Source organism: Chenopodium album, chromosome 21 (assembly GCF_948465745.1).
Source record: "Chenopodium album chromosome 21, dcCheAlbu1.1, whole genome shotgun sequence".
NCBI classification, from domain to species: Eukaryota; Viridiplantae; Streptophyta; class Magnoliopsida; order Caryophyllales; family Amaranthaceae; genus Chenopodium; species Chenopodium album.
Window position 1 is genome coordinate 37,516,316 of NC_137854.1, and position 120,837 is coordinate 37,637,152.

Consider the following 120,837-nt stretch of genomic DNA (forward strand, 5'->3'; position numbering starts at 1 on the left):
TTGGCGTCTGGACTCCTAAGCGAGGACATGTTTCGCTGGCTTCAATATGGTGATGTTACCTCAAAAGATTTTGGGTTGGATTACATAGGATTCACAGGGTGCAATTTTCCTGATTTTGACACTGAAACTCCTTTACCACCTTATATGCCGAAGTTGGATCACGAGTATCTTCTTGATTGGGCATAATATCCTCTTGATCACATCTGTTCTCGATCAGCTCTAGATGAGGGAGCTTGTAAAGGAGACCTTCCACGAAATACTTCTTTAGTACTGCCAGAAACTGGATTATAACTACTCCCTCCGTCCCTTACTATAAAACTTCTTTTTATCATTTATTACTTACATAAAAAAGAGAAAGAGGCTTTTAGTTTGAAGATGGAGGGAGTATAATGGTAATGGTTCTAATTCCTAAGTATAGACTCTTGAGCCATGTACAACATTAAATGTCAACAATTAAGAATTATATAAACTTTTTTTGAAACTTTTATGTGCATTTCATCCCAACAAAGGATTTTTTTTACCCCTACTCCTATGGCGTAATTTAATACCTCATGTTCGGACATCTATATAATTGACCCAACTTTTTTTTTGTGCCTATGTCTGTGCACAGTGCACCTAATAGAGGTTGTAATTCGAATATTAGTTTGCCTTGTTGGTACTTATTCAATGTAATAGGAGCTTAGTTATGCTGAGTCAACAGGTTTGCTATACAGTTGTTACAGTTGTTTAGGTTGTTATTCTTGGTAGGCCAAGTGTACAAATTTGTTAAAGTTGCTATTAGGAGGAGAGGAACATGAAATGGAGGAAAGTTATGCATTTGTAAATGCATAACATTGATTAAAATATTTTAAAAACACATGGTAGAGAGAGAAAAGAGGAGAGAGATAGGAAGAGAGAGACTTGTAGGTGGACCCCACCTATTTTTTGGTCGGATTGTATCACGTGATGGGGGACTGGGGGACCACATGCTAATTGTTCCACTGAAAGTTTATATAGTACCATTGAATCCTCAGTGGTACTATTTACGCATAAATTTAGTACAACTGAATGCATATATAATACCATTATGTGCATATATAGTATCACTATATATTCAGTGGTATCATTTGATCATCCAATGATACTAGAATATTTATTCATTTGTACATATGCATAATTACATGAATACCCCTTGTTATGCATTTCTAAATGCCTAACATTCCTCCCTTTAAAATTCCTCTTAAGAGGAAGTAAAAATGGAGGGATAAATACATAACATAACAATGATTAAAATATTATAAAAATACATGACAGAGAGAGAAAAGAGAGAGATAGGAAGAGAGAGGTATGTAGGTGGACTGCACCTATTTTTTGGTTAGATTGTCTTACGTGATAGTGGACAACCCCATGTTGATTGTTCCATTGAAAATTTGTATAGTATCATGAATCTAAATTGGTGCTGTTTTTGATAAAGTTAGTACAACTGAATGCATATATAATACCACTATATACCTGTATTGTATCATCGTATGTTCAGTGGATGACAACACTATTATTGGGGACACTTTGGTGGTGGGGAAAGTTCTGTCGTGCTCTGCTTGTTCAAGGATTTTTACTAGGGATATTTTTGGTGATCACGCAGTGTCGTGTGCTGGTATTGTGGGTATTGGAAAAGTCTAGGGGAGTGGGGAATGAAGTTGGAAGGATTTGGGGTAATGGGAAGGGTAAAGGGAATGGAAAAAAGTGTAACAAACAAGGGAATCGGGCCAGTTGATTCCCATTCCCTTTGATGAATACCCCCAACCAAACGACCCTTTAAGGTAATTCTATCAAAGTACACCTTTACCACGGTAGTATATAGAAGAAGAGGAATGTAGGTGCTGCTGCTGTGCAAAGTTCTGAGGGTTGGAGTGCTCATGTTGCTGGGAAAGTAAAGGTGAACGTGGATGCAGAAACTCTTGGGGCAGCTGGCTTTGGAATGGGGGTAGTTAGGACTTGCAAGGGATGCTGCTGGCTCTGTGCAGTGGTGTATGTGCTTCGGTTGACTTGTTCCTTTGATAAATGTACTTTGGAATTTGCCCCAATTTGTAGTGCCCAATTAAACCATTCGGCAACCAGGCCCAATATTTGTTAAACCTTTCTTCTTTGATCAAAAAAATTAACAAGTGATCCATGTTGAATGGAAAATCTCAAGCTATAAGTCACAACTCACAAGCTTTCAAATCTACAATAATGCAAGACTCAGTTTACTCACAGACAGATCAGAGAGAATATGTAGTACAGTACAATTTAGCCAAACAAGCTACCAATTGTTCACTGATATTTTATTATTACAATAGCAAAAAAAAAAAAAAATAAATAAAAAAAATAAAAAAAATAGCAATTCTAATGCAAGAAAAATAAGCTGAAATACGTAGTACTAGTCCACATACCTTATATAGAGGCATGCTGATTATATTGTGAACACTTAGAGTTGCATTTGCAGGAGAGTGGAGCATCAATTATACTCCCGGAAGTGAAATTATTAGCAGGTGAAACTATAACATTAATGTTGTCGCACATGACTTTGAAGTCGCAGTTATCAGTTTTGGTCTTCATAAAAGTATCGGTGTTCAAATAATTATAGCGACCCCGAGCCTTTAGGGCAAAGTGTAAAACATTTTCACCCCATAAATCACGAGAGATGGAATCCACAGTGTTATTTAGAAGTCGTGCATCATCCTGTTTGATCTGCATATGAAATTCCAATTGGCCTTGGCCTTCATCTAGAAGAAACGGGTCGAGTGTTGTTGAGGAGAGGAACCCGGACTGGTCGTGGTCATGGTGATACTCTAGTGACACTAGCAATATGTTAAAATATACTAGGGCTCCAACATTGTTATTCGATTTAAGGGTAACGTCGAAGTCGGCTGTTATGTGATTATAATCTCCAAGTCCAACACTGAGATTACTCAACTTGATAGAAGCCACCTCTAGAGAAAGCACCTTTAGATTGGGGTCAGGGTTGATGCCCACGTATAATGTAATTGCACACATTATATGAATTGTTAATAGTCCAAAAACCAAAATACAACCCAACGTTCTGCGTTTAATGTTATCGTCGTCGCAGTCATTATTATCACTGTTGTTGTTGTTGTTGTTGTTGTTGGTGTTGTTGTAATTATTGTTATCGTCATCCTCGTTGTTGCTATCGTGGTCCCAATACCATTTCAATGGGTAACCAACTGCTGAATCATCTTCACCTTTGTTTTATGCCATCATCAATCTTCTATCTTCACTATAACCATCAAATTATAATCTTATCAAATCCATCTCCAAATTATTTGAGGAAATACAAGTTTATAACTGTTATCAACATATTTCGTTTATAACATGGGCAGCACCGTCTTTTCCCCAATTAAGTGAGGGGCACGGAGGTCCTTTTGTAAAAAGCATGTAAAGTCCCCGTAATATGAACACCGTTTTACGAACTTGTATTGGGATTTGTTTTTGACGGAAAATACAATGCTATTTTTCCGTTAAGTCATGTCCTTCTTTCTTCTCTCGCATCAAACTAGCAAGTGCGATTAAGAACACCCTATTGAGAACACCCTTGGCAATTATAGAAATGGCGAAATTCATTCCCAGACGACGTTGATTCGTTCAAGGTAGAGTTGCAATTGTCCAGTAATTGGGTTAATTCATTACCAGAAGTCGTCGATTCGTTGAAGGTGCAGCAAGAGTTGTGGAATTCGGCGGAGGTCAGGCAACCCATTCCCACCGCCGTTAGACCAAGTTCCAAATTTATCCAGGTTCAAATTCTGTTACCCAGAATCGCAGCAACGGGCATGTTTTCCCCGAAGAAGGTACTGTACTGAGTGTTACTGAGTGTTAAAGTAACTTAATTTTTGATTATAGGGTTGGTGTAGAACTGATATATGGACGCATGTTGAATTTGTTATTCAACTATTATCGACTTTAAATTTGTATGTTAATCTTCGTTATGATGTTTGATGTTGAATGCATTGTTCATATATGAAAGCGTAGCATGATTGTTAATGGTTGTTATTTTGAGGTCCTTTTATCTGTGTTTGTAGGATGACAGTGTGGAGGTAAGGAAAGGTACGAAGAGGAAGTTCAATGTAGGCAATGGGCAGGATTTGACAAAGGTATATGAAATGTGTAAATGTCCAGATTGATGTGGGTTTATGTTTGTGTGATTGGTAATTGATTGGTTCAATTGATTGGTTCCATTTATTTGGTTTTGATAGGAACTCAGACCGTATACTGTATCTGAATTAAAGGCTTTATCTCCTTATTTGTTTGAGGTATGCATCTTATTTGTACCCTAGTTTAATCCCTCTTATTTTGTGTATACTTCCAATGTGATAGGGTAGTTATGGTTGTGTTGTAGGATGATTCGTTAACTGTTGGTGGAATTGTTAAATCTAGAGGCGAGGTGTTAATGCAACGAGAAAGAAACAGTACAAGGGTTAGTTATGAAATTAAAGTTTAGTTTTTAGTTATTTCATAGTTAATTATAATTTGATTTATGTAACGTATTCAATGCAGCCACCCAACACTAGTTGTCGGATTGAGACATTTGCGAGAATGTGTCAAAGTTTTGATGGTAGGAGAAGCTGTTGGGTTGTAGAAATGGGTTTTGGGGGGTTGTTGAAGTTTGTAGGAGACATGCACTTGCCAAGGCAATTGTCTTATTGGTTGTTGACTCGTATAGACCCATTTAATCGCACACTTAAAAGTGTAGACGGGAAATTGTTTAATATGTCAAAGAACCAAGTACATTGGGTGCTGGGTATTCCTAACCGGGGTATTGTAGTTCCTACGTACAAGTCATTGTCAATGGATCAAAAGGAGAAGATTGATGAGATAATGGCCAGGTATGGGAAAAATTGGGTTAGTAAGTCAAGCAAGAGTGGTCGGCAGTATAAGTCATGTGGAATCCCTGTGACCAGGAAGTTATTGGAGAGGATGGAAGGGGAGTGGCAGCAGCATGAAGGTGAGGAGTTCAAGTTGTTGTTTTTATTATTGTCGTTGGAGATGTTGTTATGTCCCACATAGTCATCAAGGTTGGCTTCAGAACTTGTTCCTGCACTCACCTGTGCTAGTAGAGCATATGAGTATGACTGGTGCAGCCTTGTGCTGAACAAGCTTATGGATAGCGTAGCTACATTTGCGCGTAGATTCTACTGTCATGGCTATGCTAGTGGTTGTGGTGGTTGCCTCATCTTTGCTGTGGTATGGTTATTTACAGAATTTGCGTCTTTTAGTTAATTATTTTCCATGTTCTTTTTTTATGTGATTAAGATTTCTGCAGATCATGTACTTGGATAGGCTTGATAGACAACCGGTCCACTGGGGGGTATTCCCAAGAATAGAAGTTTGGAGTATGGACCAGATTGGAAGGGCTGTTAAGGCTGATTGTATGCCAAATGGTGATTTCGGCGGAGTTGGGGTAAGATTGTATGTCATTTCAGTACATTTCATTGCTCATCTTGGTGTCTCTGCTGACAGTTCTATCATTGCCAGACCTTGGATGTGGCATACGGTGAGAAACATCCTAGACTGGCAAGGGACACAGATGGTCCTGAGGGACGTGTCGAGGTAATGTAGGCTTATAGGATGTGTGTTTCACGTGGAATTTCGTCTTGGAGACTTAAGTATTTTGGGTATGGTTTCTTAACAGGCTATGAATGCTTCTGTTGCTTTAAAAAGGAACAACCGTGCTCCGAGACGCATGTCGAACACTAAGAACCTGAGACAGTACAAGGCACGGGAATCTGATCAATCGGCGATGTGTAGTTGGGACTGTGAATTGGATACCGATTTAATGAAGTTGAATGGTCGCAATCCAACCGGTTTGGTGGTTTTGGTAGGCTTTGAAGTGGGAAAAATAAGGAGGTATATATAGTCGTACTTGTTATTATGTTTGTTTAAGTTCCATGCTGTTGATCTCATCACAGGTATTCATTAGTTGCAGGTGGATGTACTGTGACGCTGTTGTTTATGTGAAATTGGTAATTTACATTTTAGACAATGGTGCTTTGTAATTGTATTAACCTTGGCTAGTTTTGTATATTTGTTAGAGTTTGTAAGTTATTTGGTTATTTAATTCTATGTAGGTGAGTGATATTATTGCCCGGTTTCCTTCGAACTCTGGTTGGGGCCTTGTTAAGTACCCCTTCTCGTTGGTGAGTATGATGTACTAATGTTTAGGGCATTTCTTTTTCTTTTGTTTATAGTAATTTGTAAATCTTAGTAATGGTGACCATGGGGTATTTTGTTCACAGGCCGTATTTGTAACGTTCCCGGGGGGTGCAGCATTCCCAAACGAAAGCGTGTTCCCCTTGATGGACCTGGTGAAATGTTTCTTTAGGGATGGTTGTTGCCGTGTAATGGCTATTGTCTCGCATGTGAGCCTACCCGTTCGGATCCATTTGTCATGTATTTGATTGCTGTTGTTGTTGTTGTTGAAAAAAGAATTGCTTTTTTTTCCCCCAGGTTGGAGATAACTGTCCGACTCTAGTAGATTGGGTGTTGATTCTCAAGAATTGTTCCGTAGGAGTTGTGTTACATAGTACGGGTTCTCGAGCAATCAGTACGATCACATCTGAAGTGAGTTCTTACCCACCACCATTTGATCTACTCTTATAATTGATTTGTACTGACATTTATGTTGTTGGTTCTAGGGAGCTGTATTTGAGGAATTGGTGGTTATATTGAAGAATATTTCAAGGTTGAGAAGGGTTGTGATCATGGTTTCGGACATGGTCTGCGTATGGTATTGATGGGGTACTATTTCCCTTATCTTTCATTTACAATTGCAGTAGATTATTTGTTGTTTGTATGAGTAGTTTTTTTTTTCCTTAATTTTTTTCATTACCACACCTGAGTGCTGCTATCTGAAGCCCGAGTGTACATTATTGATGATTTTAGTACTTTATTCGTTGGTAATTTGGTTCAGTTGGCTCATTTATTAGATTTTTGCTGAATTTAGTTATTTCCATAGTTAACGAATAGGTAATCCATTTGACGTATAGGGGTGTTATTATCTTCGTAAAAAAGAAAACGAGTTAGTTTAATGCTTTATTCCGGACCAAATAGTACTCAATCTCTTTCAGTTTAATAATATGCGTGGAGTAATTATTGGGCCCATTTTTTTGTGTTTGAGCATTTGTTTGCCATTTCCTTGGGCCCATTTTTTTGTTTGAGCATTTGTTTGCCATTTCCTTGGGCCATTTTCATATTTCAATTTATTTTTACTGACAGTATTGTTTCTGAATTGGGCTTAGTTTTGGGGTATTGGGCTTAGTTTTGGGCTATGGCTATGAATACATTGGTCTTAATAACATAATGATAAACATCCTATAGGAATTTTAACATAATGAAAATTCGTGACACTACGTAATGAGTTGAAGATAAAGAACTTATTTCAAAACAAAATGATATGACGTTTTTAAGTCCAAACACTAATAGACTAGGAATTTTAACACATTACATTCCGCATGAAATCGATAATAAACTAGGAAACTAAATTCAAGTAACTCAAACAATTAACTAACAACGGCCCATGTGTAACAATGACTTTTGCTGCAGCATAACTTATAGGTAGGTTGTTTTTTGAAAGTGATTATCACATATCCACCTTCTTTATTGGCTTTCGAGACCCCGGACACGCGGTAAGGGAACAGACTGTGCAGTATTAATCGTGCCATGTTGACCGAAACCCTAGTCTCTGTTAAGACAATCACATCAGGCATATGTAATTCAACTACCTCTTTCAAAGAATGGAGAAAACCTTCTCTGCTCATATCCTGACAGTTCCATAACATAAACCTGGTGTGGGTTCCCATCCCCATCCCCTGATTATCTCTGTTGGTAACATGGACATGTAATGTTGCCACTCTACCATCCAAGTTGTGGGCTGTATTAGTAGCGGTGGATAAAACTAACCGCGTCACTTCTAATGGTGCTGCCACATTGAACAACTTAAAGTCGTTTCTGTAACTTTGTAGCTCCATTGTGTGCTATCCTTTTTGCAACAAACATAACTCCTTAATAACTGGTATCTCAGAACATGGGTCCACCACATCCCTTACAATGGAAGGTAACACATTCTCAGAACCAGGACCCTTTACACCTCCAGTACTTGAAATTAACCACTGCACAAACACCTTGAACACCTTCGGATGTAAAGCAAGCTCTGACAAATCCGGTAAGTGGGCCGGCCTGACTGAATTACCCGGTGTTATTCTGACCAAATCGCCGACAAACCCTTCTCCTGATGTAATTATCCTAGCAGCTTCAACTGAGGACATTGCGATCAGCGTTACCTTACCGTCCGCCGTTAACAGAGGGTCCTTAATAACTGCAAGAACCCCCCTCTTCATTGGCTTTTCCGTGTACAAAGTGGGATTACAAGTATTCAATACATTGAGTTTTGTTGATTGCACAATAATTGAGGGTTTTGGGGCTTGTGATCTTTTTTTAATGGTGCCACATATGTTGTGTTTGAAGGGTTTTACAAGTGACACTGGTATTTTGAATTTTCCCTTCACCATTTTTTAGTAACAAAAGAGTGTAATGTAGGAGCTGAGCTAGGGTGGTTTGTTTATATAGTGGCAGTTTCTGTGTTTGCATAGGGTAGATGAGAGCGGGAAAGTGAAGCAAATTTTGGCGCAAAATCCCTCATACAATTCAACCTACCCCGCCTAATTTTTTCCTAGGGAATATGGTTTTATGATGACTCACAGATGCTAGTACATATATGTATATGTCACTTTTCATTAACCCAAATCTAACTAGGGAAGTACTAGTACCTCAAACTACATGGATTATAATTAATATACGGTGGACAGCAATCTTTAGCACCACTAATCTTTATGATATTAAATTTACATATCACTAAATGGATTATGGTGTATTACAACATAATATTTTCTCCTAACTTTAAGAAGAGTTAATGTACTAGAATATTTAAAACACACTGCATAGACTACAATTATTCGTAATACTACCATATTACAAATAGTTAGATAAATGCGGATATTTCACAAGAGTCAAGACCTCTTACTCCACATCGTTATCCTCATCGATGCCGTCGTAGCAGCTTAAGTAGCAAGGGAGGAGGTAATTTTGTAGGCGGGGCTTTGCAATAAGAAAATCAAACATTAAACAATCACAATCAGGAAAAGTCACGTATTGATAAGATAAATGAAACAATTGGTTAAAAAGACTTTACCACAACTTCAACGCCTAGGCAATGCCCAACTTGGTTTGATGACATCTTGTAGAAATACGGAGTTGTTGTTGTGTAGTGAAAAAGCGCTGCACCACCAACCCCATTAGATGTTGTTGAAAAAATGGAGTAATCTGCACCCAAGCCCCTCCTCACACTGGTCAAGTTACTTCCAACAGATCTAGAATCGGTTACAATAACAATTTTGGGAGAAAACCTCTCCAACAGGCGATTAAATTTTGGTACAAACGACGGGTTGTGAATCCCCCCTGCATTCCAACAGACTACGGTGTCATAAGCCTTGAAACTATGATACCGTGCTCCGACGCTTGACCGGAATCCTCGTATTGAGACCCTGTAGTTACCGATGCCAGATCTGTTGCAAATTGCGACAACATCACTCTTGACCATGACTATATTCTCTTGTAGGTTGAATACCCGAATATCTTCTTGTTGTGTGTCAAACATGATTGTGTTATCCCCTTGAGTAAGTAACAATGGCATTACACTCCACACAGTAGCCATTCTTGTATGCTCTTTTTTTGCCTAAGACTAAACTCAAGGGGCTAGTTATGTCTGAAATGCTTAGTTTGGTGTGGGGACTGGTTAATATATTTTGATGGGGAGTAATATATTTTGTCCTACTCAACGTACTATACGTTTTTAATAAATTGAAGTGCAATCTGTTAACCATTTATAGCCTACTTTTTTTTTTTTTTGCATTTAACTTTTTTTTTTCAACATTTAATATTTCATTTTAAATAAAAAATAACCAGGGGGAATTAAATTATGTACATATTTTAAAAAAAAAAACAAAAAAAAATCAGGAAATTTAATTAATGCAGGGAATTAAATTAATGAGTACATCAAAGTACATGAAACAAACACAGGATATCAACATTAAAATTACTTATCACATGGACATTACTAATCCATCACAACTACAGCGAATATAATTTAATAGTTAAGACATTAATTAAAAGCAAAACCGGGTACATCCAACTATCTCCGGCCTAATTAGGACATAAAATACAAACCAAAACAGGCTAACACCAATTAACTCCGGCCTCCCCCCTGAAAAGCTGCACCTCCTGCTGCATCATGTCGTCTCTCACTGACCGTGGCCCTGCATACAAAGTTTAACACCAGATCAGATTAATGTTGTGCAATAAACCAATTTATCCAAATGGACTGTAAATACCATGAGATTAACATCAAGCATGCATTGTGCCGCAGCAGGCTGGAACCGTGCTCGTGCCTTAACATACGCGTAACGCCAAAGCACTGCAGCTCCACCGGCGTAGAATCTCAGAACAGAGTGAGCTAAATTGTAATTTCCAGGTAGCATTCGCACAATTTCATTCAAATTTGTCACTGTGTTTCGGACCTCAAACAGAACAACAATCAGAGGACGATACATTTCCCACACCTCGGTAAAATTTGGAATAAAGGAAGGGCGAGCAATGTCCCGTGCATTCAAGCAAACTAGAGTACTATTTGGTGGGAGGCTGGGAATTTGAGGGGCTGGGGTTGTGCTGTACGTTTCAATGACAGCAGTTTGGTGTTTGGGTTGGTCGTTGTGAAATTGAGAGAAGACCATCAAATGAATGACATACGGGAAATTGGTGGGGAGCATAACAGCTTGAACCACATCAGTGAAGGAGGCCATTTCGACGCGCAAATCACCGTCATGAAAGAAGAACGGTGGAGGCGTAAGGTCGAGAATGGGATAAGGGTCGAGCAAATGCAAAAGATACGAGGGAAACAACCTTTCCGCACCATCAGCTCTGGCTGTGGCAAAGTGATGATCCACCAGGTGGCCATATTCCAGTGAAAGGGAGACGGAATCATGAATACTTGGAATATGACCTGGACGGCAAGGACCACGACCATCAGTCCTCACCATTCGCAGGCTAGTACCTTCCTCGAACCTCTGATCAGGATTGAGATAGATCTTCCACAGAGACTCTCTTGTTGCTGGATAGGTGCGGGTGTTAGTTTGCCAGAAGTAGTCGTATTCATTGGGGTTCATTTCAGGTATAATACCAGGTTTTGCTTGTGGCGGTTTGTAAAACATAATAACAGGGCTCCCTGTAACGGTTGTTCGGTAAACAACCATTTTTGGGTTTTTTAGACGTGGGTGTGGTGGGGCTCCGTTGAGGGTCTTATAAAATGAGTTGTAGAAAGATGAAGTGTTAAAGTGATATTAGCAATTTTACCCAACTGCTAATGTGCTATTTGCAGTTCATACCAAATGAACAAAGCTGTTCGCAATTGAAGCTCATAGACCTCACATAATTGGACACGTGGATGTACGAATTTTAATCCCACAGGCCTTCACAGAACTCACGCATAATACTCTTTTCAATATTGAGATTAATATTTTATCGACAATATAAATAAATGTCCGGGGAAAAAAAAACTTAATTAAACAAATAAAAGGGCAAAATCTTTTGCAGTACAATATTTCAACGTAGGGGCACCCTATGTTCAAGATGTAATGCGATACTACTCTTTAGTTTTGTATGAAGAGGGGTTGCTTGATTGATGCTTGTTACACGTGGAAGACAGTGGTTGGTAATTTGGCATTGGTAAACCTTGATTATTTTAATTCAAATAATTATTCAGTTTTACTACACCTTCTTTTTTTGACATAATAACCGGATATGCAAATTACAACCCTCGAAAACCGAACTACAGTTTAAAACTTAAAAATCCCAATAGTTATAAGACTCGGTTTTACCTGTTAAGAAACCAATCCATCAGCAGTGATACGAAATGTACAACGCCGGCCTTGAATGTTCCGGTTTTGGCTTTTCAGAATGAACAACTCATGATTCCACGACGACGAAGAACGATATTGTTTAGACATGAAGATTTTGTTTGGCATTAATGATTCCCAAGTTGGACCCAATGCGGCTTTCACCTCTCTTCCTGAAGTTAATGTTCGGTTAGTGAGGTCGCATATTTTCGACGAGGGATGCGTTACATCACAGACCTCATTCACAACAACAAATGCTAGATTGTAATTTGATGCAATATCTTTCATTTTGTTTGCAACGCGTTGAAGCAATCTTTTCCTAATTGCAAAACTCGCCATTGTATTATCGTGATCATGTCTGAATAAAACAGCAATTGAATCTAAAACCACTACCCGGATGTGCCGGCAGCCTACATGGGGTTCCACCACAATACGTTCTACCTGGTTTAGTACTAGGAATATGCTTTGCACATCATCTATTTTTTTGACCTTCACTAACCTAAGAGGGTCTTCATCTATGAGATGATTGTTGAAGTACGTACTTCCAATTTGTGCTAGGCGCTCCGCAGGGAAAATAGATCCGGCTTGAAAGTAAATTGATTGACCATATAGCCCCCTGTATGCAGGGTCAAACATGCTTGTTAGTAGTAGTTGCAAACATAGTTGAGTTTTCCCCACCCCGCTTTCTCCAAAGATTTCCGTTACCTGACCGACTTGTATACCTCCTTCTAATGTTGCGTCTATTGGGTCGCAATTTGTTAAGCATTTTTGATTCATTGAGTTCTATGGGGTTTTGGAAGTTTTGTTGACACTTTGAAACTGTGGTTACAATTCACTCTTATCTTGAGTAAGTATTGCCCACTACTCTACCAGGTAGGGACAACATATGTCCAAACCTACTTTGAAAATAATTTTAGGTGTATCCGTGTTATATTCAAATTGTTATAATAAAGTGTAAAACTGTTATATGTTCCTTACTATTATTATTGAATTAGAAACTTTTTTACTAGTGCAACTGGGAGAGAATTGAGCCGTGTACGGTTAAATGGTAAAATAATTAATTAAATTAAATAAATAAGTAACAGCTGGACAAGAAATATTTGCCTTACTTATAAAGTTAAACGAAAAACATGAAGATATGAAGATGATATTGGTCCATGTTCTAACACTAGTAGAAAAATTGAAACATACAACGCTCATTGGCCACCGGTTTTTGAAAACCCGTGGCAAAAATTAGTGGCGAGATGAGGCAAACACCAATGGCCACCGGTTCAACCAAACCCGTGGCAAAAATTTGAAAGGCCACCAGTTTTGAACCGGTGGCAATAACTAAGTATATTAAAAAAAAAAATTGCGCGTCCTTATTTCTCTTTCATCAGTTCCTGTTTCATCAGTTGCTTTTTTATGTGATTTCAAAGCTTTGCCACCTAAAACTAAGTATAATTGACATGTTATGAGAAAGAACTAGCTCATTAGTTAAAAAATGTAGAAAATGGGCAAGGTAGAAGTCATTTAGGCCTTATATAGGCCATTTAGGATTAAAATGCGTCCTTAAAGTTAGTAAGTTGCTTTTTAATGTGATTAAAAGGCTTAGCCACCTAAAACTAAGTATGATTGACATGTTATGAGAAAGAACTAGCTCATTAGTAAAAAAATGTTGAAAATGGGCAAGGTAGAAAACATGTTTCTAAAAATGCGTCCTAAAACTTAGTATGTTGCTCTTTTATGTGATTTAATTTTTTGCATATTTATTTACACATGTTTAACTTAACTAATTTATTCTAACATAATGTTTATATATTTCAAGTTTTGCAAGGTGCTAAAGGGTGATCCGTTAACAAGCAAGGACCTTAATGAAGTACGAGACATGTTGGCATCTTTCAACACTTTCAATTTGTAAATGTTACATCATTTTGAATTTAAACTTTGTTGATTAAACTTTAGACTACTTTATTTATTGTTAGTAAGTTAGTATTGTGCAAATTTGTATTTATGTATATGATACTTTATTTATTGTATTGCATTTGGTTTTTAATAATTAATGTCTAAATATATATTTATAAATCTTGTTATATATAATTATATTACAGCAGAAATAATAGCAGCAATACATGCAGGAAATATAGCAGGAATTACAGGAATTATTGCAGGGAAAAAAAAAATATTTTTTCCACTAATTGCCACCGGTTAACCGGTGGCAATTACCTGCCATCCCTCCAAAAAAAAAGGCGCCAAAGGATAATTGCCACCGGTTAACCAGTGGCAATTAGTTATTTTGCCACCGGTTTTGAACCGGTGGCCTTTTGTTCTAGGATTTGCCACCCCCCAACTGACCACCGGTTCAAAACCGGTGGCATAGGGGGGTTTTGAACCGGTGGCCAATTGGTTTTTTCGCCTAGTGTAATCCAGAAAGACATGAAAAAAAAATCCGAGTAATTCCATTATTGGTAAAATAAAGGTTATTGTATATTAAACCAACACCGTGACTGAACCAGTTATATGAAGATGAAGTCAATATGCAAATAGAAGTCTGTAATGAAATATGTAGTACTAATAGCATTTATATTCAAATTGATATATGCATTAAAGATTATAATAAATATAAATGATGTTCATACATTGATAGTGGTTGTTCTAAATGTTTTAATTTGGACAAAGAGGACATTATTCCTAGAATTCTTCTCAAATCGTGCCGTCTCGTATTAAGAGATTCACCCCACTTTCAAACAACGCAATTGATTTAGGGCCTGTACTGATTAACTTAAATGAACTGAACATATTAATTAGTGATTTGTAACTACGGATTAGTCCTCTTTGATTATATATTACTACACCTGTGTGTACATTATTGATTGCTAGGTTAGTTCCCGTGCCATGCACGGTAATTTTTCAGTAACCATTATTAACTTATAATTGCAATACTTCGTATCATTCTAATTAGGTTATTTATAAACCAAAAAATATCTGAAAATATAGTTATTGATTATTATCATTATCATTATTATCATTATTATTATTATTATTATTATTATTATTATTATTATTATTATTTATACATTAGTCGAGGGAGACTATAATTCATTGAGATGAATATTACCCATCATAAGAAAATTAAACAAATATCTACTACTTAATATCTGATAAAAGCTGTACCAATGTCAGATGAGGAGATTCTAAGACCAATTTCCCAACCCCAGTTGTACATAAACACTCATGTCTTCTTCTATTTAAGTTAGCATCAGTTAACACTATACCTCACTAAATTTTAAATTAACTCCACCAAATCCTCCTAACAACCACACTACTCAATATCCTGTTACGGCCTCCCTATATCCTCCAGGCTTTTACGAAGCCTCTATGGAAGAGCAATCCACACACTATTACTTTGAGCTCAACTACAACACCGAGCCTGAAATGAACTTCAATGACTTTGTGTATTTCTACCCAACTGGTAGAAACCGTAGGCACGTGGTGAACGAACTTATCCTTCGTGACTTAGTTGCGAACCCTGAGGAAAGGCAGAATAGGATGAATAATCTGCTGATGGTGAATGCGGATGGGGTTATTTTCCCGGCTCACCTCCCTAATATCGCTGATGTTGTTGGACGCACTGATGTTCAAGAAATTATAGTCCAGCTTGAGCATGATCCTGCATTTGAGTACGAAGGTGTAACTAAGATCATTCCCAAGTTGCTGACTAACAAGATCGACCCAAAGCCAGTGATCCCACGTGCAGGACCCATTTACACCCTCAAAATGAATAATGCCAACACTCATTTTGGCTCGTACTCTGACTCTGTTCAATTTCTGAAGGTAACTCTATTCTGCTAATTTATCCAATTTCATTATTTTATTTATTTGCTTTAACAACACACATTAACATGCGTTGGGGTTGGTTGAATTGGCATTCCTCGTTATATTTCTTAGGTTGGGTGTGAAATGACTGAGATCAACTTCTCTGTGTTTCGCGATAAATTAATCGAAGAAGACCCGTCCAGTAGGTACCAAGGCGTGAGGATGCAGCCTCAACTCGACCACCAACGTCCTCGTCTTCCAATTGGCTCTACATTTGTGTTATGGAATGCGAGGCGCTTCACCAGGCCATAGTTCCTAATTCATTTTCGTGAAGTGGTTAACACGCACAACCCAATTTTCATTGTGTTGACTGAGATTGGGGCTTGTAGAAGAAGTTGTAACAGGGTGTTAGGTAATCTAGGTACGACGATGTGTTGGAAAGTTGACGCCGGCGGAGGTTTGCTTGGTGGAAGTGCCGTCTTGTGGGACCCAAGGAGGGTTGCAGCCAACATTACGGTGACTAGTTCCCCCAACATCGACCTCCGACTGGTTGGTTCTGTCTTCGGTCTTGGGTGTTGAAAATGGGCAAAGTCAAAGCGGTGCTGATGTTGTTTTTTTATGTGTTCGTATTATTATCTTATTAGTAGAAGTCTCCCTAAGTGATTAGTTCACATTAAGACCTTTTCAGACTGTATTAGTAAGTTAAGTGCTATTTTAATATTTGCAAGTTTTATGTGATTTTGTTGTTGAATATATCAAATGCCTTGTATTATTATGATGTTCGAAAATTATTGCCGGACTACATTAACTACTATAAGCAAAGTACCACTCCTCTTAATACAGTCATAAATCAAACACATTTAGAGCCTTATTTAAAAAATTTATAATGTGAGGAGGACAAATTAGGCTAAACACAATAAATCAGTAGTTGACTGAGTGCAAACGAGGGTAATATTGTATGTTAAAAATTTAGAAGAGGTTAGTTTGTAATTGTTCTTTCATTTAAATTGTTCTTTCATTTAGAAAAGCTAAACCGGTTGATATTTCGTTTGCGACTTCAACGGACTTCTTAATAACTTTATAGTGTGGACTGTATTAATAAGTAAGTCGAACTTGAAATTTCTGTACACCCGAATGAAAACAAATTCCTCATTACGTTCTCGTTTTATGAAATTTTGTTGTTACCTTATTAAGTACGCCTACACGCGTGTTCCAAACAGCTCAATTTAGATAATTACTATTGGTAATTAACTAAAATTTAGATAATTAATTAAGATATGAAACGCACGCATTAACTAAAATTTGATCATTCAATGGAGGAGCTAGTTTATAATATATTCATATCCGATATCCGATATGTAGTGTATTTATTTTTAAATTTCATTGTCGCATCAGTTAGTGTGGTTATACATACATAATTAGGGGTCCCCATTCGGTCGAAATTAATTTCCAAATATCTAAAAATCCGATTTAATGCAATTACAAAAATCAAATTGCAATAATAAAATTCAGTTCTTGAAACTATAGTAGTACATGAATTACACAAGTGCAGGTAATATTAACAATATTATTTGGGAAAATAACGCTTTCCTGATGTTATTTGGGAAAATAACGCTTTCCTAATTTTTAGGGTAATCCGATTTAAAGTTGGGTTCTGAAAATCCGAAGGTTAGAAAAAATTCAATCCAATCCGATCTGATTTAAAGTTTGGATCCGATTCGAATTTGCAATTCGGTTTTGATTGGATTGAATTTTATAAGGTCTTTTCCAATTAACACATTGACCAATCAACTGAATCCATGAAACATGTTTTTATTAAATCCATTTCATTCCATTTTTCTAAATCCATTTTATTAACTTCTTATATAACAATTTTTTACAGCTAGCAACCATTATTAGTGTTACCAACTGCCACACAACTGACCCAATATCACGCGATTTAGACACCATTTTAGCTAAGGTCAGTTCGCTTATATTGGAATTGGAAAAGTAAATTCAGTAAAGAAAAGGTTACAGGGTACACATGTGAAGGGAAGGTACTACCATCCTTGTAAGAACTGACCCGATATCACGCCAATTACACTCGATTACTTGCTACTGTCAGCTAAATTTAAAAAAGTAATGTTAAGGGTAGTCATGTGAAGGGAAGGTACTACCATATCTCAAACGTCTGACCCGATATCCCATGATTTAGACCCCATAGTTGGTATTGTGAAATGGGAATTCTTGGAAAAGTAATGTTATAAGAAGCTAGTCTAGGGGGATGGGCCGGGCTAGTCATTTGTAGGCCTTGTACTACGCTAAATATTATTATCAAAATTGAGCCAAATTGTAGCTAAATATTATTTACCATGCACTCATTTTTTAAATTTAAAAAAATTAAATCGAACAATTGATTAAAGAAGTTATATTTATTCTATTAACTAAAGCCAACAATAAATTTTAATTTACATAGTATATGATACAAAAATCCTAAACTTTGAAGTAAATATGTTTTTTTATTTTTAAGTAAATCACGTCTATTCTCAACTAAGTTAGGTTTATCCCCAAGTAATGTTTAACATTTTTAGGATATATATATTTAGGGATGGTCAATTACAAACTAAATCATCAACTCGATAATTTTTGTTTTATTTTTTATTCGGCAAAGATAATTTCAGAATTGTCAGGCAATTATGACACGCTGAAATGATAAGTGAGAAATTACACATTTCTTAATGGAGTTGTGAGTATGGCCTGACAAAAAATGTGGATGGAAAATCTGGCGACATGGGCATGTGTTCTGGTCCAAAGGGCATAGGGTATCAACAGGGGTCTCTTTCACCTTAATCGCATGGGTAAGAGTTTGAGTGCAATGTTTCGTGATTTTCTCAAAAAATGGCTTAAATAAGAAAGTTAAATAGTGTAAAATGTTAAATAATGTTATAGAATAATTAAATCATGCTAAACGAAAATGTATCATTATATGTAGGGGTGTCAAAAACTCACCCGACCCGAAACTACTCATGATTAATTTTTACCCGACCCTTTTAATTAACTTAATCCAACATTTTTCATGACAATCCTCTCCAACCGTTTTAAGTTGTGGGGTTCAAGCTTAGTTATAATTAGGAAAAGTGAGACACACACTATCACATTTACTTATATATCAAACTATAATTCAATCCAAGAGTTAAAATGACCTGATCTAATTAAGCTCAACCTGATTTGATTTGTTTAAATGACCCATCATTACCCGATCCAAACATCCCGACCCGTAGTGGGTCAACCCAAACTCCATCTGGGTACCCGATTTGACACCTCTAATTATATGTGACCTTGAAGTCGTTTTTCGTGAAAACGTGTCTTTCAAAATTGCTTAGGGTTTCCCAAGTACCTATCTTTAAAGACAATGTAAAATGTGGTGCCCGGGTATTTCAACTTCGGCTAAGATCACTTAATTAACAGATTGTGAGAGTACCTAATTCTTCTCAAATCGTGCCGTCTCGTATCAATTTTGATAATAATTTTGTAGAAAATAAGCAAAAAACTGATCATTAAATATGTCTCGACATAAATGTAAACCTAATTATTAACTCTAACGAAGAACCTTAGTTATAAAAATCAAATGACGAATGAAATATATTAAAAATTAAAGTAATCAATTAATCGATTATGAATCCGAACCATTTCGAACTGTTTAGGAAAGGAACCGAACCGCTATGAACCCGTTCTTTTAAAAATAGATTTTTAAAAACCTGAAACTAAACCGATCCAAACCGATCCAAATGTTTAAGAACCGTTTACGAACCGTAGTTGTTATCTAGCTGAACTGATACTACCCGAAACCGAGAACAACCCGAACCGAGTACCTTCGACCCCGACCCATTGTAAACCGAAACCGATTAAATCCGATAAACCCGATAAACCCAAACCTGTATGCCGAACAGTATATTGTATTAGAAAAATTTGAATCGAAAGCTAACTCTAGATTTGTTATTATTATTTGATCAGAAAAGGGACTTAATTAAAGCTAAACAACTACTTAATTAAAGCTAAACAACTAATTAATACTCCGTATGATCTATTGGAATAACTAATTATAGAATGTTGAGGATATAGTAGGATATAAACGTTAACGTAACCCGTTTAAAACTGGTAAAACCAGTTGTTAGATCGACTAAGTTCAACTCGAGCCAATTATAACCTGAAACGGTTACAACCCGACCCGATTAGGACCCAATATGTTTTTACCCAAAAACCGCTTTAAAACTGACAAGCACCGTTTTTAAACCGACCGAACATAACCAGAACCCCCAAAAAGAAACTGTAATAAAAACAAACCTAACAGAACCGGCCCGAAATTATTTAAAACCAATCCGTTAATAATTCCAACCCGTTAAAAACCGATCCGTTGTAAACCGAAAACCGATAAAACAAACCAAAAACCGAAACAAAAATCGAACCAAAAACCCGTTTGACACCCCTAATTATGAATAAAACATTGACGGTTAAGGACTTCTCATAAACGGAGTGCAAAGTAAGTCATTCGGCGATTAAATTGAAAGGCGATTAAATTGAACTCACAATTGAAGGCGATTAAATTAAATTACATCCCTTCATATCGATTAAAACATATCAAAGTTTCTTTACATGAATATACTCTAAGAAATTATGTTCTCTTGAAATGAATATAACATTGCAATTTAAGTACACTTATAAGTCCGCAAAGGTGTTCCCGCGCAATATAAATAACATAGTATCCTGGGTCTACGTGAGATGGCAAGTACATATGCTTTTGTTCTTGTTGGATCATCCTCTAACCTATCCCCAAAACGTTCAACCCTTAGCATCGCCAAGAAATTCAAACACACAAGAGGTTTGTTGAGAAAAGTACTCAACAGACAAGCACGAAAAGCTTTCAAAATGTCTGCCCCTCGATACCGAAAGGAAAAAACAAAGATACCTTTCTCCAAATTTGAGGTATTTTATAGTATGAAAATTGAGGGTGAATCTTCTTCTTACACCGGACCTGTGACTAGGCAGGATGTGTTAGCTCCTTACCCACCCTTGGGTGAACACAGCCCTCCTGTAGTTCAGCCTAACAACCCGGAGCCTGTTCAGCCTGTGTTAGTACAGGCTCCTGTGAGCAACCAACCTGCAGTGATGCAGCAAGAAGTCGTTCAGCCTAATGTGGCTGAACCTGTGGTTTTGCAACCACCGTTCAACCTCCCTGAAGGTCCAGCAGCAGGTGTGGAAGAGCAACCACGTGTGGTGGATCTTAACGGTGCTGATCCGCTTCCACCTCCCCCTCCGGATATGGTTGTGTACACTGTGGTTTTTAGAGGCCGTACTCCGGGTGATGTAGGTGTTCTGTACGACATTTGGAGCAACCAGACTTTCGAAGATCTTGTGGACGATTACGCTTCAAAGCTGGACGTGCAGCCACACCAGATCACATTATGGAAGGATGGTGTAAGCATACTGCCTGAGTCCTTTGCTGAAGATGTCGGAGTTCAGTCTGGAGATATCTTCTATGTGATTGGAAGGGTATGACCTATAACAACTTTGATGCGCTAAAGTCCATTAATTAGCTGTGTGAATAGCTATTTGTCTTTTAAAATGCTTTAATTTTTAATTGAATTGTGTGTTATTTGTTGGTCTAACCGTACTTGTTAAGCGAATTTTGTTGGTTTAGCCGTACTTGTTAAGCATCTGTTGTGAAATTGTTTAGTGCTATTGGTAATCTGTGTTGGTGAAATGATTTAATTAGTTTTGTATGTTATTTTGATGTTGTTTTGCTGTGTTCATGTCGAATTGGTTTACCCTATGTTCATTGTGTTCATATTTTATGACAAGCAATCGCATTAGGTTCTATTAATCATCTTTAATCATCTATCTAATAAGAGTTGTTGTGAAAATCATTTGCAGTTAGTTTAGGTTTTCAATTTTAGAGTTAAAATGTTTACGTGTTATTTCAATTTGAAAGTATGACATTTAAGATAACATCCACTTTAAAACATGTTAACATAACCTCCAGTTTAGAATGACAGTATTCAACTCTATGATAACTGTATAAAAATAAATTATAACGGTATACAAGTCAATAATAACAGTATTTTTTTAGCTTTTCTAAGTATACAATATTGTTTTACCTGTTTATATTTTACAATAATTTTTTTATTTTTTTTTATTTTTATTATTGTATGGACTCCAACTAGGTAGTGGTCTTTACTTTCTCCAAATTTTCAATGGACTGAGCCAGACAATAACTATTTGGGCCGGCCCAATTGCACTGATAATATTTTTTTTAACAGTATACAATTTTGTTTTAGCTTTTCTAATTTTACAATATTGTCTTAGCTTTTTAAATCTTACAATATTTTTTTCAACAGTATACAATTATGTTTTACCTGTTTATATTTTACAATATTTTTTTTATTTTTTTATTTTTATTATGGTATGGACTCCAACTAACTAGGTAGTGGTCTTTATTTTCGATGGACTGAGCCAGACAATAACTATTTGGGCCGGCCCAATTAATTGTAATACCTGTACACAAATGAAAATAATGTTTAGGCGCCTAATCCAAGCCTTAAACTCATGAACCCACATGTGTGATTGAGTAAATGAAGAATGTTCACCTATTAACTGGTGTGGTCTTTTTTATGGGCAGGCTGGTGTACTCAACACCAACACTAAGATTAAAAGCTTCTTCATCAAGAATACTGGCCATCGTCGCAAGTTCAAACTGCAAGTTCAGAGCAAACTTGACACCCCTTTGTGCAGGCTGTACCATATTTGGGCTAAGGAGGTTAAGATTGATCCGACCAAGCTGATGTTCATGCATGAAGATGAGGTTCTCACCACGGTAGACACTGTTAGCGGTGTTGGAATACGGAATGGGGACAAGATTGTGGCCATTCCCTATTACGACAACTGAAGTCTTAGACTTAGACTACAAGCCGCAAATATGATCTGATGGTCCCTGTTTGTATTCGTTGTTTATGCCCATTTTGTGTGGTTCATTTTGTAGTGTTGTTATTATTGTACTAAAGCAAACACTATATGAAATCTTTTGCTTAGGACCACGATGGTATGCACCATCAGGTATAGGAAGACGACCTAGTATTTGCGGCGGGGATGTTTAGTGTAAGATGAACTTGTAGTTCTGTCTTTTGCTTAGTACCACCATGATTGTAATATAATGTTGTTGCGTTATCTCAACTTGGAGGTTGTGCTTTAACAAAAACACTTTAAATGAACTTATACAGGCTAACGTACTTAATTAATCAAACTTGAAAAAAACTGTGACTCAAAAACCAAAGTTGGATTTTTAAAATCAACATATTAAAAAGGGCCTATACAACCTAGAATAAGACTATTTACAGTTTAGTCAGCGAGCCATCAACACTATCATAGGAATCATACCTTAGTTTAGACATTTAACCAGAAAAGCTAACATAGGAATCATACCACAAGACATCAACACTAGCATAGGAATCATACACGTTCAGTATAAATGAAACACAGCATAGTATAAATGAAACACACAAAAAATCAAACACGTTCATTGCAGGGTAGTACCAAGAGTATAAAATGTACTTAAACAAACTGATTGATACAAGCACCACCAGGCTACTTGTGGTTGCTAAGTACGTAACTGAACATAGAATCAGAATCAAGCACGGCCATGCACCTCCGACATAGAATCAAGCACGGCCATGCACCTCCAACAAACAAAGATCAAAACTCAAAAGAGTGCTCAGTATCAGATGCATGCTCACCCAGGTAAGGATCCACGCATTCCTCGTACAAGGCCGACAGAGTACGTGTTGCTCTTTTCCTTTTTTGCTGCTATAAGAGAAAAAAAAAAGTAATAAAATAAATTAAGAAATTCCAAACAAAATAAAAAACAAATCAAGGACACAATACAGATCTGCAGACAAGTTCATTACACTACTAGTATTACCTGCCTAGTTGGGGTGGTTGTTTTCGTAGGCTGGGCAGATTTCTGGGCAGTGTTGGAGTCAGATTTCTGAGTCTTATACCCATTTTCAGCTAATGTCTTATACCTAGTTGTTTTAGGCCGACCACGGGGTTTTTTGCGTGCAAGTGGATCCTTCACAGGTTGTTTCGCGGTTGTAGTAGGTTTCTTGGTTGGCAGTATGTTTGATCCTATTTGAGAGCTCGGTATAACAGGTAGCTCCGCCCGTTTTTTAAGGAATGCGCTATGGCTCTCTTTCACATCCAAATGAAGCTGCTTCAAACTGCTAAGTACCAATTCAACCGTGACAATATCATCAAATGTTGTAGCATCATCACAAATTACCTCGAACTCCCTCATCAATTTGCGATGATATTGAACTTGGGGCAACTCTTCGGGGTCATGGTAAGCAACCTTGACACGAGTATGTTTTCTTGGAAGATCTTTCCTCCACCTATCTAGTATGTACTTCGTCGGGATATCAAAAACCCGGTTCAACTCAAACACACGGATAACATACTTGCACAAAATCCCAAAGGTCTCAAATTTGCAGCATTCACAAAACACATCTTTCGTCCCATGGTAAAAAATAACCCGAACTGAACGATAGCGGTCCGTTATAACATCCTCGCTCTTACCTTCGGGAATGATCCACACACGGTCCTCCAGGATATATTCTGTCTTGTTGTTACCAATATCGCGCCTCTCATTAGGAACACAATACCCCATTCTCGCACACTCCTTTTGGATTTCTTGGAACTTTGCATCGGTGTAGATTTTCTGAAATAATTTCTCTACTTTGAACCCGCTTACTAGCCTGCGAACATATTTGCCACATCTTGCATCAGCGTCCAACTCAGACTTAACCCTCCTTTCCATGGCCCTTCGATACTTCTCGGGAAATTCATGTAGCTTCGTGTATCTGTTTACAAAGCCGTCGAAGAAGCTATTTATACTCTCTACGCGTTGAGTCGTTTTCATTCCGGCCCAAAAGTATTCCTTCATAAATGCAGGAACCCACATGTGTCTTTCTTCGAAAAGGTCACACAACCAATCATTATCCTCCAGCTCCCATTTACTCATGAATGCATACCAACGGCTCTCAAATTCTTCAACGGTAAAACTCTCATAAATAAGAGTCTTCAATGGGCTCTTGAAATCTTCATAACTACCATCGCAAGCCATAACATGATTGTAGTTAATTCACTTCAACTTAAATAACAAAAAAACATAGGCAGCAAGACCTATAACAATCAGTTGTACTGTTGAAGTATGCAGGAAGCACCATTACTAGGAAATTAATTTATTCACATGCAAACAGACATGAAACAGACAACTACATGGCCATAGTCTTTATATGCACTGCACAAAAAGGAGTAATGGCCAACACTGCAGGAATTGCAAATATTCAATATTTACAGAAATTTAACAGGCATAAAAAGACTGATATTTGAGTGATATTCCAAAGTCCAAACAAATTACAAGTGATGGCCAAGTATGAAGGATTTTCAGATGCTAACCTCATGAAACATACTCTTCAAATTAACTGCCAGTTTACCAGAAACATAGTATAATCACAAGTGAAACAAGGGAAGTCAGAATAACACTTACTTTTCACACTTGCCCAACTTCTCCGGAAGCTTCCTAAGGATATGCCAGATACACCAACGGTGACGAGTTGATGGCATTACAGCTGCCAGCAGCCTCCTCATGGCAGTAGCCTCATCCGTCAACATTGCACCAGGTGGTTTATTACCCATGCAGGCAAGCCACTGCTCAAACACCCAGAGAAAGGTATCGCAATTTTCGTGAGAAACTAAGGCACATCCCAATAGTAAAGATTGCCCGTGATGATTTACCCCGACAAAATTAGCAAAGGGGAGCTCATACTCATTGGTCAGATAGGTGGCATCAAAGCATACGACGTCACCGAACTCCTCGTATGCCACCCGGCTCCTAGCATCAACCCAAAGCACATCCTTCAACCGGCCCTCCTGATCTAATCGATGGGCGTGATAAAAGTTTTGGTTGTCTGCTTACATACGGTCAAAATATGCCATCATAGCTGCAGCGTCGCCGCCTTCCATTTTCAACCTCCTTTCCTTTTGAACCTCATGTTGAAGATCCTTAACAGTAGGCAGATTCTCCTCACCACCCAACTCCGTAGCCATGCAACCATGTATTTGTTTCACTGTAACACCTTCTTCATAATAATCCATCAACTTTTTCTTCACAGAAGAAGTGTAGTTTTTCATTCGATACTCCTTTACTAATTTCGCACCATTGGGATCCAATGGGTGAGCATGCTCAAGTACAACTGTCCTCAAAACCCAATCACCAACAGGATTCAAACTAGCATATATTCTAGCTTCACATTCACACTTCTTCGAGGTCCTCTTTCCCCGAACCAACTCATTTTCTGCAATCTCACCATTCACTACACCACCAGTACCACACACTTCCATAGCTTTTTCCCTCTTCCTAGCTTCCCTCCTCGCCCTCATATCTGGGGGACCTCAGCACTCACACCTCCAATAAATAGCCCTCCTTTCTTTTTCCTTGGTAAATGCACCAGATTGTCGAGTCACACCAAAACCATGTTGTTCCGCATACTCTTTATAATAACTTTCAACATCCTGCCACCTTTTAAAAACCATACCAACTCTAGGTGCTTCAACTGTACAGTATACACTGACCTTGTTTGTGGACACTATAGTTTCAACGGTCTCTAATGTTTTAACAGGAGAGGTGAAATGAAGTCCATTATCAATACATTGGGAGGGCTGAACATAAGCGGTCAAACTATCCAAAGATGGGACTTCCATCTCGGGTGGAGTTTCAGGAACATAGTCATCCACCATAGTCCCCTCACTAACAAGTCCCGAATCTTCATCCATAGCACACACACTTATTCATGCATAGGTTCAAAATAAAAAGGGAAAACAATTTAAACAACCATTGTAAACTAAAAATGCAACAACTGCAGAACACATAACAGTACTCATACACAGGAGCTCGAATAGAGTAAAATTCAACATATAACTTAACAATATCACATTGAACTACTGATGAACACTGACAAACACTGTTAATATAGAAACCCACAAACATGAACTGGGAACAGGGCAGGGGTCAATAAATTGAAACAAAACTCAGCTAAAATGGAAAACACAAATCGATCTGCAACTTATTAGCAATTTACAAATAATTTAAGCTACACAGCAAACCAAGAATTAACAATTAAATAAACCAATTTCAATAAGGGGAAAACACACTACTCAATTAACTCCGACGATCTGAAGCAGACAAACAACCATATAACGGTAAGTTCAAATAAATTGACCCATGAGAAGGAAAGCATACCTGAATAGTGAGGATAGCAAGTTCGAATTGGATTGAATTCCAAATATTCAACCCAGAGTTATGGATCTCCGTATTCAGCGAATACACCCGAGTTGTGCCGGAATAATCAACAAGAATCAGATTAAGTTTTCACCCCGTCAATTTTGAGGATTCTCTGACCTTTCGTCGCCGATCAACTATATGTTTCACCCCGTCAATTTTGAGGACTCTCTGACCTATGTATCTCTCTCTACAAGAATCAGATTAAGTTTTCTCTCTCCTGCAGACTAGGATTCAAGAAGAATAGGGAGACGACGTTACACACCACGTTAATTTGCTACCGTTATAGAATTTATTATAAAATATTAGAAAACGGAGTCCAAATAAGAAATCAATTTTTTTATTACCGCTTTACGGAAGTGGAGGTCACGTGCAATGTTATAAACATCTTTTGTTTATAACTGTTATCAATGGGGACTGCCTCAAATTATTTGTATTCTATAAGTTAAACGTGCAATAGAGTTCACCAACAAATTAACTCCCCCAAACTATTCTGATTACAAAATTAAACACGGAAACAACTTTTCAATATTTTTCATCAAAATTAAACAGGAAGAGGTTTCAAATCAATAAATAAATTTGCATATGATTATACACCCAAAATATTCAAAGCTAAACACCAAAACAGACTATTAATCAAATTTAATTTTATCAAACAATCCTAGATTTGAACAACGAATCAATAATCTAACAAAGGACCAACAGAAAATTTATAGATTACCTGAAACGGCGAGACTCGGATAAAGTTTGAAGAGAGAGAGGAAAAAGAATTAGGGTTATAAGTTTATAACATACGAATAGGAAGACAGTGTATATAAAAAGATAAAGGAAAATGCTATACATAGCCCTAAGGGCTACATATAAGCATTAAATTTACACTTGAAAATCGTAAAAAGTTAAAAATCATCAAAATATAAACACTAATTACACTGATTTACGCGTGTTTTTTTTCATGAATTACTAATTTTATACAATTTCCAATGCAAGAGTGTATTTAATGCTTATATATAACCCTTAGTATGTCATCTGATTTCACTAAAATTTAATCTTATAGGTACGATAATATACATCAAGTTGGATCGTGTGTTAGATTTGTAATAATATGTATTTTATTAATATATAATTTTTATAATTTTTTACATCAAATTATATTTTAAAATCAAGTGCTAAAAATGACATCAATCAAATTTTACAATTTAAATAAAATAAGTTATAGAAAAAACAATGTGCAAATATTAATAAATAAATAAAAATAAAAAAAGAAAAATCCCAATAGTATTGATCAAGTTGAAAGTCTTAAACGCTGGGTGTCTTGTCTTCACATTATTGTATTTGAAATTGTACGCCTTAAAGTGCTTGTTGTGACTTATTCAAACTCGTTAGACTTTCTTAAGACATGTTCTGTTTACCTTATTTTTACTTATTTTAGGTTTAACCAATTCAAAATTACAGCAAAAATAAGTTTTAATAAGGTTTGATAAATTCAGTTAATTTAAGATAAATTCAGTTAATTTCAAATAAATTCAAATAAGAGAAGAACTATTACTAATGGTCTTTATGTCTTACAAATATTTATGTGATATTATATTATCTATTGTCTCACAAAATCAGGTACTCAATTCTACTTTTTTTCACCGTTTAGGTACTTAATTTTTTTTTGCTTTTCTTTTGGGTACTGAGTTAAGAGTTCCGGCGAAAAAAATTAATTTAGCCTAAGAATTCAGTACCTTTAGTTAAGAATTCGGTACCTTGGTTAACTGAAAGTGGGCCCCACCCGATTAGAAAAATGCGCGGGTCAGCCCTTTTCTTTTTCCCCTTTCTTATTCTTTATTCTCCCTTTTTGCCCCTTAATTCTTTCCATTTCTGGAAATATTTGTTGCGCACAACTCGAAGAACACGAGCAGCAAAATTCGATTATGGGGAAAACGACAACAAAAGCCGCCATTTTTTTGAGGTATGCTTAATTACTCATGGTTTTTGTTGTTAATTAGATATAAATTTTGAATTTTTTGCCCAATTGATGATGTTAATTGTGACTTAGGGTTTTGCGTTTTTTGGGTTTTTTTAAAACAAAATCGAAATTTCGATTTCTTATGTTTTTTGTGTTAAATTTGTTGCTGTGTTGTTGTTTGTTGTTGTTTTAAGCTTGTGTTGTTGGTGGATGTTGATTGCATGTTGATTATTTTGCTCTAGGGTTTGATTACTTGATCTGTTTTGCGTACTAAAACAGGGGAGGTTTTGGTGAAATTGTGTATGTGTGATTGATGGTGTTGTGTGTGTTTTTCTTGTGCATTTGAAGTGCCTAACTTCAAAATATGGTCAGTGTTCTGTTTAGGGAAGAATGGAGCAGGGAGGAGCTGAAAATGAAATTCAGTCTGTTGAAGAAGGTGTAGCTCCCTGTTTGGGTGTTCAAACTGTTCGAACTGCTCATCCATTGCTCTTTATGGATGATATTATGTGTGTTCATGTTTTTCCCAAGTTGGACCCTCTAAGCTTTTTTTTTTTTTTTTTTTTTTTTTTGAATCAGGGAAAATCGTTTTGAATGAATTTTGGTTAAGAGAACATGGTGAATCTTCCTATTTTGATGCTACTGTTTTGCTGGTGTTTTCATGGCATTTTTTGGCCAAGTTCATGCCCCTTTAAATAGAGTATAACAGATAGTTTCTGAGTCTTGGTTAAGAAAAATAATTTTTTTAAAATATTAATTTTTTTAATTAGGTATGGTTAGTGGTGAGTTGTTCACCTGAAAATCAATTGAGTACCCAAAAGGTGAGCAAAAAAAAATTGAGTACCTAAAGGGTGAAAAACAAAAGAATTGAGTACCTAATTGTAATCTTTACTCTATTAAACAAGTCATCATGCAATTATATACGAGTACTAAAAAAATAGAGAGAATAAATGATGCTTTATTTAAATTTTGAAAACGCAAATAATTAATCTATCTTTTATACAACTTTTAATGACAACCCTCTAAACTTTTAAAACTTAAATCTTATTAACTTCCATAATTTAAATTTTTTTTGTAAAAAAAAAAAAAACTATAAATCCAAATAACTACCACATCTCCAAATTACTTTGTAACAAATTCATAACTTCCTTTTTTTTAAAAAAAAAAAAAAAAAAATACTATCACTTTTCTTTTCCCCTAAATATACATATATGAATATCCCGTTCAACCCAACTTGGAATCAAACGTTCACCTTGAATGTTAACACCAAGTTCATGTCAGATTCAAACTCTTAGATACAACTTGGAATATATTCTACTGCAACGGGGTTAATGACTACCAAAGATCGGTGCATTGGTACGTACACCTTGTTAGTTACGGAAATCCCTACGTACACATGTTGCTCCTTCTTCCACTAAGGTTGGAAATATCCGGCACGCCGGCTTGATCAACTTCTATACCAATGTCAGGATCCCTACACGGAACACCAGTTGGAGAGGGTAAAACAAGTGACTAAGAATTGCACCGAATGCGCGATTTGCTTGGAGAAATTCAACATATCCAAACATACTACATTTAGGTTGTGGGTTGTGGATCGATGTGGTCACAGATTTCATGAGGTTTGTATGGATTCTTGGTATAACAAGCACATCAACCGCACTTGTCCTACTTGTCGTCTAGCTTTGCATGCTGGTGACATATAGGTGTTTATGGACATAAATAATAATTACAGAACTAATAATAATAATAAGGAAAAATATACTTTAATAATCCCAACTATTAGCGATTTACTTTTAATAATCCCAACTAAGGTTTATTTTCTAATAATCCTAACTACGGGGTCAGTTTGCCTCCAATGGTCCCAATGACCGGTGACCTGTTGAAGAAGTTTTTTTCTTCTTTTTTTTGTTTTAATTGCCACATGTCAACACATGAATGGTCCAAAATTAAGAATTTTTTTTAAAAAATTAAACATTCAAAAAATAAAAAAATAAACCAAAATTCCAGCCACATCTCCCCACCCACTAGCCTCACCGGAACCCTAACCCCAGCCCCCAACCTCGCTGAAAACCGGCCGGCCAAGCCCCTCAACCACCTTAAGCAGCCGGCCGGCCTTTACCATCCATCCTCGCCCCTTGAAATTAAACCACACAACAGCCACCAAAACAGCCGCGCAATACCACGAAAAACCACTACACACCAGTACACCACCACACCGCTTCTCACACAAAACCCAGCAGCCCGCGTCTCAAACACCGACCAGCAGCACGGCCAATAACCACAACATCTTCCTCATCATCTCGCGCACCAAACCAGCAACGCCGTATGTCGCCACCGCCGCATTTCCCTCGCATTTTCTCCACTAATTGTGTTGATTATTCTGCCTTTGGTCTGCTAATTGACAAGCTCCGAGCGGCCGTTGTGTTGGTTTTAGGGGTAGGGAGGGGTAGAACGACCGTTTTAGGGGTTTATAGGCGGCGGCCGGCCAGTTCAGGTGGGATTAGGGGTTGGGCTTAGTGGTTTTACGGTGGGAAAAGGGGACTATTTTGATTTTTTGTTTTTTTTTTTTAACTTTTAAATTTTTTTAATTTTGAACCAATCATTTGTCAACACGTGTCCTAGTTACTTGTTATAACAGGTCGTTGACCAGTTGGGACTGTTGGAAGCAAACACATAGTATAGTTAGGATTATTAAAAAATAAACCTTAGTTGGGATTATTAAAAGTAAATCGCCAATAGTTGGGATTATTAAAGTGTATTTTTCCTAATAATAATGATTTAGATGGCTCGGTTATGGATGAGAAGCGTCATCACAAGTTTGTTAATTCACGGAATCGTAAGTCTTGTATGATAGTTTTATGATGGTTTCGGTAGAAACTTTGGGGAATATTGCTTCGGGCAGAGAGCTTCAGTTCTATAATTTTGCCTGTTTTTCTTTTATATATTACTATCCGAGTTGTTCGGGTATCAAAACCTATCTTGGCGGAGGCCCTCCAAGGTCACAATCTTGGGAAGCAGAGGCCCCCTTTCAATGAAAGAAATCTAGCTTCTTCCTTGAGTCATCAAGATGTTTCCCCACATACCTTGATGACAGATGATCCGACTCCTATCCAACAAGATCCTCCCCTCCTAGTTGATGCCATAGCTTCAGATTTTCCCTATTCGTCGGTCCAAATTAGTCATCCAGTTGGCTTGCCACATTTGAATTTTAATCCCTCTTGGGATGTTCGATTTTCAGCGCGATCCCTATCGAATCATTCAACCACTTTATATCGATGTCCATCTCTAGGCTTACGGAAATCGGGTAGCAGAATGCATGTTTCTAATCGTTTCTTATTTTGCAGGATTAAGGTAGGTTGCAAACGTAAGCGAGCTTCGTCAGCTACAGACGACTCTCATAGTGTCCTGTGAAAGAAGATGTTTTTGGATGTAGCTTTCGGTTTATTTGGTTTTCTTGTCACTTAGTTTTTGTTTTAATTGGTTCTTGGTTGTAAGAATGTTTTTCGTTATATATATATAAATAATAATAATAATAATAATAATAATAATAATAATAATAACAATAATTATAGTTTTTGATTTTGTTATACACTACTATATTTAGATGAATCAAATTTCAAGAATTCAAGATTTCAAGATTTCATATTTATGATCAATCCATCTTACATTATCTATTTAGCTCTTTTGGTAACTTTTTCCCAAATCATTTGTGACTTTCTCATATTGGAGAAATAGCAAAGATAATTTCACTTTATAGTATACTCTTTTCGTCATAGAACAATTCATACGTTAGACTTTTTGACATGGGAGTCAACGGTTTTAGGGAACAACCCCTATTTGAAAGATCGCTTCAGTGATAAGGGTCTTATGTAGTTAGTATAACTCTTGAGCCATTATATTAAGTTTTTTTTTTATAATTTTTATATGTACATTTAAACAAAAGGATTGGACGTGGCAAGAAAACTTTCCATTAAATCAAAAGAATAACGTGAAAGAGATTGAGGGGACAAACATTCCACTAAATCATAAATTTCCATTAAATCAAAAGAACAACATTCGTACCACAGATGAATTCTTAATATTTAACGGGGTCAAAATGCATTTGGTTAATTTTAATGGGGTCATTTGATATAAAAAAACAAGTATCTTAATTGAAAAAAAAATTAAATTTTACTAGGAATTTTTTTAAAAAAAAAAACTCAAGTGGGGTCATGGGACCCCACTCAAGTGGCTTGCATCCGCTACTGCGCAACATAAGGTGGATTGGTGGAAAGCTAACACTTAGCAGTCCAGTAGTTTCCATTTATCTTGATTGGGGTTTCCATTGAGAATATACTACGTATATGAATGAAAACTCTGATCAGGATAATGTATGGGGAAACATTCTCATAGTGTATAAGATCAGAACATTGCAGGATAATGAAAGTGGATGCATCATACATATGATGTCTAAAACCTTATATTTATACCTGAAATATTTCAGATAAGGAATAATAGAAGTGTATGGAAACTTCTACACATGCATAATTATACAATTCTTCTAGGTTCTTCAACTATTTTCCCATCAATTTCTCAATGTGTAAGAATTTTCTAGAAACCTTTTAAAAATGGTCCGACATAATAAGTTGGGCTTATGGAATTTGAGGCATACTAACCCAACACATGTCAAGATTATTGACGGGAACTATGTTTCACACCCCTAGAAAGCCCTGGTATTACCAACTACTATCATACTAAGCATGATTTTTATTGTTATCTGATGATAACTTTGATACCTCTCTCTAATTAGTATTTAAAGATTGTGTTTGGGACGAAAACCATGAAGTAGAAAACGAGGTTTTCGCTCAAATACAAGAGATGATGAGTTGATGACAACCTCAAATGACCATGGGGTTATGAATTAACTCGTACAACAGATAAAACTCTCATAACCAAACGAATAGGCTGTAAAATTTCTTTCTTTTATTTTCAGCAAGAAGTGGTACAACTTTAGAGACTGACAGACAATGATGCTTTGATTCTACAACTTTAGTCTTCCTTCTATACACAAGCACCGTGATATATAAAAAAAAAAAATGGACTGCAAAACTTGTACACTAAAAAGAGAATGAATACAATACACAGCATAAGGCGGATTGGTGGAGGAAAGCTAGCACTTGATAGTCCAGTAGTTTCCATTTGGGGGGATTTACTGTCAAAGGATGTTCGGAGAGGCATTTTCATGTCTCTTCTTCTTGGTCGGCATGACTGGAATTGACTTGTTTGCTGAAGCAGGTTTAGCACCAGCACTACTTCGAGGAGGCTGAGAGCTTCTTCCTCCTACCAGGTTGGTTGAAGTTTTACTTTCACACTTTGGTGGCAGTGGTCGTGCAACAGAAATCTGCAAGAGACATCAGAAATAAGCACGAGACTAGAGAGAAATGGGAGAAGCAGGATTGGATCCCATCAAAGTTATAAAAGGATTGAATAACATGCAAGGATGGCTACATTTTTCTGCATGATTTTCTGGTGAAAGTTGAAAGGAGAACAATGATATAGATACATCTATATCTTAACTAGATGATAAACCAAGTATATCTTAATCCAATAACCCATTATCATGAAATTACTAGTAATAAAACAAAAATCGAACATAAAAGGTGCAAGATGCAAGCAACAGTATACAAGATGGAAGACCTTTGTTTTATCACTTAAAATTTCTCTTCTATCTGCTGCAGCAATGGATAAATTCACACTCTGTGATGTTTTCCTGAAATCAGCTTTTGATTTTACCTGCACGCAGGTTTACAAATGTCAATTACTAGTATATGTACTGGGAAGAAGGTAAGTTTATCAAGCTGACTACATGAGAAGATATGAAGAAACTAAGTAAAACCAGTGATATTCATTCAGCAATTGTGCAATCAATAGATTATTTGAGTGATTTAGTTATCATTTTTTGTCACAAGACAGACTGTGAGCCACAGAGGTGTTGGCGATAGCACAGGTGTTGGTGATAGCAAAGGTGTCCGGAATTTTACAAATACTACTTTTCCTAGATTAGGTCTTAGCTCCTTCCCACAGTTATAGAAAGTTCTTTCTTTTATGTTTGAGTTTCAGAAAATTATGATATCATAAGCACCTTAGCTTTATCAAGCATCTTCTGATTTTCTGCTTCCTTCTCCAACCTTTCAAAAAACTGGCAGATACAAAACAAACGATAAGGAGAAGTTAATTCACAGTAAAATCAAGGAATCATTAAAATCTGGGGCTTACCTCTCTACGTTTTACTGCTCTTTCTTCAGTCCTAAAACTGAAAGGAGAGAATGTGATTGGAGATTGTGCTGGAGACTTCTTAGTACTGTCAAGTGACATGTGCTCGTCAGTCAAAGTTTCAATGAGAAATAATGTTAGCTGTACTATTTTTTTTTTCCTCGTCAAGGAAGATGACAGAAATGAAGTCACACTTAGCTTTGCACAACAAAACAGGGAACCAAAACAGGGCAAACACATCCCAAGAAATACATCGAAAGTAAACACAAGAATAGCTCTCGCAGACTTAGAGATCAGTATTTAGTATATAATTCAATCGTCTAATTGTTACAAACCACATCACTTAAGACTATTTATATTGTGGTTTTATTAATTAAATTTCCAGACATCCATATACTGCATGATATGAGATCCAACTACATTAACTTACTCCAAGTCCTAACTGCATATACATGAGTTTAACATATGGTATAGATAATTAAGCTGAGGAAACTATTGCAAAGTTGAGTCACATGATAACATTCAGTTATAAGTTAACTGTTGGCTTTATGAACAAAAGTCTCATGGACAAGACCTTCAACTTTTTTTAGGCTGGATGAGTTATTGTTATTCTTACCTGACAGAGGGCGACTGCAATTTCTGGTCCAATGACCTATTCCTCGCAAATGACTTCTCAAGAGCTATTCTGCTTCTGTAGACAGGCATGAAAGCTTAAGTTTCATAAAGTTGAGCACAGCACAATAATAAACACTTCAATGGAATAATTGAATAAAGCATACCTCCTATATTCTGTTTGCGGAGTTCCGGATGGATGCCGTGAAACACTGTTGACAGATGCCTGCAATACGAAATGCATCTCATTACTTCTTAGAATAATGTTCAGAACAACACTAAAACCTTTTAGCTTTTAAACAGTTAGCATATCAATAAACTATTTGTTCAAAGTCTGCAACAAAAGTTTAGTGGTTTCTTTCTAATACTAAGAAAATATTGATCCAAGTGTGAAATTAGAAGATTATATCTATAAACATACTTGGTCTTTGTTTAAATCATGAAATCAAACTTCACCTTATCATAGAGAGAGAAACGACAACAACAATCTCTAATTACCACCCACTTCATTCGATTCTATCAAGTGCAATATGCTCCACTAAATCCATTTCTTCAAATCAATTTCAATATCCCCCATCCAAGATACAGGTTCTAATGCAATAATAGATTTTTTTTTATTAAAATTTTTCTTTGTTTAATTATGCAATTACATAGCAGATAATCAATTCCATTGAGAGGATCAAACAGGTTGCAAATATAGTGAATAAATCCACTATTGATGGAGACAGCACTCATCAATTTACATCAACAAGCTCACAACAGAGATGAAAAATACATACCCTACTAGTACTTGGAGCTGGTGTGTGGACAAAGCTTTGTCTTATCATCTTGCCCAGAGGAGTGAAGGCCTTTTCTATTCCAGTTTTATGGGAAACTGAAGAAGATCTATTCATTAGTTTAACATCAGAATTAACATTGATTGACATTTGAACCAATTTTGAAGTTGGTTTTTTCATCTCAATAGACTCCTTTGCCAACTTAGGAGTGCTAAGCGTGCCACTGCATTCCTTTTTAGGCCGAACTGGAGTTGCAAGTCTAGCAAGAGAGGATGATAACTTGGACACATTGCTTTTTTTTGAACTTTTCGATGATGAATCTGATGGTTTCTGCTTGCTTCTTAAGTCCAACTTGTCCTTCTTGGCTTCCTTCTGGAGCATCAATAGTAACTAGTATTAAATACAGAAAAAGATACGAAGTATATACATAACCACTGATAAGAAAAGAGAGGTATAAGTGATTATATACCTCTATAGTCACAGTCACCTTCCTTTCTGGGGTGATCAGAATTGTATCACTTTCCAATGCATCTGTAGACAAGTCAACCTTGATCTCAACAGAGTTTTCGGTGATGCTAGCATTTACTTCTGCATCCTCACATTGGTATACTTGAGCCTCAGGACACTCCTTGTAATCAATATTTGAACTTGGTTCCACAATTATGGCTTCCGCAATTTGTAGTTCTTTGGTTTTGGATGAGTCACAGGAACTGACAATGACACTCAGAGGCTCCACATTGGGGGTATCGTTACTTGGAAATTCATCAGCGGTTGAATAACTATTAAGAAGGGCTGTTTCTGGATTCAGTGCAGGGGAGCTCAAGCTCCTTCGAAGTTCATTAACAATTGAATGACTGCTGGGAACTGTCATGTCTGGATTCAATGCAGGTGAGCTCGAGCTTGAGAAAATTTCTGATTCAACAAAGCTAGAATCATCACTTGCTTGCTCTAGGGTTGCCTGCTTCTTTGCACCAATCCTCCCATAATGGGCCTCAAAGTAAGCTTTCATCTTGGCAACAGATCCAGGTTTGGAAGACTTTTCTGCTTCTTCTAGATAACGATTGTGAGAAAAAGTTGACCATTTCTCCCAAGCCAAGGACTCTGACATATATCTCCCAAAAGATATAGAGTCTCCAAGTGCACGAGCCGGATCTCCCTATAAGATAAAATGTTATGATCAATATTCCAGCTGAACTCACCACATTTAATACTCGTAGTAATTTTTACCATTTGACAGTAAGATGCTCAGAGATATATAAGATTCATACCACTCAATAAATTTCATATCAAATTCTAAAGAATTAAATTGAACTGTCCGTATATAATACATACCATACTGCTTGTCGGAACCATCACAGCTCAAAGCAACATTGGTGCAATACGAGTATTAACTAGCACAAAGACTAACTCAAAGACAATCAGATGAGCTACAAGTTGCATTCTCAAGTAACTACAGAAGCTGTCCCTCAACAAGTGCGAAGTTTGAAAAACCTCTCCATTGATTTACATAGAATTATAAGAATAATTGATCAAGCAATACTAACAAACTAACAACAACAACAACAATAACAAAGCCTTGATCCCAAAAGTATGGGGTCGGCTACATGAACCAAGAATTTATCTCCCGGGTTCATCCACAAAGATTGTCATCTTCCAGTCACTTCGATCTAGTGTTATATGCTCTTGCAAACCCATCTTCGTAAAAACTAAACAAAGAGTACACTTAAAATCTTCTTAATTTCTCTTATTGCATACCCAACAAATTTGTACCATACTATAATTCGGAATCATTTAGTGAGTGTACATACTTGATACTAACGCATACGCAACAAAGATCTCCTTCAGAATTTAAGCATTATATTATACTTCTAAGCTAATTTAAATACTATTACAACAAATTACTACCCACTTTCAACCAATTGAAAACATAATAATTTTAGCTTCTAAGTACAAATTCAAGCAATTATATTGAAAATATCATAATAAATTGAAACACCCATATAAGTATATAATGCACCAAGAGAAGATTAACAGCAAAAATTAGAAATTATGAAACAACAACAAATTCGAGCTTAAATACAAAACCCCAGTTCATAAATGGGCAAAAATAAGCAGAAAAACAAAACCCAGTTAAGAATATAAACAAAATTGATAAGAATCAGCTGAAATGTAATTAAAATTAAAATGTGGGTTATCTGGGATAGAAATGAACCAACAAACCTCTGTAAAATCATGGGCAGTTTCAGAAGGATTAGAAAATGAACGTCTTAAACAAGCTGATTCCGCCATTGATTTTGCTCTTTGTTTTAGAGAGAGAAAATTGGAGAGTGGGTGAAAAAAACGGTTATAAATGTTATAATATGGTGTTAAATTTTCTGGGAAATAAAAAAAAATTTAGGGGATGTAAATTTCTGTGTAGTTTTAAATTTGAATTTGCTGAGGAGCAGGGTAGAGCCCAGATGAGCAACTTTTATTTTTTGGGAAAAAGTGCCCTTTTTAGTATTTTTGGTTGCTTATTATTTTTTCAATTTATAGTAGGAGCTCTTTTTTTTCAATTTTTTAATCCTAGTCGCCTATACAATAATCCAAAATGAGTTGTTAGGGGTTCGATTCTCATTATTTATACTATCAGAAAAGACGGTTTTATCTCATTCTTTGTGATATAATCTTATCGGCTTATCCATCTCTTAGTTTTTTAAAAAAATAATACTCGTAATAGATTTATCTTTTTTTGAAACCATTTTTTTTTTTTTTGAAACCATGTAAAAGATTTATCTTGTTTGAAAGTCTTTTAAAACTTGTTTAAATGAAAAGAATTAAAATTTTAGTATGTTATTATTTATTTGATTATGATACTTTTTTTTTTTTTTTGAAGGGGGTTTTGATTATGATACTTTATTAATAATGATATTAAAGTCTATTAAAATAAAGGAGTATTTGGTAATGAGATTAAATTGATTTTCTCATAAATAAATAAGAAAATAAAGTAATTTTAAATAGATATTGGTATTTCTAAATAGTAAATCTAAGAAAAATCTCAATGGTATTGGTATCCTATACAAAGTTTGAAAGTTACAACGTACTCGTATCTATTAACTATTACTAAAACAGAAGTTGTTGACGTCATCATTGTTCACGTGTCGATCTCTCAATAAAAAAATTCCCGCCTAAATGCAATGATGATGTCATCTTTTTTTCTATCATATTTTACATTTTTGAAATTTAAATATTAAAAGCTTCTACATTACAACTAAAATCTATCAGTTTATCGTAGGAAATTTAAACAATCTTAAATAACACATTAATATATGACCTCCTACATTGAACTATGAAAATAAAATTATTAAATGTATGTAATTCTTATTTATCTTCATGTATAATAGCAATTTATTTTTAAAATGTATAAATTATATATAGGTTTTATATAAACCATGCATCGCACGGGTTCTAACCTAGTGAATATAATAATGGATCAAAGTTTATGAACTTTGACCATTGATCTTAAAAAAAATACATAGCATTTTAATATATTAGTATTACTAGATGAAGCCCGTGCGATGCACGGTTTGTTTGAATTTTTTAACATAATTTTTTTTTCTTTTTATATATTTAGATAAAATTCCTACTATCAAAAGATAATATTTTATATATAAATAATATTTTATATATAATTAATTTAAATTGAAAAATCTCATTAACCAAATTTGCTTACGTGGCATTTGAATTATTTAATTCTAAAAGAAATCAATCATCTCTTATTTAATTGGCTAAAACTAAAATTTAAAATCCTACATGGCGTGTTAAGAAAATTAAATCCTATGTGGCTCTCTAAAAACTCGGCCCGTGCGATGCACGTTTGTTAGTATTTTAAAAAAAAATATTTTTCATATTAATGTGGTTAAAATTGTTATTATATTAATTTTAAAATATTAGATAAATTTCCTAATCTTAAAAGATTATATTTTATATTTAATTAATTTATACTTTAAAATCTCATTCGTCAATTTTACTTACGTGGCATTTGAATTATTTGATTGTAAAAGAAATTAATAATCTTTTATTTAATTGGCTACAACTTAAATTTAGAATCTTACATGGCGCGCTAAGAAAATTAAATCCTACGTGGCTCTCTAAAAACTCGGAGAAAAACTCCCCTTTATATATATATATATTAGATTTTTTAAGTAAGGATAAGGGTTTTATCGGATTGAAACCTCTCACAAGTTAAATTCGGCTCGGGTTCAATTTTATTAGAGTTCATAGTTTTCGTGTGATACCATTATTAAAATATACATTAAGTTTAATACTCCACAATTTACAAAGGTCAAGTGTTGTGCACTAAATATATAGCTCAAAATTGTGTTAACTTGGCAAATTATGACTTAATATACATAATTCAATGTAGTTAAATGTTTGCTCATGTACCTTGTAAAATATTTTAATATATGAACAAAGATGCACCACCTCAAATACGAAGTATCATAACCAAACAAGCCTGGTTGACTTGAGTTGATAATCGGGGACTCATTTTGTGACTTTCAGGTGCATTGACTTGTAGAGATGGATTGGTTTAACCTGTGAGAGGTGTTGATTCAATAGGGTTCTTGATCTTACCTTATTAAAAAAAGTATCATATAGTATTAAATGGATGTTATTTTTGGATGAATCTGGTGCTTAATCAACTCATTTAGAGTAAGGGATAGTTCAAGTGATTAGAGCTTCCCTCCCGATCCCAAGACATTCTGGGATTGATTCTCACCCCAGCCTTTCTGGCTCTCTAAACACCAAAAAAATAAAAATATGAAGGATTTAACATATCTAAAGTTTATTATGCACAAAATTACAAAGATTAGTACTAATTTTGCTATCAATTTCTCGATACAGATGTCATTAGAGATAATATTGTGTATATCTTTGAAAATTTAGCTTACTGAATTTGAGAATGAAGTATCTTGTATTGTTGAGAAAATCTAAAATTAAAATAATAATAAAAAAAATTAAAAAATAAAAATAAAAATTGGATAAAGTAAATCACAACAAGATAAAGATGATTGATATATAAATAAGCAAATTATAAGTCCTCATAAAGCATCTAATATATATATATATAAAGGGGAGTTTTTTTCCCGAGTTTTTAGAGAGCCACGTAGGATCTAATTTTCTCGGCGCGCCATGTAGGATTATAAATTTTAGTTTTAGCCAATTAAATAAGAGATTATTAATTTCTTATATAATTAAATAATTCAAATACCACGTAAGCAAAATTGACGAATGAGATATTTAAGTTTAAATTAATTATATATAAAATATTATTTTTTAATCGTATGAATTTTATCTAAATATATAACAAATTTTTAACACATTAATTTAAAAAAAAAAAAACCGTGCATTGCACGGGCTTCATCTACTTTATTATACACACAAGTGTACCAATTTTATTAGTATTTTTTAATTAAATTTTTTTTTTTTTACAACACTATCTCTTGGTATTTCTTCTCATTTAATTTAAGTATCATGATTATATGAATTTTTTTCTTATTGCGATTATAAGCAAATAAGAAAATTAAAAATAAAAAAAAAATTACTATAACCTTTTGCTTCTTTAAACAACCTTTTTCCTAATACAAAATTCTAATTTGTGGTGAATCTATCCAGGCGCCAAATTCAGTCAATGAACACTTATTTCCAACGGCTAATACAATTTTTAATTGATAGTCAAGTTTTTGGACCTTTCTGATTTTGAGGCCACCTCAGTCCAAAAAAGACCGTTGGTGCTATTTTAATTTCATAAAATCATTAAAATGTAATCACAATCATAGTGTATATTTTATATGACTTGGGCAAGCGATTTATGAGCTAGATTTGGTGATTTCTTTACGTTTAATTAATGCTTAAATCATTAACAATAGATCAGAAATTATGTACGGCTAATATCCAACAAATTCATGCTTACATCTTAAATGATTATTGACGTTTTATGATATATAGCCATTTCAACTTGTCCCTTTGAACTATTAGAGGAAGATTAGAGCCAAAATATTCTAATCACAAATAGATTTTAGTCAAAATCTCCTTATTAAATCCATATTTTAACTTCTTAACTATTGATTTTGTTTGTTACGAACACGTCAGCCATCTTTTACTCGAGGTCACCTAGGCCTATATGTGGCCACTGGCCATCTATCAGACATAAATGGTTCCAAACTATCTTTGGTAGCCTTGAGATGCATCATCAACCATTTCTTGAGTTTTACTGCTAGCTAACACTCGAAAATCTTCACATATCTCCAATTTCGTATATTATAACCTTCAATTTAATCTCAAGAGATCATTTTCAAAATCGAAAATGTTAGACATGCATCAAGACACTTCCCATAGTTCCCAAGTAACCCCATGAGGCCTAGACCGAATATCTTATTATTTATTAATGCCTCGGTTCACAACTTTGCACCCTTTGTGATCATGTCTAAAGTCTCCTACCTTAGCCATGTATGTCATGCTGCTTTTTGCCTTGGATCATGCTCAAGACACTATCCTCATTCCTCTATAGGTAAAACTCTCATTAGCCTATTTTTGTAAACTAATTGAAATGGGTTCAACACTAACTTGTTTATTGCATGTCCTCATCTCCAATAATGTGGTTCAACTTTTACCACCAACTCTATTTTAAAATCAAGAAAATAATACTAAGCATATATATATATATATATATAGAGAACTAATTTTTCATTCTAAAAGTATTGAATACATTTACTGGTGCTAATGAGACTAAAATTACTACATATAATTACTTGCACTGCCTCAATGTGTTGATTATCTCAATCAACCACAACACATATGAGCAATATCTTTTACATTTCATACTTCAAGTAGCATGCTTGCTAAACACAAGCATCAATCCATTATTCCACATTGATGCTCAGCACCTTGCTACTAACACTAGCTTTCGGAATCGTGATATACAACACACCATCCCTAACTTCAGCTTTGATCTTCTCAAAATCGATGTTCTCTGGCAACGCGATCCGGGTGCTATACCTACCAAAGCTCTTAGCAGGCCACTCTCCTTCATTTTCCACTGCACCATTCTCTTGACCATCCTTACTTTTCGACACCTTCTCGGCCTTGATAACTAGCATTTTCTCCTCCACCCAAAGCTTGACATCTTCTTTAGTCATTCCTGGCATATCAAACCTCAGCTTATATGCACCCTCGGTTTCTTTAATCTCCCATGGTGTACGCCCACGCACATACTCGCCTCCATTGTTGGGCAGTGGCGATTGCCAATGGCTGTTGTATGCAACCGGCTCTTCCATCACCCTGTCCATTGTATCCAACATTTGTTGCACTGTTCTAGCAGATGGAAACCTATCCCATAACCCTGAATTGAAATTGGTAACACATTCAGTACGTGTTAGATACTGCCTAATTACAGCTTAACTACAAATGAGTAGTTCTAAGATTGCATTTTACATATAGTTCTAGTTCAAAATTATTACATTCGTTTGGGCACATTGAATCAAATATCACCACAGTCTAGCACATTTTATGGAGCTATAATTGAAATCTAGAAACTTTGGCATGTCAGTATGACACCAATCAACATACAAGTATATGGTTAACCAATAACCACCCACATACAATATTAATCATACTCAATCCGTCTCAAATTAGTTGTCATATTAAACCGTCCTTACAAAACCTTGATTTAAAATAGTGCCACGACTACCCCTTCACCATTGTAAGTAATGGACTAATAGTAGTGTTAAGATATACGTGACAACATTTTTCGGACATCTTAGATCAGTACGGATTATTTTTAAGTGTAACATAATTCCAAACAAAGAAATTAATTATAAAAATTTGATCAATTTCACTTACAGTACAAAGCATAAACAATGTACCTACAAATTAATTCTTATGATGAGCTCCTCTGTTTTTATTGTTACTCATCAAACAAAACCATTTGATTCAATAATTTGATATGATCTCTCTACCTCTTCTTAATTCTAAACTTTAAATAACATACCCAAATAAATTTGATCAAATTTATTCATAATAAATAAATAATTAATATAAAAATTTAATCAAAAACAAGAATTTAAAAAAAAAATAGCCAAGGATTAAATGAAATTACCAATAGGAGCAGCAGAAGGTTCTCTCCTCCTCAACCCAGATTTCTGCAAATACTCAGGATTATCCCTTCTATCAGCTTTCATGGCTTTAATTCCTCCATTAAAGCAAGACTTTTTCTGCTGAAAATCTGGAAGTTTTTTTGGGTAAAAAGAAGAATGGCCACAAAAAGTGTTTGATGATTTAGTAAAGGGAATTGTGTTGCTAAATTGGGAAAGTGATTGAGCCATGTTTGATTGATGAATCAAAAGTTGATTTGGGAAATTGGATAATGTTGGATTTTGCTGATATAATAATGTTACAGTACTAAGAATTTAGGAGATGCATTATATAGAAGTTTTTTTTAGTGGGGATTTTAGTGGACATTTCTGGAAGCAAAGATTTTTCTGGTTTTGGAATTTTGGAATTGTTGTAAAAATCATGTGCATTTCAAGCTTCTAGACTTCTCATGAATGTTGGTTTTCTTCAGATTTTTTTTTTTTAATGTTTTCTTTTTGTACTTTAAAAACCCACTTAAAATATGACTCGGTTTAGGTTAAACACATACGTAGTAAATTAGTACTCCGTAGTTATAAGAAATTGCATTGCTCCTTGCTCGTGTTATGTATAGGATACTATCTTCTCCATGCTAGTCAATTTTTAAAGAGCTAGTTATTCGATTGAGCACCTTACATGGTGTAAAATCATTTTTCTCTATGTAAACTTACATAAGTTATGCTCGAACCTCAACCTTTAAACAAAAATACCTTTTAATTATTGACCAAATGACTCCAATATGCTCTGGACTTTTATGTGATGCAGATGCTGCGCATATATGCTATATACTGCAATGCAACCGTTATACAAGTATACACGATTTAATGATAAATATATTTTTTTTGCTAGTAGTTTTTAATCAATCAACCAATCAATTAATTAATCAAGCCTTAATCCCATAAGTGGGAGTAGTTTTTAATTATAATGGTAGTAATTTTGTCAAACTCCTCCCAAAGATGAGGAATCAGAGTTTATCATTGGAATGTCCAGAACTTTCTGGGTTCAATATTTTTTTTTCAAGGAACAACGTAAAAGTATGATAGTCATTCTCTAAAGACTAAGGGCCTGTTCTCTTACGTTGAAATTCAGTTCAGCTCAGTTCAGCTCCTAATTTCCTTCTCTTATAAAATATTCAATTCAGTTCAGTTCAGCTCAGCTGGGTTCGGTTCGGTTCCATTCCGTTCCGTCAATGAGAACATGCCCTAAGCCTTTTCAGGGTCATTTAGCATAAGAGAATGATACAAAATCATAAAAATTATCTAGTCCATAATTCCATATTCACAATTCTTTGTCCAAGTAGTAGAATAATGATATATAAACAGAGCAATCTCAGCATACTTCATCAATAACAAAAATAATTAACCAAGTCTGCATGTACATAAAGGGAAATTTTGTAGTAAGAAAAATTCTGTAATTTTCTACAAGATTAGTACAATGAGATGATTTTCCTGTTGATGCAATTACAAGGACAAAGCTCCAAGAACCAAAAACTGTATAATGCTGCTCTCCTTTTTCATACATGGAGGACATTGTGCCTCCTCATATCATGGTGTTACACCTTTACAGTGGGACTCATAACATCGATTTCAACCTTTCGACCAAACAACATGGAAAAATGCACATGAAGATAATACGATGTCCCTCAATTTCCCAAACAAATTACACTCACTTGGATTTTTCAGCTGAAGATTCCTCTGCCCCTTCTTCAGAGGTTGTGTTTAATGTTGTTAGCTTACCAAAGGATTCCTTTGCATCTCCAAAGAAGTCTTTAACCTTATCAACCACCGTCTTGAGCTGATCTTGAGTCGGCAGCTGAACAGAAAAGTGAGATTACATCAGCAGCAGTGACAAATCACAAGTTGAACAGAGTTAATGGACATCAGCCCAGCCCCCTCACAAAACATGAAAAGTTTTCAAATCTGATCTTCAAAATTACAAGTCTATTGTAGGTAAACAGAAAAAGAAGTAACTAAGCGTGATTTTGTCTGCTTAGTAAGACTTGTTACTCTTGACTTTAGGGTCTGGGGTCAAGCCCTGACATGCATCAATGTTCTTGGACCCATTTACTTCTATTTATTGTTGATCAATATATGGGATATACAGAGTAAATAATAACAAAGCAAGAAGTTACCTCAATAACATTTTTAGGAGTAAGAGCCGTTTTTATATCACAATTTTCCTGCATTTAACAATGATCAGCAAAATCAACACTCATGCGTTGAGGTAAAAAGTTTAAAAGTTGCATCAAACTATAAAAGGAAAAAGGATGATTTGAGTAGGAGATATCAAGCTAGCTAAGAGAAGGCTGCAGAAACATTACAACAAGCTTGTAGCCATATCTGAATTCAGTTGCGTTCCTCAAAATACGGAATTGCTTCTGTGCAATCTTTATTAACTCCTTTTCGTCCTGTACAAGCACATACAACAAGTATCAGGGGGACATATCTAAATAAATGCGCCTCAGATGTATAAAGAGTGAGTGTTGCAATCCTGCTGACTATGAGGAAAATCTAATTTTTAAGTATACATGATTACATGTACTAAAAGACAGGATATGTTTCAGCATCAAGTTTTATAGGCAAAACTAAGAAAACAGCAGTAGCAACTAGAAAAGTAAGAAGGAAAAGAGAACAAAGCAGGTTCTTCATTGATCAATAAAAACCTAAATAAATAAGGAGTAACAATAGCAATTCTGAATAAACACAAGACCACAACAGAGAGTATGAAGGGCACAGATAGATAGAACTGCAGAATATGAGCTCGTCTAAGCCCATTCATGTGAAACATATAAGTTTGGAAATACGTATATTATCTTCTAACCTTTGTTTGACAAATAACTTACTTCCTGACTACCTTTCAAGAATCGGATTATATCTCTGCCTACTTAGATTCTTAGAGTAACTGAACATCATCAGCTTTACTTCAGGTCTGTGGTAATATAGATTTAATGTGGTAAAAAAAAGGAATATAGAGTAAATAGTACGAAGAATAAACCACACCCCAGTTGTCCACTGCTCTTTTCAATAATCTTTAAGTTCCTCGGTGACCAGCAACTTAAGACTTGCAATTTATAACATCTAAACTTACTACATCGTGCTTTTAGGTATATTTGCTCTGAAGAACCAATTACTCTTTATGAATGTATATTTGGACCGATGGGCTGGTTACAACCTCTATAGTATTTTTCACTTGAGGGTCATGTATGAATAGTGTAAATTTGGATCTGGTCAGACCTTGCCTCAACATGAATCACACGAGAAGGTTGTCATTGTTGTTTGTTCTTGCAAAGTTTACACACCCAAGGCAAATTGTACAGGAATAGTGCTAATTATGGGATCAAAGACAATGATCAGAGAACTTACTCGATAAACCACTGCTGCAAGATTTCTAGCAATTGTATCTTTGTAAATGTATTTCCCCAGGAAATTATCTTTTGCAGCAACCATAATCTTTGCAGTTGTACCACCAGTAACTAGATTAAGAGGGTACCATAGGTAAACCTGCCCAATATATGATGCCAATTATTTGATGAAAATGCAATCAAAATGAACAAGTACGAATACTACTTAGAAGGCACTAATTGGCAAACAATGGTAACGATAACCACAACTCTAAACAACCTAAAATAAACATTTGAAATAAACAACATAAAATGCCCTCGGCGACAACACTTGACACTCTTCATTTTACCTCAAATACCAATGTCAAATACAAGTAACTTCAATTTTGGCCAAAATCAGGCAAAATAGTCATAAAATAGCCGTGTCCTACACTTGAAATATGAGTAACATAGGCATTTAGAATTCTCTATATTAATTTTTACATAACTGAAAACTCGCAACGATTACAAACAAGCCTGTCCAATAAGTCTAATAACATCATCATCTATGCTTCAAACACATATCATGGCTACCAAAATTTCAAAACATCCAATCACCCACTTGGGATTTTGTGAACTTCCATGGTTTAAAGAAGAAATTTTCAAGTACCCACTTAACAAAAACAATGTAAGTTGATATCTTTAACACACAATAATCAAATACGCAACACTTAGATCCTACACTCGATAGCATGATAGACGTCACACCCACTTTATAACATAGAGTTCGAAATAAAAGAAAACTTCAAGTACCCACCTAACAAAAACAGGTGAAGATGATATCTTTTAACACACAAAACTCAAATATGCAACACTTAGATCATAAAATCGAGAGCATGATACAACCCAACATAAATACAGTTCAAAACAAAAGAACATAAAGTGATAAACAGGGTGAAATTAAAAAGGAGAGATGAGAGAAAGAGCAGACATTAGCCATACGAATGAAGATGACAAAACGAGGATTGCCATCATCTTCAATCTTGGGCAAAGGAGGAGGAGGAGGGCGTTGAAGAAGACGAGAAGTCATTCCCTTTTTACCCTTGGCTTCCACCACAAATTGCAGATTTTGCCCTTTCTGTAATTTTGGGTTTTTTGTTCTTGTAGAAATGAAGGAGTGCCTGATAATTGATGAAGTTTCATCAAATGTTCTTGAGTTTGACTTCATTGGTAGTCTAATTAGAGGGTTTAAAGACATACCCACCTCCATTTTTAAGCAAAATTCACTCTTTTTCTTTAGAAATTGGTGTTCTTCTGTGCTAAAACTCTACTGGGTTTGGTTTTGTTGTTGTAACTTTGGAGGTTGAAAGTTTGACAAATCAGCCAACTTTTGCTTATCCATAGACCATAGCCTTTAATTTTTTTTATTATTATTTTTTTTGGGTTTAAGGGGAATTTTCGTCTCTTACCGAATTTTTGTAATATATCCATTAAACACGTGGCACGATTATTGTAGCCCACAAAGAATTATTAGTCTATAAACTTTGAGCCACTATCAACTCAATTTCATAGGTTCTGGCAGGAGTTGTGATTTAGGATCATTATACGAAGTAGGTCACTTATAGCCTATAAAACCTACAAGTAACCTAAGAGTAATCACAGAGGATTTTCTAATGTTTTCTTTTTTATTACCATTATAAAAGGAAAAAAAATAATAATAATGATCTTCTCACAGCCATATTGAATTAACATTAGTTAAATTGAATTAGGTGAATATTGAAAAAATTCAAAACATTTCAATTGCAAAAGAAACGGAGAGAGTATATAAATACTTTACTCATATCTAAATAGAAGGTAATAGGACTACAACAGTCTCGCTCAGTCTGGTCATAAGCATATAGCCCCATGTTGGCCATTTATAGATAATAAATTTTGCTTTTTCCTTTTGTTTACATTTTAAACACTCTAGGTCTCAAGCTTGAGTGAAGATAGGCTTAATAATTCGTGTACAATATCTTGATCATTTTTAATCTATACTGTATATGATACGAGTATTTTAATATGAAGTACTACGTATTTTATAACAATAATACATACCCAAAAAAAAAATATGACCAAACTTTTTCGCCGTTGACTCCCAAGCTAAGGCTAGGGGTGTCTATTCGTTTTTCGGTTTGGATTTTGATCAGATACAATCCGATCCGAAATAAAATTCGATTTTTAGTTTTCAAATCCAATCCGATCCGAATTTCTCATCAATTCAATCCAAATTAAAATTCGGTTATTTGAATCCGAATTAATATACATTGCAAAATTTTAAGGTGTATAGTGATTATAAAAATAAAAATAAAAAAGCAATTATAATTTGTACATTATTAATACAAGTATTGAAAACATAATTTTACATAATTTATATACATGTAATTATCAACATAATTTTACATAATTATTATAAACAATCAATATTTGTAAAAGTATGGTTTCATATTTCGGTTAATTAGGATTTTTGGATCCAAACAAGGTCAATCCGATCCAATCCGAATTTTCAAAAAAATACAATCCGATCCGAATTAAAATTTGGATCCAATCCAAATTAATAATTCGGTTTGAATTAGATTGGACTTCGGTTTTTATCCGAATAATGGACACCCCTAGCTAAGCCGGCTTTCGGCATTCCCCTCCTTTCAAAACCAAATCAATTGACCGATTGTCTTCTCAAGACTTATTTTTCAGAGTTCCACCTTTTACCCCTCGCAAGTAAAACCATGGCAGTTGCACCACCACATCTCCGCCACCTTCTCCGCCGTCTCTCCTCTTCTCACCCATCAAACTCCCCCTCTTCTTTCTCTCTCCTCCTTAATCCTCTCTCTTCCACCTCCAAATCCCCCCAATTTCCCCCTTTTAACCTCATCACCCGCCAATTCACTTCCTCCGAATCCGAACCCGAACCCGAATCCGAACCCACCGGTAAAAACCCATTTAGAAACAAACCCACCATTCTCGAACCTACAGATCCCAAGAATTTACACCAAGTTTTCCAGAAAATGAGAACAGAGGGGTTAATCAGTAATGCAGTCAAGATGTTCGACGAAATGTCTAACAATGGTTTAACCCATGAAACGCTGGAAATGTTTAAGGAGATTAAAGAGAAAGGGAAATTGCCTGATGTGGTGGCCCACACTGCTGTTATTGAGGCCTATGTTAATGCTGGACTATGCAAGGAAGCTGAAAAGGTGTTTTTGAGGATGTTGCCATCTGGGGTTCTTCCTAATGTTTATACTTATAGTGTGTTGATCAAGGCGCTTGCCGCGGGCAGGATGATTGATGAGGCTAAGGAGTATGTGTTGGAGATGTTGGGGAAGGGGATGAGGCCGAATACCGGGGTTTGTGTGGCGGTTTTCGAGGCGTTTGTGAGGGAGGGGAAGGAGTTGGAGGGAAAAGAGTTTTTGAAGGAGATGAAAGGGTTGGGTTTTGTAGGAGATGAGAAGGGTGTTAGGGAGTTTCTTAAGGGGAAGAAAGGGTATCTTGTTAAGAATGTGATCAATATTCTTTGTGCTAAATGACTATTACACTAAGGTTTTTGAATAAAGTTTTTTGTCACAATTTATGGGGTAAATCTTTGTTGCCTATACTATGTATGGAATTTGTCATTGGCTCATTGCACATCAAGCATTTGCCAATCAAGATAACTCTAGTAATTACTTCCTTCGTTCCTCAAGATGTAACGTTTTGAGTTTGGTTTGAGATAAAAGCTTGAACAAGAATTTTAAAAGCTTATTAAAGGTCGAGCTAGATTGAGAACACTCATAATTCTTATCAAGTTTAGCTCAAACCAACTAAAACTTGCTCATCGACTCGAATCATTTACTACCCTCTTTAACATCAATAACTTGCATTTTTACAAACCCACAAGTTCCATATTGTCGTAGATGCTTGAGTTTAAGGATGCAAACTTGAGAAGTTCCTCATCACTTTCAAACACATACATCACTTCTTCATCCAAGGTCACCCATGCTTCAATCCCCTCTCCGTCTTTGCAATCCATCATAATAACACTATTCTTGTAAGGATACTCGGCAGTGCTAACCCACATAGGGCTTCCCCACCCGAAATCCACTTCGTATATAGGGTACCTGCACCAGCTGCTGAATTTGTAAGCATTATCCTGGCTATGCTCACCGTCGTTTTCTAACTTGCCCGCCATCAAAAGCCATCCTTTCCCTTCAGCATTTTTAGCAACGTCACATAATTTCAAAAACGATTCCCTCATTTGGGTTGCCAATGATTCTAGACTTATGTCATCATTGTCTGTGGTCATCACCGGGAAGTACCAAACTATGTTGCCAATAGTATTTCCTGGCAATGATGGAACCATTCTAGGACGCATGTTTACCGTTTGTACTAGCATATATGTCTTTACCAAGCCAAGAGATCGAATTTTATTTGCTTGAATGATGGATTTATATATGAGTGATGTTACAACCTCAACACGAGTTGGGTTGTCTAGGACTTTCAAGTTGGACACTATGGTAGCCTTGAGCTCTGATATCTTTGTTAAATGGAATACATATCTCCTTGTGACGACATTGGCTATCGTAAATTCAAGCTCTGGTACGACAATTTGATCACTAGGAGGAAAAATTGATAATGCTGTGTTGAACACAGGGCAAATTGATGGAAGGCCGCTATTTCCTGCTACAATAACAACACGTGACAATGTTATTCTCTCACATCGATTTATCTATAACATAGAGGTAACGTTACTAATAAAAATATTGACTCACCAGATTTTCGAGCATATGTTGCCCAATCGTTGAGGAAGGTAAATATGGTACAAGCATCTGCAACTTTTTGTGAAATGCAAATGCCAATGGACAAACCTCCACAATCAAAGTAACAAACTTGGACAGCCAAAACACTTGAATTTTCCGAGCTCTTCCACTGTAAATCATCAGGGAAGAGCATGCTTAAGGCCTCAAGTTTTGGCAATGTGAGGATATCAACAAGGTTGTTCTTAGCCCGGGCCTCTAAGAAAAGAGCTCCCTTATCATCACAGTCTATATGAACACCGTCTATGTTCAATTTTCCTGCAAATGGGTAGTAATGAGTTAATGTCTCCGAAAGTGAGCTCTTTAGTTGTGAAGATAGGCTAACATGGTCGTGAGGAGTCGTAGGGGCACAATAAAACAAGAGGACGGGAACATAGATGCTAGGTGAGAGTTGGTCTAGGCTGGAGAGTTTGTGTTGTTTACTATGTGATGGGGTTGGTTTAGAAGGTTTAATAGCTTCTGTGGAAATGATCTCTACTTCCATTTTCGCGAACTTTGATCCTTCTCCTTTTATAATTTTGAGGAATTTAACGTTAGATTTTGTGATTTCGATCAAGATCATTGAGCATTTGGATATGACTAGTGGCTATATGCTTACATGAGATTTTTTCTAACTAGCAAAAATGATGCAAAAAGTTGTCAGAATTTTGGGAAAATGGGGTTTGAATTGATCACAAGCTTTTGTTTCCTACGGTTATGCAGCTGAAATTTCTGGTTGCATATATGTAGCATAAATCATCTAAGCAAAAGATTGAGAAAAAAGAAGTAACGAAGCTATGAATAATCTTGTATGAGTAATGTGTAATTTGATTGTGTATGGGTAATTAGTTACTTGGGTTGTCTTGTTAGTTTGGGGTTTTTTAGGTTGGGTGCAACTTGATTTTACTTCAAATTATGTCATGCAATTTGAGTTACATTTTGAGTTTGAGTTATATAATTATGATCGGATACTGGTAATCGGATATGAGTCAGTTTTGTCATTTCTAGGTGTAATTTAAGTATAACATAATCATAACATGAATTAGGACCACCACATCACCAATTTGGCATATTGACTATAGCTCGTGAAAATCAACCTTTTGTTACAATTAGAAAGATAAAACTTTCTTTTGCATGCTAGAATAAGCAATAAAAAGAATAAGCAAGCAATAGCTTAGAAAACTTGAACTACAAGTTTACAACACTACAATGCATTAAATTTAGTAGTATACTTCACCATGTAAGCAATGTTTGGTTGTGGCTTGGATCATCAAATATCAATCTCCTTTCTACTTGTTTCAACAACTGAAATTCTTCATCCATTACTAAGACACTTGGATTTGGCGAAGCAAATGCAAGGAGTTCTAAATTGCGCTCAAATAAGGCCATATCATCTTCTTTCAAGGTCACCCAAGCTTCAATTCCACCACCTTCTTTGGTCTCACTTAAGGCAAAAGTGTTCTTGTAACCTAAACTAACCAAGCTTAGCCATATTGGCTTTCCCCACCCAAAATCGGCATCATACAACCCATCCCCACATGTGCTAAGACACTTGAAGAAATCAACATCATCCCTTCTTAGTAGGCTTCCTGCCTCTTTGAATAGCTCACGGATCACTACATATGCATCGTTCCCTTGCAGCTTCTTCGCGTAGTTGTTGATGGCCTCTGTTTTCCCCTGCCTTTGTTTTGCCACCAAATCTCTCAAGTGTGTTATATGGTCACCGTTATTTTCTTCCATCTTTGCTACGTAGTAGCCAACAAGATTGCCTATACTAGTGTCTGGCAAGGGTGGCGAGGTCCTTCTACGTATGTTCATGGATTGGGACATCACTGACAGTGTATGAGACCCGGAGTTTGCTCTTGATGCCTTTCATAAGATGAGAAAACTTGGTTACATTCATGCTAGAAGAGTATGTATAACAGATTTTGGCATGTGTATATTAGTTACTAAACATACCATTTTGAGTTCGTTGAGTAATTCCATTATTTGTGATAACTTGATCTAAGTGATTTTGTGATACATTTTTTATATTTGTAGGGCAAACCCTACATTGCCTACATAACGATAAGGTCTAGACCTAATGGTTAAGAACTTAAGGTTTCGTGTTCTTACATTAGATTTTTCTATGTACTCTGTGTCTTTACAAATAAAATGAACCTAAAACATATCTTACCTTTGTTGCACATTTCCAGAGAAGAGACGAGACAGCCTCAACTCGAGTAGGCTTAGGCACACCCTCACTCGCAGCCCTAGCCTTGAGCTTCGCAATATTTGATCCATCGAACACAAACCTCTTTGTGGATGTTCTATCCGTGTCTAGCTTTAGTGCATGTTGTGTGATTGAGGAGTCAGTTGGGGGGAACAAAAAAGAAGCACCATACTCCGGAATCACCTCATTTCCTGACCTAGAGGCCATAGAAGACCATCCACGCATGAACGCAGAAACTGTCCCACCATCTGTGATCTTATGTGACCAACATATCCCAAGCGCCATTCCTCCACACTCAAACGTATTAGTTTGGACATGAACCAAATTATCCGTCCCCATTTTCTTAGACTCAATATCAACAGGGAGGAAGTGTTTGAGAGCACCCGCATCAGGTTGTTTTAAGAAATCTCCTAACCGGGTGTTTACCTTAGCTTCGAAAAACTCAACACCGGCATCATTACAATCAACTGAGACATGATCTTTTATCCTACCCGCAAAGGGGTAGAAACGGTTGAGGAAGGGGGAGAGTGTTTGTTTTAGGTGTTTCACTCGAGAAGATGACTCAAGTTTTAGGTTTCGAGTATTTTGCATAGGGTAAAAGAACACCATAGGAGCGTACAACGAAGGAGCAAGTTGATCCAAGAGGGAAAGTTTGAAGTTCCTAAGATGGGGAGGGGTAGTAGAGGATGGTTTAACGTATTGTTTAGCTGTTCTTGCAACCTTCATCATTGTGGCCATTGTTATACTCTTTGTCGTAAATTCGTAACTAGTATTAGTGGTTGTTATTTGAAACTTACAATAAAATTCATGCTTAAGCCTCTTTATATAGAGCATGATTTATGTTTACTGTTAGGAGATTTGCCATCCAAGAGAAAAAGATATGTATTTGTAATAAAAAATAACCAAATGAATTTTCTATATTTGGTCCAGACAAAGATTTGGTGTATATTCACCAGATTTGGTTCAGACAATGAATTCGTTAGATTTGGCTCAGACATAAATTGGTGTATATTCTTTGGACGCATAAATGTGATGCAAGCATGCAACAACATATAGCCATATAATTCTATGACCTAACAAATTGAAGTAATTATGGATATTTTGGAATCGATCACCCAATCATCAACATGGGATCATCACGTACAATGCCTTCTGGCAAAACAGACTTTAACTGTAATTTGAGGTAGTAATGTGACAACTAAATTTGAACAAAGGCAATAGACTAATTTCTCATAATAATAAAGCAAGCATAAGAGATGATATATTCTGAAAGCCGAGTGCATGATTTTGCATGATGAAAATCAGTAAGGCATTGTGTGAAATAAATCAATAATAAGTATTGTTAAAGAGATTCATGATTACAATTAAATGAACGAGAGTAGATTAGATTCGCCTTGCTGTATAAAAGATCGTGAAAATGATAACCCTTGGTAAATTTTTTTAGAAGCTATGATATGAAAATCTGCTTAAGTGAATAAGAGTCAACATTTGAATCAGATATCAATTGAATTAAAATCATTTATCTTCAACAAAGTCAAAAAAGGCAATTTTTTAATGGGTTTTTATTTTTATATATCAGACTTTGAAGATTTGCATGTTTGAACAAATCATAATAGTACTACCACCCTTCTGTTTTTCCAAAGGGTAGTAGCAAGTATTTAACCCAAAAGACGGTAGATCGATCATAAGGGTAATCAAGCACAGAACTTAACATGGCTCAGCCAAGATCTGAGCTTTTGCAGGCTCGATCATGCGATCAGCGTTAAGTGGTTCAAGCATGCACTCAGTCAGTTTCAAAGGTGCTTAACAAAGGACAGATTTGAATCCAGCACGGTTCACATAAAATTTCGCCAAGGCCACAAACAACCAACAGTGCACCAAGAGACTAGTCATCTTAGGCATTTGTGCACCAAATGGAGATCATTTCATCAGCTCCTATCGACAGCTGAGTCCTCTACTAAATAAGAGCTTTAACAGTGATCATAAGTTCCCTAAATGAGAAGGCAGTGAAAGATCCTTAATTAAAAGAAAGGATACTTGAGCCAGGTAACTAGGTGGTTTTCGGAAATATGAAAATATTACTATAATTATTCAGCTAATGAGCATAACCCACCTTAAATCATCGAAAACGACCTCCACTGCTCTAATAAAGAATTGTCTGGTTGGTAAATGATAATTAACCAAATGACTGGTTTCAATCCACCAACAACCCTAAATCATATCATAATCAAAAAAGTCCTGACCACAAAACAGTACTTATCCGTAATAAGTCATGCATCTCAAAAGATTCCAAAATTTACATACCAACAAACTCACAATCCCTGTCTAAGTGGTCACTAACACATTATGACTAGAAAACCAGTGAATGGATGAATTTCGAAAAGGATGTATAAATCCAAATAACAACAATCTCTTCAAAGCCAAGACTTGCTAACTTAGCTGATAAGGTTTTTGAGAATGCAGAATCGACCTTAAAGGAAATCACAAGGCGATACAGCTTACAGCAGGTCATTTGGTAGCACAAGGCATAATTGACAATCCAATACATCAGTACCCTGAAGGAGAGGATGTCTCTCTTAGAAAGTAAACCCTGTCTTTTACAGAACTATACATCTACCGTTTATGGAAATCCCTCATTGAAAATTGATATTCCTTTTCTAGTAATCATCTCATGATCTCATCTCCACTCAAACTTTGAAATTGGGTTCTTCGCCCATCTACCCGCTTTAGTCCTCCTAATTCTTCACTCTCCTCGATCTTTACGCAAAAAACCAAGTACATTTTTACAAGGGATGTTGGGAGTCAATTGAAAGTACTAAAGAATAGTTCAGAAAGAATGAAATTGTTCTACTCCTATATCAAAAGTTAAATCTTGTCTACCAGTGACTCTTGCAGCTTCATTAGCTGTGCCAGAGTCAATATACCTACTCTGGCTACTCTTAACCAAAATTAGTAATCAACTTGTCACATTGTCTCAACCCCTCGTAACTAACAAGTTATTCAACATATATACCCTCCATAATTAGCCGCATGCTCACATTTTTAATAGGTGCAGGACATTCCATTGTTTTAAATACCCCCCCCCAAAACAAGTACTACCTCCGTTTCATATTATTTGCAACAAAGGAATATTTTATATCTCACAAATAATATCCTTTTGTTGCAAATAATATGAAACGGAGGTAGTAGAAAAGTTGACACTTGACAGGGGAAACTAGCAATTCCTTGACAGGGAATAAAAAAAAAAAAAATACCTTTGACATGTGCATTTCCTCATAGCTCTTTGTGGAAATACCAAACGCTTAAATGAGTCAAAGGTTAAAGTGAACAAAATAATCTATGTAAGTCAAAATAAAGTTCTACAACCAACAAAATAATTTGCAAGTTCTAAAACTTACATATATAGATGAAAATCAAACCAAATGACATTCTAAGAATAGTCAAGAAGATACACATATGTATACTGCATACTAGCTAGGTAGGTGGAGAAACCCTCAACTAGCACAAAATAATAAAAGATATTACAACCCCCCAACAAAGAAAAGTACCTGGAATCTATAGCTCCTCTGTGTATAACATGGTAACAAGTAAATCACCGTCAGAAAATCCGTAGCATGATTTGTCTCCTCAACACTTCTGGTCCAGACAGCTGCTAACTCATATTGCATCTTTCTGCACAGCATATGGGGTGATCTGTCCCCAGGATCCTCACACCAGAAATTAGGAGGGGACTGGCATTGATCAGCGTTTTTCAACAGGGAATTACCATATAAATCAAAACCTCCAAATCATCAATGATTGAAATACAAGCCAGCATGTCCTAAATGCTAGCTTGCGACTGCTTGAGCAGCTGTATTTTGAGGAGCTAAGGGCATTTCAGTAGATTTAGATTGGGTTAAAATTATTTCTTCTAAGCGCCTCCATATGGCTTCTTGTTTTTCTTTTCGCTCTTTCTCTTTAGCTTCATCTTCCTCAAACTTCCGCATACACTCCTCGAAAAACTCTGGATCTACGTCAGAAAAAATCTTCCGCACATTTTGGGTCAAGCTCTGGACAGCCTGGTTCCAGTGGGTTCGACAATTTTTCTCCAGAGCAGGAAAGATAATGGGAAGAATAGTTTTACGATTTTGCTTAATCAGGTTTTCTACATGATCATTACTCCATAGATACAAAGCCCGCTCCGCCACCTACCATAAAAACAAACACATTTTTATTCAAAGGAAAAGGATAGATCTAAAGAAGCAAATCTAAAACATGCAGCTAAGTCTTGAAGATTCAATCAAGGGCGGTGTGAACTGTCAGATCAACTGAAACTATAATCCTATTTCAGTAAATAACCAAATAACAAATAACAAAGTCACATCCGACAAGATAAGTGGTAGAGTTGTCAATATTGGCAAAATCACCAAGTGCGCCCAATACAGATATAACTTTGTTCTTTACCAGTTGGGAATACTCGGAATAGAATCCAATCACCAAAGTACCAAACTACAACTTATTATGATATCATGACAATGACATATGGAACCTATTATTATGTCTTCGGCTTCAGCCATAACCCTATGCATTTTTATATCATATCACGAGATATTTGAAACTATATCTACTCTAGCCAAACTTTGTGGCTATGCCAATATGATGCCTTAAGTTGTCCACCCTTCACACTAAACAATTTGCGATGAGATTCACATAGAAGATTTCACTAAAGCCCCTCCATATATATATTTTCTCCACCAATAACAAACAGCAAGCGCTTCTTGATCTGACTATTCAATGGCAGGTGACTGCAGCTTTAAAATACCATACCCCGCAGATATCAGGATGACTACAAATAGCTACTCTGATCAAATAGCTTTGCATCCTGGGGATTGTCCAATCACAAGAGTTATCTTTCGGCAATTTCTCTAGAGGGAAAAAAAATATATATATTGAGATGCCAGAGACTTGAAATTAGCCAAAAGGGCAAAAGAAATTAAGATTTTTGGAAACATGACATTAATACCAAAAATGCTTAACGCTGGATACTTGGACCAATGTGCCACACTAGCCTCGTCGAGACTTGAGAGAGTCGAGACTGAAGCACAACAGCCATTGGACAATAAAGGACACCTAACCCCAAAATTTGATGGCTTACTAGCCTCTAAACAAAGAAAAAAACCTAACTTCAAATCACTAAATCCCAAACTCCAGTTATCATCACCTATCATTGTTATCAGTATAATCCCCTTTCAATATGCTTTTAAAAACATCCCAAACTTCCTTCCGCTTTCCATTCAGATTAGAGGGAATGGGAGATCAAAAGCAAACAATCCAACCTTCAGAATTTACAGGCCAAAAAATATTTAGAGTTGACAGGGAAGAAATGTACACACCATTTGTTGAATAATAAACACCCGGAGATCTAAAGGCAAATGAATGGATTGACAATAAGATAAATACTGAGAAATAGCAATAACCTGAAAGTGGGAGCTGCTCAAGCAACGAGCAATGCGCCGAAATAACGGCACCATGCAACGCTGGAATTCAGGCAATTGGGTTGCCTCCAAAACCTCCTCCAGCTCACTGAGGAACATAACTTCCTTTGTACTGTTGGTAATTGGCCAGTACTTCAATAAACCCCTAATTACAGCATCTGCAAGCTTACTGTCCTTCTCCACAAACTGAGTGATGCAATAAGATAACTGTTGGTGGTACGTTGATAAGCATTTTGGTTTGTGAAGGGGAATGAGCACACGGACAAGGAACAACTTGTGCTCCTCCTTTAAAGGTAAAGCAAACCCATTAATGATGCTGCCCAAAACTTCCAAAAGCTCCGCAATCCCATTAAACTTCTCAGTTTCAAAGATAAAACGATAAAAAATGTTGTTTATTGATTTCCTAATGAATGGGCGATGCACCATAAACTTGCCATAGATGCGATGAAGAATTGTTTTCAAATACTCCCTCTCTCTCGGGTCTTCAGAATCGAAATTATCTAACAACTTGAGAATAAAACCATGATCAATATACCTCTTGGCCAGCTTTGTGTCTGTCTCAGGTGATGCTATAAATCTTAAGAAGAGCTCGTAAACAATCTGCAAATGAGGCCATGCAGGATCCATTGAAGGCTCCTCCTCTTCCAAATCATAAGCCTCTAAAGCCTTAGTCTCACGGGGCTGAGCAGCAGGTGACCTAAACAAATTTGCAGACACCATCTTAATGAGTTCTTGCATAGCATTTTCTGTAAACTTACCATTGGCAGAGCTTACATATTCCACAAGCTCCAGCAATGTATGTCTCTTAATCTCCTTTTCTTTCAGGTTCTTTGTGGGGTCAGCGAAATCAAAAATATGACAACACAAGTGAACCTTTCTTATAAACAAATTCTGCTTCTCAGAGCTCGGAACATCCCTAAAACTAGGCAATGCCTCAAACGGATTGGCAGTGTAGCTTTCATTAGCGTTTAAATCCTCTGCCTGCGCGGTTTTATTCCCATTACCCACACCCGAATTTGAAGAAGGATGGAAACCTTGATGAGACACATCCTTTCCATTTCCTGATCTATGGCCAGCTGCATCACCAGTCCTAGCACCAGCTAAAGCACCCGAAGAGAGAGGATCGCGGGCATCAGCCGACTTAGATGGCTTCTTAGGAAGCCTACCCAATATTTGCTTTATCATATTTTAGCAGATAATGTAAAGATAAGAATATTTTTCCACTTCAACCTAAGGGATACCCAAACAGAACCTTCTCCAAGGCACAGAATCAAAGATCATCAGCCAAAATCGAATCAAAAACTTTAAACAGTTTAATCAAATAAGAAAACCCCAATTCCAAAAACTGTCATCTGTACAAAATTCAAATAGCTTCCCCTTGCACTGATGAGCTAGAACATAAGCCCTCCTACAGAGAACTTTTTGATCAAAAGTTCATCAAATTTACAATATTAGATTCCAAAAAAAAGTAACCCAACAAAATTCAGCATTATAATAACTTTGATCAGAAAATTAAATTTCAAGTTGGAAAATATAAACACTGCACAAAAAACCCAGATCAATAATTATCAAATTTTAATAATTAATGTTCACATGATAACAATACAAATTGACAACCTTTTGACTTCTAAATTAAAACCCAGAAACTTAATAAAATTCCCTTTCCAACAAAGATAGAAAATGATCAAATTCATCACCTAACAATACCCAAAACAAAGGGCCCAAATATTGACATTTCACCCATAAAATAAAATTATATAAATGCGCAATAAAAATTTGGAAAAATTACCTCTTTATGAATCGAATTAGAACCACCAAAATGAAGAGGTCAGTTCAACTGGTGGAGAAGTAACTGACAAGATCTGGGTATGATCTGAAACATCAAAGAAAACATTTTTATTGTCAGAATTTTTATGAAAAAGTAAATGGGAAAAGAATTTCTAAAAAAAAGAGTTGAATTTTAGGCAGAAGATATAAATATATTTTCTTTGAAAAAAAAAAAATAGGAGAAAAATTGTGGGTGAAAAAGAAAAAAAAAAAACAAAGGGGAAATTTGAAGAAGCTTACTGAAGCAAGACAAGAAGTAAGATGATCTAGAAGAATTAAAGGAGTTGAATTTCAAATTGGGGTTTTTATTTCTGATTCTGAAAGAAAAGAGGAGAGAGAAAGACAGAAAATGATGAGCAGAACAGCCCCCAGATATGGACTCACTTGTGGATTATACATTACTCTAATCCAATCCAAACTTCCAAACCCCTTTTTTACTTTTTTTTTTTTCCTTTGTTTGAGAAAAGATAATGACAAGTATACTACTACCTCCGTTAACCATTATCTGCAACTTTTACCAAAAATGGACGCTAAAGATTATGTGCAACATTTCCAAACCTTTCCATATTTGGTAAAATAAAATTAATAAAATTACAAAAATACCCTTACTTAAAACTTTATAACATCAATTATAATCTTAAAAACATGATTAATTAATTACCAATCTTACCTAATTAATCTAACTGCTCATATCAAATTTAATCCATCTCTCCCAATAACTCATTGAAATCAACCAAACTAATCCAAAATCATCCAATTTCTCCTCATTCATACTCTAATTTTTCACCGTCTTCATCTTCCCCATTACCTTTCTCCCTCCTCCTTCAAATTCAATCCAGATCTGGTACAACAAAGAAGAAGACGACGAAGAAGAAGACGACGTAGGTTGTTGTCAGTGGGTTGGATGTGTATTCGATGGGTGTGGCGGTTTCTTAGGTGGTTTTGGGTTCGAATTGGGGTGGGTCGTGATTCTGGGTTCGAGTTGGGGGTTTAGTTTCTGGTGGGTTGGTCATTTTCGGTGGGTGGATTTCAGTGGGTGGTCGTTCTCGGTGGGTGGTTTTCGTAGGTGGTCGTTTTCGATGGGTGGGTGGGTTTCGTAGGTGGGTGGGTGGGTCGTAGGTTCTGGGTTCTGGTGGGTGGTCGCCGATCTGGGTTTTGGTGTGTGTTCGTGGAGGTGGTGGTTTTTTGCCGTTTTGGTGGTTCCGTAGGTGGGTTTTGGAGGGTGGTCGCCGATCTGGGTTTTGGTGTGTGTTCGTGGAGGTGGTGGTTCCGTCGGTGGTTTCGGTGGCTGAGACGCAGGATGGCTCTTTCAATTATTATTATTATTATTATTATTATTATTATTATTATTATTATTATTTTAGATTTGGATTGATTAATTATTAATGGCATACCCTTACTTTTTGTTAAGTACCATTAAGAAGTTTTGCATTGGAGTCTGTTCCTCTCCCCAAAGTTGCAGATAATGGTTAACGGAGGTAGTACATAAAAATAAAAAAAATTTAAAATTAAATTAAAAATTTAAAATTAATTAGGTAACTAGGTAAGGCCCTGTTCTTTTGAGCTTCTGGGCAGAGCAAAGCAGAGCAGAGCAGATTTCAGCAGAGCAAAGCAGAGCAGAGCAGAGCAGATTTCAGCAAAGCAGAGCAGAGCAGAGCAGATTGAAGCAGAGCAGAGCAGAGCCGAGCAGAGCAGATTTCATTATTATTATTATTATTATTATTATTATTATTCTTATTATTATTACTAATATTATTATTATTACTATTATTATTATTATTGTTATTAAATATTAAATATTAAATATTATTATTATTATTATTATTATTATTATTATTATTATTATTATTATTATTATTATTATTATTATTATTATTGCTACAACTACTACTACTACTACTACTACTACTACTACTACTACTACTACTACTATTATTATAATCATTAAATTTTATTATTAAATATTAATTATTATTAATAATATTAATATTATTAAATATTAATTGTATTATTATTATTCATATTATTATTATTAAATATTAATTATATTATTATTAATATTATTATTAAATATTAACTATTATTATTATTAAATATTATATATTATTATTATTAAATATTAATTATATATTATTATTATTAAATATTATTTATTTTTTATTATTATTAAATATTAATTATTAATATCCTTAAGAATTAATTATTTATTTATTATTATTAAATATACATTATTATTATAATAATTCAATATTAAGTATTAATTTTAAGCAAAGCAGAGCAGGGCAGGGCAGAGCAGAGCAGAGCAGATTTTAGCAGAGCAGAGCAGAGCAAAGCAAAGCAGAACAGATTTCAGCAGAGCAAAGCAGAGCAGAGCAGAGCAGCTCTAAAGAACGGGGCCTAAGTATGTGTAAAATGTTATTCCATTTTTTGTCACATATGTTGTATTCCCTCCATTCTATTTGTTTATCTCATTTGAAATATTGGAATTACTACACCTATAAATATTTGTGATAAAGTACTAATATTTTGACAAACGTACACAATCAAAATAAAAACAACAAATAAAATATGAGAAATTTTGTTTTATACAAGAACAAATTGGTATAGTTTGACTTATTACTTTGAATATATACTTAATTTTTTCAAATGTATCATTTGTAATGTGAATTAATACTCAGTAACTTTTAATGTCTAATCATAGTAATTTAGGGCCTGTTTACTTTAGCTTAATTTCAGTTTAATTCAGCTTCTAATTTCTTTCTCTCATAAAACATTTAGTTCAGCTCCAGTCAGTTCAGTTCAGTTCAACTCCAATCAGTTCAGTTCAGAGTAAATGTGAACAGATCTGTAGGGCTTGTTCTCTTCAGCTTATTTTCAGTTCAGCTCCAATAAGTTCATTTCAGTTCAGTTCTTATCTTAATTTCCTTCTCTCATAAAATATTTAGTTCAATTCAATTCAGCTCAGTTAATCAAAACAGGACCTTAGTAAAACTAATAAATGACATCTTTGTAATTTCACAATTAAGTATCCATAACATATTGTGAAGTTTTCATTAAAATTATATGAAGGATATTTTCATGTTTAATAAAAAGTTACATATTGTGAAGTTTTTATTGAAATTATACGATGGATATTTTCATATTTATAGAAATGAGTGAAATTAAATTTTTTTATAAAGAATTACACAAAAAAAAAAAAAAAATTAATACATTCTTGTGTTTCTTTTAGCTATTCTCATAAAGAAAAAGTAATTATTTAAAACCTTGCTTGATTCATCTCCATATACAATTTCAAAACATTAATTTTCTAAATCAAGAAAGTATAAATCTATCATTTTAAGTTAAAAAATTGGTACTTTAAGACATGCTATATTTGATGCAAAGAATTACTACAAATAACTATTACTTGTATTTTTTTAAAACAAAAAAGCAACTTAGCAAGGGCTAGGGGCAATAAAGATTATGCATATATTGAAATATATGAGGGGCTAAAATTGGTGTGTACCTTTCAAAACATTTCCCGTTTTTCTCTTTTTTTTCTTTTTTCTTTTTTGACTTAAGATAGTGTTGATTCTATGGTGATTAGTTCACCCTAAATTTGGTGCTCGCATTATTCGTTCCACCTTATCCAATTGATCCTTTGATAACACACTTACCTTCTCAGAAAATGATAAATGATATGGAGTACATCCAAAATAGAATGTCAATTTGTCAATTTTTCATAAATAGAGAATGTTGGCCCTTTATCTAGAGTATATGTATGGTGCTCTCTTGTTGGAGTACGTATTATACGAAATTCACTTATACGCAATAAACTTAGTTCATAAATAAATGGCCTTTGAAAATCTCAAAATCATGGATAAGTATCAAATGCGATTATAATTAAATATACAATTATATAAGTTAAATGGATTAAGGCTATCAATTCGCTTGATAAACCGAATGATTAAAATTAACATTAATTAAATAATATTGAATTTAAACGTTTAATCAATTATAAACAACAATCGAGCTTTACCTTCAAAAAAAAAAAAAAAAACAACAATCGAGCTTCAAATGAATGAATCTAGCTTTTTATTATGGGTAATGCTATAGGTAGCCCTAAGGTTTATATGTAAGCCTTAAATACACTCTTGAAAATTGTATAAAATAAAAAATTCATGACAAAAATACGCGTAAATCAATGTAATTAGTGATTATATTTTTATGATTTCTTAACATTTTACGATTTTCAAGTGTAAATTTAATGCTTATATGTAGCCCTAAGCGCTATGTATAACATTTTTCCTTTTATTTAATAATTAACAAACCCACATTTATGAACATAAGCATAAACAAGTAATTCATGAACAAGCTCACCAAAAAAAAAAAAAAAAAAAAAGGTAATTCATGAACAAAATTAAACATGAATGTATATGAACGAGTAGATCCTTATTCATTTTCAGACTCATTTATTAAACGAGCCTAAAAACATGTTTAAACTCAACTCATTTATCATACTCAAATAAACAACATTAATGAATGATTTTTTTTTTTTGAAAGAATTAATGAATGAGTTTTAATCAAACCTTAAAAATGATACTCGTATATTTAGAGAGAGACTCAACTGATTTACACCCCTAAGGGCTTGTTCTCATTGACTGAACTCAGCTGAACTGAGCTGAGCTGAGCTAAATTGAACTGAACTGAAATGAATATTTTATAAGAGAGGGAAATTAGGAGCTAAATTGAACTGAGCTGAACTGAATTGAATTTCAACGTATGAGAACAGGCCCTAAATCTGGCAATCCGCCGTGTTAAAAAAATGTACAATACACCCAATAATCTAAAACTCTAAAAGGTGTTTGCAAAGCCAGCCTTTTTCATGAGAGTTATGGGTCCATGACAATTATAGGGCTACCCTTTGAGCCTACTATAATGGTCATTAGTATGTCTGAGAAAAAGTGGTACACCAAGTCCCCTCAACAACTATGCAGCACTCCCACCTTAATTAGTAAAGCAAATTTGACAGTAATAAACAACTTAAGGAATGTTTGGTTAATTTGAATTTATCAGACAAACCAACTTTAAAAGCAGCCATTAATTATATAATAAAGCCAAACCAGGAATATCACAACTGTACAAAGTTTTCCAACTGCTGCAAATTGCAGAAAATCCTAATCTTGTGCCATTCTCCTTACTCTTTTCAATTAATATATCTACCCATACTTTTTAAGCCCTAAGTAAATCTAAACTAAAGAGTTTTAGAAATTTAAACATAAGCTACAAACATTGGCTAACACGTTTTTTTTTTTTTTTTTTTTTGCTTTTTTTTTGGACATTCGGCCAAAAATACAGGAGGGTAGTAACGAATTAAATCAATGACCATACACAAAACTCCATCACCAGAACCCTGTCAGTTAATGATATAGGCGTCAAAAAAAGATTGATCTTTGGATCAAAGACCGGAAGTGGTACGGGCTGGTAAAATGAGGGGGACGAGGACAGGTTCACTACTTTTTGCTTTTTCAGCAGCTATTTCTTCTAACCTTTTCCACGTTGCTTCGCGTTTTGCTCTCACTTCCTCTTCCTTCGATTCGTCTTCCTGAAACTTGAGTAAACACTCCTCGAAAAGCTCGGGATCAAGGTCGGAGAAAATTTTACGCACATTGAGAGTTAAGCTGTGAACGGCCTGATTCCAATGATTTCTTGCATTCCTTTCCAGTGCAGGGAAGACAATAGGTAGAATAACCTTGCAGTTTTGTTTGATCAAGTTTTCAATGTGGTCGTTGTTCCAGAGGAACAATGCCCTCTCCGCAACCTGAAAAAAAGTTCAGAAGAGTTATTTTATGTTTAAGAAAAACAATTGTTCACTGTGTTCCCTTTTAATCTATCCATATGAGTGAGGTATAAATAATGTTTATAATTGCAATGGATCTACTTCATATTACCCAGGTACCCCAATTTTACTATGAAAACTAGTACGAAGTCTCCAGAACTTTTCCAACTTTTTTCTTGATCCTGATATGGATCAGTGATGATCCACATCTAAGATCCATGGATCCCAATTCAGAATATATATGCACAAGCGAGACAACCTGACCTCTAGTGAGTCAAAGCCTTAGGACTAGTAGAAAGGCTGTTTTTTCCAAAGAATACAGAGAAAATATTTACATACTTTGTATAAAACTTGTACAAACCAATCCTCAAGAATTAAACACAATTTCTGCTGTAGGCAAATCACAACATGAACCATGGCGCAGCACTAGTAGCTTCAACTCTTCAATAGATAGTAGCCTTGAGAGTTGTGCTACCGTTTATGCATCAGAAGTTCAGAACAAGAATGTACCCTGGTATGGGATAATATACTCATTTAATATATAAGACACGTAAAAGATCAAAGTACCCAAGATATCAGAGTAAGACATGTCCAATCGCCCTCTTACAATAGAAAAGCACTGAGCAAAAGGATCCTCTTCAATTAGCACAGTAAACCCACATTACTGTCTGATACCACCCCCCAACAAGTAAAAACCATAGAAAGAGATTATGCCAATAACTAACTTATCCTTCACTGCTTCACAAGAAGTACCCCTAGAAAAAAAATAACCTTCTCCCTCCAGGAGGAAAAAAACAATAAATAAAATTAAAAAAATAAATAAAATAAAATAAAATAACATAACAAAACAAAAACAATTACACTTAACTAACGTCTACTCTGCACTTCTACAGATTATCACTTCATCCTCAGCAATCATAATTGCATCAATATCTTCTGAATTCCATGTTCACCAATAACCAAAGTCGATAACCATATACATATCTCATTAATAACTAGTATTTGGTACTCCATCTGATCCTAAATGTTCTTACCATTTAAAACGTGCACGTTAGTCAATGCATTACTTTGACCATAAAAGACATAAACATCTATAGTTTCATACAAGTATTAGTTAAAAAAAGTAACGGTTGAATGTTATTAAGCTACTCACTGAGATGAATAAATTTAAGAGCTGACTGTTATGTTATTAAGAGAAATTTAGAAGTTTTTCTCAACTTATGAATAGCACTAAGTTCCTAATGGGAAGAATAAAAATAAGCAGAGGGATTAGTATGCTAGCAGCAAAAGTGCATCAACGTCTTTTGAAAGTGAAGTAGTCAATCTCAAAACTCCACAAAGAAAAATAAATCTAATGACAATACATAAGGATGTTTCCAACCAAAACTTCTCGACCCTTACAGAAATTGGACTTCTAGAAAGCATTAGTTGGGAAGTCGAACTATCTGCTGCTTCATACAGGGTAATAGTGAAATCATATCTAAGAATATATCATCTAACAAGATTCTGTTGACAAGGGATCAGTATAAAATGATTCTGACGCTTTTATGTCTTACCTACCTGAATCAGGTCACAAGAAAGAAATAAAGCCTAGGACAACAGGCTAGAGAAGACAGTTTCAAACAAAAAGAAAATACACTTCAAAAAAAGGCATTGCAAAGATGCAAGTCCAACAACATGTTTCAAATGTATGAAACCTTCCTTCGCCTCAGTCTGATACTCTGATGACAATCAAAATGACAGTTACAAATCATGGATTTCTAAAAGCGCATCAGATAGTTTTGTCTTACTGTTGGCCATCCTACCCTCATATCATCAAACTCACATAGGCTTTTAAAGAAAAAAGGAAAGAATAAATATATAAATAAAAACTACAAACATTTACAACAGTTATATATATCACCAATTGCAAATAAATATTCATACAAATACCATTGCTTCAATTAGCAGCAAATATTCTAGCAGCTTAAGCAAAGAAAAAATAACTCCGAAGAGGTAGCAAGGGACAATTTTCAAGCTGATAATCAACATCCAAAGAACACCCTTCAAAAAGTTCATCCTAACTCATGCCAAGTCCTTGTAACTCTTAGGCAGAATTTCGGAGCTTGACCAGCATCCAATGATTAATTCAAGCAATATTCACCCAGTCATTGCGTCACGCTATTGCTTTTTTATGTTAGCCCAAGAGTTAGAGCGTGAACTATATGCTACATAATTCTATCAAGAATGAAGTCTGCTTCACTAATTTGACTTATTACAAGCTGCTTGAGGAACATATTACACCCACATCTAATGCTCACATGCTTCTCAAGGTAGAACATTCAATCCATAACATGTCAACCTCACACTCTAGCAAGCCTTTTATAGGAGCTATTTCATGAGAAAATCCAGTTACATTAATGACCATATACCCAAGTAATAGTTAGAAAGCCATAAATATTAGTATTAGCATACACATTCCTAAGGCAAGCCAATATAGAAGTTTGAGACAATTAATAGAACAAAGAAAGAGATCAACATAAATACTCAATTCAAACAACGCCTTCCATGTCTCGCATATGAATTCTTGATTACCCCAATTGACTCAAGCACTGACAGACTAAAGGGGTCAACTTTATGCAAACAGCCCCCCCCCCCCCCCCCCCCCCCCCCTCCTCCTCTTTTTTTTACATTATTAGTATTTTCCTTGAACCAAATGCCTTACTGTGATCCTCCATAATAATAATGAGTACTCAGTACTATATAGAATAATAGACAATTGGTGATAAGATATAATGAATAGGATTATGACTTGGTACATATTTCTATTACAAAAATATGATAAAATTCTTAAAACACTTCCATTTTCCATGTCAAATACTAAATAAAATGAGAGGGAAGGTCATACATGGAATTAAAAATAGGCTACCAACTATATGGTATTGGCTATATGAATTATCCACAGGCAACAAAATAAAGCAAATTGATAATCCAAACCAAGTTCCATCAACTGATACCCCAATGCTTCTATAAGAGGATCCACTGATGAAGCTTTTGGGGGATGTGGGGGTAGATTTTGCAGCATCAACCCATTGGAAGTAGAAGTATTGAATTTATTAAACCTGTGGTCGGCGATGGCTGATACATATTTTCAGATAAAAACTGATCAAAACTAATCAGCTTTCTGATATCAGCACTAAGTGTTTGTTTGGTTCACATGGGAATATATAATTGAAGGGAAGTCACTCCCAATTACGAATCCTAGAATATGGCAATGATATGTTTAATTGACACCAAAGGTAATTCCTCCATTTCTTAATTTGGAGCTAAGACTGCTAACCAAACGATTACCCAATATTGTAATTCCCAATTCCCCCCGTATTTTGGTTAATCGAACAAGCACTAAATTCTTGACACTTGACACACATGAAAATATTTCATGAATTACCAAAGCAAAAGATAAAAAAGCATACAATCACATTATACAAAACAGTAGTTGAACCAAAAGAAGAGAGGATGGAGAAACCAGACTCAATACCTGGAAATGTGAACTATTCAAGCAATGGGCAATTTGACGGAATAAGGGCACTACACTTCGTTGGAATTCTGGCAGTTGTGTTGCTTCTAAAACTTCTTCCAACTCACTTAAATACATCACTTCCTTAGAACTATTGGTGATTGGCCAATACTTCAATAGCCCTCTAATTACAGAATCAGCAAGCTTGCAGTCTTTCTCCACAAATTGTGTAATGCAGTAAGATAATTGTTGGTGATACATAGGCAAGCACCTCGGTTTATGCAGAGGTATTAGTGCCCTAACAAGAAAGAGCTTGTGCTCTTCTTTCAGTGGCAGAGCAAATCCATTTATAATGCTTCCAAGTATCTCTAGAAGTTCAGCAATCCCATTATGTTTCTCAGTCTCAAAGATAAATTGGTAAAATATGTGGTTAATTGCCTTCCTAATATACGGACGATGCACCATAAACTTCCCGTATATGCGATGTAGAATTGTCTTTAGATATTCTCTTTCACGGGGATCTTCAGAATCAAAAAGATCTAACAGCTTCAACACAAAGGAATGATCAACATACCTCTTAGCTAACTTAGCATCAGTCTCAGGAGATGCCACAAATCTCAACAAGAACTCATACACTATCTGCAAATGAGGCCATGAAGCATCCATCAAAGGCTCCTCGTCTTCAACATCAAACGCCTCTATAACTTTGTTCTCTCTAGGCTGAGCAGCAAGAGACCGAAACAAGTTTACCGACACCATCTTTATGATTTCCTGCATTACATTCTCTGAAAACTTCCCATTCGCCGAAGAAAGATAATCTACCAGTTCCAACAATGTCTGCCTCTTTACCTCCTTTTCTCTCAGATTCTTTGTTGGGTCATGGAAATCAAATAGAACACAGCACATATTAAGCTTTCTAATAAACAAGCTCTGCTTCTCCGAACTCGGTACATCCCTAAAACTTGGCAACGCTTCATAAGAAGACAGCATAACACCATTCATCATTGTATCCACAGTTCTAGACACTTTCTTGCCTTGATTCTGCCCGGCACTCGAAGCACCATTTGCACCCATATTGTGCTGATTATTACTAGTCCTGTTGGACCCCACATCACTCTTCCTCACACTGCTGGATGCGTTCAAACCAGCACTAGAAGAATTCTTATGCTCTCGATTCTCCGATGATTTTGACGATTTCCTTGGAATCTTACTAAGTATTTGCTTAAACATTGCTCACAAACCCAGAAAGTAAAATAGCACCCCAGATGCCAACCTCTCAAAATCTCCAAAACTAACAAATTTCACTAAAAACTGCCAACAACAATTACACAAGAAACATACATATAATCCTCCTTCCTTCTCAGAAGCAAATTTGTTCATCAATTTCAGAATCAATCAAACAAACCCAGACGATAACTTCCCCATTAGAACACAAATACATTCAAATTAACACTTAACTCAAAAAATTACACCAACCCAGATGCAAAATCAAGTTCAAAAATCACCTTAAAGCATGCAAAATCTCTTCTTTCCGCAGTAAAATTACACCCAGAATTCCATAAAATAAAAGGGGGTAAAATCATATACCACCTAATTACATGAATGATAAACTTACCTTCACAAATTATAACCAAAACCCTAGTGCTTCAACTCTTGTTACTTCTTGCTAATTAACTTTCTGATGTTTCACAGAAAAAATTATTATGCACTTCAATAAAATATTTTTGGGGGGTTTTAGCAGAACAAAGATTCAATCTTTTGGGGGGCCTAATTCAAAAAACAAAAGAGAAAAAGAAACCCAGGACGTGTAAATCCACTATGAATAAGAGATGAGAAAATGACACTGTCTAATTTTATTAATTTTTAATATTTAGAAACAACTTTTTTTCAATTTAAATAAGAAAAAGAACGAATTTTTCTTACACATAAATTTGTTATTTTATGGCCTGGGTATGGAGGTACAAAAGTACTTGAAAAATACTAACATAAAAAAGAAAAGGTACCAGTAATATTTTTCAGAAAAACAAAATAACCCAATTGCACATGCTTGTGTATTTTGTAGGGCGAATTCCAATAAAGGGAATAAATAATTGACAGAGAAAGTAAATTAATAAATAAAGAGGTACCCACAAATATAAAAAATAAAAAAATAAAAATAAAAATAAAAATTAAATTCAATGGGAATTCTTCTTTTCTACACCTAATATTTTTATTTAATACTAGTTGTGATTCAGTAGTTTGTAGAAATTCTACTAGTATGAAGTATAATTTGATGTTGTTGAGCTTGGCAATTTGACTAAATCCAACATTTGGGTTGACAGATTCCAATCAAGGTGGACTGTTTTATCTATTCGGGTTAGGTCTTGGGTATGGTCAATGGCATTAGGAAAACTTTGTACATATGAACGATATGGTGCTTTTCCCAACAATTAAAGAAATAATTTTGATAAGTAGTACGAGTAACTAAGTAAGAAATTGGGTTTGATAGGTAATTGTATTTTTTTTCCCCTTTTTATTTATGAAAATTGTCTCTTAAACGGCAGGTTTTATATTTTTGATCACACTGCTAACTTATTACCATTTTTATCTTCATTTTTGAGTATTTTTGTAAATAAATATCTCCTTGATCAACAATGTTTTTGGAAGCGCTTTCCCTTAATGATGCTAATATTATATCTTCTCAATCTATCACCCGCAATAGCATGGAGGAAAATAAAAACCATTATTCTTATGCCGGTTCAAAAGTAGTTGTTTATGAGCCTTAAAACTGTTAAGCTAAATACCTGACTGTTAGTCGTTAGGAACCTCACACTAATTCGGGCATGTATAATAAAAACCAAAAGAACCGCCACTTAGGAAAGCAAAAAAGTGAGACCATGAGAGTTTCAGAAAATGTCAAACTGAGATGAATTGGATGAAATGAGTACAAATGGTGTAACACAAATTAGGTTTAAAGGAGCAAATGTCAATTGAGAAAAGAGAATGCATGGGGAGGATCATGGTTGACGATCATTTGAAATGAAATTTTGTTCCAAATAGTCAACCCTTAATCTCACAGAAAATCGTGGAAGGGGCAATACATAAATAACCTGTCAATAAATGGAGTTTCAAATTTTCAAACCAATTGTATTATCACATAATCCTGACTAGAATGAAAAATTGTTTGATAAACATTGATGCATTATAGTGGAAGAATCTACTCGTACTAATACAAACGCATAGTGATCAAAGAATAAAATAACAAGTGCAATTACATAATTAAAATTAAAATAAAATACATTTGTGACTTATACCAAAAATTTCCTCTCTAAACTAGAATGAAAGTCGTCGAATCAGAAAATACTGATTTGCTTTGAAGTGCAACGAGCTATTAGCCTTGGCATATGCAAAAGAGGTTGTCTAAATCTGAAAAGAGATTATCCTTCCCTGCATTATTTGAGTTATTTGTTCCCTCGGCTCTTGAATTTTTATACAATGGAAAAAAGTAAGAACCTGTCAATTCCAAGTACCAATCATATCTTAGGCACTTGATAAGATCGAAGAGTTCTGTACCCCAAGGGCCTAGACTAAAAAACTAAAAGAGTTGGTGTGCGGTGAAGAACTGTTGGAATTTAGTTTAGCATATGAGAAGGGAAAGACAAGTGAAACACAGTAAAGAAGGATGTGCCAAAAAGAAATCTCAGGCTAGGGCACTAAAACAATTAGTGAGCAGTGTAAGTTGAATAATAAATTCTAAAAATGCAAACTTCAATAATGCAAGTTTACCCTGAGATCTGATTCTTTTGGCAAATCCTCTTTATAAATCACCATTGCCCATTATAAGCCTCTCCTACTTCATTTGACATGGAGAACACGTAACTCTAACAGGTTTTCAATTTCAACATACACAATAATGGTGACAAGAAGATACTGTCCATGGTCAAAACTCAAAACTGTTAGACTTGGACAAGCATCTGAATTCTTAACAATGTAAAATGCTAATGAATGAAGTTGTGACATGACAACAGACAATCATTCATCAAGTCATAGAAGAAATTAAGATAATTGCCCCATCAATGGTGCAATACATCTTGGGAGGTGTTGTAGACTATAAAAGAGTGTGATACAGCTTGGGAAAAGAACATTAAAGTTTTTAAGAATGGTTTAAAAGTTCTGAAGAGCTCTTACCCTGAAGTTAAAAAGTGAATGCAACTCACTAAAATATCTGCTGCTTCATCAGATACTTGAATAAGATATGCTATCTACAAATGCTTGAATTGACGGTTCTCTACCAATGAAATTTGACAAACATTCATGCAGATCCTTTGCCCCCCCTGGAGCCAGTACCTGCAAGATAGTGACGGAAGAAAACTACATTCAAAACAACCCGAATTTTTTAGGGCATTAAGTTCAAAGGCATGCTGAAACACAGAAGAGTGTATACATCACTTAAAGGCAAATTTCTGCAAAAATAAGAATGAATTATTTCATAGCATACTTTCTATACCACATAACACTTGGCTACACTATAATAACAAATTAACAATTGACAGTTTCTTCTACTTCGATCAATAAGTTAATCTTTCTTAAAACAAAAAAAAACTGATCATTCGTATCTTTCTTGAATCAATAAAACCTACCAACCCACACCTCATCCCATGATGCAGAGGGCCAAGTGCCTCCATGTGAGGCTAATCAAATTAAAAGTTCACATGATGAGAAGATTCACCTTCACATCAGCAAAACCTGAAAGCGATACTTCATTCCACCAAAGCAAGGGAAAATTAATGGTCCCTAATATATTAGGTCCAATGACTCCCATAGTCCCATCCACTGATCAGGCTAATAGAATAGTGAATGCCTCGGATACAAAATAAAAGGTAAGTCAAACTTAAAACTATGTTTTATTTGACCTTTTAAATATGCAATGACAGAGACCAAAAGAGGGCAGGAAGTTCTAGGGAATATTAACACAAGAACAAAACAATCACTCGTATAATAAATCCTTAAAATAATGGAAATCTAGGACATTGCAGGGGTACCATATTGCACAGTAAAGTCATAATTTAACTATTCACCTTGTTGCGAAACTGCATGCCAGTATGATGGTTAAGACCATCATGAAATTTGGAAGCGAATATGTCAGCAGCAAAAACCTGCATAAACAATAAAATGTAAGCAGATGACACCTATTTTGAGACACCACAAGAAGACATATTTTTCTTTTGGCAAATGCAATTAGACATTTAGGTGGATTTAGAATAGAGTAAAATAAACATATAATATTGTGTAATAAAGGACATGATGATGATGGGCTAGTGGCTAACCTTACTCCAAATGCGACTGTAACAACTAGCTTCATAACCAATTGCTGAATGTGGAAAACACGAAGCCGGGTTTGTGCCTTCCAAGATGGGTAATCCCAACATCACCTGACAAAACAAAAATTGCTCAGACAAAACCCAACTTTGAAAGGTTATGCACTAAGCCATTGTCTTTACCTTGGGATGGAGGAACTTGAATAACTCAAGGAAGTCGACGTTGTCAGTAGAATGTATTATTTGATCAAATAGACCTAAAAAAGCAATGTCAGCTACCAAGATTAACGGAATACAGAATGTGACTGCATGAACAGATTCTTCATCAAAGCACATACATAAAAGCATGAAACCAACTCTTAACTTGCCAAAATCTACACTCGAAACAACAAATAACCTCATCTAGCTAATAGTTCCATTATTTCAAATGCTCTTAATTTTCAATAGTTCAGGAATTGATAATACAGACAATGAATCAATTCCATTTATATAAGCTCAAACTCTAAAGCTTGAAAAAGCTTCAGTTTCTGTCGAGGGTCTTTCAAGGCTGGGGTCATTTAAAATTGCACAAGAGATTCCAAGTCAGGTAACAAATACAAGAAAGTAACAATCAACCAATACAACAATCACAGCCAAACTACAACAAATCAAAGGAAAAAGAAAACCCATGTTAATCGGCTTAATCATAGAACTTCACATAAAAGACTTACAATCTTCAAAAAATTGTCACTTGATCACCATAATTATCTGTGTGCACATTACATTCATTATAAAACTATCCACATCAAGAAACCAGAGACAAACTTAAGATCACCCAATCAAGCAGTAGCCACAAACTTATAACACCCATTCCACTGGTGAGCATCACATCTTTTAAAGACCTAAACTAAAAATTGTTTACACAAGATCTGAAACTACTATGCAAAACTATTATTGTACACCATCAAAGCCCCCCTCCCATTAAAATCCAAAAGCTATACAGTTGGTCTTGCCTGAGAAAAGTTTCAAACGTTATTTTCATACACAACAAAATCATACAACGGCTATAGAATAAGGCAGACTGCTTACAGTAAAGAATTTCCTGCCTCAATTTAAGTGCCGCAAATGAATGCCTCCATCTTTGCAAAGACATAGATATATCATCTTTAATCTGCCTTGTGATATCCTATGTCATAAATATAAATTAGTTCAAATAGTATAAAATATACTACACTAGTCCAACAACAAATTGTCTGAAATAAAGCAATTGACTGGACAATTGCAGGCAATCTAAAACTCAACTCAGTATGCAAAAAGCATAATATTCCTTTCTATGATACACAGGAAGTGGTAGTTTGACTATCAAAAAAGATATGAAGCTACCTGATAATATCCAGATATTAATTTCAAGATGAAGCTCTCATAGCACCTATCATAAATCAGAACAAGGAAAGTAAGCATGGATTTATTTTCCACGCACACAAAAAACAAAAAAAAAAAAAAAAAAAAAAAAAAAAAAAAAAAAAAAAAGGAAAGAAGAAATAAATAAATTACCAGTTCTCAAGTAAATGACCAGGCATTTCTACAAAGTCATTATCAACACGCAAGCCAGAGAATCGAGCAAGTGGTGAACGGTTGCATATATGATGGACCTGAATGATCATTATTACCCCAATGTTAATTACTGACAAGTACTCTAGCTAAGATAAAGGCATCATAATTCACTTCGTAATATCAACCAAAAATTCAAGGAGTTGACACAGGCATGGCATCACAGTGTAGCAGCAAGAATTTATTTTTTATTTTCTTTTTTTGGGGCTTTCAACAATTATGCTACAGCCATGGGTGGTTGTACAGGCACTTACGGACTTATGCTATAAAGTTATTATAGCATGTCAATCTGCTGGATTTAAAAAATTAATGTGTTTTAAGTGAGACATCTTGTCATCTGCAGTTGTAAGTTTGTAACCAGCTTTAAAGGGGTAGCAAGTAAGAAGACAAATTATGTCTTATGCTTAGTATTTATAAGATATTCAAAATTCAAATTCTCCAAGTTAGGGTATAAAAAAGCGAGTTATAGTTAACACCATTAAAAAAATTAAATAAAAATGAAAAAGGGTACAATCAAGGCTCACTAAGATAAACAATCAAGACTACGATTGAATGGCAGATTAACAAGGTTCAAGACATGTGAGCATTTTCAAATATTGTAAGTAGCAGAAAGAAATCATTCAAAACCAATCATAAAAAGGTGTATCTATTGGAAGAAAAGCAGCCCAATAGGACGTTACACATCCAGTCAAGAAAAAAAAAAATAATGTTGAGAATGAAAAACATATGAAACTTACCACATGGCCAAATTCATGGAAAAGACTAACAACTTCAGAGAATCGCAGTAATGTAGGAGAATTATCATCCCCCTTTGACAACTCAGACATCAGTAGAACAACTGGAACCTGGATACATAAAAATGATAAACTATAAATCCAGTAATGAATATGTATCAAGTTTTTAAAATACATTTCACATTTTCACCTGTCTAGCAGCATTTGCTGATAATGAACCATTTTGAAGAGGCAAAACACAAGTTTGACTATATTTTCCTTCCCTATATTTACAAAAAAAAAAAAAAAAAAAATAAATAAATAAAAAAAATAAATGTTGTTAGATAGTTTGCAACAAAGAATTGGGTTAAGGTCAACAGAAAAAGAAATAATTGTGTTGAACCTGGAGTAGAGATCAAGGTATGCATAACCCATAAGTTCACAAGAGCTCAAATCAAAAACAGAGAAAACACGTATATCCTCATGCCACACCTCAGCACCGAAAATTTCTTCAAATCTTAATCCTGCTCATTAAGTACCATAAATAGGACCATTAAGAGCAACATCAGACCACATACTGGAACAACTGAAGCACTTATATAAAATCCTTTTTATATCTGTTAGTAAATAAGAATAATTATTACCAAAAGCATCTTGGAGTATTTTGAAAATCCCCTGCAAAACCAAGCTAAGAGGAAAATACTCTTTAAGTGCTCCAAAGTCTAGATGAAAATTTTCTTCTTCAAACTTTTTTACATAATAGAGCATGTCCTCAATTCCAAAAGGACTGTCCCCTTCCTCCTTTGCCTGAGTTTAAGAGAAGAAAAAAAAAAGAAGAAGAAGAAGAAGAAGGTAAATCACACAGAAGACAACTGGAAATGAGTGCAAGGCACAGTTCAAACTCCAATCAGTACTAACTTTCAATTCTTTCAATATATCAAGTTCTTTGGAAGCCAAATCAGCTAAACTCGTTGACAAGTCCTCCAAGAATTCAAAAACCTGAAAGAAAGAGCAGAAAGTTGTAATGGACTGACTTCGTATTTTCTGATTTAAAGACTAATTAAGAGATAAAAGCTTGATACTTTGATTAATCATGGCCGAAAATTGGATACAAAAGGTTAGATTAATAGCTTAAGGCTATTACTCTCTTGATAACTTGAGGTTATCACTCTCCTAGTAACTTGAGGTTACTACTTTTTCCTCACAATTCACATGCCATCCTACAGCATATACTATCCCCTATTTATACTAAGGCCAAGGATTTCTAACTTTAAAGTATTAGACTTCCAAATTGCCCCTCCTAAGATTAATCTACTACAAAAGCTCACTCAGACAGTGCATAAATACATTATTTACATTATTACATACATGGTTACCAAACAAGATTTAAAACTCCAAGGATTACTTCACAAACCTTTGAGGAAGTTTTTGCCATCCTAGAACCAACAGCATATTCTGCATAATTATCATAACCGAGCAATCTTGCAAATTTATGGCGCAATTGAACCTGCAAAATATGGAAAAGCTTTTCAATTAGAACGGTATAAACATAGCTACAGTAATGTATCAACAAGAAAATGAAAATCATTTTAAACAAAGAATTGTCTCAGGTTTCATTCTCACTCACCAAATTCTCTAACACAGGCACATTGATTTCTTTACATCTTTGCCCATATCCCACAGCTACCTTCCTCCGAGTTGCTCCAATCTTCACAAGTTTGGTAGAGAAATAAGCACATGTACAATATAATATATCTCATTGACACCAGCATATATGTGAAGCAAGACCATCTGATGGTGAATAAGCCATCTAGACCAAAACTAATTGCTTAAGCCACATCACTAGCAAAAGGATCAAAGGTCCATTCCCACAGTGCATGACACCTCTGTTTCAATTTAGGTGCAGATGAGCAAAGACAACAGATGCAACCTTAAAAGTTAAAACATCATAGCTGCAATACTATGACTTTGTTTTTTATTTGAAATGAAATTTAGCATTCTATAAAATAAAAAATCTAACCCTATACAAGATATTACCTTCCAACCTATCTTAATAAAATCTTACCCTGTACAAGATTTTACCACTACCATTCTATCTTAAAAAAATAATTATTACATAGGCATGATGGTCCTAGACTCGTATTATAACTTAGATTGCAATCACGTTTTACTATTCTTATTAGTCTTATATTTTCTTAAACAATCCAGACTTAGCAAAAAGTTTTGAGATGCACAGCTTTATTCCATAATCAAAACTGTAGTAATCCTCATCAAAAACAAAAATTAATTTCATAATTAAAAAAAAAAAAAAGTAAAGAAATCTGAGAGACAACATTTATAAAATTATACTTCGTAGTATTTACTCAGTTGATTAGAATTAGATCCTAACTGAAACTTCAAGATCAAATGAAGAAAATAATAATAGCATAATGAATAGGTTGTTTATTCATACACAAGAATCTGTGAGGATAAAAAAATAAATAAATAAATAAAAAAAAAAAATTCGAGGCATGGCTCAAGTATCGTGTAGTCGCCTAATCTAGATAACAAATATAAATCCATTCCAACCAGGGGTGTGTAAAGTGTTCTACTCCTACTGTATCCCTTGAAGCCTTAGAGCTCAAGGTCAACTTCTAAACTATAGACATATAGCTTGGCATACTACCATTACAGGACCAAATCTCCCTAACAGAGAAATGGAAGTGAAAACAAATTGATTTACAGCAGGCCATACACGTGAAATTTCCCTGTGAAACATAAGAACATTGTTCAGCGAATTGAAAGCAAAGTCTTCATACTAATCTTCAAGGTAACTGAATACAAGCCTAGAAATAAGCTTTGAATTAATTTTGTATGTTTCAAGATGTTTAAAAGGAAGACAATTCATACGAGACCACCTACTAGCTTTGGTTAAAATGAATACATACTATTTGGAGCTAAGTAGATTCAATTTTCACCTACCCTAGATCCGTCATCTAATGGACCAGTTGAATGACAATCCCACAGAAGTAAAGATGTTAGAAATGTATTTAATGTTTCAATTAAAAATAAATAAATAAATAAATAAAAATAAAAATAAATTAAAAAAAAAAAAGCAAGATGTGACCAAAAGCACAGATGAAAGACATTAACATATTAACAAAGCTAATCATGGCAATAAAAAGGAACAAAAGCATACTTTACAGAGCTCCAGTATTGGCAGCACATGATTACTTTTCATGGTAACCTTGAATTTATCATTATCAGCCCTGTCAAAGATCTGTACATTTCAAATCAAAGTTGATGTAAAAGACAAAGAATAACAAGAAATCACACTTTCTAGAAAATCAATGATTCTGTAAGGATATGATTTACATACCATATTACAGCAATCTAAAGATAGACTATCAGAAAAAGCCTGTAAATATCCATTAATCACAACCTTACTACCCCCAACATACAAGCTTAAAAGAACATATGCAGTAGAATTGGAGTAAATCATTAAGAGAGTTGTGACCTCAAGTCACTAAATGGAGATTTGTGAGCTTAAATCACTATAGAGCTTGATAGGCTAAACCTATCAATTGTGTGGACTGCTATTTTGTTTATCTAAGCTACAATCTTTCTTCTCTTTTTATATAAATACACAAATCAGATTATCTAGCTTAATAAAAGAACCAATATTTTCTCTTTATTTTACTGTTATTAGTGTGAGTGATATCAGTCTATAACAACATACATAACACAACGGAACTAAAATTACAATAGACAAAAATACTTCTTATTTTTGTTATTTTTTTTTTACTTGCATCACTTTCATTTCACACTTGACAATGACTATATTTTGAAAGTAAAAATCAAGACGACACTAAAAAGAGCCCACATGACTATTTTTTTTTCTAAGTTAAATCATCAAAGATAGTCAAATACAGATGCGAACAGTGCTGACGTCAAAGTGTTGCATGTAAAAAACACACGGAGAGAGTATCAAGATCTAGCAGGGAGGGAGACAAAGATAAACACTCAAAAATTAAAAGAGATCTCCAATACTTCTTACAGCAGGGATTCGGATAAAATAGCAACTTTATTCACATACAAGTGACAGAGACATGCATATAGCTCAAAAATTCTTCAGTAAGTCCATTCCTTCCTCACTAATTAATGATATTGGAGATGAATGCTTGAATTATGAGTTATCACTTTTGGAACAATAACTCCCAGGAATTACTAAAAACACCTAACATTTTCATCATTCACCAACAAGAACAAATCAGACACAGAATCAGTTGTAAGGAATATATAGGTTTGTACATCAACCTGAAGGAGTTCAGAGGGCAATCCTTCTAGCTCTGATTCAGTGAAGAGAAGGAGAGTACAATCATCATTGATATTCTGAACATATTGCATGCTTAAATTATCAATTTGAACCTGCAAACGCTGAACTTCCTCTTTCTTTGATGAAGTAAGGTTCAATCCATTTTGCTCAAAATCTCTAACCTGTCACTGGAAAAGCAACCATCAATATTCACAGGGAATCAGAAGGAAATAAATAGCAATCCATCCAAAACATGCAACATGTGATCAGGTGTGTTACTGAGGTACTGCCCAAATGATCACCAATTGAGATAATTAAGTATACAAAAGAACTAAAGAATAGACTCAATAGAGAAAGAAATGAAGTAAACATGAAGGAAGCATGTATGAGTTCCTTCAAGGTCAATATACACTAGTCATTACCATTGTAACATCAAGTAACTTGATGGAGACAAAATGGGTTCAGCGGAAATCTTGTCTGGTGAACTAAACATATTACAAAGGCGTGTTGCTTGTTAAATGATCTTAAAACTAACAATCAATATTTTCTAACTTCTTGAGTTATCTGGAAACTTTTTTCCTTGACGATAACTTTGACTTCCATACAACATAATAAACAATTAGTGGCCTAAAAATGTCTCTTCGATGTTTTCCTCCTTCAATTCAAAAACTACACATGAAAGTGGGACTAAATGCAATTCAAAATTAAAAATAAAAAGTATAGGAAATCCTGAAATACATCTTTATTACTTGACACAACTGTAAATCATTTGCTGTACAACAATGATGAATCACGGCCTAAAACATGCAAGGCTCTTGCAAAACTAGCAAGGCTTCAGATAGTAAAATTGGAACTGCAGGCACAATAAAATCCATAAAATTCTGCTCATTCTAATGTCAAAAAAGCAATGAATCAGAAGTCACATGCTGACTAGTAAGTTAAAAAAAACAAAACACATCACCAAAAATCACATAGTTACAAAACAGGTGTAACCTTGCAAATGAAGAAAATTTAGAAAGCATACTTTAAAACACAAATCACATGAATACAGCTATTAACTACTGAACACTAATCACACAACCATGAGAACAATACGAACCAACTATTAACTACTGAACACTAATCACACTACCATGAGAACAATACGAACCAACTATTAGCTACTGAACACTAATCACACTCCTATAAGAACAACACAGACCAACTTAGACTCCTCCCACACATACTAATATGCAATCAGAACTCAAAAGCCACCAAAGCAATACACAAGTACACTGTGTTTATGCAGATTCTAAATAATTGTGCCTACTTAAAGTATAAGAGCATAAATCCAGTATAATTTAGCAAAACCAGACCAGCTTAAACTTATTGTACACATCTAGAAAAGCCTCCATATATCCATGTCAAATTAATATAAACCCCTACCACACTCCCTACCTTAGGAATAACAACAAACCAGTATCAATCCCGATAGGCAGGGTTTGGGCTTTTGGGGATAGCCTTATCCATAATGGTCCAAAAATAACCTCAATTGTAGGAGGGGGGAGGGGGGACACAAGAGAAGCTAGATAAACTTTTATACATACCAGAGATTGAACATATGATTTTGCTTCAGCATTATTCCATTCTCCTCTTGCAGCAAAAGCTTTTACAACACTATACACATCCTCACGCTTTCTGTGGAATACACATGAAATATAATGTCAGTTGCTAATCCAATAATAAAATACGAAGTACACAGGCAAGAGTATTTAGACTATTAATTAAAATTTTAAATATATTTTCGTTGTATACTAATACTAGCTCACCTAATCCAAACTAGAAGTCATATTCAGAGATAATGGTAATAAAAATGCATGTCACTTTGGATAAAGTAATGTCCAGAGTAACAATTCTCCACTACCAAGTATGAGTTTCACTTCATTGAAGCATATGACCTTTTGTTAACATTTACAGTGTGTGGACGAATAGTGAGTTTTCCTTCCAAATCTCTCCATTTTTGGCAAGATCAAATTCTTACAACTTAATCCCTCCATCTCTCTCCTCTCCAATTCCCTTACTTCCATATCCAAATAAAAGATAATCCATCCCTCCATTTCTCTTCCCTTCCATTCCCTCCATTTCTCTTCCCTTCCATTCCCTCCATTTCCTTCAAACCAAACAAGTGTTAGAGATGAGTGTAGAATTGATAACCTATATAAAATAACACGCAAACTAATTATATTCACTTAATTTATGATCTAACATCAAACAGAATATAACTGTAATTTTACACAAAATCTGAAGAGCGATACTATACGAAGACAAATTTTCTGTCCATAAATTCACATACATCTAATTCCCAAAATTCCCTATAACTGATCTCTCTAGCCATAGCTTACACTTAATTGAATATACTCAGCATGGCATAAAAGTGGTCTGCTTTCTTCAGCATTTAAAATTGTATGCTTCATCAACTTAATAAGAGTTCTAAAGCTAAATTCCATTATCTAAACCTGTGTACCTGGAGCACAGTCTTCCTAGTACTTGAAAGAGGTATGGGAACAGGTTCTCTAGTCAATTGTGTTAAATTAGTAAACCAGGAGTACAAGCTCACTACATACCAATCTGTACTTTCCAAGTTTCCAGAATGTGATTAACAGGAGGGTATATGTAAATAGGTACAACTGCAGCTGGTTATCTATGGCCCGATATCAAGAAATCAACCAAACCTTACAAATCTATCCTTTCAAAACCTTGGCCAATTTTGTCCTCATGCACTAACACAAATCAGACTTAGTAAAACTTACCCTATCCCTAGATTCTTTACCTCCTTGACATGAAGGGTGAATTGATAAGAAAAACAATTGTGTAAAAACTATTCATTGAAAGAAGACATCCTCTACTTCAGGGTTCACAGTAAAATTTCTGGCATGGTTTAGACATGAGGCAACACTGGCCTTTCCTAAAATCATCGAAGAGTATATCGTGCAAACAATGCACGACCAACTCATGATGTAGTAATCTTTGTTTTTTTCCATAAGCTCCCAAGAGCATACAAATAAATTGCCTGCATTCAGAACTGTGTTACCAAATGCGCCCCCCCCCCCCCCCCAGTATTTAAACATTGATCTAACAACGTCCGGTAGCAAGTTACTTCCCATACCCATTCTACGTACCAAATAAAAGGCAACACTGACACAGCAAATTTTCTTAATAATTTTTTACTTTTGACATTTATTTCAAGAATGCCACTAGCCCAGGGTGTAAGGAATAGCATTGAAAATAATTACCATGCATCTAGTCCATAACTATGTATTCTTAGGTCCATTAGCAACTCATGGGAGCACCAAAGAGTCAAAGACATATGCAACCTAACCAAAAAAATTCTAAATATAAACATGATTATTTTTTTTTTCCAGCAAAGAACTACAGCCATTTTAAGAGCATAAAATGTGGACATGCACAAGCACAATTGCGGTTCAAAATTTCTTTTTATTAGGAACAAAGGAAAATAGTTAGTGAATCAATGTAAGAGAAACAGAGGAAAGCACCTGCAAGACCCATTATGTGTATTTATTTTCTGCTCTGCTTCAGCACTGGCTTTGCGTACATCCTCTGATGTCGACACTAACCTTGGGAAAACACAAGACTGGACCAATGGAAAATGACGTGCCTCTAGTTCTGCTAGCACCATGATATCTTGATATCTAACCTAACAATGGGCATAGCAGATAGCAAAATATACTTAGCAGTCGAATCACTACAATCACATGCAAACTTTCTACTGTTTCCCCTCCCCTAAAAAAAAAAAGGAAAACCCTTTTTCTATAATATCCCAATGAAACTCCAAAAAACAAGATTTCTACTGCATCTAGGCCAATAACCACAAGTTTCCAAGAAGTATACTTGCTAGACTACACTGTCACGAGCATTTATTTAAAACTTTAAACCACAAAACCAGAGGTAACCCCAAACGCACACCATTCACAGTCACCAACCGATGATAGGTGCTGTTTTCATTTAGATGAATAACTCTAGATTGAACCTTAAATTTAAAGCGTGACCTCATATATGCATGATTACCAATTTATAATATGCCAACCTCCTCGTTTAGTAGGAATTAATAGGTTAACATCAACCCTATCCTACAAAGAATGGTCACATTGCTCCAAAGCCACTTATGATTAGAACATGACAATGATGACATGGCTTAACCAAGAGACCCTTAATAATATAACATATTTCATTCCCATAATAGCCCCATCACTCATTCTAAGGAGCAACTTGGGAAGTCGGGCAAATTTTAGAAACTCGTGAAAAATTAATATTTGACTACTGTTTACGGGAGAAAGCAATTTTTACTTTGATTGCAACATACAAAGCTATACTTGAACAAAAGACATAATCATAATCCTCAACATACAATTTTCCCGTCAAACAACACAACATTCACAATTACCAACAAAATAATCATATTCATGATAAAAACAAACTACTGAATTATTACAGATGATTCCGTGGTAAAAAACAAGAACAAACCCTAATCAATAATTCAATATTATACTACATTACCTTATCAACCGGCACAGAAGCAAGAGCATCATAAACAGCTTTCGATTCCGCAATAATTCGATCCGCCAATTTCCGAATTTCATTCACTGACAAATTCACTCTCACATTCGACCCAAAAAGATCTACAAACATCCAAACAAAATTGAGAAACAAATCACAATTCCACAACATTCTACATCACAATTCATTATAAATCAAACAAATGAAAAAAAATCAAAAAGAGGAAATTGAGAAACCTTTAGCTTTGCGACGATGATTGAAGGATTTGAAGGCATGAAATGCGAAATTAAGAGCGACAGCGAGAACTGCAGCGGTTCCAGTGAAGACGATAATCTTGTTTTGTTTACCGCCATTGTTGGCTCTTCTCAAGCTTTTCTCGGTCTGACTATGGCGGTCATCTTCTCCCTCCATTGTTAATCTCTCTCCTCCTCCTCTTTGTTTCTCTCTCTTGGAATTAAATTTCAAAGGAATGAATGAAAAAGTTAAAGTTTGGAAGAGAGAAAATTTAGGAGGGAAATGAGGTTCGTTTAACGTTTCAATGGACCCAAGTTAGAGTCTGATTGCAAACCACTCAACCTCATTCGGTTCGTTCAAAGCTTGGTTTGAGTAGACTCTGGTTACCTTTGGGTTTGAATAAATATTAACAAGCCAATCTTGAGATATCTTTTAAGGGCTTGTTCTGATTAACTGAGGTGAACTAAATTGAATTAAACTGAACTTATTGGAGATGAGCTGAACTGAACTACATATTTTATGAGAAAAAAGAAATTAAGAATTGAACTGAACTGAATTGAACTTATTGGAGTTGAATTGAATTGAAACGAAAATAAGCTGAAAGGAACAGCCCTAACTCGGCTTAAAGAAAAACTTGTAAACAAGCTCGAATATTTTTTATATAAATTTATTGTTTTATTATATAAAATGATTCGTAACCTAAAGTTATTTATTGATAATTGACCCTCGAGAATCTTTGTCAAATCTAGGGGCCTTATTGTGAGGGAATTCAGTCATCAAATAAAATCTATTTATAACGATATACTAAAGGTGAATAAAAATAACACGTCATCATCTCATTAAAAAAATTCTCGCTTAATTTTTTTATTTTAATTTGTTTTAATAATCTATAATCTTTTATTTTTATTCGGCGAGTACTATATTAGATAAATTATCCAAGATTAATATGTATTATACTTCTTTTATTTGGTGATAAAATTATTTCAATTAAAATGATAGAGTAATATTTTAGTAACACATCTAAATGTATAAAAAAAAATTATTTTCTACTCGGTGCCTAAAGTTTGTGCAAAAAATTTCAAACCAATTTTGTTCTCAACAAAAAATATATTAATACACATAATCCTAACTAATCATATAATAAATATATATATATATATATATATATATATATATATATATATATATATATATATATATATATATATATATATATATTGTATATAATTTCTCCAAAAATACAAATTTTAATTTATTTTAATTTGTTTTGAAAAACCCTACTACTTAGTAATTGACTACAAAGAATAGTCACCTATCAGCATTGGATGCACAGAGTTCTATTATTCTAATAAGGATCCTGATACTCTTTGAAGAAAAATCTAAACTTTAAATGATCAATCAACAAGTACTACCCCTTGTATAAAAAAAAAATCAATTCGCAAGCAAACAAATTCTAAAACCTAAGTTTCAAAACGTAAATCACATGGAGATTACAAAGACAATTAATATCGGAAGTGAAATTGTAATAACATAAAGATCTGAAATATTGGATACTTTATTATGTGTAAAGAATTGAGGAATCTTTCTAGGATGTATTGAAGAATTAAAATTGAGAAAATGAAAACAAAGAAATATTATACCCATCAAACATTATAGATGGGGTTAGAAAAAATAATCCCAACTTTGTTTAATTTATGTAGAATAATCCCAACTTTCGTTAATACTGAAATAATCCGAACTTTGGGGGGTCTTCTTTTTCTTCAATCCCAAACCGGTCAACCAAAGTCAATGACCTATTATATCAGGTCACTTGACACGTGTCAAACCCTGATTGGTCTAAAAAGTTTTTAAATTTTTTTTTAAAAAAAAAAAAACAAAAACAAAAAATGAGAAAACCACCCAGCATCCCCTTCCCCCACTGAAGCATGCACCGACACCACCACCATAACCTAGCCCGCCGCCCCATCGATCCACCCTAACCTCCACAACCACAATCCAGGCCGCCGCATCTCCCCCGCCCTTTGAATCGTCGTTTTCCCCTCTCCCCGAAACCCCACACAACCCCCGAAATCACCAACCCCAAAAACCACTGTAACCCCAAATTGCAACCACGAAACCCCAAAACACTCCTCTCCCACCTCGAAACCCTAGCGTTTAGGGTTTTCGATGGTGGGGGAGGAGTGTTTTGGTAGTTTTCGAGAGTAGGCTGGTGGCATTGAGCAATTTTCGAGAGTGGGTTGGTGGCTTTTGGGGTTTTCGAATATAGGGGCTGGTGGTTCTTGGGGTTTGAATGGTGGCCTGGGAGTTTCGAAGAGGGGGGATGGTGGTTTGGCTTGGAGCGACGACTTTAGGGGTGGGGGAAGGCTGGAAGCCCGGCGAGGGAGGTGGCTGGCCTAGGCGGGTTGCCGGATTGGCTGGTGGTTGGGGCTTTGGCTAGTGATTTTTTTTTTTAAATTTGTTTTTTTTTTGTTTTTTTATTAATGTTTTTAGCCAATTAATTTGTGACATGTGTCAATTTAACAAAAAAAAAAAATTTAACCCATTCAACCGATTACCGGTTTTTGGGATTGAAGAAAAAGAAAACCCCCCAAAGTTCGGATTATTCCAGTATTAACGAAAGTTGGGATTATTCTACATAAATTAGACAAATTTGGGATTATTTTTTCTAATTTTTCCAACATTATAAAGATGAATTGATATATGTGAATGGAAGCCATCCTAACATGCCCTTGTCTACACAAAGCATTTAACAACAATTCAAACACATTAATTTCCAAAGTATTAGCAAACTCAAATGAATAGCATTTTATATGTTACCTAACGAACATAATGTCTAATAGAAACCCCTAAATTTTCAAATGAAACTAAATCAGACCCATCACCCCTCTTAATCTTATTCATCATTGTCATTAAGACCCACTCAAATTTACCTGATTTTGCAAGGTATTTATCGTTTAATTAAAGAGACAAAGAGGATTCAATTTTAGCTTCTTGTGAAAAAGTGGTTAAATTATAAACAAAGTTTATTAAGGATCTGTTCTCATTGACTGAACTCAGCTGAGCTGAACTGAACTGAGCTAAACTTATTAGAGTCGAACTGAACTGAAATGAAATGAATATTTTATAAGAGAAGGAAATTAGGAGCTAAACTGAACTGAACTGAATTGAACTGAACTTATTAGAGCTAAACTGAACTGAACTTATTAGAGTTGAACTGAACTGAACTGAACTGAAAATAATCGTATGAGAACAAACCCTAAGTTTAGAGCAACATTGAGCAATACACTGAAGAAACTACAAAATCCTACACATTTCAATTCCATTCGTAAATAGTGACAACTTGCATTTTGGAGACATTTTAGGCGAACAAAAACATTTGGGCTCATAGAGCCGTCCATGACAATTTATAGGCTGAGGCCGCCTAAGCTAGCAAAATATTGAGCCATATGGTCCTTGTGCATAAAGGTATAATTTCCTCAAAACAATGGTCGTATTGGTATGTTTTATTAGGGGTGAACAAAAATTATGATTACCCAATTTTGGAACCGGAATTGGTTAAGACCCGGTGGGTCCAGACCTAGAACCAGTTCAATGGGAAGCAATTCCAATTCCAAAAACAAAGACCCGATACTTACATTACTACAATTACCAATAAAGAATATAACTCTAGAAATTGAGGAAAAATATACAAAACAAGAAAAGGAAAATTTGTAATTATTAATCCCAACTTTTGGCCATTTACTTTGATTAATTCCACTATCAATTATTCCTGAATAATCCCAACTTTAGGGGGTGTTTTCTTTGATCAGGTCCAAATGACTTGTAACCTGAAAAAAAAGGTGAACTTTTTTAATTTTTAAAAAAAATAGCTACGTGTCAAGCTCTAAATGGTCTAAAAAATTAAAAAAAAAAAAAACTTTTTGAAAAAAAATAAAAATCTGAAACCTCTCTTTCCTAGCCCAGCCCCATGCTAGAAAAGCCCTTCCTAGGCGGCGACAAATTACACCCTTAGTCGGCGTAAGCGACCCAACTTATCCCGGAAAATCCCTCCCTCCCAGCCCCCTATCAGAAATCCCTCACACACAACCTGTTCTAATGTTCGTGAACCACTATTCCCCGCTTGCTTCCGCTCGCGAAGATTGAACTCCAACCCACTAGCTACTGCAATTTCGCCCAAACAACCACCATTATTGTCTGGTGCGCATGTTGCAGTGGTCTGCCTGCTGCGTGCGTGCGGTGGAGCAGCCAAATCGAAGAAGTGGAAGGGAAGGGGGCGTTTTTACGGTCGGGCCGGGGGGAAGGGAAGGGGAGGGGTTTCAGGGGCTGGGAAGGAAGTTTCCGGGTGGGGAAGGGTTTTGGGTAGGGCTGCAATATTTCTGGTGGGAGGGGGTTCGCTGGTGGCGCCAACTATGAAGGTTTCTAGGTTGGGGGAATGGGTAAGTGTATTGTTTTTATTTTCATTTAGAAATTGGTTTTTTCATTTTTTTTATTTTTATTTTTTTGAACAATGGTGTTTTGACACATGGCAAGTGACTTGCTACAATAGGTTTGGTAACCAATAAGGCCTGATAAAAGTCGATACCCTTTAAAGTTGAGATTATTCAGGAATAATTGATAGTTGGGATTAGTCAAAGTAAATGACCCAAAGTTGGGATTAATAATTACAAATTTCCTAAAAGAAAATTTTATTTCCAAATTACTAAGAAAATGGCACCTTTTCCGTTTTTTCAAGTTGACACACTTTGACTTTTACATTATTCATACACTACACTTTGACTCGCTTTTGTGATTCATAGATACGATAAAACATAGTCATATGGGATCTTGTTCAAATTGTCTTGATGGACATTTTATTAATATCCACTTTTTATAATTTTACAATGTTAATAATTAGAGTTATAAAGCGTTAAAAACATGCGTTGACAAGCGTGATAATTGAAAAAGTGTCAACTAAAAAATACAGAGATATTATTAAATAAGATAATAAATAAACATATTAATTTTAAGAAAAAATTGCAGCAACGTAAGTTTCACTTTTAGTTAAGTTAAAATATTGAAGAATGAGAAAAGTAAAACATACCCAATTGGGTAGTTGCAACCTGAGAAGAAAAGTGGAACCTACATGAAAAAACCTTTGAAAATTCGCTGAATTGAAAACATAGATTAGCTAAAGTGCGGTAAACCGAAGTACTTCATAATAAATTTTTTCAGCTACTCGTCACTGATGATCAAAGCCACTGCTGCATCAAGGTGACAATTTCACCACCTCTACACCACCACAAAGCACTCCCTCTAGCTTAACACTACAGTGCCCACTTATTGGCCGATTATTTCTAGATTTATAATTGAAGAAGATTAGACAATTAGATGATGACAAAATGAGCAAGGAAGAAGATGATAGTTATAGGAGAGCGAAAATGTAGACTTTAGCCGATACGAAGTATAAGTAAGTTTCTCATGACCCAAATTATAAGATTTGATGCTTGGAATTATAGATATGCAAAATTTGATTGTATATATCACTCAACACTCAACTTCTCATGACCTCAGTTATGATCCACATCTTAGAAAAATCCTTTAATCTTCATAATTGTGAGACAAATTACACTAACGATGAAAAAACAACAAACACGATTTTTCCGGTGAGACACAACAAAAAAAATGTCAAACTCTAAGAAAATCAACAACAATAATAATAGTTAGTGTCAAGTGAGCGTATAAATTGATTCATGGGATGATCTCAATGAAGGTAAGATAGATAAAACATACTAAAAAGCGTCTTTGGGTTCTAAAAGTGAGACACTATATGTCAAATTGACCCAATTCAACAATTAACAAACCTACCGTAGTAATATTGTTTACCCGATTGACCAGAAATAAAGACGATCTAACAATAGATGTAGTAGGACTTGGACGAAAATACCCTTTATACATCCAACATAATAGTGATCTTAAATTTAGAAGGGAAATAAAGGTATCATTACACCTAATTGAATAAGTTAACTATGTACAATATAATATTTACACAGTTATATATAATTTGTTATTTGTAAATAATTTACGTAATTTGTTAATGCATAGATGGTTAAAATATTACTTGTTTGAATTATTTTTAATTCAACAAAAGATAGCACGGTGAGGATATAAAAAACACCGAACACCACTGATTTGAGAGGTCCGAAAGAAAGAACTTGGATGTCGAATTGGGCCAACGCCACGATCATCAATGCCACCATGACGATTGTGTTGACTTTGGCGTCATTAGAAGCGGGAGCAGTGGCTCGCCTAAAATATCTCTTGTGCAGGAGAAAAATGGAACTCAGAACCAGAGTTAGTTATCAAACTTTTTGCCAATAATAGAGAGAATAGAGTAGTGTCTTTCATATTAGCGTATACACAAGTATATATACAACCTATGAGAGTAGGGCTCGGAACATAACAACGGCCCATTAGCTATACATATTATATGGCTTAACACTTTTTATAGTTACAATCACAAAAGTCCTTGCGCCGACACTCATCCATTTCTGAAAATTAAACCCAAATTATTAAGTATAATAATCAAAAAATAAAATTGAATAATTAAAAATAAAATAAAAAAATTACCAAATAAATGTCAGGTGCCTCAAATGTCAGTAACTACATTATATATGCAATTAATCCCACATTAAGAATCACCAAGGTTACCGCCACATTTACCCTGTTACTATCCTCTTTTGTGGAATTAAGATCCATATTAGCTGTCCAGTTATATATTGTGACTAATAGGTTTAAAACCTTAAGAAGACCCTGAACTATTGGTCTTGAGATATTGACAAACCCATTATGTAGAGAAGTCAGAACACTAAGTAACCCATTCTGCAGAGGACGCTCGATAAATGGATGATTAACTGCAAAAATTCAAAAATTTAGATAATTATGAGGGGATAAACACCATCATTAAGGGAGGGATTAATTAAGGTAACATGCAAATAATTTAGATAATTATGAGGGGATAAACACCATCATTTCACCAAAAACAACACCACTGCTACATCTATAATTACCAAATCCAATGAAGTTGATCAACCTAACAATCGCCTTGATCAAAGCTCTCATAACACTAAAAAATCCCACACACCTCTACATCAAACCGAGCAATTTTTAGCATCAACATATTTCATATGTAAAAACCAAAAAAACTCCATAATAACAAGAAACAATAAAGCAAAAAGAATGCGATGGTGGAAGGACTTATTTGTTTCCCAAAAGATTCTACAAGAATATTGTAATTAATTAGCTTGAGGAAGGATTAGACTAGGCAATGCAGAATTAGTTGTTAAAAAAGTAAGTTAGAGTTAGCTTGAGCAACAGGATGAGGGAATATAGTTAGTCTACATATAGAGAAGTTTCGGGGAAGGAGAAAGCATGTTGAATAAAAGATAAGTTAAAACCGCCCAAATGGCCGAGTCGTTCGGGTTTTTCTGGCATTTTCGGGCCGAGCCAAAAAAAAACATAAAACCGCATTTCCAAGCCCGCCCAACCCGATTTTGGGCCAGAAAAACCTGTCCAAAACCCGCCCTAAATCAGTCAGGCCGGCCATCCCTGATCGGGTCTAGAATATAGGATAAGTGGTTGGTTCAAAATTATTGGTGAGAATGAGGCAACGTAACACACGTGGAGAAGGCAATGTTGTTTGCCTGTTTTCACGATATTATATTGTCACATGATCAAGAATAATTTATTTTCATACTAAGTATATGTAGTAAAAAACAAAAAAAGAAAAAAAATTTAAAGTCATAATGATAATAATTTATATTGATTTAATTGTCAACACTGAGCTAAGGAGACGTAAATGATACTATCAATTGACAGGCATGATTATTCCAAAGAAGATGGACATTCCAACAATTTTTTAAAGCTTAATAGGCAACATTATATAATAAGTGAATGCTTCCTAATATTTATCGTCACTTATAGTCTAACCTTTTTTCACAACAATGTAATACGTACAAGTATAAGGGTCCCTAAGGTGAAGAGAACAGACCCTAAGTGATCAAATATGTTAATGTGAGTTAGCTATATTAACTGAGATTTCATCTTAAGACCATCCACAAAGATACTTTTTATTCTGAGATGATAAAAGAATACTACCTCCGGTCCAATTTACTCGTAACAAAGGAATATTTTATGTCTCACAAATAATACCCCTTTGTTGTGAGTAAATTGAACCGGAGGTAGCAATCAAACAAGAGAAAATTACCATAAAAGAATTGTTTCAAATTATCAGTTTTAACAAAAATTCAAATGAATAGAAGATAATGCAATATAATACCTACAATGTTTTTTTTTGGTGTTTAGGAGCTACAAGGGCGAATGATGAGAATCGATCCCAGGATCACCTGGAATCGGGAGGGGAACTCTAACCATTTGAGCTATTCCTCACTCTCTAATACCTACAATGTTTGGTAGTTAGTGGGTAGACTAGGTACTCCTTAGTTGATTACATTGGTTAATTTGACTATCTAATTACATTAGGTATCGTGACTGCCGATTCTAATAGCTATTTTTCAAAGACCATAAATGGTAATAAATTATAGTTACTCATACGATGACTTATAAAGTGTTAATAAGTCAATTTATTGATTATAACTCATGATATTCATACCATCGATCGAGATAACTTTTCTCTCTTTTACTACTTCTCAGACCGTGGTACTATAACAATTACAATTACAAGTTTACAACGAGCCTAGTTACCTCACAAACTTGAAAATGACTCCAAAACTAACTCAAATTTATTATCTTACCTCCCTTATCAACACAAAACTTATTAAACAATCCAACCCATATTATCCTCCCATTACAAATCCAAAATCAACAGTATCCCGTACAAGAAGTCAAGAAAGCATGTCTTAAAACCCGAACTGACTTGAAAAAGGAAAATTTCACAAGAATAATCCAACCTTTGTCTCATTCTCCCAAAATAACCCAACCTTTGGATTAACCCTGAATAATCCTTAGTTTACTACTTATTCTCTCCTAGCAACCCTAGCAGGTCACCCAACCCTTTACTACCAGTTACCATCCACGTGACACTTCCTTATTGTCCAATTTTTATTTTTTAATTTTTTTTTAAATTTGAAAAATGAAAAAAAAAAAAAAAAAACTTAAGATTTTTCTCTCCTTCCCTTCCTGCTGGTTTCTCTCTCCTTTCCCAACCTCCATTATCACCCACCAACACCACTCAACACACCATCCATGACCACCACCAACACCTACCACAACCTTAAACAATCACCACTCAATATAACAACCACGACCAACCCACAACTAGTACAACCGCAAACAAACCCACAACATCAACGACTTACAACCACCGACAACCCTTAACAGCGTGCCGTAATCAACACCAACCAAAAAATAACTTCTTATTTCAGCCCATAATTAAAGACACATGCCCAATTTAGCCCCAAATTCAATTGAAGGAGAGAGAAGAGAAGAAATTTTAAGGTTTGAAGGGGAGGTGTATGTAGTAAGAGGAGTTTGATAAGGGAGGGGAAGGGGTGACGAAAAGGTTCAGGGAGGTGAGGTTGGGATTTCGAGCTGGGTAGATGGGGTTGGGGTTTCGGGGTATGGGTGGGGCTGGTGGTTTCAGCTTGGTGGGGTTGGAGGTTTTGAGTCTGGATAGGAGTGGGGAAAGGGTTTTAGATCTGGGTTTGGGTGAGGTAAGTGGAGGCGGAGATCATGGTGGCGCAGGTGGTGGCTGAAGTTCAGGTGGTGGCTAAACCTATAATAGAGTTGAAGAAGAAAGAAGGAAGAAGGAGAGAAAAAGTTTAAAAAAAAAAAAAAATTTACCTGAACTTCAGGTAACCAGTTAAATAGGCTTGGTGTAAGAGAATAAGTAGTAAACTTAGGATTATTCTAAGTTAATCAAAAGGTGGGATTATTTTGGGAGAATGAGACAAAGGTTGGATTATTCTTGTGAAATTTTCCCTTGAAAAGATCCAATTCAAATTTAAACTCAGGTCTCTTCACTTCATTTGTTGAATTAAAATTATTTTTATGAACTGAAATCATTTTTGCCGAACTAAATTAAAATTAATTTTACTAATTCACAGTTATATTTTTTCTTTGGAGTTATTAATTTTTACCAAACTAAAATTATTTTTATAAATATTATTTTTTCAAGGTAAAGTAAACAGGATCATATATAGGAAATTTTGACAATTACTACCTTCTGTTATGCCCATTTTAGCAATTACCACCTTCTATTTTATTTTTTGAAAATTACCACCTTCTATTATTTTTTTTTTTGAAAATTACCACCTTCAATTTTCAAAAACATCAAAAGTTACCACCTTCTTGCCCCCCAACTACCACGTGACGTCATTTTGGGCTCATTCTTTCCCTTTCCTCCCTATTTCCCTCACATTTCTCATTCCTATTTGGATTCTCATCTCCCCTTTCACTTTTTTCTCCCCAAACCACCAATAATTGTTCGTCAATTTTGATTTGGAGGAGTGAATTGAAGTGTTTTTGATTGTTTGGGGGAAAAAAGTGAAAGGGGGGATGAGAATTGAGTTAATCATGGTATCAAGAGCAGGTTAAATCTTGGGACCGTTCACAAAAATTTCCCCCCTGCTGGTGGGTTAGAAAGTTAAACCCACCGCTGAGATTCATATTATTTGCTTCCGCTATATTAATAGTCTTTGAAATTTCTATTCTTTAATTTGAATTTTTTGGTTATTGGACTATGTGAGTTAGTTTTCTCCGTAATACATCTCCATAGAGATGAAGAAAAGCCACGTTTGACGTACTTTTAATTTTTTTTATTTTTTTTAAAAAAACCATGGATTCTAGCAAAGGGGCGTGGGAGAAGATCATGGACACCAACAAAGGGTCGTAGCAAAAGATCACGGACACCAGCAAAGGGCCGTGGCAGAAAATCACGGACACCAGCAAAGGGCTGTGACAAAAGACTGCGGACACCAGCAAAGGGTCGTGACAAAAGACTGTGGACACCAACAAAGGGCCGTGAGAAAAGATCACGGACACCAGCAAAGGGCCGTGAGAAAAGACTACGGACACCAGCAAAGGGCCGTGACAGAAAACCAAGGATACCAAGAAAGAAACATGGCTGCAAAAGTTTTTTTTAAAAAAAAATAAAAAAAAGTGTGCATCTCGGCTTCAACAATTTGAAGAATTTCCAATCGCAACGTTCATGTTACTGCCGTTACGATTGCGGGAGGGTGTTAGAGATAATATTGGAAAATATATGTGTGATATATTTTCTGTATTGATCTTATTAGGAGAATAATATATTTAGGATATTTATGTTAAGATATTATTTAGAGAACATATCTTTAGGGTTTAGTATATCTTTTAGGAATATTGTTTCCTATCTTATGAGCGTAGGTTTTGTATAAATACTCTACCTATTGATGAATAATAATTAAGCTAAGCTATTCTCTCATAAATAATTTGTCAGTTAGGAATGAGAAATGTAAGGGAAATAGGGAGGAATGGGAAAGAATGAGCCTAAAATACGTCATGTGGTAGTTGGGATGCAAGAAGGTGATAACTTTTGATGTTTTTGAAAATAGAAGGTGGTAATTTTCAAAAAAAAAAATATAGAAGGTGGTAATTGCTAAAATGGACATAACAGAAGGTGGTAATTGTCAAAATTTCCTCATATATAATACAATAATTTAACATGACTCAAATTTAATACAATACAATAATTTGACATGATTAAAATTTAATACTCTGTAAGTCCGATCCGAACACCCAAAGTGATACCTCTGACCACTAACAATTACTCCCTCCATTTTTAAATATTTGCTCTATTTCTCTATGTGCGGAGTTATAGGAAAAACTGGAGAAAGTAATAAAATATGAAGGTAGTGCCGTAGTGGGGTAAGTGGAAGAATAAAAAACTATAAAAAGCAAAAGTAATGGAGAGAATTGGAATAGAGAATATGAAATGAATAAAATAAGATTAATGGTGGGTCTCTAGGTGAGAGAAATAAACTAAATATTGTATAACTTTTCAAATGAAGAAATGAAACTAGTTTTTGAAAACGATCGAAAAGAAAAGGAAAATTTGCAAATTGCATCTATTTAAAGTTTGTATTTTGCAAATTGCAGCCATTTTTTAAAAAAATTGCAAATTGCAGCCCAAAGTTCTTATAATTTGTAAATTGCAGCCCAATTTAACTTTTTCATCGGTTTTACGTGTCAAAGAATATTTAATTAAGGTTTAAGCGGCCATTTTAGCTCTTAAGGAACCGAATTCAGCTCGGAATTATCAAAAAAATAATGCAAGTGTCTCGTTTTGCATAACAAAAATGTATCGATTTGTGGGTAACTATTTTTTGTTACGCAAAACGAGGCACTTACGTTATTTTTCGCTAATTCCGAGCTCAGTTCGGTTCCTTAAGGTTTAAAATGCCCCCTAAACTTTAATTGAATATTTTTCGACACGTAGTCGTAAACAGATGAAAATGTTAAATCGGGCTGCAATCACTAGTAGAAAAATTCAAAAAAACACCGGTCAATGGCCACCGGTTTTAGAAAACCGGTGGCTTAAAAAATGGGCGGTTCAAACCAAACCCACATTGCCACCGGTTCAATACAAACCCGTGGCAATAATCCAAAGGCCACCGGTTTTGAACCGGTGGCAATAATCAATAATATTAAAAAAAAAAAAAAAAGTCGCGCCTCCTATATTCCCTCCCTCTATTCTTCCTTCTCTTTCCTCTTTCTTTCTCCTGTTTCATTCACGAACAAACAGCAGCAGCGCGCACTCCTCTAATCACCACCATTCACAAACAACGAACCCTAGCTACCACCACAAAGCGTCAGCCACCGCCACCGCACCACCTTCCACCACCTCCGCGCACCCCCTCCACCACCTGGAACCTCCAATTTCGCGGCCCTCCAAGTGAAAGCAAGTGAAGCAGCAGCAGCAGCATAAATCAGTAGCAGCAGCAGCGACCACAACAGCACCACCCTCGCCGCCGCGCCACTGTGCCACGCCGCCGCTCCACCACCGACCATCTCTCCTCCCTTTCCACCTCCACCTAGGGTTAGTTTTAATTTATTTTGCATGTTGAACAATGTATAATTGACAAATTAAATTTAAGTTTTGAATGTAGTTTACCCTAATTTTTCTGAATTTTAGGTTGTTTTATTAAGAAAATTTAAATAAATTAGAGATTAGCTAATAACCTTGTAACTTATTTGAATTTTCATAAGTTTTAGTGGGTAATTTTTATTAAATTAGAGATTATTAGTAACCTTGTTACTTATTTAGGTGAATTTTGGTAGTATGTTTTAATGTGTAATTATTAATTGGTATGTTTTAATGTGTAATTTTAGGTTGTTTTGTAGTTCTTGACAAAATTACTAACATTTTTGTTATTGTTTTATTTTTTATTTTTGTAGATTGATATGTAGTGAAGCACAAGTTTATTAGCTACTCAAGTGGGAAGTTCGTGACATTACATCTATTGTACTAGCTATATTGGTATGAACTATAAACTTTATGGAACTATATTTCTCGCTATTTATCCATTTGATAAAAGTTTGTTCATGATATTACAAGTTGTGTCTTGTTTAATTATAAATAATTACAACAATATGTTGAATGTTTGCATCATCATATGCCTAGATACCCGTTCAAGGCCATTTAGTACCAAAATGCGTCCTAAAACTTAGTAAGTTGCTCTTTTTATGTGATTTCAAAGCTTAGCCACCAAAAACTAAGTATAATTGACATGTTATGAGAAAGAACTAGCTCATTAGTTAAAAAATGTAGAAAATGGGCAAAGTAGAAGTCATTTAGGACATATTTAGGCCATTTAGTATGAAAATGCGTCCTAAAACTTTGTAAGTTGCTCTTTTATGTGATTTCAAAGCTTATCCACCAAAAACTAAGTATAATTGACATGTTATGAGAGAGAACTAGCTCATTAATTCAAAAATGTAGAAAATGGGCAAAGTAGAAGTCATTTAGGCCTTATTTAGGCCATTTAGGATGAAAATGCGTCCTTAAACTTAGTAAGTTGCTCTTTTTATGTGATTTCAAAGCTTAGCCACCTAAAACTAAGTATAATTGACATGTTATGAGAAAGAACTAGCTCATTAGTTCAAAAATAAAGAAATGGGCAAAGTAGAAGTCATTTAGGCCTTATCTAGGCCATTCAGGATGAAAATGGGTCCTAAAACTTTGTAAGTTGCTTTTTTATGTGATTTCAAAGCTTAGCCACCAAAAACTAAGTATAATTGACATGTTATGAGAAAGAACTAGCTCATTAGTTCAAAAATGTAGAAAATGGGCAAAGTAGAAGTCATTTAGGCCTTATTTAGGCCATTTAGGATGAAAATGCGTCCTTAAACTTAGTAAGTTGATCTTTTTATGTGATTTCAAAGCTTAGCCACCTAAAACTAAGTATAATTGACATGTTATGAGAAAGAACTAGCTCATTAGTTCAAAAATAAAGAAATGGGCAAAGTAGAAGTCATTTAGGCCTTATCTAGGCCATTTAGGATGAAAATGGGTCCTAAAACTTTGTAAGTTGCTTTTTTATGTGATTTCAAAGCTTAGCCACCAAAAACTAAGTATAATTGACATGTTATGAGAAATAACTAGCTCATTAGTTAAAAAATGTAGAAAATGGGCAAGGTAGAAGTCATTTAGGCCTTATTTAGGCCATTTAGGATGAAAATGCGTCCTAAAACTTTGTAAGTTGCTTTTTTATGTGATTTCAAGGCTTAGCCACCTAAAACTAAGTATAATTGACATGTTATGAGAAAGAACTAGCTCATTAGTTAAAAAATGTAGAGAATGGGCAAAGTAGAAGTCATTTAGGCCTTTTTTAGGCCATTTAGGATGAAAATGTGTCCTTAAACTTAGTAAGTTACTCTTTTTCTGTGATTTCAAAGCTTAGCCACCTAAAACTAAGTATAATTGACATGTTATGAGAAAGAACTAGCTCATTAGTTCAAAAATGTAGAAAATGGGCAATGTAGAAGTCATTTAGGCCTTATTTAGGCCATTTAGGATGAAAATGGGTCCTTAAACTTAGTTAGTTGCTCGTTTTAGGTGATTTCAAGGCTTAGCCACCTAAAACTAAGTATAATTGACATGTTATGAGAAAGAACTAGCTCATTAGTTAAAAAATGTAGAAAATGGGCAAAGTAGAAAACATGTTATGAAAAATGCGTCCTAAAACTTAGTAAGTTGCTCGTTTTATGTGATTTAATTTTTTGCATATTTATTTACACATGTTTAATTTAACTAATTTATTCTAACATAATTTATATATATTCCAAGTTTTGCAAGGTGCAAAAGGGAGATCCGTTAACAAGCAAGGACCTTAATGAAGTACGAGACATGTTGACATCTTTCATCACTTTCAATTTGTAAATGTTACATCATTTTGAATTTAAACTTTGTTGATTAACCTTTAGACTACTTTATTTATTGTTTGTGTAGTTAGTATGGTGCAAATTTGTACTTATGTATATGATACTTTATTTTTTGTATTGCATTTGGTTTTTAATTATTAATGTCTAAATATTTATTTATAAATCTTGTTATATATAATTATATTACAGTAGAAATTATAGCAGGAATAATTGCAGGAATTATAGCAGGAATAATTGCAGGAAAATATATATATATATATATATATATTCCTATAATTGCCACCGGTTAACCGGTGGCAATTTTCTGTCATCCCTCCAAAAAAAAAAAGCGCGAATCATAATTGCCACCGGTTAACCGGTGGCCAAAATAATTAATACCACCGGTTAACCGGTGGCAATTAGCTGTTTAAACCGGTGGCCTTTCTTCTAGGAATTGCCACCCCCCAAATGACCACCGGTTCGAAACCGGTGGCATAGGGGGGTTTTGAACCGGTGGCCAACTTGTTTTTTCGCCTAGTGAATTTACAATTTATAAGAACTTTTTGGCTGCAATTTCCAATTTTTTTTTTTAACTAGTTAAAGTCCTGTGCCATGCATGGATTCTATAAAATTATTTGACGAACTATAACATTAATTTAACAATTATATATTAACAAAGAATTACATTTATTTTTTTGAGGACACAAAGAATTACATTTATAAACTTAAAAAAAAAGTTGTTTTACCTAATTTTTTTTTTTTTTTACAATGATGCATGTACATGCTATTGATGTGTTAAACTTTATAAATATGAAAAAAAATATAGGAGTTATTGATTATTTAGAACCCATATCATATACCTTATCATGTCCCTATTTTGTTGATACAATTTTGACATACACATTTCTTTATACAGGTTTAATTAACTTTAACTATATTTTTCTATATATAAAAATCAAATTTTTAAAAAAGAGTGAACTAGTCGTAGGTTTTTATTATAATATATATAAGTAAATTAAGGAAAACAATGAACATCAAATACTATTATAAAAAAAAAAATAGCATGAGATTATTAATAGAAGTAAGGCTTTTTCCTAATAATAATATTAGCTAGCATGAGAATATTGTAGTAATATTAGCATGAGAATATTATAGAAATATTGGAGATCGCGAATATTACAAAAATTACTTAATATAAAATATATACATATAAGAATATTTCATTAAGAGAAAATTACAGGTTGTAAATACTTTTCATGGAAAATTGACGAAATAAAAAAAAAGACAAAAAAAAGGAAATAAAAATTGGAGGGAAAATTTTTAATCAATGACATGTGTCATCACTGGTTTCGCTTTAGGTATTAAGTTATTGATGGCTGCAATTTACAAAATACAAACTTTAAAGTTTTTCAAATAAAAAAATGAAACAAGTATTTAAAAACGACCGAAAATAAAACTCAACTGCTATTTGTCGCTCCCATTTTACCAGGTAACGCTCCCTTTTTGACTTGAATGGACCACTATGCCCTTTATGCAATTTGGGTTATAAAAAGGACCTTGTTCCCCATTTGGACACAATACATGAAACGGTCCCCTTACTTCACGACATTGTTGTCCTGAGCTTCCCAAAATCGGTCCCCACGACCATGCAACCAAATCGGTCCCCACGACCACCTAAATTTTCTATTTTCAAAAATCGTTAAATTTGCCGACGGGTCTTGGGTCATGGACGGCGAGTGGAACATACGTACGCCGGAGAATGCGTCGGATCATTCTGTAAGTTTTTTTTTTTTTTTATTTTCGGTAATTAGGACATCCGCCTAAAATTTCCAGATGTACCAAGGAACATCCGGAAATTTCAAGCGGATGTACCTAGGGACATCCGAAAATTTTAGGCGGATGTCCCTACTATATATTTTTTTTTTTTTTTTAAGTACGTTTATTAAGTTTTTTTTTTATGTATTTTTTTTTCGTGGTCTTGTGCTTATTGTTGTGATTTAGTATTTGATAATTAATGTAATTTTGTTGTATTAATATGATTATTAGTAATATGTTTATTTTTTGTTTCATTATTATTATTATTATTATTATTATTAGTAATATGTTGATATTATTGTTGTTGTTGTAGTTGATATTATTATTGTTGTTGTTGCTGTTATTTTTATTGTTGTTATTGTTGTTGATATTGTTATTATTAATTAGTAGAAATATAATTTTAATATTAATATTAATATTATTAATATTGTTATTATTAATTAGTAGAAATATAATTTTAATATTAATATTATTAATATTATTATTATTGTTATTGTTATTATTATTATTATTTATTAATTAATTAACGTTATGGTTTTATAAATTGTTTTGTAGTTGTTGTTATAATTTTTTTATTATCATTAATATTGTTATTGTTTTGTATTTGTTGTTATTATTATTAGTATTGTTATTAGTATTGTTATTATTATTATTATTATTATTATTATTAGTATTGTTTTTATTATTTTTATTATTTTAATTATAATTATAATTATTATTATTATTATTGTTTTTATTATTATTATTTTGACATAAAGCATGTTTTGTTTAATTTGTATAGGATATGGAATCTGAGGAAGGCGGTGACGGTGTGAATTATAGTGGGAATTTTGTCACCGATACGTTTTTTCCTACATTTGACGATGCTGTTACATGGGCTGATGGTGTTTCCATAAAATTGGGATTTATATTGGTGAAATCGTCTTATAACAAAACCAGATATGGTCGGCCGTATCGGTATTTGCGATGTGATCGGTCACGAAGGAGCAAGCCGAGAGATTTACAAACATCCGACACATTTACAATTGCCGAAATGACTTCAGGATGGAGATGTCCGAAGGAAGAGGAGTTGTTCAGCAATTTCTTCATCTAGCGAGAGAGAGTAAATACATTTACTGGTTCACGAATGATGATCACAACGTTTTGCAACATGCATTTATGGTGCACCCGATCATGGTCAACATACTCCGCACATACCCACATGTCATAGGTATGGATTCTACTTACAAGACCAATCGATATAACATGCCTTTCTTTGAGATAGTAGGCGTGACACCGACAAACCAGAATTTTCTAGTTGGATATGTTTTCATGCGCGACGAGTGCACGGCTAGCTATCGGCGGGTGTTGCAGAGATTAAGGGAGTTGATTGGGTTTGATAAAGAGCCATCTGTATTTATTTCAGGCCGTGATCTTGGGCTATGTGCGGCTTTGAGAGAAGTCTTTCCAGGGACGTCACATTTACTCTGTCTATGGCACATCAACAGAGATGTGGAGGCTAAGGTGACGAAGATGTTTGGAAACAAGACGGTTGGTGTCAGTTTTAGAGCTGGGAGATGGTTCAAAATCGTGAATGCAACAACACAGGCGGAGTATGATCGTGCTCTAACTGCCATGCAAGTGAGGTGGGGAAAATATCCGGAAGTGATTCAGTATGTTCAGAGAACTTGGCTTTGTCATAAGGAGAAATTTGTGAAATTTTGGACGAACCAGGTTCTTCATTTTGGTAACACCACCAACTGCAGAGTTGAGAGCCAACATTCAGCAGTGAAAACTTGGTTAGAATCATCCACAGGTTAGTTGTATTATTTTATTAGTTGTTCTCGTTGTTACGTAATTGTAATTGTATTAATTGTAATTGTATTTGAATTTACTAATTAGAATCATTGGCAGGTGCTTTGGATACCGTATGGGCCCGAGTCCATTGTCATATCGGTAATCGCATCATACAAATTCGTAATGACTTGGAGGCATCAAGGTCTAAAATTGGTCAGATGTACAAACAGTTGCCACTGTCACGTATAAATGGCAAAGTGTCTCAACATTGCTTGAAAGTTCTGGATAACGAGACGAAAAGGATGCGGGAACTGAGTTACCAGGTCCATGAACGGTGTGGATGTGCTATGCGTCTGACCCATGGTCTTCCATGTGCTTGCCAGATACATGAATCGATAGTTGCACAGACGGGATTATATAGCAGCCAAATTCATTCTTTCTGGAAGACACTGGTTATTGGTTGTGATGGTGTTAACATTCCTGAAGTGGTAAATGATTCGACCGAGGAGGCTGCACATTTTCGGTCCCTGATCGACGAAGTCATGGAAAGTGACCCGGCCGTACGTCGAAATGTAACGCGAATCATTGAGGAGGAGCTACATCCAGATCATTCACACCTTGAAGAACCACATATCAACCTTAACACTCATGGTCGACCGAAAAGAAATAACACCAGGCGTGATCGTAGCTATTTCGAGCATGTGAACCGTCAACACACTCAACGTGGTGGTGACTAAGAACCAGGTAATACTAAAATTCTATATTTAACATAAAAATATGTAAACTTAATACTTGTAGCTTTACTAATAATTTATCTTTTAATTTTGTGTTGTAGATCCAAGTGACATTAGTCAATGCAGGTATTTGACCTTGCTTCCAGCCCCAATGTTGCCGTACATTTCGTCTTGGAAGGATGTCATTGGTGATGGGAACTGTGGCTTTCGTTGCGTCGCCGACTTCTTCTTTGGCGATCAAAATAAGTGGTATGACGCTCGGGAAACAATAGCGAACGAGGTCGCTGGTCATCCTGATTTGTACGAACGGATTTACGGGCTTAGGCGAATTTGGATGAACGTGGAGCGTATTCGATGGGATGGTGGGGCTGTCGGGGAGCGACATTGGATGGTTACAATTCAAGATTTATTTCCTATTGCTACGTGGTTCAACGCAAGGGTGATTTGTCTCGGAGTAGGCCTAGTACCAACTTGCTACTACCCATGCATCACAGTCTTACCGCTTAGGGCACGCAACGGGGTTCGGTCACCGACTCGAGAGTTTGTGATTGCTACAGTTGGTGGATCACATTTTATCCGTCTTGACCTTGTACCTGATAACACAAAAATTAATAGAAGTCATTGTTAATATAATAATAAGCATTAATACTTACGTAATCAGTGTTAGTCCGCTTAGGCAGGTTGCTTGTAACTCCTGGACCTGGAGATACCCGCGGGTGAGAAAACCTGTACAGCCACTGCATGTAACCGGGCGCAACCGAAGGAGCTGCAGCACTAAGCCTGGGTAGGGCACCTAAAACAACACTCTGAGATACCCCAGGGACAAACCTGTTCCACATCACAGCTGTCATCTCAGTCGGGAAATCTACCCGATACATCTTCAAGTTAGTCGGCCTCTTGGCCTTCTCTGGCCTGATGATCTCGCGGGGAATGCCTTGCACGAAACCAAGCTGGCGGACCACTCTATCAGGCATGTACGGCTCAATGATGTTACGGTACTGGATGCAGCCAATGAATAAAGTGGGGGGCACTCGTAATGCAGGATCAGCTCCGTACGGTAGCCAGTTCACCTCACGGTCAGTAAGCGCATCAATCCTAGTACGAAAAGCTAACAGGCGCTCCAGGTTCTTGCTAGGACATCCCGCTCCTACATCCCAAGCAGACGCACGAGGCATTTGAAGGTCCCGGGTCAAGGTACCCTGCTGTGGCCGAAAGCACGGAAAGTACTCGTAAATCCACGCTTGCAGAAGCGTGAGACAACCAGCAATCGAATCAGCACCTTTCTGTGATGCCGTGCCCAGTTGCCGATACAAGTAGGCCAGTGCAGCTGTTCCCCAAGCATACTCGTTAATAGGGACATCCGTGTGACATAGCTCGTGGAGGAAGGAAGGATGCGTACGGTTACCACTCTTGTCTACAAACAGTGTACCTCCAAGCACTAACCACAAGTATGCATCAAGCTGCTCACTAAAATCCCGGTCGACCGCCAATGTCGACTAAAAAATCTTATCAGTCAACACCCCACTACCCTGCCAAATGGTCTTTGTGTCGCAAACCTCAGACAGATCATCTGGAGTCATATCCATGGTGACCGAGCACTCGTCCCGTAACACGTCCGTGCTAGGAGTAGTGGACACCATATTGCCTGCAACCCGTAACCCAAGTATGTTGTACACGTCGTGCAGCAAGATCGTAATCTCCCCAAATGGCATGTGAAAGGTGTTCGTATCTGGCTGCCACCTCTCAACAAAAGCAGAAATCAACGGCCAATCAAGTCTCTTAAACATCAGGTCGGGCAAGTGAGACAACCAACTAGCATCAATCTCCGCAATGTCCTCCACAGGTTGACGGCCTCGCTAAGTACACAAGTCAGAACATAACTTTGTCCTACTCAAACAGCGTAAAACACTACGCTCCTGCTCCATCCAGATATACCGTGCCACGTGACCGCCAAAACTAGGGATAACTGACCCATCCTCAGGCCCACCCGGCATCGGTTCCTGCACTAACCATGCCTCTGCAGAGCTGGAAGTAGGCTGACTCGACCCACTACCAACAAATCTCCCAAACTGACCCCTATATACCATATGGAAATCCTGAGGGTCCTGTTCTTCATCCCGGTCACCAGCATGACTAGCCGAACATTCGTCTTCCTCGTCAGATATGGGTGCTCCACTTGCAGAGTACAAGGGCCGACTACTACTAGACTGTTGGTCTCTCGACCAACCACTAGTAGACCCGTATTGCTGCTGCTCGGGCTGAACCGGTGAAGATCGAGATGTCTGTCTCCTAACAGACGCATTCAGACGTCGTGATATTGCATGTCGAGCACCAGAACCCTCGATCTACATAAAATTAAAAAATAATCCGATTTTAGTAATAACAATAACCATAATAACAATAACAGCAATAATAATAACAACAACAAAAACAACAACAAATACAAATTAACAACAACAAATATAACCTTAACAACAACAACAACAACAAATACAAATTAACAACAACAATAACCATAATAACAATAATAATAACACTAATATCAACAACTATAATACTAATCATAATTAAAAATATTAATAATAGTACTACTAATAACACTAATATTAATATTATTATAACAACAACAACAACAACAACAACAACAACAAAAAAAATAAATTAAACAACAACAATAACCATAAAAACCCTAATATCAAATTAGTTTAATAATAATACTAATCGTATTTTTAAACATGATAACACTAATAATAATAATAATAATAATAATAATAACAATAATAATAATAATAATAATAATAATAATAATAATAATAATAATAATAACAACAACAATAATAATACTAACCATAACACTTCAAAATAACAACAAAAATAACAAAATCCAAAAAAAAAAAAAAAACAAATTAACAACAACAACAATAACCTTAACATTAATAATAAAAACCTAATATCAACAAAATAATAAAAATTATCATATTTTTTAAAATATAATAAGCACAATAATAACAACAACAATAATAATAATACCAACAATAATCACCATAACACTTCAAAATAACAAAAAAAAAACAAAATCCGAAAAAAAAATTAAAATTAACAATTTTATTAACGGGCCAAAAAAAAAAAAAAAAAAAATTGGAACTTCCGCCCAAAATTTCCGGAAGTTCCTTGGAGGATCCGCCTGGAATTTCCGGATCCTCCATGGAACATCCGGAAATTCTGGGCGGATGTCACCTGGGATTTGAAAATAAAAAAAAAAAATTACCTCGTCTCCACCATCGCCGCCTACGCCCCTGCCACCAGCGCCGCCGAAGGTCCTCCCTCCGAATCTCAGCCTAATCCGCCTCGAATCACCCATTTTCTTTTGTGTTTATGATGATTGTTGTTTTTTTAAAAAATGAAGAACAATTTTGGAATTTTTTTTTTTTTTATTGTTTTAGAGAGTTAGAGAGTAAGAGAGTTAGAGAGAGAAGTAAAAAAGTGAGAAATGTTGGTCGGGAAGGAAAAAACCGTATTTATATATTAGGGGTAAAATTGGAATTTCAAGAAAAAAAGGGAGCGTTACCCGATAAAATGGGAGCGACAAATAACAACACCCAAATAAAAAGAAGAGAAGAGGAGGCAATGCAGCAAGCACTCCCGCCACATGAAAGAAACAGCACAACCCCTTAACCTTCCTTTCCCAACACGTGCCCTTTTCTCTCCCTCTCTTTCTCTCTCTTCATATTTACATTTCCACACTTTTCAATTTTTCTCCCGCTTTCTCTCTCCTCTTTCACCAATCCCCCACATTTCTCTACTTTCTCTCTCCTCTCCAACCCTCCGATTTTCCATTTCTTTTTCATTTTTCATTTTACATTTCCCTCTTCTTTTTTTTTTTTTTTTTTTTTTTTTTTTTTTTTTTTTTTTTCTTCTTCGGATCGTATTAGATTTTCCCAGGTACATTGATTTTTCCTTAATTTTCTCTCCCTTTTTTGCTAGATTTTTTAGGGTTTTAATCGAAATGGGAAATATTATTGGTGGTTAGGTGGGAGGTTAGATTCTTCTTTCTTCTTTCTCATTGTAATTTTCCGATTCAATTTGATTCCGATTCGGGAAATTTCATTGTAGTTGTAGTATTACTGTTTAGTAATTTGGAAGCTAACCCTAGTTTTAATTCAATTAGGTTTTTGATATTATCCCCAATTCATACTTGAAAAATTCAAAAAAAATAAATTGCTTGTTTTTTTTTGTTGTCTTGCTTGTTTTGTATAGAAGAATTCAAATCTATCGTTTTATTGGGTGTTTTTAGGGTTAATCTTGTTTACTGTTCTATGTATAGCCAGTTTTTGTCTATACAAGAAACTCCGTGATATTTTTGGTGCAGTTTTTTTTTGGTTTGCTATCTGAAAATTGAGGGTTTTCTTGTTCAATTTTCCCACTAATTAGGGTTTATTTCTACAATTGCATTATTGCGTTTTTCTTTCCTTTTTTCCCTTTCATTTCGTTTTGTTGTTCTTGGTCTAAATTATGCAAAAAAGAAAATAGAAGAGAAATCTAGGGTTTTTCGTTGAAGGGGTTGATTGGTAGGAGAGAGAATTTGTTGTTTTTGTGGGAAATTCTAGTTGAAGGATAGTATGGCTTTGAATTTTTCACATCGGCCGATCTTTCCAGCTCATCTTGCTGAGGAAAATATAGGTCAGGGTGGTTCACAGGACAAGGACATTCGTGAATTGTTGCCTGCTGATCCTTTTGGGATGGATATAAGCTCCACGGTTACCGCCATCACGGGGTGGCTTGAGGATCTAGGAGCTGATTACGGTGGTTATGGCGGGGCCGAGGGTGGTAGTTGTAAAGGGGATTACCCTCTTTTTGCTGGATGGAATTTTTGGTGGAATTCGGCGGCTATGGAATTCCAGACGTTTCCTGAAAATAAGATATTTGATGATAGGATACTTAAAGATACTTGGGCTGATAGCTTTTTCCCTGAGCAGGGATTACAAAGGCGTTCGGTCTATGAAGGCGATGCTGGCATTGCTTGTACCAGTACCTTAGATGGTGCTAAGTTTGGTACTACTGATAATGCTAGTTTTGACAGGTTTGATAACCACTGGAAGATTACCGCGATTGATGGGTATCTTCCTAAGGGGGGATTAGGGCATTTTGAGTATGATCAAGGTGTCCATTTTGCTTGTACCTTGGACCGTGTTAAGTTTGGTACTGCTGATGATAGCTTTGGCAAAGGTGATATTAATCATGGGAAGGGTACTGAGGCAGCTGCTGATATACCTGAGGCTCCTTGTACCTTAAAGGTTGCTAAGTTTGGTACTACTGGTGATTCTAGCTTCGACGGGATTGATAACCACTGGAAGATTACCGGGTTTGATGGGTATCTTCCGAATGGGGAATTAGAGCATCTGGTGTATAATCAAGGTTTTAGTGTCGATTGTACCTTGGATCGTGCTAAGTTTGATAGCTTTGACAAGGTTGATGATAATCATGTGCAGAGTACTGAGGTGGTGGCTGCTGATGTTGGTGATATATCAAAAGCTTCTTGTACCTCGCAGGATTCTAAGTTTGGTACATCTAATGATATCTTGGATCAAGATGATGATAATGATGGGAAGAGTACTGAGGTGGCTTTTGATACTGATGATAATTCTGAAGCTCCTCACCCAGCCTTGAGCTATGCTCTTGCCTATCTGGGTGTTCGTGATCTGCTCTCTGTGGAAAGAGTATGCAAGTCATTGTGTCACACGATTCGAAATGATCCCCTTCTTTGGAGAAGTATTCATATTGATAGTCCACTCAATGAGAAGATCACTGATGACATTCTTCTGCAATTAACCAACAGGGCTCAAGGTAGCCTTCACTGCTTGAACCTAGTGAACTGCCAACGGATCTCAGATGATGGTTTGATGCGTGTCCTCCTTAGCAACCTGAGGTTGATTAAGGTAATCACTATGCCAATAAGCTTTTATATACATGTTTTTTCTTGCATTCTCCTTTATTGTTCTTGCAGTGTGGTAATGCTTATTAACGCTTCTATGGCTCCGTGTTTTGGCTGTAAAGATAGTGTAATTAAGACCTTATACTGAATTTAAGATGGGTGATTGAGATTAAGGGAAAGATGGGTGATTGAGATTAAGGGAAACATTATACGTAGTAACTATTGTTTGAACGCTATGGCTCTGATTCTCATATTTTATTTCCTCATTGTGGGAGACATAGATTGCTTGATTATGGATTGTAATCTCCCCATGAAAACTAATTCGTGTATCTAAGTTAATAAGCCTGTCAGAATTACTCTTTATTTTGCTGGCTTGCATATAATTATAGTGAGCTATTATCTTACTTTTATAATTTTGGTGCTAGTAGAAAAGATATGAGGGATTGACGAGTGAAACTACTACGTAAGAAGCACATTATGTCAGTGTTTCCAAAGATCAATGTGCATTGTCTTCCATTTTCTTCCTCTGTGTTCTTCCCATCGTCCCAACTTAGATTCTTTTCACCCCCCCCTCCCCTTGTTCCCAAAAGGTTTTTTTCATCATTAATTCTTAAGTTGTCAAAGAAGCCATATAGATATATAGAGTTGATGTGTACTTTTTTTTGGGCACCCTCTTGACAAATTTGATAGCCATCATTGAGTTTGAGGTTATTATCATATAATGAAGGAAGGAAACACTTGTAGGTTGTAACTGACTTTATGACATTGGCTATGTTCATTTGGTGTAGACAAGTTAGTTTCTTGAATATGGGGATTTGATTCTATGATATCCTATAGTGCATCAAGAATTGCTTTTTGAACAAGGATTTTTGGGAAATTATTCATTATTATTCACCAGGATGTGTTTTTTAAAAGAATGATTGGAGCCTTTGAGGTGATGTACAAGTGTGTTTGTTGAAGGGAGGGCAATATGAGGTGAAGTGGCATGGGTTCTCTAAGGGCAGCCATTTAATAATGTGATTCTGTCCAGAACAAATCAACACTGTTGATATAACAGTTGTCTAGCTTTTATGTTGTGCGTTTGGATAAGTTACAACTTACCTTGATTTCCTGCTCAATATTATTTTTTGAATTATTATTCCGTTCATATGTATCTTCTTCATTATGTCAGAATTAATTAAAGTTGATTTTTTGTTAACTTGACTGTTAATTTTTGTTCTATTTACTAGTTCATTGCTAAACATTTTTGCTATTATTTACAGCTGAGTGTTCCAGGGTGTACAAGACTAAGTAATGATGGTGTAGTGAATTGCTTGAGGGCTTTCAAAACGGTGGCTGTCAATGGGATTAAATTTCTCCGATTTGGTGGGCGTCTTGGTGTGACGCAGAAGCACTTTGAAGAGCTGATGTCATTATTAGACATTAGTAATCGAGTACTAAATAATCGTCCCAAGCCACACTTCTATCACAGAGGAAACTTTTATATTTCTTATGAAGATGATCGTCCCATTGACTTAGAGTTGTGTCCAAGGTGCCAAAATATGAGGCTGGTCTATGATTGCCCTGCTGATGGCTGTCAAGGCAAAAACCATGCCGCTGAGCTGTGCCGGGCTTGCACCCTCTGTATAGCTCGGTGTTATGAGTGTGGGAAGTGTATTAATGATGATTGTGTGTATGAGGAAACCTTTAGTCTTGACTCACTTTGCTCTGATTGTTGGAACCAAGGATCGCATTGTCCCGAGAGGCCAGATGTGAGGGTCAGCCCTCCTCAGCATGTCATTCATCAGGAGCCATCTGCTTCATTTCATGGCTAGGGGTATACTGGGTATGTGTATTGTGGTTTCTTTTGTGTTGGTGGCTTTTTGCTTGGAGTTCTATGACCAAAGGCTAGCATTTTTTATGTAGTACATAATGAAGGCATTCAATAGGTAAACTTTAGTTGTACAGATTTTGGTCTCCCTCGTACATTGCTGTTGTCATCGTGAAGGACACTGATCTTGCTTGGGCTTCCGGCGGATCCTTGTTTTATAGTGCTAGGAAGGCATCTGAATCAATTCTGCAGGTTCAAGTTTTCTGAGTTATGGAGCTGCTGTTGATCATGCAGTAAAAAGAAAATTTAAAAAATTTGTTGACATTTCAGTATCTTGTTGGTGGTGGTTCTCTTGGTGGTTAACATTGATTTGCTTTGCTGTTGTTGCTGAAAGTACGACATTCGGTTGGCTTGGAAGCAGATATCACCACACAAGCCTAGAAATTGATGTGATGGAGGGGGGTATTGATTGGCCTCCCTAAGTAGTTACTTCAATACATAGTTATGACCTCATTTAATTTGCTTTATTGTAGCTGGTTAAAGAAAAAGGCAGTTCAGTGTAATTGGTACACACTAGATTGATTGCGCTGAGATGGAAGGTCGACGACATCTCTGTTGTTGCTAGAGATACTTTCCTTAAGATGAAACTTTTAAGGAGCACTCAGTTGCCATTCTGCATGACAGTGAGGCTGTTTGTTGATGCATTAAAGCTGTTCAGATGCTGATCCTGTCTAGAAATGTTGTATCTAAGTGGCTGATGTCGCAGGGCTTCCTATCTATCCCCCATTTCATGCGTGCTCGTCTATGCCATTACTTGAGCACTGTTGGGCTTCTCTCCGCTTGCGTCAGGTACTCCAGGCGGATTAACTTTCGTTTTGTAATAATAAACTAAAAACTCAAGGTTTATGTTGTGATGAATAATTGTTTTGCTCAGACTTGAGGGTAGGAACCCACATATACTAGCCTTTTTTTTTTGGCTGAGTGGTGTGGGTTTGAGATCGCAAAGTCTGATCAATCACTGTATGTATATGTGGATAATTGGTATTTTATCCTGTACTAGCTGTTCCTCCCTGGCAGAGTTTGCTGGGAAAACATTGATAATTTGGTTGTTTATGAAAATAAATATTTACATATTTTGTATTTCAATTTTTTCGGGAAATGATTTTGGCACACCAAAATTTGAATTTGCTTCATTCATTTTTCATTATTGTAAGTCTAGTGTGCTAGAATCAAGTTTTCAGCTTTCCATCCTCTAGCTGATCTATATAATCAGCGGGAAGTCCCTTTAGTTTTGATGGTTGCCTAAATATTGACTATAAAAATTGACCTTCGAATGTTTAGTTTGTATGTTTGTTAATTGTAATTACTGCGAAGTTCATTTTATGATCTCACTCCATTTATCAGTATAGAAATAATAATGTAACAACTCTGTAGAAGATTTTGAAATGTCAAAGGTCATAGTATATTATTGCTGCGTTTGGAATAATAAATTAAAATTAATTTCCTATTTTGTTTGCCCTAGTTTCCTATTTAACTTGGTGAATGGAGAACATATTGTGAATTTTTATTGTTTGTAAATTCACACTGTAGAATAAATTATGATGTATACCTCTAATATTGGAGAATAGAAAAGATGAAGGGAATTAAATAATCATTTTATGCATTTTAGTAAATTCGTGATTCATCCTTCCACAGGGTTGCCTGACTTGCCTCTGTAACAATGAGTATGGAGAGAATAGGGTTTGAAAGTTCCTTTGTGGCTCTATATTATTTATTTAGGCCCTATTTAATTTAAGTTATTTCAACCAAAATAATTTTATACAAAGTACAATAAGTTAAGATAAGCTCATATAAGTTTATACTAACTCCGATTTTTTTTTGGATACAACTTTGGAATATTTTATATCTTTCATATAATACCCCAAAGTTGCAACTATAAAAAAAAAAAAAAATCGGAGGTAGTACATTATTTTTTCCCAAACAATGACTTAAAACGGAGTAATTTTATTTTACAACAAAATAGATTTTGATAATACTCCGTTTAATTTTATGAATTTCCGTTTAGTTGAGATAAAAATAAAATTAAACAAAGCTTTAGTACATACTTCCTTCAATCAACTATTACATTTACCGATTCACAATGTTAATCCTCTGTATATTTTTATTTGAAATATGTTAATTTGTAATACATATAAAAAATTAGATATTGTGAAAATATAAATCAAAATGAATCTAACAAAATCTCACATGACAATTATCTGCCGAAGCCCAAAGATATAAATCAAATACTTCCCCCGTTTTCTTTTACTTGCAACACTTCCCTAAAAAGGAAATGTCACAATACTTGCAACACACTATAAAAGGAAAGTTACTTTAGTGAAAAACTATACTATTTCCCTTATTTAAAGCACATGGCCCACTAAATTACACTCTTAACAACCACTCATCCCATTTTAAAGTGTATTATATCATGTGAACTCCACATTTCTTAAATACCATGAAAAAGTGTGTGTTTCATCAAAAAGAAAACGGAGGAAGTGTAATTTAGTAAGAAATTATCTGCCGAAATCTCACCTAGGTGGCTGACTGTACGCACAAGGGAGGAGAGAGAGGGTCGTGTGGAGAGAGAATTAGTGTTTTTGGGAGCTAGTTGCTTGTGTCACAATTCTCTATATGATCATTGTGAGTTAATGCAACCCTAAGCATGGATTCTATTTATATATCATGTCTGTAAATAAATCCATGTCAAGCCCAAATGTCCTAAACTCATTAAACTATCTTAGCCCAACACTCAATGTGGTATGTCATAATCTCATGAGGCCCAATAATAGAACTCTTACTTGTTTAATCTAATACTTTTGTGTGTGACCTCATAGGATCCATTTGATAAGACTTTGGGCTATTTAACTTGCCCAAAGATCATTTGTCACATCTAGCACCAAACAATGACGACCCTATAGAATGAACTAATTATCTCTATTATAGTGATCTTTGATATATCTAGTAATTGCACTCATCGAAGACATAATTCCTTCAGTTATGATAGTATATCTTTTAGAAAGATTGTTTCCTATCTTATGTAGGTTAACTTTAGTAAGGTGAATTGCCAGGTGGATGATAAATAAGGTAAATGATTATTATAGTGTTGTTGCACGTTTACTAAGGCAATAGATTTACATAAATACCATTTGATAAATAATCAGTGATAAACTTAGATTTTCACATCTATGCTTCATTATCTGTATATTTTTGCAGACTCTCCATTAATTGTGCATGAAGAACCTAAGAGGTTCAATGCTTGCAACTAAGTATTTCATGCCTCATCAAGCATATTTCAAGGTTTTCCGAAGATAATTGCATTTCTATTCAATGGATTCGTTAACCTTTTTAGTTTGGTACTCCAGTTCTACAACTGCATTTTCAACCCCTCATTGGTTGCCTCTGAGGATGATAGAGCAAGGTATGTACATGTTGTCTATTTTTTTTTTTATTAAAAGATTTAAAATGGAGTATTAATATTAATATACTACCTCCGTTTTTATTTAGTTGACACGTTTTGACTTTAGCACTATTCACACACCCTCCTTTGACCGTGTTTTGTGCTTTATACGTAATGAAAAATATAGTATGTGAGATCTTGTTAGATTCGTCACGTTATATACTTTCAAAATATCAACTTTTCATAATTTTTGTTTATCGATAATTAAAGATATTAATGATTGGACAAGTGCATTGGCAAACGTGACTAAAGAAACGTGTCAACTAAAAAGAAACGGAGGAAGTAAAGTATATCGTTTTAGGCTCAATGCAATTGATACCGTGGAAGTCCGTAACGATTTTGATTAATTGGATGATTGTACTTGTTATTCAATTCTTAACTCTTGAAGCCTCAACTATTCTTCTAGTAAAATGTATCTTTTTTTAGTTATTCATTTTTAATTTTGATTATAATTCACATAATTTGTTAATGCATAAATAATTTTAATAATTAGTTTTATTTTAACAATAATCCCGATGGATTACACAAGCTTGAATTAAATATATATAATATTATAAAAATATGTTAAAGTTACCTTATTAATTGTATAAACATAGAAAACTATCATGACGTGCAAAATGAGATATTTTCATTATTTTTTTTTTGACAATTTCGAATTCGATTTAGATTTATAAAGGATCAAAATGACCCCTAAAACCTAAACTGGACAATTATTATCACAAAAAAGTAATGACATGCAAATCGAGATATTTTTTGACACGCATATGAGACATTTGCGTTATTTTTTTTGCTAATTTCGAGGTTAATTTGGATCCTTAAGGACTAACTTGACTCCCAAAACTTTAACCGAACAATTTTCGACACGCAAATTGAGATATTAGATGTTTAAAAGGGGTATTATAGTCTTTTCCTTAATTATTTTAATTTAATAAAATACTTTTTAACGGTGTTAGTCATGGTTGGGAAAAAGACCAAACCATGGGTGTACCGATAGGAAGGCAAAAATTTAGGAGTGTATCAATGGAAAAAGTCAAAACCACGGGTGTACCAATGAGAATTTCCTAACTATTTTCATCACAAAATATTGTTTCTTACTAAATTATAAATGAAGTCAAATGTAATAATATAAATACATTAAATTTAGAAGTGTTGCAACTAAAAATGAACGAATAAAAATAGTAAAACTTTGGTTCGGTTGATATTAAATAAAAGGTGAGATGCTATGTTTACTTACCTGATTGTCTATCTATGTTCATTGGCGTAAGAGCTAGGACAAAACCAATTTTTATTTTATTTTTATTTATTTTTTTAAAGTAAGATACATGGAGGAGTTTAGGTACGTCT

General features: G+C 35.1%; 12 protein-coding genes and 1 pseudogene across 12 annotated transcripts in view; 3 read left to right on the plus strand and 10 right to left on the minus strand.

Moving 5' to 3' along the window:
• LOC145602015 (two-component response regulator ARR11-like) overlaps window positions 1-525 on the plus strand; it is a 5,091-nt gene extending 4,566 nt beyond the window's left edge. The window contains exon 5 of the mRNA XM_081658124.1: window positions 1-525. This exon is cut by the window's left edge and continues 942 nt beyond it. Coding sequence (XP_081514250.1) covers window positions 1-186 — 186 coding nt within the window. The 3' untranslated portion in view covers window positions 187-525.
• An 11,438-nt stretch (window positions 526-11,963) lies between these two features.
• On the minus strand, window positions 11,964-12,317 carry LOC145600778 (DNA repair protein XRCC3 homolog). The gene has a single exon (XM_081656642.1). It carries the CDS (start codon window positions 12,315-12,317, stop codon window positions 11,964-11,966), a length of 354 nt encoding a protein of 117 aa, XP_081512768.1.
• Window positions 12,318-23,498: 11,181 nt separating this feature from the next.
• LOC145600779 (protein FAR-RED IMPAIRED RESPONSE 1-like) lies at window positions 23,499-26,243 on the minus strand. The gene is made up of 6 exons (XM_081656644.1): window positions 25,784-26,243; window positions 25,599-25,738; window positions 25,351-25,511; window positions 25,063-25,128; window positions 23,725-24,907; window positions 23,499-23,609 (listed from the first exon to the last, which is right to left on the minus strand). Exons 1-6 carry the CDS (start codon window positions 26,241-26,243, stop codon window positions 23,499-23,501), a joined length of 2,121 nt encoding a protein of 706 aa, XP_081512770.1.
• Window positions 26,244-34,004: 7,761 nt separating this feature from the next.
• On the minus strand, window positions 34,005-39,143 carry LOC145602792 (uncharacterized). Its single transcript, XM_081658945.1, has 9 exons — window positions 38,950-39,143; window positions 37,199-37,885; window positions 36,733-37,101; window positions 36,121-36,179; window positions 35,958-36,032; window positions 35,345-35,429; window positions 35,211-35,267; window positions 34,766-34,861; window positions 34,005-34,469 (listed from the first exon to the last, which is right to left on the minus strand). The coding sequence occupies exons 1-9, from the start codon at window positions 39,016-39,018 to the stop codon at window positions 34,284-34,286; spliced, it is 1,683 nt and encodes a 560-aa protein (XP_081515071.1). The 5' UTR covers window positions 39,019-39,143; the 3' UTR covers window positions 34,005-34,283.
• Window positions 39,144-43,538: 4,395 nt separating this feature from the next.
• LOC145602887 (small heat shock protein, chloroplastic-like) lies at window positions 43,539-45,338 on the minus strand. Its single transcript, XM_081659037.1, has 2 exons — window positions 44,867-45,338; window positions 43,539-44,110 (listed from the first exon to the last, which is right to left on the minus strand). The coding sequence occupies exons 1-2, from the start codon at window positions 45,090-45,092 to the stop codon at window positions 43,632-43,634; spliced, it is 705 nt and encodes a 234-aa protein (XP_081515163.1). The 5' UTR covers window positions 45,093-45,338; the 3' UTR covers window positions 43,539-43,631.
• An 880-nt stretch (window positions 45,339-46,218) lies between these two features.
• LOC145601350 (protein HHL1, chloroplastic-like) lies at window positions 46,219-49,621 on the minus strand. Its single transcript, XM_081657350.1, has 5 exons — window positions 49,209-49,621; window positions 48,261-48,398; window positions 47,219-47,305; window positions 47,030-47,077; window positions 46,219-46,710 (listed from the first exon to the last, which is right to left on the minus strand). Exons 1-5 carry the CDS (start codon window positions 49,485-49,487, stop codon window positions 46,564-46,566), a joined length of 699 nt encoding a protein of 232 aa, XP_081513476.1. The 5' UTR covers window positions 49,488-49,621; the 3' UTR covers window positions 46,219-46,563.
• A 1,339-nt stretch (window positions 49,622-50,960) lies between these two features.
• LOC145602917 (uncharacterized) lies at window positions 50,961-51,780 on the plus strand. Its single transcript, XM_081659062.1, has one exon. The coding sequence runs from the start codon at window positions 50,983-50,985 to the stop codon at window positions 51,778-51,780; it is 798 nt and encodes a 265-aa protein (XP_081515188.1). The 5' UTR covers window positions 50,961-50,982.
• Window positions 51,781-52,115: 335 nt separating this feature from the next.
• Window positions 52,116-53,530, minus strand: LOC145600780 (akuammiline synthase 1 pseudogene; annotated as a pseudogene).
• Window positions 53,531-54,258: 728 nt separating this feature from the next.
• LOC145603069 (akuammiline synthase 2-like) lies at window positions 54,259-56,009 on the minus strand. Its single transcript, XM_081659191.1, has 2 exons — window positions 55,202-56,009; window positions 54,259-54,894 (listed from the first exon to the last, which is right to left on the minus strand). Exons 1-2 carry the CDS (start codon window positions 55,973-55,975, stop codon window positions 54,259-54,261), a joined length of 1,410 nt encoding a protein of 469 aa, XP_081515317.1. The 5' UTR covers window positions 55,976-56,009.
• Window positions 56,010-58,611: 2,602 nt separating this feature from the next.
• LOC145600147 (serine/threonine protein phosphatase 2A 57 kDa regulatory subunit B' theta isoform-like) lies at window positions 58,612-62,971 on the minus strand. The gene is made up of 4 exons (XM_081656045.1): window positions 62,779-62,971; window positions 62,501-62,584; window positions 60,694-62,129; window positions 58,612-59,424 (listed from the first exon to the last, which is right to left on the minus strand). The coding sequence occupies exons 3-4, from the start codon at window positions 61,894-61,896 to the stop codon at window positions 59,065-59,067; spliced, it is 1,563 nt and encodes a 520-aa protein (XP_081512171.1). The 5' UTR covers window positions 61,897-62,129; window positions 62,501-62,584; window positions 62,779-62,971; the 3' UTR covers window positions 58,612-59,064.
• A 4,632-nt stretch (window positions 62,972-67,603) lies between these two features.
• LOC145601029 (serine/threonine protein phosphatase 2A 57 kDa regulatory subunit B' theta isoform-like) lies at window positions 67,604-73,637 on the minus strand. The gene is made up of 2 exons (XM_081656937.1): window positions 71,874-73,637; window positions 67,604-68,338 (listed from the first exon to the last, which is right to left on the minus strand). The coding sequence occupies exons 1-2, from the start codon at window positions 73,080-73,082 to the stop codon at window positions 67,976-67,978; spliced, it is 1,572 nt and encodes a 523-aa protein (XP_081513063.1). The 5' UTR covers window positions 73,083-73,637; the 3' UTR covers window positions 67,604-67,975.
• Window positions 73,638-74,952: 1,315 nt separating this feature from the next.
• LOC145601966 (putative thimet oligopeptidase) lies at window positions 74,953-88,776 on the minus strand. The gene is made up of 21 exons (XM_081658059.1): window positions 88,537-88,776; window positions 88,301-88,422; window positions 87,280-87,440; window positions 85,333-85,423; window positions 83,749-83,928; window positions 82,631-82,711; window positions 81,080-81,160; window positions 80,867-80,959; window positions 80,371-80,451; window positions 80,097-80,259; window positions 79,856-79,976; window positions 79,664-79,736; window positions 79,477-79,584; window positions 78,683-78,780; window positions 78,512-78,557; window positions 78,218-78,314; window positions 77,333-77,406; window positions 77,159-77,263; window positions 76,910-76,987; window positions 76,020-76,178; window positions 74,953-75,344 (listed from the first exon to the last, which is right to left on the minus strand). Exons 1-20 carry the CDS (start codon window positions 88,709-88,711, stop codon window positions 76,068-76,070), a joined length of 2,139 nt encoding a protein of 712 aa, XP_081514185.1. The 5' UTR covers window positions 88,712-88,776; the 3' UTR covers window positions 74,953-75,344; window positions 76,020-76,067.
• Window positions 88,777-111,954: 23,178 nt separating this feature from the next.
• Window positions 111,955-117,134, plus strand: LOC145602418 (F-box protein SKIP14-like). Its single transcript, XM_081658611.1, has 2 exons — window positions 111,955-114,188; window positions 115,447-117,134. The coding sequence occupies exons 1-2, from the start codon at window positions 112,872-112,874 to the stop codon at window positions 115,996-115,998; spliced, it is 1,869 nt and encodes a 622-aa protein (XP_081514737.1). The 5' UTR covers window positions 111,955-112,871; the 3' UTR covers window positions 115,999-117,134.
• Window positions 117,135-120,837: the final 3,703 nt, after the last annotated feature.

What these genes read in the sequence shown, in the direction of transcription:
- LOC145600778 (XM_081656642.1), bottom strand. Translation starts at nt 12,317, where the DNA reads ATGGCGAGTTTTGCAATTAGGAAAAGATTGCTTCAACGCGTTGCAAAC.
- LOC145600779 (XM_081656644.1), bottom strand. Translation starts at nt 26,243, where the DNA reads ATGAGGGCGAGGAGGGAAGCTAGGAAGAGGGAAAAAGCTATGGAAGTG. An exon ending in TATGATGGCATATTTTGACC is followed by an intron (nt 25,739 to 25,783) that starts GTATGTAAGCAG and finishes CCCATCGATTAG; the next exon opens with ATCAGGAGGGCCGGTTGAAG. An exon ending in CATGTAGTTGTCTGTTTCAT is followed by an intron (nt 24,908 to 25,062) that starts GTCTGTTTGCAT and finishes TTGCGATGGTAG; the next exon opens with TTATGAAGATTTCAAGAGCC.
- LOC145602792 (XM_081658945.1), bottom strand. Translation starts at nt 39,018, where the DNA reads ATGGCGGAATCAGCTTGTTTAAGACGTTCATTTTCTAATCCTTCTGAA. An exon ending in AGGTGACTGTGACTATAGAG is followed by an intron (nt 37,102 to 37,198) that starts GTATATAATCAC and finishes TTGATGCTCCAG; the next exon opens with AAGGAAGCCAAGAAGGACAA. An exon ending in GAGCAGTAAAACGTAGAGAG is followed by an intron (nt 35,268 to 35,344) that starts GTAAGCCCCAGA and finishes TGTATCTGCCAG; the next exon opens with TTTTTTGAAAGGTTGGAGAA.
- LOC145602887 (XM_081659037.1), bottom strand. Translation starts at nt 45,092, where the DNA reads ATGGCTCAATCACTTTCCCAATTTAGCAACACAATTCCCTTTACTAAA. An exon ending in ACCTTCTGCTGCTCCTATTG is followed by an intron (nt 44,111 to 44,866) that starts GTAATTTCATTT and finishes ATTTCAATTCAG; the next exon opens with GGTTATGGGATAGGTTTCCA.
- LOC145601350 (XM_081657350.1), bottom strand. Translation starts at nt 49,487, where the DNA reads ATGGAGGTGGGTATGTCTTTAAACCCTCTAATTAGACTACCAATGAAG. An exon ending in GATATGGCTACAAGCTTGTT is followed by an intron (nt 47,078 to 47,218) that starts GTAATGTTTCTG and finishes TGTTAAATGCAG; the next exon opens with GAAAATTGTGATATAAAAAC. An exon ending in CTCCTAAAAATGTTATTGAG is followed by an intron (nt 46,711 to 47,029) that starts GTAACTTCTTGC and finishes TTTTCTGTTCAG; the next exon opens with CTGCCGACTCAAGATCAGCT.
- LOC145602917 (XM_081659062.1), top strand. Translation starts at nt 50,983, where the DNA reads ATGGCAGTTGCACCACCACATCTCCGCCACCTTCTCCGCCGTCTCTCC.
- LOC145603069 (XM_081659191.1), bottom strand. Translation starts at nt 55,975, where the DNA reads ATGGCCACAATGATGAAGGTTGCAAGAACAGCTAAACAATACGTTAAA. An exon ending in TCTGGAAATGTGCAACAAAG is followed by an intron (nt 54,895 to 55,201) that starts GTAAGATATGTT and finishes ATCTTATGAAAG; the next exon opens with GCATCAAGAGCAAACTCCGG.
- LOC145600147 (XM_081656045.1), bottom strand. Translation starts at nt 61,896, where the DNA reads ATGATAAAGCAAATATTGGGTAGGCTTCCTAAGAAGCCATCTAAGTCG. An exon ending in TGAGCAGCTCCCACTTTCAG is followed by an intron (nt 59,425 to 60,693) that starts GTTATTGCTATT and finishes TTTTTATGGTAG; the next exon opens with GTGGCGGAGCGGGCTTTGTA.
- LOC145601029 (XM_081656937.1), bottom strand. Translation starts at nt 73,082, where the DNA reads ATGTTTAAGCAAATACTTAGTAAGATTCCAAGGAAATCGTCAAAATCA. An exon ending in TGAATAGTTCACATTTCCAG is followed by an intron (nt 68,339 to 71,873) that starts GTATTGAGTCTG and finishes ACTTTTTTTCAG; the next exon opens with GTTGCGGAGAGGGCATTGTT.
- LOC145601966 (XM_081658059.1), bottom strand. Translation starts at nt 88,711, where the DNA reads ATGGAGGGAGAAGATGACCGCCATAGTCAGACCGAGAAAAGCTTGAGA. An exon ending in TGCCCTCTGAACTCCTTCAG is followed by an intron (nt 82,712 to 83,748) that starts GTTGATGTACAA and finishes TGAAATGTACAG; the next exon opens with ATCTTTGACAGGGCTGATAA. An exon ending in ATATATTGAAAGAATTGAAA is followed by an intron (nt 80,260 to 80,370) that starts GTTAGTACTGAT and finishes TCTTAAACTCAG; the next exon opens with GCAAAGGAGGAAGGGGACAG.
- LOC145602418 (XM_081658611.1), top strand. Translation starts at nt 112,872, where the DNA reads ATGGCTTTGAATTTTTCACATCGGCCGATCTTTCCAGCTCATCTTGCT. An exon ending in GCAACCTGAGGTTGATTAAG is followed by an intron (nt 114,189 to 115,446) that starts GTAATCACTATG and finishes TATTATTTACAG; the next exon opens with CTGAGTGTTCCAGGGTGTAC.